The sequence below is a fragment of the Hemibagrus wyckioides genome, linkage group LG27, assembly GCF_019097595.1.
Source record: "Hemibagrus wyckioides isolate EC202008001 linkage group LG27, SWU_Hwy_1.0, whole genome shotgun sequence".
NCBI classification, from domain to species: domain Eukaryota; kingdom Metazoa; phylum Chordata; class Actinopteri; order Siluriformes; family Bagridae; genus Hemibagrus; species Hemibagrus wyckioides.
Window position 1 is genome coordinate 12,993,317 of NC_080736.1, and position 121,328 is coordinate 13,114,644.

The 121,328-nt window shown below is 38.9% G+C and overlaps 5 protein-coding genes and 1 pseudogene across 8 annotated transcripts; all 6 read right to left on the reverse strand.

Annotated features, from left to right (window-relative positions):
* Positions 1-6,465: 6,465 nt before the first annotated feature.
* On the reverse strand, positions 6,466-13,849 carry LOC131347765 (ADP-ribosyl cyclase/cyclic ADP-ribose hydrolase 1-like). Its single transcript, XM_058382137.1, has 8 exons — positions 13,399-13,849; positions 11,969-12,098; positions 10,782-10,917; positions 10,476-10,558; positions 9,596-9,669; positions 8,123-8,206; positions 6,723-6,806; positions 6,466-6,644 (listed from the first exon to the last, which is right to left on the reverse strand). Exons 1-8 carry the CDS (start codon positions 13,599-13,601, stop codon positions 6,587-6,589), a joined length of 852 nt encoding a protein of 283 aa, XP_058238120.1. The 5' UTR covers positions 13,602-13,849; the 3' UTR covers positions 6,466-6,586.
* A 26,146-nt stretch (positions 13,850-39,995) lies between these two features.
* LOC131347769 (high choriolytic enzyme 1-like) lies at positions 39,996-42,825 on the reverse strand. The gene is made up of 8 exons (XM_058382141.1): positions 42,760-42,825; positions 42,611-42,641; positions 42,459-42,530; positions 41,198-41,350; positions 40,994-41,111; positions 40,691-40,869; positions 40,400-40,481; positions 39,996-40,323 (listed from the first exon to the last, which is right to left on the reverse strand). The coding sequence occupies exons 1-8, from the start codon at positions 42,823-42,825 to the stop codon at positions 40,197-40,199; spliced, it is 828 nt and encodes a 275-aa protein (XP_058238124.1). The 3' UTR covers positions 39,996-40,196.
* Positions 42,826-62,589: 19,764 nt separating this feature from the next.
* On the reverse strand, positions 62,590-72,563 carry LOC131347767 (low choriolytic enzyme-like). The gene is made up of 8 exons (XM_058382140.1): positions 66,098-72,563; positions 65,930-65,960; positions 65,786-65,851; positions 64,657-64,809; positions 64,453-64,570; positions 64,169-64,347; positions 62,945-63,026; positions 62,590-62,861 (listed from the first exon to the last, which is right to left on the reverse strand). Exons 1-8 carry the CDS (start codon positions 66,161-66,163, stop codon positions 62,732-62,734), a joined length of 825 nt encoding a protein of 274 aa, XP_058238123.1. The 5' UTR covers positions 66,164-72,563; the 3' UTR covers positions 62,590-62,731.
* A 1,226-nt stretch (positions 72,564-73,789) lies between these two features.
* On the reverse strand, positions 73,790-89,129 carry LOC131347770 (low choriolytic enzyme-like; annotated as a pseudogene).
* A 151-nt stretch (positions 89,130-89,280) lies between these two features.
* On the reverse strand, positions 89,281-108,018 carry LOC131347764 (ADP-ribosyl cyclase/cyclic ADP-ribose hydrolase 1-like). 2 transcript variants are annotated; one of them, XM_058382136.1, is made up of 8 exons: positions 107,593-108,018; positions 102,262-102,391; positions 100,741-100,876; positions 100,428-100,510; positions 99,538-99,611; positions 98,077-98,163; positions 96,840-96,923; positions 89,281-90,397 (listed from the first exon to the last, which is right to left on the reverse strand). In XM_058382136.1, coding segments are annotated over exons 1-8 (798 nt in total). In that variant the 5' UTR covers positions 107,796-108,018; the 3' UTR covers positions 89,281-90,396. The 2 variants fall into 2 exon arrangements, with proteins under 2 accessions (XP_058238119.1, XP_058238118.1); XM_058382135.1 differs by lacking the exon at positions 89,281-90,397 and adding an exon at positions 96,518-96,761 and having other exon boundaries at positions 107,593-108,017.
* Positions 108,019-114,926: 6,908 nt separating this feature from the next.
* LOC131347406 (high choriolytic enzyme 1-like) lies at positions 114,927-120,125 on the reverse strand. Of its 3 annotated transcripts, XM_058381423.1 has the most exons (8): positions 119,874-120,125; positions 119,713-119,743; positions 119,551-119,616; positions 118,925-119,077; positions 118,709-118,826; positions 118,423-118,601; positions 115,307-115,388; positions 114,927-115,223 (listed from the first exon to the last, which is right to left on the reverse strand). In XM_058381423.1, exons 1-8 carry the CDS (start codon positions 119,937-119,939, stop codon positions 115,094-115,096), a joined length of 825 nt encoding a protein of 274 aa, XP_058237406.1. In that variant the 5' UTR covers positions 119,940-120,125; the 3' UTR covers positions 114,927-115,093. The 3 variants fall into 3 exon arrangements, 1 of the variants encoding a protein (XP_058237406.1); XR_009203756.1 differs by lacking the exons at positions 118,423-118,601; positions 118,709-118,826; positions 118,925-119,077; ... (1 more) ...; positions 119,713-119,743; positions 119,874-120,125 and adding exons at positions 116,779-116,965; positions 117,645-117,752 and having other exon boundaries at positions 115,167-115,223; XR_009203755.1 differs by lacking the exons at positions 118,423-118,601; positions 118,709-118,826; positions 118,925-119,077; ... (1 more) ...; positions 119,713-119,743; positions 119,874-120,125 and adding an exon at positions 116,779-117,638 and having other exon boundaries at positions 115,167-115,223.
* Between the last annotated feature and the right edge of the window lie 1,203 nt (positions 120,126-121,328).

Sequence of the window (121,328 nt, forward strand, 5' to 3'; positions counted from 1 at the left end):
TTGACCATTCTTCCAGAAGCGCATTTGTGAGGTCACACACTGATGTTGGACGAGAAGGCCTGGCTCTCAGTCTCCGCTCTAATTCATCCCAAAGGTGTTCTATCGGGTTGAGGTCAGGACTCTGTGCAGGCCAGTCAAGTTCATCCACACCAGACTCTGTCATCCATGTCTTTATGGACCTTGCTTTGTGCACTGGTGCACAGTCATGTTGGAAGAGGAAGGGGCCAGCTCCAAACTGTTCCCACAAAGTTGGGAGCATGGAATTGTCCAAAATGTCTTGGTATGCTGAAGCATTCAGAGTTCCTTTCACTGGAACTAAGGGGCCAAGCCCAGCTCCTGAAAAACAACCCCATACCATAATCCCCCCTCCACCAAACTTTACACTTGGCACAATGCAGTCAGACAAGTACTGTTCTCCTGGCAACCGCCAAACCCAGACTCGTCCATCAGATTGCCAGATGGAGAAGCGCGATTCGTCACTCCAGAGAACGCGTCTCCACTGCTCTAGAGTCCAGTGGCGGCATGCTTTACACCACTGCATCTGACGCTTTGCATTGCACTTGGTGATGTATGGCTTGGATGCAGCTGCTCGGCCATGGAAACCCATTCCATGAAGCTCTCTGCGCACTGTTCTTGAGCTAATCTGAAGGCCACATGAAGTTTGGAGGTCTGTAGCGATTGACTCTGCAGAAAGTTGGCGACCTCTTCGCACTATGCGCCTCAGCATCCGCTGACCCCGCTCCGTCAGTTTACGTGGCCTACCACTTCGTGGCTGAGTTGCTGTCGTTCCCAAACACTTCCACGTTCTTATAATACAGCTGACAGTTGACAGTGGAATATTTAGGAGCGAGGAAATTTCACAACTGGATTTGTTGCACAGGTGGCATCCTATCACAGTTCCACGCTGGAATTCACTGAGCTCCTGAGAGCAACCCATTCTTTCACAAATGTTTGTAAAAACAGTCTGCATGCCTAGGTGCTTGATTTTATACACCTGTGGCCATGGAAGTGATTGGAACACCTGATTCTGATTATTTGGATGGGTGAGGGAATACTTTTGGCAATATAGTGTAACTTCAACTTCAACATTCAAGATTCAAGAAGCTTTATTGTCATTTCAACCACATATAACTGACGCAGTACATAGTGAAATAAAACAACGTTTCTCTAGGACCTGGTGCTACATAAACATACAACATAAAGCTCAAACACAAAAAACAACACAGAGCTAGGACAGAGGTTTGTCCAAGCCACATAAAGTGCAAAGTGCAGCTAGTTGCAAACAAAGCAACAACAAAACAAAACAATAAGTACAAAAAAGACAACACAAAAATAGGCCACTTACCGCCGAAAAAAGAAAAAGAACATGTGCAATGAAATGTAAATGAAATCAAATAAAATGAGATGATGTACAACTTTAAGACCTGACAACATGTACTGTGCAAAAACACAATAGCAGCGGTTGAGGTAGTGCAAAATAGAAATAAACATAAATATAAATATAGCAGCAGATGTAATAAACACAAGGGTTGAGATGCAATAAGTATCGAACAATATAAGTTATGTGTGTGTGTCCACACAGGTGAGAGAGAGAGAGTGTGTGTGTATATGTGTGTGTGAGAGACAGAGAGTTTTGTACAGTTCAGTCCTCGGTGTTGAGGAACCTGATGGCTTGAGGAAACTATTACACAGTCTGGTTGTGCGGGTCCGAATGCTCCTGTGCCTCTTTCCAGATGGCAGGAGGGTGAAGAGTGTGTGTAAAGGGTGTGTGGGTTTGTCCACAATGCTGTTTGCTTTGCGGATGCAGTGTGCAGTGTAAATGTCCGTGATAGAGGGGAGAGAGACTCTGATGATCTTCTCAGCTGTCCTCACTATACGCTGAAGGGTCTTGCGATCTGAGACGGTGCAGTTCCCAAACCAGGCAGTGATGCAGCTGCTCAGGATGCTCTCGATGGTCCCTCTGTAGAACACAGTCAGGATGGGGGGAGGGAGATGGGTTTTCCTCAGCCTCCTCAGGAAGTAGAGGTGCTGCTGGGCTTTCTTGGTGATGAAGCTGGTGTTGAGTGACCAGGTGAAGTTCTCTGCCAGATGAACACCAAGGAATTTGGTGCTCTTGACGATCTCCACAGAGGATCCGTCGATGAACAGCGGAGAATGGTCATTCTGTGCTCTCCTGAAGTCAACAACCATCTCTTTATTCTTGTTGACGTTCAGAGACGGGTTGTTGGCCCTACACCATGTTAGCCGTTGCACCTCCTCTGTGTAAGCTGACTCGTAGTTCTTGCTTGACCCACCACAGTCGTGTCATCGGCGAACTTGACGATGTGGTTGGATCTGTGCATTGCTGCACAGTCGTGAGTCAGCAAAGTGAACAGCAGTGGACTGAGCACACAGCCCTGAGGAGCTCAAGTGCTCAGTGTGGGGGTGCTGGAGATGCTGTTCCTGATCCGGACTGACTGGGGTCTCCCAGTCAGGAAATCCAGGATCCAGTTGCAGAGGTGTTCAGGCCCAGCAGGGTCAGCTTCTCAATCAACTGCTGAGGGATGCTGAGTGTTGAATGCTGAACTGAAATCTATGAACAGCATTCGAACGTATGAGTCCTTACAGTCCAGGTGTGTGAGGGCAAGATGGAGGGTTGTGGTGATGGCATCGTCCGTGGAGCGGTTAGGACGATACGCAAACTGTAAGGGGTCCAGTGAGGGTGGTAGCTGTGTTTTGATGTACCTCATGATGAGCCTCTCGAAGCATTTCATCACAATTGGTGTGAGTGCGATGGGACCATAGTCATTGAGGCAGGAAACCGTAGACTTCTTTGGCACAGGGATGATGGTCGTTGTCTTGAGGCATGTAGGGATGATGGAGCTGCTGAGCGAGATGTTGAAGATGTCAGTGAAGACATCTGCTAGCTGCTTTGCACACTCGCTGAGCACTATGCCATGGAAGTGGCTATGGATTCTCTGGGCGTGTGCGCGCTTCGCTTCTCTGATGGCTCAGGACAGTTTGGCCCTCGCTGTTTTTAAGGCCGCCATGTCCCCTGCTCTGAAGGCGGAGTCTCTCGACCTCAGGAGAGCACGCACTTTTGCAGTCATCCACGGCTTCTGGTTGGAGCGTGTGGTGATGGTGCATTTCCCGATGTAGCCGGTCACTGATGCCGTGTACTCCTCCAAGTCAATACAGTCGCCATTGGTTGCAGCCTCCCTAAACATGTCCCAGCCAGTTCACTCAAAACAGTCCTGAAGAGCAGAGATGGCCAGGTTTTAACCTGTTTCTGAACCGGTTTAGAGCGTATGATGAGTGGTCTGTATGCTGGAATCAACATAACAGAGATGTGGTCTGAGTAGCCGAGGTGGGGGCGGGTCTCCGCACGATACGCGCCGTGAATGTTTGTGTAAACAAGATCCAGCGTGTTCGTCCCTCTCGTAGCGATGTCCAAATGCTGATGGAATTTAGGGATCACTGTTTTGAGATTTGCATGATTGAAATCTCCGGCGATGATAAACAGTCCGTCGGGGTGAGCATTCTGCAGCTAGCTAATAGCGGCGTACAGCTCACACAGAGCCTCCTTAGCATTAGCGCTGGGGGGAATGTACACTCCGACAATGAATACGGTAGTGAATTCCCGAGGCAAATAAAATGGTCTGCATCTAACAGTCACAAACTCCACTAGCGATGAGCAGTAATTAGACACAAGCACAGAGTCCTTACACCATTCCGTGTTGATGTAAACACACACACTGCCACCACGAGTCTTACCGCACAGAGCTGCGTTTCTGTCGGCACGAAACGCAGTTGGCCCGGCTAGCTAAATGGCGGCATCCGGAACTCTGTCACTGAGCCACGTCTCCGTGAAAACAAAGATGCAGCAGTCTCTGAACTCACGCCGTGTAGTTTGCTGGAGTTGGATGTAGTCCAATTTATTGTCCAGTGAGCAGACGTTGGACAAGATGATGGAGGGGAGTGGCGGCCGGCTAGGGTTTGTTGTTAGCCTAGCACGGACACCCGCCCGTTTTCTGCGGTTCCACTTCCTCGAACACCGCTTGCAACGTCCTCTCTCCCGGCCACCGGCATCAGGCAACGCCGAGGACTGGTCTTCGCAGCAAGCCGAGGTCGTGAAGTTTGCAGAGTACTTCATCATGCAGGTTAGTAACTGCATGATTTCTGAGCTGGAGTATCGTCTGGTGGTCGTATACATGAACACCACTGTCTTTGGTGTTCATGCACCTTCAAATTCGGGCTAAAACAAAAAGAAAGTACCATTTTGGTTCCGGAGTGGCCGCTGCATGCTACTGCCACGCCGCCATCTTGAAGTGCCATCTTGACACATATGAGCATTTCTAAATTCTTGGTGGCACAGACAGCAAGAGTTGAGGGAAATACTTTTATTTAAAAAGGCAAGCACAAAAACAGACCCAAAACATTAAATAGGGGCATAAGCTCCATCGCTATGCAATGTTTGGTTGTGCCAGAACATTTAATATTTAGCAGCTATTCCATTACTGTTGTATATAAAAAGTTGAAGGACAAAAAATTGCTGGATATTACAAAGTGTAGCAAGAAATAGTATCCAGTGTCTATGATGTTTTTCAATAGATTTTGAAGTATGGCTATAGGTAGTTCTTCCCATCTCGTAGGTGTTGAGGATAAGTAAGAAAACCAACTTCTTCAAACTTTATTACAAATGTAAACCAAAGCAATAAATGAGGTCAGTCTCAAGAGTGAATTCTACAATTTGTCCAACTCACTGTAACTTACACTCTCACTAGATGTCACCCTATCCCTTTAGATCATCCATTTGTCTTTTATCTAAAATGCGCACAAGGCCACTGAGACCACACCAGATGAAGTTGACTTTTGAGATTCCTCAGCTTTCCTTCTTATCGCTTTATAACGCACATCTGACCGATAATCTATCAAGATTTCAACTTTTCATTCTAAGCAGATTATGCATAGTCTGGTACAAATTGGTTCAACTTCACTACCATTCAGATGAGTAACTTACTGCAGACGTCAGCACTAAATGAAAATCATTGAGAACAGCAAAATTTTTAAAAACGTGTTGTACTGTATATGAATGGTGACTGCTACTTACGCTTATACATAGTTCAGCCAGTAGGGTGTGCTTGTCACCTTGATGTCTTTCACCTTGATCCCAACACAAAGAAGTGGAGTGTCCTTAACCAATATAGGGAGGCAACAGGCAGGTACATTGTATAACAGACCGCATCTCCTGTGCAGAATCTCCAGTTTTCACAAACTCACAAACCAAGACGACGACCTTCAAGGTGACCACATTTACACTACAGCAGCAAGTGTAAGTTAAACTAGCAGCTAGTTTAGCAATCTCTCACAATCACTTGGAGAAATTTTGTCCTATTCATCTTTACAACATTGTTACAGTTTATTGGTGTTGAATGTTTAGTGGGGCTGGGGACTGACCTTTGACTCGGCCATTCCAACAGATTCATTTTTTCTTCTTTAGCCATTTAAATGTTGATTTACTGGTCCACTTGGGAACATTGTCCTGTAACATGACTCAATATTGGCACACCTTCAGGCGCTAGACATATGGCCTCACGTATCTCATAAATTTCTGATATAAAGTTCATCATTTTCTCAATGACTGCAGGTTTCCCAGGTCCTGTGGCTGCAAATCATCACCCCTCTTGCACCATGATATTAGGTGTATTAGGTGTTTTGGGGTATACACTGTATTTGTTTCTTTCCAAACATGGTGCTGTTCATGATGACCAGACATCTCCTTGGTCTCATGAGTCCAAAGGATATTGTTCTAGAACATTTGTTTGTTTTTTTTGTGTGTTCAGATGCAGTTTTACAAACCTAAATCATGCCTGTTCAGTCGATTTCTGATTGAAATGTAATGAACATACAAGTATTTACAGAAGCCTGAAGGTCACTTTTGGATTTTCATATCTCTTTCTTATTTCTCTTCTTCTTCTCTGAGAAATAAAGTGTATTCAATGCTCTGCATATGTAAACAGACCTTTTCACAGTAGTATGGTGAATTGTTTGGCAAGAATTGCTGAGGTTCTTTCTTCTTGGCCTGATGTAGACACACACATTAGTCTGCCAAATGCTATAAATGAAATGTACTTCAAAATAATATACTCCATTATACTGGCCTCTAATGAATATGAGGGAAGTAGGAAGAGTCTACACAATCTTTTATAACCTGTTTTTTAAATGTTAGTTTACTTTTGAGGCAAAAATGACTATATATTTAAAATGTTTGTAGTCTTTTTGTTGTTGTTGTCACCTGAGGTTATTGTTTGTTTATAGAAGTTTATAGGGGACCACACAATTGTTATTTAGGCCCTGATGAATCAAAACATAGCACTGAAGGGTGTACTTTCTTTTTCCCATGACTGTACTGTATTACTCTATTTATTTTGATTTGCAATTTATTGAATTATTAATACTTTTTAGCAAGATAATTTGATACACTTTTAGTTACAGCAATTTGCATGAATCAGTATAGTAGAGAAACTAGATTTATTTGCAATTCATATAAAACAACAAATTTCAGATGCATTCAGATGCAGGTTTTGAGCGTATACAGATGGTATTCTCATAGGCAGTCACTGCATGGAATCTCTGGATCAGAAATGCATCCTTCAACTTTGGAACTAGATATCAAAACAACACAGTCACCTTTACAGCAGACGCATAAACATAGATACAAAATTTCACAATATTGTACTTACTAAGGAACCTTTCTGCACTTGTAAGCAATCTTTGTGTCCAAAATGTTTTGTAGAGCATGGAATGAGGGATTATCACATGTAGTCCTGTAAACAAAGAATAAAAGATTACTGCAAAAAGAACAGCGTTATTCTCACAGCCCTAATTCTAAAGACGGGTAGCATGTCTAATATCTGGTATAGCTGAAGGCAAACAAATACATACACCTAGGTTTAAGATATTCAGTCTCATTTTTCACCATTCAATAACCATACAATTCTTCTGGAAATATATCTACGATAATATACAATTATTTTTTTAATCTACTTCACATCTGAGGTTAGAGGCAGATTTATTTCATTATATCAGAATTGTAATGAGATAAACATACAGCATGTCTCTTTTTAAGTGTTTAGAAGATTCTAGAAATTGATGTACTGACTGGAAACTTCTGATTGACCAGTTGTCACAATAAGGAGTTAACTAGGGGTGCACCTTTGGCAGGCACCTTCAGACAACTTTAGAGACTGTCTTTTGACCTTGATATATTGATACAGGAGCAATTTCCAATTTTAAAACAGAAAGTACCACAAGCATTTTTACACTGTATGCAAAAACAGACATTGCATAATTCTTGAAAGAGGCACAAAAAACCTTATAAAGTATATGCCATCTGAAAAAAAAATTCAGAGATACTGCAGCAAAACCTGAACAACCAAATCGTGTTCAGACTGAGTCTTCCAGCAGGTCAATGATCCTAAGAATACCTCTAAAGGTGTAACAAATTGGCATAACAATAACAATGCAAAAATTCAAGAGTAGTCATCACACAGTCTAAACAGTTATAACAGTATTAGTTATATTTAGTAATTCATTATACTTGTGATAAGACAATTACAGTACAAAGACATGGTTCAAGACTATATTTTGATCCTTTCAAATATTACTATATTGGCATTATGATTATTATTGATAGTTTTGCTTTAGTTCTTTTGTCCCTGTTTAAGTGCAAATATTGAGACTGGGTATATAGTAAGAGCCACATAATTACAATAAGACAATAGGAAGTTGTTGTGACACAAATGCTGTGCTTGAATTCATTTCCTTGTTAGCGCACAGTGTTATGATTATGTTTGTACAATGGCATAAATTGATATAATGCCAAACGTATTTTGGTAAACTTGTCATTCTTAGTTTCTAGTATTTCTGCTTTAGATATTTAAAGATAATCAGCGTTTATTGATTGAGCAAGCTAAAATTGAATAGATGTAAATGTTTTAGTCAATAAGTGCTTTTTCTGAACCTGCTTTCTATCTTTTCAGTTGTTTCAGTGTACCAAAAAATAATTAGACAATATGTGGTTAAAATAGGTTTTGTGATACAAACAGATACACAGATGTACAAATAAAACAAATCTACTTACAAGTCTGTTTCCTTGGTGACAAGTAATACAGTCAAACTGTTCACTTTACTGGGATCCAAATTCTTCACTTCTACACCAAATACACTTGATTGAAGAAAACAAACAAATGACAACAGCATTATTATAACAGAAGCAAACTCTACGCTTTTTGCACATGCCATAATTACTTTTTCCCCACAATTTCACTAAATGCTGAATTTAGGGATATCGATGATGGGTGATGAAGTACAAAAGATATACTACAGGAGAAAATATAGTGCACACCAGGTTTTATAGGATTAAAAGTTACTTCCCTCCTACTGCTAGCATCTTATTTTAATCATCTAATTTTAATCATTTTCAGAAACAAAGGCAAACTTATAAAGATTGGTTGATGGTAGGTTGTGCCTTTCATGAACAAGTTAAAAACCTGCACCATTACCACGCCTACTGCTGTTGGCTTCCCCCCAAAATAAACAGGTGTATCACACTTACATACAATAGTACAGGTTGCATGATGGTTTGGCTGAGAAAATAGAGGGAAACTGAAGCTCTGAGTAAAATTCAGCTTCTTATGTCCTCCTTCATACAATGAGATCTCCAGATACCTCTTCGCAGTTGTGGCTTATTTTTTCAAAAAATGGATTTGCTTCACAGAATGCACAAAATGGAGAATATTTTGCTTATAACATACTTCTGTTGGATAATTTCTTAAAACATTGTTTAGACAGCTGCTTGTTTAGGTATGATTTAGGTATCTAACAAATTCTGGGACCTTTTAGGAAAAGGTGTATTTATTCTAACATCATACAAAAATTTATTTTATTATCCTACTGTAATTATGTAGTATTTAGACTCAAACTTCATGCCTATGAACCACTGGCTGAACATCGGATGCATACAGCACACAAAACTGGAAACACTTCAGGACTTTTAAAACCATCATCTGATTGGTTGGATTCTACAGGACTTCTGTTTTTTAACTGTCCACCTGGTAACAAAGCCATTTTTTTCCTCAAGGAAGAAGGAAGCCATAGTGTTTACAACTGTGATAATGAGTGCTTATGAGGATCGGAGAAACAATGAATTTATAGGTCATGGTATAGTAATAACTCACTAATATGACTCATTAACTTCTTTAAATGAATGATCTATGTTTGCACACTGCTCTGTTTTAGCAGGGACATCGACTTTTTACATTTATATGCATCTATGATGCTGAACAACACAAACTGCACTTAGTTGCTTTTCGTGTCAGTCAGACATCCTCTTGGGCAGACTTTGGTCAATAAAAGCTGCTATGATGTCCAGACACTCTGCTGTCAGTCTGAAGGTCTGGCTATGCAGGATTAATAATTATGTGACTGCTGTCAACTATGTTTAGCCAGTTTAAGGTTTTACAAAAACGGGAATGATTTCTTATGCATTAACAATTTTAGATACATTATTTGTTAATATCTTTGCTAACTATAATGATATATTGATATGCAGTACCTTGTGGAGCTGAAGGGGGCTTCTAGAGATCCATTTAACATTGCAGACACATTCCCACAAGAAGTGGCAGCAAACTGGTAAAGAATATATAAGAATTTTTCAGGGTTCTTTCATGTGAGTAAAAGACTTGTTATGTAATGTAATGTAATGCAATGTAATGTAAATAAGGTCACTTGTACAATGTGTTTCTTCCCTGATTCCTCAGCCACCCCCAAAGTAGGTAGTTATTAACCATTTTCTATAACCGAATCAACAATAACTGGCAGAGTTGCTTGTATATGAAGGGTCTGACTGAAAGTCTGACTGAACTGGAGTCTTTGGTAAAAAACTGCAGCCTTGAGACTATCTGACTTGCTACATATCCAAACAAGAATCCTCAAGTATAACTTTAGTACAGAGTTGTTTGAAGGTTTTCAAAATCAAAACTGTATTCTTTACCATGAATCTTTTTGATCACTTCCAATTCAATAAAATATATGTTGTAGATCATGTGATCACAAATGTGTGATCAGCTAGAACCAAGCCACTGTTGCATGTTTTAACATATGCATGGTGTGGGTGAAGCATTTCAGTGAGAACAAAGACAATGCTCCATTGATTAGCAGCGATGCAAAGAAACAGTTGTTGTTCTGACAAAACTAAACTCTACTCAACTCTGTCATGTTATTTCAACCTGTATTGTGGTTTGAATTTGTGTGTCTGCATTTGTATGTGTCCTGAGTGTGACTTCAAGAATCTACACACTGCCAAGAAGGTGTTCCCCTTTTGCAACACAGGAAAAAACAATTATTACAAAGCTGTTTATATGTTTAACATCACAAGGCAGTTACATGTTTGTTGAGAAAGAAGTGAGATAAGTCACAGTCAAAATCATACTCACGTTAATAGAAGCCCTCATCCAGAAAGATCGCACTGGGTTGTTTTCACAATATGACCAACTGGGACAATCTGTAATGAAGGTTTCTGTTGAGGAAGCACAGTTAATCCTTAAAATATCCATACATGCTATGTGTTCACTAGACTTAGCAGGGATTCAGTTAAAATGATCTTTGTAGCTAATAAATTGTTAAATGTGAGGTAATAATGGCTGGAAACATTTGGCATGGCATGAAGCATGCTTTCATTTGATCACCTCATTAGCCCTTCAATCCATATCATACCATTAAGAATATGTGATTAGCTATACCTTTGCTTTCATTTTTGCTGCACCAAGTCAGTTCATCAAACACAAATCCAAGCAATGTTCCCTCCAAAATGACCAAGCAATCTCTGTTGTCAGCAAATGCTTTTACCGTGTCTTTTGTTTTGCTCCAGAACATCATCTGCACAGAAGCCAATAGATATCAAAGTACTAGAAAAATAACTGTGTTATAAACTATCGTGAAAACATTAGTTAGACTCTTTAGAATATCTTTAGACTGGGAAATCCTACTGAATGTCACCATAGCTGAATTCAGGCAAGTCAAAATGAGGAAAAACCAGGTTTTGAAGGAAAGGAAATATTTGCCAAAAAAAAGTATTAATCATTTTCTCAGGATTTCCTGATAATTTAAAGTTTTATGTTCATCTCTGAGTCTCCATATAATAGATATTATAAATAGGTGACATTTCTTATTTCTTTGTTTCAGTACGGTCTCAAAACACTCTGTGATATCAGAACACTCCAAGGTCTGAGGAGACATGTTGTTTGGCTAAGCCTGTTTCTCCCTTATTCCTTCCCAGTCCTTCTCTGCATATAAGCTGGTATCTACATTTGAAAGCGAACAGAAACCTTTCTGGAGTTATGCTACTGCTGAAGAAAAGCAGCTCTGAAGTTTCTTCAATGATGCAAATAAACACATCTAGAGTCTGAAAATCACACCAGTCTCCTGTGTAGTGACCGATAGTTACTGGTATTGGTGTGTTTCAGTGTAGCTGGAATATTTAAATGCAATTTCTCCTGTTTTACTTAATAATCAGACTTTAAGAGTAGTTTTACACTTGGTGAGAATACTTAATGTTTGCAATCAGGACAGATTCTGGGCTTATTTGGTGCAGTGGCTCATAATCACAGGGTTGCATTCACACTGAAGAATTCCTTCTGGAACTTGGACTAATCCTGCAATTCCACAACATTACTTTTCTACATGCAGGTTTGAAAAACATTAACCTGTCTACTTTTTTGCTTTTTGTTTTTTTTGGTACCAACACACAAATGACAAAAGACTGTGCTTTTTTTAATCCATTGCATATCATCATGCAAACGTGGAACTTTTCTCATATATGATCTTTAGACATGCAGCCCAGCAACAGACTCAGTACTAGTTTGGCCACAAATGAATGTTTTTACAATTGAAACAAGCATGCTTGTGTGTAAGGGAACAAGATTCTTACAGTATTACAGACAACATGCTGCTTGACTGAATTTATCAGAGGATCATATGCCTCAGGAGGAACATGACATGGATCTCTTCCAACGTAGGCCTGCTCAAAAGCCTTCCAGATTATCTCACAGTCATTCTCCCTGAAGAACAAAAAAAGAAAAATGTATATTTACACATTTACAAACAGAAATAGATAAATACACCAAATCCTATTCACTTGAAAACTACCAAACATCAATAAAATGCTAAAAATAACAAGATGACAACCACAGGTAGAACATTCCACTTTGTTCAGTTCAGACTACATGACTTCACTGTCTTTTTGTCCTTGTGGTGTTCACACTACGCGACGCTTCGTAAATGATCCACAAGAGGGGGTCGTACACCACACGATCTGACAACAACTCTCGACTCTGTTGACTTGCTCTCTCATTGGCTGGAGGTCGTAGCTACAATTGACACCACGTGATGTCGAGTCGGCCGACCGTCCCAGATATTTAAAATGCCAGATATCTGGATTTTGTCTGCGAGGTGTCAGCGAGCCTCTTTGATGCGTCGTTGAGTAGTTCACACAAAGATTGACGAGCGCTGATCACCCGCTGATCACAGCCCGATCTGCCGGTGAGCTCGTTAATTTGCAAATCGGGCTTAAAATCCTGTAGTGTGAACTAGGCTTTATCCTGTATTATATGTCTCCTGTTATTTGCTGTGTAAACTATGCACACTGCTGTCTGTGAAAATCACAGTTCTGCAGTTGAAAAACTCAAACCATCATAAAACCAACATGCCACTATCATGAATGTGCAGGTGTACAAAAAAAAGTGGTGTTCACATTCAGGATGCTAAAATGAACAGGGAAAAAAAAACAAAAGAAATAAACAAAATGCACATTAATATGAGTGTGCAAAAAGCATGGCTATTCAAGTTATTCTGTCACTGACTGATTAAGAGTCTGCTTGGTGAAAGTAGTTGTTTTGTAATCTATTTGTGAGTGTCTGGATGCTCTGGTAGCACCTGTTGTACCTTGAAACAAGCACAGAAGTTATTGAGCTCATATTGCAGTTATTCAGAGGCTTCCCAGTTGTTTCTATTGCTCAGTATGTACTCTGTAATGGCATGCAGATCATTCTACTACCATTCCAATTCATCTTTCCACTAATTTCGTGCGTGTTTCCTTGGAAAACAATAAAAAAAAATTGAGTGAACTTTTGAGTGAATGTTTCCCAAACTTCTGGGCGGTAGTATATATATATATATATCAATTGAGCTGTTATTCTGAGTCGCATAACTGATCTAATTCTATTGCTGGTGATCAGAGAAGTTTTTCATTAATATTAAATGTGAAAAAGACTCCGCTGATAAGCTTACATCCAACAGGATTTTTTTTTAAAAGAATGCAAACAAATAAATAAACAACAACCAAACAGTTTATTTCCTTACCTTGCCATGTTGCTGTTTTCTTTTAGGTATGTTTGACATTTTTTAATGACGACATTCTTGAAACTGGAGTGTTTCGCACTTGCAGTCACTCCTAAAACAATAGCGAGAACAACCACCACAAATATGAGCACAGCGACTAAAATCAGGACGAATCGTGTTCTGTGTTTTCTTTGTGAATGGTCTATAACACGTTCATTCTCCATCTTCACTTATTCAAAGTGTTATTCAGGTTTAAGGGCAGCGGAGATTCACTAAAACCCAACAACCAAGCGACAAGTTCCACCGGTTCTACCCCTCTCCGAAATTGCGCCCTGGTCTTTATATAATCCCCTGTACTGGATGTTTGCCAATTTGTTGCAACTTGCAGCGTCCTAGAGGAATTCCATTTCCTCATGAGCCCAACTCCTTCATTTTTGAGACGTCTGAGAACTCCTTTTTATTTACCGTAACAGAACGCGGTAGCGGGTTATCACCAGCGGACAGCTCAAAACACCTGCTGAAATGTTAATCATTACGGCTAGGCTCATCTTCTGTTTTTGTTAGGGGAAAATATACATATTTTTTAAATGCTCAGCATAATGTTTAAAGATTTATTTTTTATTTGATTTTACAAATTCACTGCGATTTAGCCAGCTGCTCTTTCTGAAAGCAAGGTGAATTTAGCCGCACGTAAATTGCTGGGGCGCTGCTTTAGATACTTAGCGGTAATAGCGCTGAAAGCGAGCGTTCGCGAACTCCTACACAACTGGGGGAAACTTTAAAGAGACGCTAAAACGTATAAAGCCAAATAACAAATAAAGATGAATTCATTTTACTGTAGAATTGTCCATATATATATATATTTAAAACAACTACCCACATGGGCAGGTCAGGCTGTCCAAGCAAATTCACCCCAAGAGCAGAGCGCAAGATGCTTAAAGACGTCTCCAAAAAAACCCTAAAATATCATCACAGGACCTACAGCAAGCTTTTGCTACAGTGCATGAATCTAGAATCAGAAAGAGACTACATAACTTTAATTATTATGGGAGGTGTGCAAGAAGGAAACCTTTCCTGTGTAAAAAACATGAGGGCAAGACTGAAGTTTCCCAGAGAACACAGGGACAAAGGTCAAGATGTCTGGAATAATATGCTTTGGACAGATGAGTCTAAAAGTTAATTGTTTGGACACCATAACAGGGCATGTTTGGTGTAAGCCAAAAACAGCATTTTACCAAATGAACCTCATACCAACTATGAAACATGGAGGTGGAAGTGTTATGGTTTGGGGACGCTTTGCTGCAGCAGGAACTGGCCAGCTCACCATCACAGAATCCATTATGAATTCTACATTGTATCAGAAGGTAGCTTTCATCTACAGGTACAAATTAAAACAAGATCAGAAATTGACATGTGACATTTCTAAATAAAGAACTGAATATTTAATGTGTTGTCGTAATTTTTTCACATGACAATGTATATATATATATATATATATATATATATATATATATATATATATATATATATATATATATATATATATGTATATATACATATATTAGAACACCTAAAGTTTAATGTCTTTGCATACTCTGAAATTAAAGCATAGAACAAATGAAAAAGAAATAAAAAAAGAATTCATTAATCTAATCTATACTTAATCTAAATTTTGTGACTCATCAAAGATTCCAAAATATTGTGCAGAAAATCCATCCCAACACTGTTGCAGAACTTCCCACAAATGTGTTGCATTGGGATTGCACTGGACTCTTCTGTCCAGTTCATCCCAAACATGCTGGATGGGGTTTATGTCTGGAGACTATGTGGGCCATTCCACGATTTGAAGCTTACTGTCTTGTTCTTGTATTCTAAGGTAGTTCAGACATCACCTGGAGTTATGTTTTGGATCATTATGTTGCTATAGGACAAACCACTGAACAACTAGGCATATACCAGAGCATAAGGCATGGTGTTGCAAAATGCTGTGGTAGTAGTTTTGGTTCAGGGTGCCACTCACTTGTGCAAGTTGCCAACTCTGGATCCAGCAAAAGTGCCCCAGACCCTCATGTTTCCTCCTCCATGTTTGACAGTTAGTGTCATAATGGAACCATCCTTTTGTCTACTCGGCAACATATGAAAACTCAGCATGATGACCCGAAGAATTCAAATTTTGCTTTTTTCAGTCTTCAGTAGTCCAATGGCGGTGCTCCATAGCCCAGACAAGCCTCTTTTTCTTGTTTTGCCATCTTAGAAATAGCATTCTTACTGCCACTCAACCTGTGAAATCTGCAGTTTGAAGCTTTCTCTTTACAGTTGAAACTGAGACTTGCTTACTTTAACCTGTGCTAAGCTGGGCTTGAAGCTGTCATCCTGTAAGACACTCGTCACGCAAGCTATTGACTCTCAGAAACCTGTATTCTGATTTTTTGAGGCTTTGGGTCTGCCAGACTTGTTCCTGTCACAGTTTCCTCCAGTTTTCAAGTGCCTGGATTTCTTTGCAATTTCTTTAAATGAAAGACCTATACTTTTAAGTGTTAGAATGGTCTGTCTGTCTTTCTTTGTTAATCACCTTCCTTGGCACTATGGGAGCAATATAGTACTTCCTGTAGTACAATAATCCAAATATTGCAGTAGTTATTGTAGTAACACAGTCTGTTCCAACACTGCTCTCTGTTGCTGCAGAACAGCTGAAAGTTGTTAATCCACTACTTCTTCCCTGAAAAGGGAAAATAAAATGTACATTATTTTTCAGTTTTTCATAACCTAAAGTTGTTGTTTTTTTCACCTCTGGCAGTTTACCACTTACCTTTGTACCACTTCAGGTTATTCACTGGACTTGAACTGCTCAAATGTCAATAAAAACTGGGAAAATGGGGGTGTTCTAAAACTTTTGATACTTTTGAAAACATTGTACCCTAATCTATAGATAGATATAGTGAGCTTGAAAAGCAATTATATTATTATATATGATATTATAATGATAATTATAATTATAATGAGTTGCTCATTTTGAAGTGTTCTGAGCTGGTTTGGTGAATATCCAATTTGAAATGTCCATTTTATAATAAATAAAAATCAACTCCTGGCAGAATTATACCTATATGTTATAAAGCATTTACATCAAAATTCCACAGTAAAATAATTTTCGCTATTTTAAAATGTAAATGTAAGAGCTTCTTTGCTCTGTTTGCACCTAGTTGCACACTTTGCACTTTATGTGGCTAGGACATAAACCTTGGTCCTAGCTCTGTGTTGTTTTTTCATATTTGATCTTTATGTTGTATGTTTATGTAGCACCAGGTCCTGGAGAAATGTTGTTTCATTTCACTATGTACTGCATCAGCTATATGTGGTAGAAATGACAATAAAGCTTCTTGAATCTTGAATAAATGATTTGTATGGATTTATACAAAATTCGTTTTTCTACATATTTTTAAAATAAATGTTTTTTGTGAATCTATATATGTTTTTTGATAAATAAGTTCCAGCTAGTTAAATGGAACCATTTTTGCATTTTTCTTAATGGCAGCTGTAAGCATTAGGAACACACATTTTGTTATATTTGTGGTGAAGTTATCAAGACAAATGCGAAAAAAAAGTATTGTTTTGAAGCATCTCCTAAGATGTGTGAGGACTACAAGACAATATTTCGGCATTCCTGTCAGGGGTCAAGACAAATTGTAATTAACTCATTTCTCCTGTGATCAATGCAAAAGGTTAGGTAAGACAATTGAAAAATATATCATATAAGACAAATGTTGCAAGAATCTCTTACATTTGGGTGAAATAAATTTATTTTTTCAGACAATTATACTTTTGCAGGATGATACAGAGGAAAAAAAGTTTGATTACTCTTACGAAACTGGTATTTCTGCATGATGGACAAAAATACAACTGCCATCATGTATCTGCTGAGCTGAGGAGAGCAAAAAGATCTCAAAAACGTGATTAGAGCTCTTGGTCTCACCAAGTCCAATGCCAGACTCTTGATGTCTAGGCTTAAACAGTTTACAGTGTCACCAGTTGAATGAAGTGTACAACTCACAAGTTCTAGGAAGCATCAGCAACCTCTTTCCATCTATTAGAGCCATAACACATTACGTAAATATGAGAATATTGAAGTATTGTTAAAATTGTTATTACTGCATTTGCATTTTTCTATAACCTTTAAGAATGTTTATACTGTTATTGCATGTGCTTTATTATGTCCCTATGTCCTTGTTAACAGTCAAGTGACTGCTCCCTTCTCTCCCACCTTTCTTATCATTTGTCTGAGAGCATGCTGTGAAATCTTGCATGGTAAGCCTGGCTTGAACTTTTCACCTGCATATTATTAAACAAATGGTACTGATAGTGTTGTTCAAAGGTCTTTGCTATGATTCTGTAGCTTTTTTTCATTTAGTGTTGTTTAATAATTGGCCCTGGGAACTTTATTTTTATTCTTATATGCTGTATATAATTATATATTCTAGTATATTCTGAATATATACTTGTAGTCTTTGAATACATGCAAAGAAAAAAGACATTGTGACATATGTGTAAATCTGGAACTTGTGTTAAATATCAAAAATTAAAATATTTATTTACTTCTGTAGTTGTTGTATGAAGGTCGAGATTTCTTCATTTGTAAATTTTTAAATATTGCAAAAACTGGAGGTAGGCCAGGTGAATGGATTTCAATGGAAGTAATATATGGTTATATGGTATATTGATCGGGAACAGCATCTCCAGCACCACCACACTGAACATTGGAGCTCCTCAGGGCTGTGTGCTCAGTCCATTGCTGTTCACTTTGCTGACTCACTACTGTGCAGCAATGCACAGATCCAACCACATCGTCAAGTTCGCCGATGACACGACCGTGGTGGGTCTCAACAGTACGAACGACGAGTCAGCATACAGAGAGGAGGTGCAACATATAATAGCCTGGTGCAGAGCCAACAACCTCTCCCTGAATGTCGACAAGACTAAAGAGATGGTTGTTGACTTCAGGAGAACACAGTGTGACCATTCTCCGCTGTTCATCGACGGATCCTCGGTGGAGATCATCAAGAGCACCAAATTCCTTGGTATATCTGGCGGAGAACTTCACCTGGTCACTCAACACCAGCTCCATCACCAAGAAAGCCCAGCAGCGCCTCTACTTGGAGGAGGCTGAGGAAAGCCCATCTCCCTTCCCCCATCCTGACTGTGTTCTACACAGGGACAAGAGCATCCTGAGCAGCTGCATCACTGCCTGGTTTGGGAACTGCACCGTCTCGGATCGCAAGACCCTTCGGCGGATAGTGAGGACAGCTGAAAAGATCATTGGAGTCTCTCTTCCCTCTATCACAGACATTTACACCGCACGCTGCATCCGCAAAGCTAACAGCATTGTGGATGACCCCACACACCCCTCACACACACTGTTCACCCTCCTGCCATCTGGAAAGAGGTACCAGAGCATTCGGGCCCTCACAACCAGACTGTGTAACAGTTTCTTTCCTCAAGCCATCAGGCTCCTCAACACCCAGGACTGAACTGTTCTTCACTCTCTCTCACACACACACAATCAGGACTGAACTGTATACAACTCTATGTCTCTCTCAAACACATATATATACACACACACTCTCTCTCTCGACTGTGTGGACGCACACACACGCACACCTAATTTATATTGTTCATTACTTATTGCACTACCTCAACCTGTCATCTGCTGCTATAGTTATATTTATGTTTATTTCTATTTGCACTACCTCAACCGCTGCTGTTGTATTTTTGCACAATATCTTTTTACATCATTTCATTTTATCTTGTTTTATTTCACTTACATTCCATTACACATGTTCTTTTCTTTCTTTTTCGGCGCTAAGTGTCCTGTGTTTTTTGTGTTGTCTTTCTTGTATTTATTGTCTTTTGCACTGTCTTGTCTATGTTCTGTTTGCACCCAGCTGCACACTGTGCACTTTACGTGGCTAAGACAAACTTCTGTCCTAGCTCTGTGGTGTTGTTTTTTTGTGTCGAACTCTTTGTTGTTGTATGTTTATGTAGCACCAGGTCCTGGAGAAACGTTGTTTCATTTCATTTCATCTTGAGTAATGGCTTCACCTGTAAATCAGGTAAGATAAAATATGTGGGCGGGGAAGCATGTATCAAAATGATAAGTATTACATGGTTAACTTGATTGCTGTAGTGCAGAGTATGATCACAAACAATCCCATCATAACATACTTGCTGTTATAAGCTCACTCATTAACCTTTATGCTACATGATATATGATCAAAGCATAAAAATAAACAGACATGATACATATAAGGCAGGACATAAAAGGCAACAAGTTTTCTGAACCATAATAAATCTTTTTTTTTTTGCTCCCTTTTTGAGCTATTTTTTGAGTCATGTTTTAAAAACTATTCAGGATCACCGTATGAGCCAGTTTAATTCAATTCTTAATCGATTAATTGGAAAATTAAGAAAGACAGTGAGATTCAGCCTACCACCTGGAATCACAATATGAATCTAGACACAGATGTTTTATATCATGTTTTAAATTGACTGCAACTGAAAAATCAAAGAAAACTCCAATTTGTTAAATTTGAGAAACGTTATAACAGAATAAAGAAGAAAAAACTTTTTTTTGCAAGCGGTTTGGTAAGAGACTTGTTTACTGCAATAGAGTCTGTTAACACGCAGAATGTCATTGTCACTCATTTTAGTTGCATGTCCAATGGTAACATTATTGTCTGGTATAGGGACGATGGTTGGTAGCTCGTCCCAGGAGAAAGCATACCTGGACCAACACAATGTTTTTGCAATTATAATTGTGTTTTTCTCACAATGAAATATGGAATACAATTTAAAAAAGGTTTTAACACTTTACCTCGATTATTGCATGACAGAATTGTAATCATATGGAGTGTTCAGATTGTTGGTGTTGACTTTATCAAAATTGCGTTCATCTCCTGTGGATATATGAATCATATAATTGCAGTATTATTTTTTCTTATTTTTTTCTCTTCCAACATTACTTAAAGTCTTATGTGGATTTCACACTCACATGTTTTTGCTATAATTATATTTTACCTTACTACATAATAAATAGGTGCCAACCATAAAAGGAATCACAGTTTACAAACTGTGTACAAATACAATATTAACTACTGCACAGAAAAGTTAAACTGTTGATATCAGAAGATATGGAATTGTTTTTGTAGCAGAACTCTGACAGTAGTGCATTTATCATTTTTACAGTAACAGTTTTCCAGTTTTCCAGCTCATACACTGGAACTAATTCTAATAATAAATGGATTTTTTAAATAATGTTATTTAACAAAAAGCAAAACATATAATTCTTAGAAGGTGTCATAAAACATTTTTGGAAGGATCAGCACTTTGTAACAGTGGTTAAGGTTTCCTACATGAGAGAGTTGGACATCGGAAAAACTAGATAAACACAAGAAAACTCAGAATTTTTCTTGGCTGTAATTCCATTATGCTATTTCAACATGGTTGTGCCCATAGTACAGAGGTCGGCAACCTTAAACACTGAAAGAGCCATTTGGACCCATTTCCCACAGAAAAGAAAACACCGGGAGCCACAAAATCCTTCTCTAAAATACTACTGGCCCTGACTGACTCACCCGAGTTAAATGATCCGATTCTGCCTATTAACTCATGATTCATGAGCCCGAGGTCTAAATTAACCCGATTCTTATTTATCCTATGGCTACCATGCTCTTATTATTATTATTATTATTATTATTATTATTATTATTATTATTATTATTATTATTGTTGTTGTTGTTGTTGTTATTATTATTAAACAATACAGAACATTATATATTATACATTAATATTAATGCAGTTATTAAACATAGCAGAGAAAAAAAAGTTAGAAAGAAACAAATGAACAAATGTGCTGCCAGGGTAACAAGAGAAAGAAAGAAAAAAAAAAACAGTATAAGAAATTGATGTATTAAGAAGACGGCTGCTACCGTGCTCATCGACTGATTCAGCTGATTCTCAGTGGACTCGCGGAGTCGGGTTATAGACTGATTCAGCTGATTCTCAGTGGACTCACGGAGTCGGGTTATAGACTGATTCAGCTGATTCTCAGTGGACTCACGGAGTCGGGTTATAGACTGATTCAGCTGATTCTCAATGGACTCACGGAGTCGGGTTATAGACTGATTCAGCTGATTCTGAATGGTCTCACGGAGTCGGGTTATAGACTGATTCAGCTGATTCTCAGTGGACTCGCGGAGTCGGGTTATAGACTGATTCAGCTGAGAATCTTACGTTTAGTCTCAGCACCTCCAAAGTGCGTGAGCTGATATTCTTAAATGCCAATTTATAGGCAAAGCACTTTATGCATATAGTTATACTTTTTGCACATTTTGCATTTTGTTCAGTTTGGTTGTTTTATTCCTTATTTAAGATATTTATTTTTATTCCATTTGGATACTGTAACATTTAACATATTTAATTTTTGGTTAATATAATAGATTTGCACATTATTTGTGATAAAGTTTGTGTGTGTGTGTGTGTGTTGCACTTTAAAATAAATGTTTATTGCCCTGTTATGGTAAGTCTTGATTCTTTGTAATATACACAGGGACATGTTTATTGCCCCTGTCAGTGGCAGAACATGCGCACATTGCACCCTGGGGCAAACATCTGGTTGGTTACCCATCATGCAATAGTCAAAGATTTTCTAAAAACTTGCAATTACTATTACATACACGTCATAACATAACAGTACATAACTATAATCATTAAATTATTGACCACTATTTCCCACCATGATTAGAGTTTGTATAGGAATCGAGGGCTATAAAAGAATCAACTTTCAAAAGGAACGAACTCAAAAGGAATAACTGACTCGATTCATTTCAGTGAGTGACTTTAAAAAGAATCGTTCCACTCATTATTTATTTTTCCAAAGCCACAGGGAGCCGCAGCAGAGGGATGAAAGAGCCACATGATGCGGCTCCGGAGCCGCGGGTTGCCGACCCCTGGTCTATAGAATATATTTATATTTTTTCTCCCCTAAAATTGTTCTGTTTGTATTTTCACATTGTAATAAAACATTAAAGGTCGAAAAAGATCTGACATATTTTAAACACAGTCCAAGTTTAGGCATCTTTACAACCGCCCCCTCCACAATGGAGAGAAAGCCTGTCCTGTTCCTAAAGCATACTCTGTATGATTTGGATCACTTTATCTAGATAATTAGCTTGTTTGTTTGTTTGTTTTACCATCATTGTGTTTCTGTTTTTCTCATGCATACATCCCTTCTCATACATATGGTGTCGCATTTTCATGGTTTTGGTATTGCCTGACATTTATTTAACTTGTATGTTCTAGCAAGTTAAAATGCTTTAAGAATTTGCATTGAAATTTCAATTCCCCATGTTCTTGTTTGCATGTCCTGACAGTATACTGCATTAATAATATAAAATGGCATAAAATGGAAAGTGCTAATATGGCTCCAGCGCACATAAATAATTGCCAATCATGAGCTACATGCAGGTCAATGAAGAAACAATCAGGAAAATCTGTTGATGGTAGATGGTAAGCTCCCTAGTACCACTTGCAAATGTCGCAAAGTAACATTTTTGTAGTGTCCCCTATAAAATAAATGATTAAACAGAAGAAGGCAATTCATTACCTGTGTTGCAAATCACAAACTATTCAATTCAATTTTATTTGTTTAACACTTTTAATAGTGAGCATTGTCTCAAAGCAGCTTTATTCATCTTTTGTATTTATCCATATTCCCAGTGGCAAGCCCCGCATTGCAGGCAGCGGAGCGGGATCTCAGTGTCTATTTTTTGGTGTCTTTAAAATCCATTGACAAGACACAGGAAACAGGATGAATGTGACATAGCAGAGAGCTTATAGACTACCCATGTCAGCAACATATATTAATCATTTTATTTCATTGCCATCATTACAGTATTCACAGTATATGCTGAGAAATGTGGAAACATACCAAAGTATCACAGAGGTTACACACTGGTTTTTGTGGTGACACTGTGAAAGATGGCATAGTTATGTGTTAACTTTTGCTTTAAAGTGGTTGCCCTCATGTTTCATGGTGGTGTACTTCTCTGCAGACTTTCATGAATGGCAGTGGAGTTGAGAAACTCTGCTCTACAGCTTATGCCTTTTAAGGAAATTTGATACTAAGTAAGTGAATTCTGACCAAGGCAAACATTTACAACAAACATCACAAACTAAAATAAAAACATACATACACACACACACACACACCATTAAGTGCATTTTTTTAAATAGCAGAGAGGTTGGGAATAACCAAAATTATTACTCTTATGTACAGTTGTTGTACATAACCGGTCAATATAGGTTTTATGCCTATATACAGTATGTGCAGCCTGGTGGCCAATCTTTACTGAGTTCACATTTCATAAAAGCAGAGAGTGAAAGTTGAATTAGAAGAGCAAAAGCGCAGCTGTACATAAAACATTCCAATCCACACAACATGATAAGAGACATATTAGAGTACAAAAGAGGTCATGCTAAATGGTAAATGCTTAAAGTCCACCACCATCGTCCCCGTGCCAAAGTGTCCTGCCTCAACAACTAGCTTCCCGTCACCTATTGTTGAGGCACTTCATGAACCTGTTGCCACCTCCACTGGACCCCATGCAGTTTGCTTATCGTCCAAAGTTCTCCACGTACAGCACCATTGCCACTACCCTCCACTGGGCCCTTACACACATGGACAGAAAAAACACTAACGTACGAATGCTGTTCACAGACTTAAGTTCGACACTTGTTTCTCTCCTTTCTGTGAAGGCTGAGGAAAGCCCATCTTCTAGCCCCCATCCTGACCATGTTTTACAGAAGGACCATCGAGAGCATCATGAGCAGCTGCATCGTTGCCTGGTTTGGGAATTGCACTGCAGTCTCTGAAAAGAACATTATCTCAAAGAAGCTTTACAGAAATATGAACATTTAGAAAAAAAAAATTGCAAGGCTTGAATTGTATATTGAATACTGAATATTGAATATATTGAAAATTATATTTATCTCTATTTAGCAAACAAGAAGGAATGGTGGTGAGGGAAAACTCTCTCTCATCTGGCCATCCTCATCTGGGGAGTGTGATTATAAATAATGTCCTTTCCATAACTGTATATAGTCAAGTGGAACTGTATAACCAGGAGCTTTTGAGTAATATATAAATATAAGCATCATTTTAATTTTCCGATTCTTTATTATCCATTTAACATAAATTCCTTCCTGCTGAAGTTATCAAATGTTCAATGATGGAGACCTGAGCCCAAAACCAACCATAGCAACAACATTTACATTAAACATGTATCTTTCAGTGGCATGGCAGGACAATTTTTTTGATATGTTGAAGTTTTCCCCCAAACTCTGGGCTTTGGTTAGGGCCATCATTCTATTGTATCAGGGATTGGTATGCCTAAACACCTCATCCTGAATGATCTGTTAAATTATAAGAAATTATGAAATTAGTTATGCACTTACAAATTAAACTTTTTTGCAATAGAAAAATAAATCTATCAAAAATACTGTAATCTATCAAAAATACTCTAGGTGGTAACTGAATACAGCGATTGGATCTGACTTTGGTGCTGTGATGTGTATGAAATAAAATGGAACAGCCTTTATTAGTCACATTGCATTACAGCACAGTGAAATTCTTTCTTCGCATCCGGTTGGGATCAGAGCGCAGGGTCAGCCATGATACAGCGTCCGTGGAGCAGAGAGGGTTTTACTCAAGGGCCCAACAGACCACTGGCAACTGTGGAGCCTTAACCACTTGAGCCACCATACATATACATATACATATACATATACATATACATATACATATACATATACATATACATACACATACAACATAGAATGTTATATGTACTGGTAAAGTGTAAAATGTGCATGTAGAGCAAATTGTGATATTGTGCAAAGTGCAGCTGAGGTACTGGGTGTGATGGCAAAGTGCAGAGAAAATCCAGAAAAGGTCCAGGCTCTAGGTGTTGTCCTGGTTGAGGGTCCAAATGGCCTGCGGGAAGAAGTTCCTCCTCATTATCTCTGTTTTTGCCTTCAAAGTACAGAAGCACTTCCCTTAACACAACAGTACATTGTTGGGATGGCTAATGTCTTTCACTATCTTCCTGGCTTTGGCCCAGCACTGCTTGCTGTAGATAGACTTCAGGTCAGGGAGTTAAGTGTGGATGGTACATACAGCTGTTTGCACCACCCTCTGGAGAGCTTGTCTGTCCTGTCTGGTACTGTTCTTAAATGTGATGCTGTGATGCTTCCTGTCATGATGCTCTTAATAGTGCAAGTGTAGAAAGTCCTTAGCACCTGAGAGGGCAGTTTAAAGTCCTTTAATTCTGAGATGTTAGAGATTCTGCTGGGCCTTCTTCACCATGGTGTTGATGTGTGGCAGGTCCTGCGTTATGTGGACACCTAGATACAGGAAACTGTCCACTCTCTTGATTCCATTGATCAAGAGTGACTGGCAGTTCCTCTCATGCTTCGTGCTGAGGTCCACCATCAACTCCTGTGTCTTGCTGATGTTCAGGAGGAGATCGTTTTACTAGTACCAAGTCTCCAGGTTTTTAATCTCCTCTAGGCTGTTTCATCATTGTCAGAGATCAGGCCCACCACAATTGTATCATCACTGTCATCGTGGTGTTGGAAGAGGACATGCAGTCATATGTGTATAATGAGAATAGCAGGGGCCTCAGAATACAAGCGTGAAGGAGGATGAGATATATTTGCCCACCTGTACCGATTGTAGTATGTTCGTCAGGAAGATCAGTCCCAGGATCTCCAACTTAGAGGCGAGTATGAAGGGAATTATGGTGTTGAATGCTGAACAATAATCTACAAACAGCATTTTAACATAATTCCCCTTTCTGCTGTGCAGGTAGCTAAAGATTGTGTAATGGAGGTGTGCACTTCATAAATGCGGGGGGCAGGGATACAGGCAGGCTGAGGTTTCTTGGGGAAAGAAACTATGATGGACTATTTAAAGCACGAGGGGACTGAAAACTGTTCTAGGGAGAGCTTGAATATCTCGGTAAACAATAGAGCTAGCTGCTTAGTGCAGGGTCTCAGGAACCAACCAGGGATGCCATGTAGTCCTGCTGTCTTTCTGGTATTCACTCTCCCGAATTCCTCACGTCATGCTCCGACGAAGATCAATGCGTTTTCCACTCCAACACTCTCTGCGTGCTTATAGCACTTTTAGCACTGCTTACGCCAATAGCGCAGTTAGCTGCAGCTTTAAGGCAAGCATAAAAGGTGTTTAGCTCATCTTCCAGAAAAGTGTCCACATTCACCATTCTGTCTGTTATAGTTCATAGTCCTTGCCATGAGCCCCTAGAACCACCATGCTGGAACTGTGACTCTAGTTTTCATCTAGACTACTCATGTCAGCAAATATATTAATAATTTTATCACAGAGGTTACACACTGGTTTTTGTTGTGACACTGTGAAAGATGGTGTAGTTATGTGTTAACTTTTGCTTCCAAGTAATGGCCCTCATGTTTCATGGTGGTTTTACTTCTCTGCAGACTTTCATGTACAGCACTGGAGTTGAGAAACTCTGTTCTAGAGCTTTGTGCAAAGGCTAAGCCCATCTCCCTTCCCCCAGCCTGATCACATTTTACAGAGGGACCATCAAGAGCATCCTGAGCAGCTGCATCACTGCCTGCTTTGGGAATTGCTTCATTTCTGATCGCAAGATCCTACAGCGAATAGTGAAGACAGCCAAGAAGATGACTGCGTCTCTCTTCCTTATATCACGAACATTTATACTACAATAGCATTGTGGATGACTCCACACACCTCTTACACACACTCTTCACCCTCCTGTCATCTGGGAAAAGATACTGAAGCATTTGGGCCCTTACAACCTGACTGTGTACCAGTTTCTTTCCTAAAGACATCAGACTTCTCAATACCTATAACTAGACTGAACCGAACTGAAAACACACACACATATACACTCATTCAATATGCATCTATGTAAAACACTTCCACTCATTTAAACACTGTTTATATGCTGGTTTGCACACTCAATTTAATGCTGTTTTTGCACATCTCTATTTAATTTCTGCCAACACAATTTCTACTGCTACTGTATGTTTACAAGAACCCTGTTCTGTTTGTTTGCACAATGATCAATTACAGACTGCACACTGGTTGCTCTAAGTTGCACACTATGCACTTTATGTGGCTAGGACAACTTACTTTTCAGTCCTTAGCTCTGTGTTGTTTCATGTAGCACCAGGGTACTGGAGAAACGTTGTTGTATTTCACTGTGTACTGCGTCAGCTATATATGGTTGAAATGACAATAAAAGCTTCTTGGCTTGACTTGAAGACTCAGCCATTAAAACGTGTTTGAGACGCGCCCTCTACTGGCCAATTGCCTTACAACAGCATTCACCAATAAAGGGTCTGCAAGCAAGATTCAAGAGACGTTGAAATACAGTATACAGCATATATAATAAAATCTCTACAGAATGCAGTCTAAACCTTTCAATTTACTGTAACAGTAAATTTACTGTAACAGTAAATTTCTCCCATTTACATCTACAACCTTTTTGTGAAGACATGTCTAAATGCTTCACAGCTTTCAAGAAGCTTTATTGTTATTTCCACCACATATAGCTGACACAGTACATTTCTCCAGGACCCTGGTGCTACATAGATGGATGTTGAGGAGACTGTTACACAATTGTGAGGTTGTGAGGGCCCAAATGCTTCGGTACCTGTTTCCATACAGCAGGAGGGTGAAGAGGGTATGTGAGGGGTGTGTGGGATCATCCATAATGCTGTTGGCTTTGCGGATGCAGCGTGTGGTGTAAATGTCGGTGACAGAGGGGAGAGAGACGCCAATGATCTTTTCAGCTGTCCTCACTATCCGGTGTAGGGTCTTGCAATCCAAGACGTTGCAATTCCCAAACCAGGCAGTGATGCAGCTGGTCAGGATGCTCTCGATGGTCTCCCTTTAGAACATGGTCAGGATGGGGGGAGGGACATGGGCTTTCCTCAGCCTCTGCAGGAAGTAGAGATGCTGCTGGGCTTTCTTGGTGATGAAGCTGGTATTAAGTGAACAGGTGAAGTTCTCCACCAGATGAACACCAAGGAATTTGGTGCTCTTGACTTTGTGATCTCCACAAAGAATCCGTCAATGTACAGCGGAGAATGGCCACTATATGCTCCCCTAAAGGCAACAACCATCTCTTTAGTATTGTCGAGTGAGACAGGTTATTAGCTGATGCACCTGCTCTCTGTACACTGACCCATCATTCTGCTGATGAGACCCACCACCTTTGTTTCATCGGCAATCGGTTTTAATCTTTTTCAGCAAAGTTGACGATTCTGATCATATACCATGCAGTCATAATTCAAAGTTGTCAAAAGACCAAAGATGGCTTTTGCCCCCCATCTTAAGTATGTAAAGACATAACAAACAATGATCTGGACAAAGATGTCATTTATTATGATATTAACTACTGTAAGACTACAAACCTATGGAAGTATAATAAAAGCAAAATAGCATATTGAATCACATGAACTGAATAAAAACTTGTCACAAAAAAGAAGTTTGAATTTTTCTGCTCTGAAATTTGATCTGAATGGAAAAAAAAATCCTTACAGCATTTACAAAAAAAATACAATCTTCAATATTTTTCAACCTCACAAATTCAGGTTGAAAAAATTCAGGTATTAAAATTCAGGTCGAAAAAATTCAGGTATTAATACTGAGGTCGACAAAAATTAAGATGAAAAAAATTAAAATGAAAAATTAAGGTCTTAACATCTGGGCTATTACAGGAAGAGCAATGGATTGCCGATGTCTCTGCCTCGTGTCGCAGTGCACTTTAAAGTGTACATCCTGCTCCCTGTACAGTTCACTTGGAGGGGAATCACTTTGCCTATTGGAACGTGGCTCTTGTAATTATCCTGCAGCAGAGATACGGCTCTGAGAGTGCGCAGGGATTGCGGGCTGTGAATACAATGGACCAGGGGGTAAGTTACATTAGATTTATTAATAAACAGGGCAGTATGAGTTATTTTAATCTAATATTAGTCTAAAAAAAAAAAAGAACGTAACTTCGCTTATTGACTAGCATTGAAGACACAAAAAAGAAAAAAAATTAACAGTACAGTAAAATAACTCATACTGCCCTGTTAATTAATAAAACTAATTTAACTTACCCCTTGGTCCATTGCAGGGGCGTTTCTAGGATTTTAATAAGGATGTTTAATAATAAACACAAATCAACACAAATAGTACAATGCAACTTTATAAAATTTTATTCAATCTTTTTTCTGACTCCTCCCATCATTTCAGAGTCTTGCTAGTAAAAAGGAGTTCATTAAATGTATGACATTTTCTGTCTTACACATGTAATCTCTTTTACAGCTTGTGTGTGAAGCAGTGCCGTGTAGATCCTTTATTATTATTTTCATTTCATTGTCTGTACCGCTTATCCGATCAATCCTCGGGTCACAGGGAGCCTCATTGGGCATCAAGGTAGGATACACCCTGGACAGAGTGCCAACCCATCGCAGGGCACACACACACACACACTCTCATGCAGTCACACACTATGGGCAATTTAGAGACTCCAATCAGCCTAGAAGCATATTTTTGGACTGTGGGAGGAAACCCACCGAGCACAGGGAGAACATGCAAACTCCACACACACAACGTGGGAACAAGACTCAAACCCAGGACGCTGGAGGTGTGAGGCGAACATGCTAACCACTAAGCCACCGTGCCACCTACAAGAGGAAATCATACAGTTAATTAAAACTGATAAGAGATTTAAAGTGTCATAAACATATTATTATTAATGGTTCTTTCACATGAACTCTCACAAAGCACAGAGGAAAAAAACAATCCACATTTATGTTAAACATTTATTGAACCCATAAGTAAAAATCTAGTTGTATATCATTGCCTAAATGTTACTGTGCTGTGTGGGCATAAACAGATGGTGATTAAAATATGTAATACAATAGCGATCCTTCATTTTTTCCAATTTCCCAACATTTCATGTACAGTATATACAATAATATTGGTTGGTTGGGTTAGAAATATAAGTGTATATATAAAAATATATATAAATCAAGAGAGAGAGAGAGAGAGAGGAAGGGCATTATACTGTAGCTTGTTATTTAATCACATCTCTATCTCTCTTTTTTTAATCTTACCGACATTTTTGTTGGCTCTTTCAATTATGGCAGATACGGAGAAATAATCTGCTTCAACACTGTTATCTGAAATGGATTTAGCAAAGTAAATAAGACAAAATGAGCATGGATATAAAATGTAAAACATTTTCAGATACATTTATTAATAGTCTGAATCTCACCATTCTCCCCAGAGGGCTTATTATCCAATGCCTGTTTGATAAATATTTAAAATGTATTTGAGCTGATATTTTATTAAGTACAATTATAGATACTTGAAATAGTCCTTTTTAAATTGTACATGTAAATTAATCTTCATCTAAATCCTAATAACCTACAAATATTTTCTGCATGAATAAAACAAAAATGATGAACGTTCACAGTCTAGGTTTTAAAAATATATGTAATCCTCCAATCTGGCAACTTTTTTAAGGTTTATTAAAGTCTTGCACTTTCCTATTAAAAAGGTCTAGTTGCTGACAGTGTCTGCTTTTCTATTCATGTGAATCAATAGTCTGACCAGTAAGCTATGCAACATAGTTCAATTCAATTCAATTCAATTTATTTTTGTATAGCACTTTTAACAAAGAGCATTGTCTCAAAGCAGCTTTACATGAGAAACGACATAAGAAAACAACAAACATATAAACAGACAAACAGTCCTAGTTATCCCAAGTGAGCAAGCCTGAGGTGACTGAGGCGACTGTGGCAAGGAAAAACTCCCTTAGCTGGTAAGAGGAAGAAACCTTGAGAGGAACCAAACTCAAAAGGGAACCCATCCTCATTTGGGTGACAATTGTGTGATGCAGATACAGCCTGTGTAGAATGTTATATAAATCAATAAGGAGGTTGTTGTCCACAGCGCTGCTTGAATATCCCAATCCTCACAAGCAGGACCCGATTGGAGCTGGTCCATCTCTGGATGCCGCTGGAGCCGGCACAGTCTCTGTATGCCTCGGGATGGGTAAAAGAAGGGAAACAATGGAACAGCATTAGCGTAGCTGCTCTTCATAATATTAGCAGTACTAGATGATAATGTGCATTTAATCAGATGTACTTGGGCACAAGGTTATGGGAAGTGTTAGATGTATGCCAGGCTAAAGAGATAAGTCTTTAGTCTACATTTAAACTCTACATTTAAACTGGGAGACTGTGTCGGAGCCCCGAACACTGTCAGGAAGACTATTCCAAAGTTTTGGAGCTAAATACGAAAACGCTCTACCACCTTTTGTGGACTTTGATATTCTGGGAACTACGAGAAGTCCGGAATTTTGCAATCTTAAAGAGCGTGGTGGATTGTAGCGTGTTAGAAGACTGGAGAGATAGGTGGGAGCTAAACCAATTAGAGCCTTGTACGTAAGTAGAGCTAATTTATAGTCAATTCTAAACTTAACAGGTAGCCAGTGCAGGGATGATAATATTGGGGTTATATGATCAAATTTTCTTGATCTGGTAAGAACTCTGGCGGCTGCATTCTGGTCTAACTGTAGCTTGTTTATTGAAGATGCAGGACAACCACCTAGTAATGCATTACAATAGTCCAGTCTGGAGGTCATGAATGCATGAACTAGTTTTTCTGCATCAGATACAGATAAAATGTTCCTAAGCTTGGCAATATTTCTAAGATGGAAGAAGGCTGTTTTTGTGATATTGGATATATGATTTTCAAAGGATAAGTTGCTGTCTAATATTATGCCCAGGTCTTTCACTGTTGAACTAGTGGTAACAGTGCATCCTTCTAGATGCAAGCTGAATTGCAAGAGCTTCAGGTTTTTGGGCCAATAAGTAATATCTCTGTCTTATCAGAATTTAATAATAGAAAATTATCGGTCATCCAATCTCTAATATCTATAACACACTCAGTTAGTCTAGACAAATTAGATATTTCATCTGGTTTTGATGAAATATATAACTGGGTATCATCGGCATAACAATCGAAACTAATCCCATGCCTTCTAATGATGTCACCCAATGGAAGCATGTATAGCGAGAAAAGCAGAGGTCCTAAAACTGACCCTTGTGGGACCCCGTATTTCACTGGCACTACACTGGACAGTTCTCCATTTAAGTCTACAAAGTGGTATCGATCAGACAGGTAGGATCTAAACCATTTAATGCCTGTCCCTATAGTCGATCTATAGTGTCGAATGCAGCACTAAGATCAAGCAGGATAAAATCGAGATGCAGCCTTGGTCCGAAGCTAAAAACAAATCATTTGTGATTTTAACTAGTGCAGTTTCTGTTCTATGATGGGGCCTAAAACCTGACTGAAATTCTTCAAGGATATTGTTTTCCTGTAGGAAGAAGCATAATTGGACTGACACCACCTTTTCTAATATTTTTTATATAAAAGGTATAGTCAAAGGTATGTTGATACCTTGTTAAATTCATAATAAATTTTTTAAAGATCTTGTGGTTCAAACTTCAGCAGATTGGAGATATAGAAAACTGACCCTTTCCAGTTTCCACATGACATTTTTTGTGCAACTAGATTAGGCCTGGACAAAGTACTGACCTCCAACACCATTAGGAAACTTTGGAGTAATTATTTACTTACATTTCTGCTACTTTACACAGTGTATTAAGTCAATTATATAGATCAGAGCTAAAATCTCCTAATTACTTTGTTATACACAGTAAAAGTGCTTATCATTGGTATGCTACATACATTACAGGCAAAATACAGGAAGCCTAAAATCCTGCAGTTAATGATTTTTAAATTTGATTTTCTCAGTAATCAATTTATCTTTGAAACAAATACATGCAAGAACTTAAAATGCTTAGAATGATAGGTGCAGAATTTGAAAAAAAAAAAAACAGGTTAATTGGTTTTCTAGTGGATATTTGAGTTATTGTTCATTATCCTTTTAAATAGGAACAAGCACTATCAATAATCAAGTCCATTTAAATTCTAATTGTAGTTAAATCAATTTAAATTATAAATATATATCCTTACCTACAAGACTGCTGAAAGTCACATTGCAAATTAATGATTTCATTGTCAGCCTACATGTATTTCATTTATTTTTTCAGAACTGCATTCTCAAAGAATGGTCAGTCCATCACTAACAGCAATATAGCAATCGGCCTGGCCAGAGATATGAGCCAAAATGACATCATTAGAATCAACAGGCTCTAGGAGTGCTGTAAGTACTCTGATCTAGCGATCTGTAGAATGCTGACCCTGGAGGACTGTTTATTATTGCCAGAGATTTCAACCATGCAAATCTTAAATCAGTGGCCCATAAATTTTACCAACATTTGGACTTTGCAACAAGATGGGCGAACATGCTGGATTTTATTTACACAAACATTCCCGGTGTGTACCATGCTGAGCCCCGCCCCCACTTCCGCTACTCAGACCAATCTCTGTTATGCTAATTCCAATATACAGACCGCTAGTCAGATGCTGTAAAATGGTTCTGAAACAGGTGAAAACCTTGATGACAGGAGCCACCTTTGCTCTTCAGGACTGTTTTGAATGCACTGACTGGCACATGAAGTCTGCAACCAACAGCGACTCTATCAACTTGAAGGAGTACACAGCATCAGTGACCAGCTACATTAGCAAGTGCATTGATGATGTGACCGTCTCCAAGACCATCACCACACACTCCAACCAGAAGCCGTGAATGACTGCAAAGGTGCATGCACTGCTAATGTCTAAAGACTCTGGCTTCAGAGCAGGGGAAAAGACAGCCTTGAGAAGAGCAAAGGCGAAACTGTCTTGAGCCATCAGAGAGGCAAAGCACGGACATGCTCAGAGAATCCACAGCCACTTCCAGGACACTGGAGACACCTGGTGCATGTGACAGGGCATCCAGGTGATCACGAACTAGAAGACAACTTCACCTGCCTGTGACAGTAATGCCTCCCTCCAAGATGAGATGAACAACTTCTACTCTCTGTTTGAGAAGCATGAGGTATGAGACACATCAAGACAAAGTCAACAGCATTGTGGATGACCCCCACACACTTCTCTATCACAGATATTTACACCGCACACTGTATCCACAAAGTCAACAGCATTGTGGATGACCCCACACACATTTCAAAGTGCCACCAACTGTTGCTATACAGAAGTATGTATGTTTGCAAGAACGCTCTTTATTTACAATTCTCCTATTTTTCACATTGCACTGTATAACATTATACAGAATGTATACTAGTCTGCACTATTTGTGTATCTCTCCTGTACTGTTTTGTCTTTTTGTCTTGTACTGTTTGCACTAGGTTGCACACGTTATATTTTATGTGGCTACGACAATTTACTTTTAGCCTTTAGCTCTGTGTTGTTATGCAGCTCTATGTTCTTTTACGTAGCACCAGGGTCCTGGAGAAACATTGTTTCATTTCACTGTGTATTGTGTCAGCTATATGTGGTTGAAATGACAATAAAAGCTTCTTGACTTGATTTGACTGTTTTATCATTTTTAGTCTCATAGTCTCAAAGCAGTCATGCATAGATATAAAAATTTTGAATTAAAAATTACAAAGTATAAAATTAAATTTATATTGATCCCTAATGAGTAAGTAATGGTGGCAAGGAAAAACTCCCTGAGACATTATGAGGAAGAAACCTTGGTTCGAAATAAATCCAATCTTCATCTGGGTAACACCAGAGAGTGATTATAAATAATCTCCTTTCTACAAATATATAGAGTCAAGTGGAATTGGGTAACCAGGAAATTTCAAGCAGCTTATAATTTCTGATTTAACAATTCCTTCTTGTCAAAGCCATCCATCTATTGTACACAATCTATTGTACATTTTTCTTTTCATGCAAGTTTTCTCACATTGTTTTGGGGTGATTTAGGCAGGCCTGTGTGTGTGTGTGTGTGTGTGAAAGGTATTCTGTCTAGTCACCCTACCACATAGTCTGGACATTTGATGGATCCAGTGGATTGTTGTCACATGCATGGAGTAACTATCACTTTTGTCAGATGTTACTGCAGCTTCTGCCATGTTGCTGTAAGCCTCTTTCCAGGCTCCCTGATAAATTCTCTTTGTGTCCTTTTGTTCATGTTTTAAGGGACGTCCTGTTCTTGGAAATGTCACTGTGGTGCCACATTTTTTTCCCACTTGTTGATGATTGCTTTTGTAATGTTTACTGATGCATCTAATGTTCTGGAACGTATTTTGTGCCCCTTGATGAGCTCAGCTATATACTTTGTAAACTGTTTGTGAACAATGGCTTCTGCAACAAGATGTCAAAAAAAATCATACAGAAACAGATCTTTAGCAGATCTTTATTTAGGGTTAATCAGAATTATTTCATCAGAAATACTTGATGATCATATTCAAAAGCTGCCTATTAAATCCTGTTTACACAACTGCAATTTTTTTTAAATAAATAATATATTGTTATTGAAGGGAAATCATTATTACTATTGGTGTCATCCAGATAGGTTCCCTTTTGAGTCTGGTTCTTCTCAAGGTTGGGTTAATGTGAATATTTGTCTCAACAAAATTATTTAACTGTAATACATTTCCAACAGGCAATGTCAAAAACTACATGCATATAGTATTTTGCACAGAACCATTTCAACTCAAAGCTATATTGCAAAATTGCAATAAGGAAAGGGGGGGAGTGGAATGTCAGTCTATCAGAAAGGACCAAGAAAGGTTTATTGTCATTCCAGAACAAGTGGTACATAAAAGGGAACGAAATTTAGTACTGAGGTCCCAGTGAAAGCAGCCAAAGATTTACAACTTATAAGTATAAACATAAATATAAAAATCTATAAATTTATACAGATAAAAATATAACATATAAAGACTAGACAAGAACAAACAGCACAATTTGAAATAGTAAACAGTACAAAGATTAAATAATAATATGTGTACATTTCTTGTTTTGCACACAAGGAATGTAGTGTAGCAGTTATTGCACACAGAAGAGTCTGTGGTGTGGCAGAGATTGCACATGAAAAGTCTGTGGTGTATGTTGTTATCACACATAAGAAATCAGAGTGTAAGGGTATTATTGCACATGTAAAGAGCTTGTGAACCTCAGTGCTTCTGGATAGAATAAATATGAATGCACCATGGTATACTTGTTCACATAGGCTGACCCAGAATAATTGTATTTCCTTTTTGTAATAGCAGTTTCTTTAGGCACGTTTCAGGTTTTTCTGTGGTTTTAAGAGTTGGGCTAGAAGTTTTTGCTGAACCTTGGCAACGCTTGTTAATGCTGAACAGCGTACGTCAGAAAAAATTGCTAGATTATATGTGAGATAACTGTTGTCAAGTGTACAGTGTTACTATTACAGTGTTACTCTAATTCTCTATTTCAGTAGATAGTAGCTTATGTCATTAGTTAAGGGTGCTAGTCTGTACATTTATTTTTCAAGCTATATAATTAATAATTTATTTCTAAATAAACTTAATCTATGGTTCTGAACTATTCCTGCTGCCATCGGTTGTAGTTATGAAACATGTTTAGCTGCTTGCATTTCACAAATGCTGCAATATCCTGTGTGTCGTTATGTAATCTTAAGTTCTAAAACTTGTGTGCACAAATTTGCACACACATGCTACAGTCCTACAAGAATTTGATATTAAGGACTGAACTGAACAGATACAGAACTTATATTCCAGTTATGGATCATATATGAAGTATTGAATTAAATTAAAGTTGAATTAAATATGTGTATTTTTACACAGGTAGCCCACAGCTGTGGAACTCAGTTGCTGGAGTGATGCAAATTTTAAGTATAGTCTTTGAGACAGTGTTACAGCACCCCATGCATTCATACTTTTACACAGATGTATAGCTAGTCTGAAGCCACCTACACATGCAGGGAGACTTTATTGCCGAGTTCTGTAACTCTCCTCCTTTTTGATGAGGTCGTGTCCTTCTGTATGGGTTGATGAGAACGTTTCCAGGGCTTCCTCCTCATTAGCACCTGGATCCAGGGTGTTTGGGATAAGTATCTGTATCTGTAATATAATAACTGCATAAAGACTTTTTAGCATTTAATTTGTCTAGATTAATACGTCTGTTTCTATGTATTATTAATAGGTACTGTTCCAAATAAATGTTTTTTGTTTCATCCCCACAAAAAAAGGTAACATCATTATTTTTAATTACATATTGCAAACAGAAACAATTTTATACATTTACAGATCTATAAATAGGTTACAGATCAGCGTGTTTACCATAGTACAGTGGAGTTTTTCCATTAATTATAGATCATCCTAATTGACAAATAAGGTTCAGAGCTAACAGAGACCACAAAGCTTTCCTTTCTAATGAAGAGGACTGGCTAATGAGACAGTTTAGATTTTCAATAGCCATTGTCTTGAAACTCTGTTCTGAATTGGGTCAATGTTTTTAAACACCAATGTTTTGCAGCAAAGAATTCAACACTAATTTCAAATAACTGCTTAAAATTTATAAATCACATTTTCAGTTTCAATATTTTAGGATACTCTTAATTACTCTAATGAAAATAAATTGTTGCACCATTATAGGTGCCATTAGCAAGGATTGTATTGACATCACATTCAAGTGATCAAATTTTATTTGATCAAAAGTTATTTCATTATTACACCACATACATTGGGGTAATTGCAGCTACTCCCTGGATTCTTCTTCAGATTTACATTTTTAACTGATTACCATCATGATTACAATCAAGCTAAATTAAACTAAAATCTTAATAAAGAGGATTTAAAAAAAAATAAAAAACAAGGCTCAAGAAGCTTTTATTGTCATTTTGACCTACATATAGCTATATAAACATACAACATATATTTACAAATACAGAAACAACAACACAGAGCTAAAATATATATATATATATATATATATATATATATATATATATAATATAAATATATATATATATATATATATATATATATATATATATATATATATATATATATATATATATACTACTGCAACGAAACCACTCAAAGAGGCAGAGAGTGAATGAAATGTCTTTACTGAAAGAATGGCAAGCAGAGAGAAAATAATGTTGGCAGGCAAAATAAGGAGGCAAGAGACTAAACTGAAGCACATTAACCATACTGTATTAATACTCGCTGCTGCCACTGGCGTGTGAGAGCTTTAAATAGGTGCCAGGAAGATTGGGTGCAGGTGGAGCAATTAGTGTTCTGGTGATTGGGAGCGTGGGAGTGCTGCTGGGGCCGGCATGCCCGTGACAACTACCAGTCAAAAGTTTGGACACACCTTTTAATTCAATGTTTTTTGTTTAGGGATTTATTTTCTACATTCTAGAACAATACTGGAGATTTCAAAACTATGAAATAACACACATGGACTTAAGTAATCCATATGTAATGACAACAAAAAACAGTCAGTTGTTATTTTAAGACATGAAGGTCAGGTGTTCTGGAATAGTTCTTGCAAGAACAGTATTGTCAAGTGCATTTGCAAACCCCATCAAGCACCATGATGAAACTGGCTCACATGAAGGCCATCCCAGTAAAGCAAAACCAAAATTTCATTTAGAGTTACCAGCCTCAGAAATCACCAATTAACAGCACCTCAGGTTAGAACCGTTATGAAGGCTTTACAGAGCATCAGTAGCAGACATATCTCAATATCAACCAGAAAGAAATAAACATCAGGAAAGACCATGGAATTAGAAGGTGTGTCCAAACTTTTGACTGGTGGTATATATATATATATATGTTTGCCTTGCATTCTTTATTTATGGAAGGGAATTTACAGGAAAAATAGCCACTGTGTATAGTATTTGTAATCTTGAAAGAATTTGATCATTGTAAAGCAAAACACTGTATATCTTTTAATCTCCAGGTTTAGGATTTAGAAGTACTTTGACATTTGAACATTTTTATAGTAGTACTTGTAACATAAGTGTCTAAAAGAAATGAATATTCCTTGAACTGTGGAGAATTTTTTTTTGTTATTCTTACAATTTAAATATAAAAAAGTATAACAATCAAAGCTACTACGTGATTAGGAAACCTAGTAGAAGAAATGTTAGAAATTGGAAAATGTGGATGTTAAGAGAAACAGAAGATGATCTTTGCTTTTATGAAGTAGGTAACTGGGTTTTGTTTGCAAAAGGTAAAGCACTGATACTATTATATGATACTATTCTGTGTTTAACCAATCAGAATTTATGGTATTGCTATAAGGAAAATATACATTTCTCTAGACTTTGATGATGATCTGAGATATATGAGTATACTTCTTGTGTGTTTCAACCTGGTCAGCAGCAATGCTAGTGGCATTGTTAAGGTAACATCTATAGATAGCATGTCAAAGCCAAAACATCACAGTCTGTCTGGTTTCCAAATCAAACAGTTATGTTTATTGATTTTATGCACAACAATGTTAAATGACTCATGAGCTCTGTTTCATTAAATATGTCACTATCATCATCATTAAATGGATCTCAAACTGAACACTGTTGGAAAAAACTGAAAATAAACTCATAATAGCAGAACAGAGAAACTATCAAAAGTTGCAATAAACTCTAAGCAAAGTGTGCCCAGGTGGCTGCTTTTGCAAATATTTTTCTAATATCTGAAATTTGAGGGGAAAACCCCATCAGATTACATCAAGAGCAGAACTTTTTCAAACTTTTTGCATACAGTTGATGATAAGTGTGACTCCTTCAACTGCAGTAGAGTCTGTTAACACGTAGAATGTCATTGCGGCTCATTTCAGTGGCACGTCCAATGGGAACATTATTGTCTGGAATAGGGAGGATGGTCGGTTGCCTTTTCCTGGAGAAAGCAAACCTGGACCAACACAGTGTGGCATCAAAACAGTGAGATATGGAAATAAAAAAACAACTGTTTTAGTATAATGCTTTACCTTGAATAGTGCATGACAGAATTGTAGTCATATGGCGTGTTCAAATTGTTGGTGCTGACCTTATCAAAATTGTGCTCTTGTCCTGTGAATACATTAATCATATAATTTTTATTGTCTTTTTTCTTTTATCTTCTTTTACCGACAGAACAAAGGCCTTTAAAATTATCTATAGCACCTTTTTAAACATTTATATATTTGAATGTTCTGCATATTTGAATATCAAGAGATAATGTTTAGAGTTCAAAAAATTCACTAACAAGAAATAAGAAGTGAAAGTCCTGTTCTGCTCACCAGGAATAACATTTTGGAGGAGGATTCTGACATGATCGTCACGGTCACTACGAGTCTGCTCATGATGAAAGCCCAGAGCATGCAGAAGCTCATGCTGGATGATGTGATGAAAAACACAGCCACTGCGGTCTATGGAAAGAACCTGCCTTCCACGTCTGCGACCCACTGAAGAGTAGCACCTGTATAGCAAAGAATAAGTGCATAAGACTGCATTCATTATATAAGAGCTGGATGGCAGTTAAAGCAAATGATTGACAAAATGTTTCTGAATAATAATAATTGATATTAGGATTGCTGACATACCCCTGGTCTGAGAGTATATGAATGAAGTCTTCTTGGTTGGTGCGACGTACGAACTGGACACAGGTTGAATTTCTGAAGGATTTCAGTGCACTCTTGATTAGACGGCTTTCAGAGAATGCTTTCAGAAAAAGAGAAGGTTGTTAAAGCTAGTTAATGGAGCTCTGGCATATATTACTCTGGAACCGGATAAGAAGTGATATTCACCATACTGCCTGGAAATGACATAGGGCACTTTAACCTTCCCATTCCTGCCCCTGGGCCACTTGCAACGACGAGAAGTACATGGATCTGCATTTTGGAGCCCAGGGTACACCGCTATGTCACCATGTATAATGATCAAACCATCCTTCAGCTTTCCTGTCCAGTAAAACACAATTGTGTACACTGAGATTTGTAGTACATGCATTATTTTTTTTTTAAAAATTCTTAAGAAAATGTCTACAACCTGTTTTATTAAACTGTTGGAAGACTGAACACTTTAAGCTCGAAATGAATTCAGAGAGCTAGCCCTACAGTTAGTTTAATGAAAAATCTTACTTTCAAAATGTATCAATTTAAAATTTGAATTAGCGAATTAGAGAATTGAGTCTATTTTCTGAGGAAGATCTGATCTTTCAATTTCAGTGCAACAAGATGCTGAAGATCTTCTACCAGTCTGTGATGGCAAGCGGCATTTACATGTTGTGGTCTGCTTTGCAGAATCAGTGCCAGGGATGTTAGCAGGATTAACAAGCTAATTCGCAAGGCTGGATCTATCATTGGACACAAACTAGGGTCAGTGAGGAACAGGAGGTCACTGAACAAACTGCTCTCCATCATAGACAATCCATCTACCCTACTCTGCAACAGACTACAGAGTCTGCTGAGCTCATTCTCTAAAGACTGATTCAGATTCATAATCACAGAAAGTGTTACAGGAGGTCATTCGCAATACCACTGTACAACAGCTCACTGTGGGTGGAAGGTCATAACACTCACATTTCACTATTACAACCATTAGCATCATTATATTGTAGATTCTCCTTATTTATTATCTACTGGCAGATTGCATAAACATTTACAGCATTTGGCAGATGCCCTTATCCAGAGTGACCTCCATTTATCTCATTTATACAACTGAGGGTTAAGGGTCTGGCTCAAGGGCCAAGCAGCAGTAACTTAGTGGTCCTGGGATTCAAACTCTCAACCTTCCGATCAGTAGTCCAAAGCCTTAACAACTGAGCTACCACTTCCAGATTACACAGGTGTACTGTGATGTAAATTCTGATGTAAATAAGGTTAAATCACTACTTTGCTTAATTTAACTTACTGTATTCTGTTTAAGGTCTAGTCTTATATATAGATGCATTGAATCTTGTTACTGACTAAGCTGCTGTAACACAAGAATTTTCCTCATGGGATCAATAATTTATATCTATCTATTTATAAACAGGGCCAGGAAGCCATGAAGTCAAGTGCACCTTACCAGCATTCTTGTTGGCTCTTTCAATTAAAGAAAATACAGAGAAATAATCATCATTGATGTCACTGATGTTATCTAAAATGAACATGGTGAAATTAGTTAACAAAAAAGTAAATTGTAAATGAATTAAGAATCTGAATTAATTAGCATCTTACCAGTTTCCTCAGAGTTCACATTAACCAACGCCTGTTTGATAAATGTTCAAATTGTCTGTGAGCTGTACTTATGCATGTGCCAAATAAAAAGCATGCATTTTATGTTGTTAAATTCAACAAATTTATGTTGTTAATTTCTTTTAGCTCACCTTCATGGCACGGCTCTGAACAAGACTGATGATGAGCAGAAACAGGATGTTTTGCAGCACATGCATGATGAGAGTCAGATTCAGTGAAGCAGCACTGAGAGTGGAGAATGCTCATGAAGCGAAGTTTAAATACACTCAGAAGTCAAGTTTATCATCTCCCTTTCACACTCAGCTTCAGTTTCTCAAGGTTTATGGCAAAAAATAGAATTAGACAATCTTACGTAAAAGTTTTTTCCCTTGATGTGAAAACATGCAATACATTTGTAAAGCACTTTTGAAGCTTCCCTTTGAAAATTTCCAACAGTTGGAAACTAATCCTCTTCCAACCATACCACTGGCAAATATGAACCCTGTGCAAACCCTAACTCTAGTTTAGTGCTAACCATATGACTACCTGAACCTACATACATGGAGGTCCCCCAATGTTGGACATTGGAGTATGTCACTTTCCTGATAAAAAGGTCTAGTTGCCTATAGAGTCTGCTTTTCTTAACATCTATTCATGTGAATCAATAGCGTGATCAGTGAACTATGTAACATAGGCAAAGGTATGTAGATACCTTGTTAAATTTATAATACAATAAAAAAAGGAAAACGTGTTTCAGACTTCATTGATTTTATGCAGTGGTGGGAAGTAACTGTACTTAAGTTTCTTTTTCCAGTATCTGTACTTTACTTAAGTATAAAAAATGTTAAAACTTTATACTTTCTACTCCACCACATCTCTTAACTTGTATAAAAAACACAGTTGTCCAATTGCAGCACAGCAAGCAAACCAAGGTACGTATGACATAGGTAGCTTTTTGGTTTCATTAAATGCAGAGAGCACAAACAATAGAGTAAGATTAAAATTTCAGTGTCACAGCCTGAAATACTGTAAACCAGGATGGAAGAAAACCCTGACCCCATCCTGTCACCTGTACACCCATGGCCTGGCCTGCAGTAGTTGTTTCAAGTTGTAGAACAGAAGAAAGAGTCTTTCATATTCAGATGCCTGCTCTGCCTGCCTCAGTAACATACAGTTTCTTCTTACAAGAATTCTCGATCCAATTTGAGAAAACATGTAGAGGTGAGCAGGTCCTGTGATAATCATAATGACAATCATAATTTTCTATAATATAATATTTCATAAGATATTCTATGATCTAATGTTAGCTTAGAAAACAAAGGGTTTTATTGTGTATGTGAAAAAATCTGTCATTATCTTAATTATGTCATTACACTTTAGTCAGCTAAGTAAGCTAAAGTAATCAGTAACTCTTGAGCAGTAGCCTATGCTAACTTTACAAATGTTATACAGCAACCCAATAACCCAATAGGTCAATTGTTATTGTTTATATAGTGTTGCTCACCAATATTATTGACTGTGCTGAATTTCAATTATTTTCTTCTGAATCTGCATAGCAGCAAGATTCTGTTAAAGTAAATCTGATTCGATCTTTGCTGTCATTTGTTTAAAATTAATTCCCCAATGAGTTACCAAGTCAGACTGTCTCTCTGTAGTACTTACAATTTTTTTCTGATGTAATGTTTTTGTTTTCATTTTTAGGCTCTTTATGTAGGAAACAATTTACAAGCCACAGACGCTTTATATAATGGTCGTTTTTTGTTGTGTAGTGCCCATGCACAAATACCTGTGCCCTGTAAACACTGACACACACACACACATACACACACACAAATATGACATTTCAACATCTGGATGGTAAAGAGTTTTATAAGGTTTTAATTTGTTACTATGTGAAGTAATAAATAAACATAAATCTTAACAGGAAAACTTCATTATTCTCAAATCCTGCTATGTTACAGCCACCTATGTCCCCCTTGCGTGTCTTGACTGCTCAAAACAATGTTGACTGACATCTGAATCATGTTTATTTCTCAGACCTTGAATTAACAGGCATGTGTGAGTAGAGTGACAGTTTCTTCTCAAATAAAGTGAATAGTTAATTACAAAAAATGGCAACATTAGAGCTAGGATAAATGTAGTATGTTTTCACTTAAGTACATTTGGTTACATGCACTTTTGTACTTTAGCTCAAGTGGAAATTTAAATGGAAAACGTCTACATTCATTTTAACTAGGGTATCACTACTTTCACTCAAGTACAAAAGATGTGTACTTCACCAACTACTCAATTTATTCACTTTCTGATGAATGGGTGACTCTTGAGTGAATAAGGATTTTGCAGATTTCCCCCATCAATTAATAATTTTAATTGACAATGATGACAGAAAAATTAGTATCAAGTTCAAGTATCAATGTAAGTTTTCTTGTGGAGATTTATCGCAAAGGTGACTGTCACTGTCACTCTGTTCCCATTCAATACCAGTGCATGACAATTTCATATTATACCACAGTTAGTTCTTGTCCACTGCTCTGATTTGACAAGCAGTGTCCCAAAAGTGGTTCATTACATTGGAACAATTACTTCTCTTACTGTGAGCTGTCAGTCAGTCTCTATGTTGTCATGGTAATATACAATGCTCTATTTGGCCACATTGTGACTGAAATGTCATTTACTCATTTAATAAGACCTTGTTTAAGGAAGTGCTGTATAAAAGCAATATCACAGTTTAAATCATTCACATGATATTGCCTAAATGTCTCTTAACATCATACTCCTTACGGAAAAAAACAGCAACACTTCCAAATGAACACAGTGAAAAAATATTCATTTTGACAAAAAAAAAATTTTCCCCCACAGTGAAATTTTTTTTTAAAAAAACTTCTTGTCTTGGATATAATTATTTCCTGTAAACATATAGAAAAAAAATTTAATTTAGTGACTGTTCAACTCCCATCAGTTGAACAATTTTGAAACTCTTCCTTTTAACAATTTGTGTTTTAGTAACTACAAAATTTCTGTCAAAATGTCTAATCCTAACGGTTTTCAAGTTTCACACAGCCATCTATGTTGGCTTCAGGTCTGTCTTTGTTGCCACATATGATCCACACCATCCTAACACTGGTGTTGAAGCTGCAAGCTGGTCCAGTTGATTTGTTGATCCCTTTATTGCTTGTATATCAGGAGTCCAAACAGTTCCTCTGGTGGTGCAAAGAGGTTTGAAAAAGTGAAACTGTGTTGTGATTTTATGATATCCTTAAAATTCACTTTGAATTTGACTGACTGCAAATTCATAGACTAAACCCAGGGTGACTCTTGTAATTACTGAAGCTACCCCACATGCAGTCTGTGTAATCAAATTAATGCATTGTGTCTGTACAAGTTCAATGACTGCAATTTTTTAAGTTCTGGCTTGTTTGAAGATCCATCATGCATTTGCCCTCTGAGTTGAGACAGCTTTTTAACTGCATCATGACATCACACTCCATATGTCACTGTTCATATGTTGTAAATAATATCTCTGCCCAATTTCTCCCTTTTTATTTTTGCTAGTTACTGAACTTTTATCATTAAGTATCTTACATGAGATTTAAAGATATAATATTTAATTTACATCCAGATTTAAAAGGAATATTTTTTATTTTTTATTATTTTTACATATTATATATGTTTTTTTAATATTTTATTAATTAAAAATATTGTAACTAGACAAAACCTTAATTTTAATGGAAAGATCACTAATTCGAAAGTAATTTTTAAGTCCTGGCTTCAAAGGGATCTGAGCTTGGTTGGTAGAGTCTTCATATCCAAACCGTATGTGGATGTTTATTAATGACAAATTAATCAAAGAAATCTATAAGCTTTTAATAAGAGAATAAGGGATAAATATAAATTGACTTTAAACTCGTCATTTTTATTCTGGACTTTTATCCACCTCCAAGCCATAAGAGGGAACTCTTCCCCGAGTAACCACTTCTAGGTTACACTACCACTTCTGGCCTAGTCTGCATTAAAACCAATTTTAAACCTGCATTTAAAAGGTTTTGTTAACATACAATGTGAAGTATTGTCCCAACAGCATTACCAAGCTTTGTATTTTGTTCTGCAGTGATTTCTCTTGCATATGACATTGTTCTATGTTTTTTTATTTTTTCGGCTTTGGATTGTGTTATTGGTTTGTTTCCATTGCTGACTGATCTTTTGGCTTTTGTTACTGTTTTTGCATCTGCCTGTTGAATTGGATTACTATGTTCTTTAATAAAACTCTGTGTTTCAACTATTGAAGTGTCGGCCCCCACATTACAGAATACTTTGCCAAATACAAATCCAGAGGAGGTATCCTCCCTCTAGGGCATCATGGCACACCACTAGGAACTGGTTACAGCCTACGGTCATGGTGCTACAAGCGACAAGCTCTCAACTCACTTATTCCATGCTACTAGCCGATCAGTGTCATGGATTTCTGCACCAGTGTGAGATTTTCTTTAATCACCAGCCTGACGCCTATGGAAAGGAGGCAACCCGGTGTGTGTTCCTAACATCTCTACTCAACGGGAGAGCATTGGTTGCCCCACTGTTTCCTCCACTACCCTCAGCACAGCTTACCCTGTCGAACCACCTCCATAGAAAGCCTGGAAGTTACCCGTGCTGTTGACATTTCACAGGAATACAGTTATCTGAGAAGGGTTTTCAGTAGGAGCAGGTGGCCAAACTTCAACCACATAGGGCCTGGGACTGTGTGATAGTGCTCTTGCCAAATACCTCCCCACCCAAGAGTTGCATCTACCCTCTCTCCCTTCCCAAAATCCAAGCCATGGAACCGTACATTGAGTAAGGACTAGAAGCCAGCTTTCTTTATCCCTTAACCTGACCTACAGCAGCTAGTAGCTTCTTTGCTGAGAAGAAAGACAGTGGTTTGCGGCCTTGCATTGACTACCAGGGACTCAACTCTATAACAGGCTGCTATACTTACCCGTTCTGTTGGTCCCCCCAGCCCTAGAACAGCTCGGAGAGCCACAACTCTTCAGCAAACCCAACCTACACAGTGCCTACAATCTGATATGAATAAGGGATAAGTGGAAGACAGTGTTCCTGACCACAAGAGGACATTATGAGTCATGTTGTACAGGCTTATGAAGGCACCAGAAGTAAGGCACCATAAAGTCCTTCATTAATGAAATATTCAAAGACCTCCTCAATCATTGTGTCATTATTTATATTGATGACATTCTTGTCTATTCTAAAACCTTTGAGGCCCATGTGACTCATTTTAGAATGTACCTGCTGTGGATGTACCTGCTGTGGATGACTGATTCACACATCTTGGCGTCACTTCCTGTGTTTGAAGCGCTTACCGCGAGTTCTTGCCTGTGTTGGCGTTTTTCATTCGAAGTTTATATCGTCTGTTTCTTTTTCTCTTTCACCTAAATTTCTTACTCTGTCAGGTTTCGTTTGCTAAATCTTTACTTGCATATCGCAGTTAATTGTTCTTTTGTTTTTATATCGGGTGAAGCCTTAACCCAACCCCCCCCCCCCTTTCAACTTTCAGCTGGTTCAGTGTGTGAGCTGCAGGATGTTCAGCAATTCTTCCTCCATCGTTAGTGTTAATTTTACTTGTGATAAGTGTATGCTAGTTAGCTCTCTGACGGAGAAGATATTAGCTTTAGAGGTGCGCATCCAGACTCTAGAGAGGGTTAGTGATAGTGACAGTAGTGTAGTGTCTGTAGGAGGAAGTCTGGATGCCTTAGGTGGAGTTAGTAACCCCCCAACTCCGGCATTAGAGCCCTCACAGCGGGGCGAATGGGTGACGACTCGGTGGCATAGTCGCGCAGCCAAGGCTAACACTAAGGCTTGCCCACGGGAGCACCACTCCTCTCCGCTTCACATGACCAACAGGTTTGCTCTCGTCAGTGAAGAACCCGCTGGGAAACCTGAAAGAGCTCTGGTTATAGGAGACTCAATTTTAAAGCATGTGAAATTAGCTAGGCCTTTAGGGGCTCCAGCAGCGCAGGTTAGGTGTATTCTGGGAGCCAGGGCGCCGGACATTGCAGGTAATCTTAGGGTCCTAAGCAAGCACAGGTTCTCCAAGATAGTTTTCCATGTAGGAGCTAATGATATACGCCTTCGTCAGTCTGAGGTTACTAAGAGTAATGTTGTAGAGGTGTGTAAATTAGCGAAGGTGATGTCCGATGCCGTAGTATGCTCTGGCCCCATCCCAATGCGGCATGGCGATGTAGCTTACAGCAGGTTATGGTCGCTGAACTGCTGGATGTCCAGGTGGTGCTCCGAAAACAATGTGGGCTTCATAGACAATTGGAGCTCTTTTGAGGGCAAGGCTGGCCTGTTAGGACGGGACGGTGTCCATCCCACTCGGGAGGGTGCTGCTCTCATTTCTTGCAGCATAGCACATAGTCTTAGAGCAGATCTAGTTAATCGGTGACAATCCAGGGCCAGGGCCAGGGAGCAGACAAGCAGGTTAATCCGACTGTCTGCTAGCTGCAAAGAGTCGTCACTCAGGGTTCATAACATTGAGACTGTGTCTGTTCCCCGAACCAAAGGAAATTGTTTTAACAATCAGAAAATTTGTTTTAGTAACCTGATTAACATAAAACTAGATGATAGTGAATGCACAGCCAGCACCTTTGATCTGAAGCTAGGACTGTTAAATATAAGATCTCTGTCAACTAAAGCACTTATAATTAATGAACTAATTACTGATCAGGAGTTCAGTGTTCTTTGTTTAACAGAAACATGGATTAAACAAAACAAGTACGTAGCATTAAATGAAGCTTGTTTGCCTGGCTATAGCTATATACATCAACCACGACATCAAGGTGTCGCAGTTATTCATGATAATAAGCTAAGCGCCACACAAAATCCCAGACATCAGTTCAACACATTTGAAGTTCTTTATACTAACCTAACGTATGCAACTACAAATAATAAGTTCACAGAGTCAGTTCCACTAATTATTATTTACAGACCCCCAGGGCCATACACTGAATTCCTCAGTGAATTTGGAGATTTTACTTCAAACCTTGTTGTTTCTTTAGACAAAGCATTAATAGTAGGAGACTTCAACATTCATTTTGATAAGCCAGAAGACCCTCTGAGAACAGCAGTTGTGTCCATCTTAGATTCATTAGGTGTTAATCAAAATGTAATAGGACCCACTCATAATGGAGGTCACACTCTGGATCTCATTTTTACATTCGGATTAAATATAGAAAACACTCTATGATATGAAAGTCACTCTTCCACAGTCAGATGCTATCTCAGATCATTATCTAGTTTCATTTAGAATGCGTCTTAGTCACGAGATGCGTAACTTGCCGCATTACCGTATGAAGCGTATATTTACGTCTGCTACTGCAGAGAGATTTACCGATAGTCTCCCAGAATTATCACACATGATTGGTTCACCTTCTGACCCTACAGAACTTGACCAGGTGACTGATTACTTGGAGTCATTATTTAGGAACACCCTAGACACTGTAGCTCCACTTAAAAGGAAAAAAATTAAAGACAAGAAACTAGCACCCTGGTACAACGACCACACACGAGCTTTAAAACAATCAGCTAGGAAACTAGAGCGTAAATGGCGTCAAACTAAACTAGCAGTATTCCAGATTGCTTGGAAGGAAAGCCTTCTGAGATACAAAAATTCTCTTAGTGCTTCTAGATCAGCGTATCTCTCTGACTAATCGAAGATAACAAAAACAATCCAAAATTTTTATTTAGCACTGTAGCAAAACTAACTAGGAGTAAAACCACTGTAGAAAAGCGCACACCATCTACATTTAGCAGCAATGACTTCATGAATTTTTTCAATGAAAAAATTGACAATATCAGGCAAAAAATTCAGACTATTAATTTAAAACCATATTATTTGATAGATAATCCTTTAGATAATATAGCTATTTCTGATCAGAGCTTAGAGTGCTTCACTCCACTTCAAGAGCCTGATCTAATTTCACTAATTTCTTCTTCAAAATCTTCTACCTGCATCCTAGATTCTTTACCCACATCTTTTCTTAAACAGATATTACCAGTAGCTACTGAACCCCTTCTAAAAATAATTAATTCTTCCCTAAGCACTGGCTATGTGCCTAAATCTTTTAAGCTAGCAGTTATCAAACCCTTGATTAAAAAACCGGACCTCGACCCCTGTCAGCTGTCCAACTATAGACCGATATCAAACCTGCCCTTTATCTCCAAGATCCTAGAAAAGGCTGTAGCAAAGCAGTTATGTTCATACCTGCATAGAAATAACATTTATGAAATGTATCAGTCAGGATTTAGGCCTCATCATAGCACAGAGACAGCACTGGTTAAAGTGGTAAATGACCTGTTACTGGCTTCTGATCAGGGTTGTGTCTCCCTACTGGTGTTACTCGATCTTAGTGCAGCTTCTGACACCATTGACCACACTGTTCTACTTGATAGACTAGAACATGTTGTTGGTGTTAAAGGAACAGCCCTCTCCTGGCTCAGGTCTTATTTGACTGACCGTTATAAGTTTGTAGATCTAGATGGTGACTTCTCCATGCATACCAAGGTTATGTTCAGTGTTCCACAAGGTTCTGTCTTAGGCCCACTGCTTTTCTCCCTATATATGTTACCCCTTGGTGCAATTATTCGTAAACATGGTATTAGCTTCCACTGTTATGCAGATGACACACAGCTATATGTTTCAGCTAAATCAGATGAGAGACACCAGCTTATTAAAATAGAAGAATGTGTAAAGGACATTAGACATTGGATGGCTACTAACTTCCTCCTGCTTAATTCGGACAAGACAGAGGTGCTTGTACTAGGACCACAGGCAGTTAGAAGTGAGCTTTCTGATTACACAGTAATGGTGGATGGTCTTTTGGTTTCATCTTGTTCAGCAGTAAAAGATCTTGGTGTGATTATTGATTCTCGTCTTTCATTCGAAGCTCATGTAGATAATATCACTCGGGTAGCCTTCTTCCATCTTAGGAATATTGCTAAGATAAGAAATATGTTGTCGCTTCATGATGCAGAAAAATTAGTTCATGCTTTTGTTACCTCTAGGTTGGATTATTGTAATGTCTTACTGTCTGGATGTTCCAGTAGGAGCAGAAACAAGCTCCAGTTAGTCCAGAATGCAGCAGCTAGAGTCCTAACCAGAACCAGAAGATATGAACACATCACTCCTATTTTAGCCACACTACATTGGCTCCCAGTCAAATTTTGCATTGATTATAAAATACTGTTACTAACCTATAAAGCACTAAATGGTCTCGCGCCACAGTACCTGAGTGATCTTTTAGTCTTTTATGATCCGCCAGGCCTACTCCGATCAAAGGGTGCTGGTTACTTGGTAGTACCTCAAGTAGCAAAGGCTACAGCAGGGGGCAGAGCTTTCTCTTTCAAAGCCCCAAAGTTATGGAACAGCCTTCCAATTAGTGTTCGGGATTCAGACACAGTCTCAATGTTTAAGTCTAGGCTGAAGACACATTTGTTTAGTCAAGCTTTTAATGTATAGTTTACTTAGGTAAAGGTGCAGATCTGGAAGGTTCATGGTCATAGAGTGTTTGGTGTACTGGGATGTGTTGGATGCTGTCATCTTACCACCCTTGCAAGTTGCTCAGGTTTGCTGACTGTGAAGTGGTTGGATGCTTTATGTCCCGGGAAGCCTTCATGTCTGTGACCTTCTGGCTCTCCCTTTTAGTTATGCTGTCATAGCTAGTCTTGCCGGAGTCCCTGCCTGCACTTTACACATAATTCTACATTGTCTTTAAGCATCACATGATTAGAAACTTAATATCTTTCTCTTTTTCTCTCTACCTTCTCTGCCGAGCTATACAACCCACTCCTGAGCTCCCAGTGTTTGCCAGTTTCCAGTGCGACCACTGCCCTACCCCTGGTCGGAGTCTTGCCGCTTGATGGTGCCCACTGATGCTGTGCATGGATCTGTGTAGACCAGGAGACAGCCATGGACAGAGCCACTTGGGGACTTTCACACCATCACAGATATGCCATTTCATCTGTCAGCCAGTGACAGCAAAGAACTAGTGTTTATAATGACCTTAGAAACTACAATGACCTAATAGTTCCTCATGGGTCATTGATTGCTGTTGTATAAAGGACATTAATCTGATTCAGTTACATTATTTTCTGTTTAGTGTCACCCAAATGAGGATGGGTTCCCTTCTGAGCCTGGTTCCTCTCAAGGTTTCTTCCTTTCCATCCCAGGGAGTTTTTCCTTGCCACCATTGCCACAGGCTTGCTCATTAGGGATAAAATATAATAAAATAGTCTAATTATAGAATTTAATAATTTATTGTTATTTCTAATTAATTAGTTATTTTTTATTTTATTTTTTATTATAATTATAGAATTTAATAATTTATTGTTATTTCTAATTAATTAGTTATTTTTTATTTTATTTTTTATTATTATTTTTCATTTTCCCCTCCCCTTTCTCTGTTTTCTTCTTTTGTAAAGCTGCTTTGAGACAATGTTCATTGTAAAAGGCGCTATACAAAATAAATTGAATTGAATTGAATTGAATTGATTCCAGTGGAGCAGAGAGCGCTCATGTCCTCCTCCAATGGGCGATTTGTCCACAGTGGCTACAGGCCAACCAACAAAGACAACCTCACCCTCCCTACTGCGTCTGGCTATCCACCTGAGTCCCTGATATATAGGACCCTTTTAAAATTATTCCACCAACTAAACCTGGTCACCTACTGGCTCCAGCTCCTCACTAGCAACCCTATTTTTTGCATTTTTGGATTGTATTAATGGTTTGTTTGCATCCCTGATTGATGTTTTGGTGTTTGGTTTTTGGACTCTCTGACTGTTGTTACTGTTTTTGCCTCTGCCTGTCGGATTGGATTACTTTGCTATGTTCTATAATAAAACTCCTCCCACATTACAGTAACATTCAGTGATTTATTTCTAACAGCAATAACAGAACATATGATTTAACTCTGATGTCTTTAACACCAGTCTGTAAAATTTTATGAACACAGAACACTAAATAAAATTCCTGCATATGACATAGTAGGCCTGAGTTACACTATATGTTTCCCAGTCAACCTTATTCCTCTTCTTATTAGGATCCTTCATTAAAGAACAATTTAATTAACATAAAATCCAACAGTGTATTATTTAACCGTAGTCACGGGGTGTAACATCCATTTACTTTTTCTCTCTTTGCATAACTTAGTTTTAGATATCCCAGTTTACTTACAACCATATTTCGTAATTAGGGCATCCTGAAAATGATTCAAATATATTTACACGATTTTAACAATTTTATTTTTATTTAATCATAGTTATATCAATCTTTTGGGCTTGCTGGAAGGGCTTAGTAAAAAAGAAAAAAAGTTTGACTTTGACTTATCAGGCCATAAAAGGTTTAACTGTCCCAATTTACCTGATGTTCTAATATACCTTCATTCACCATATATTTTACGGCTAGCTTATTTTGAACATAACTTCACCATTCAAGATTCAAGAAGCTTTATTGTCATTTCAACCACATGTAGCTGACGCAGTACATAGTGAAATAAAACGTTTCTCTAGGACCTGGTGCTACATAAACATACAACATAAAGCTCAAACACAAAAAACAACACAGAGCTAGGACAGAAGTTTGTCCAAGCCACATAAAGTGCAAAGTGCAGCTAGTTGCAAACAAAGCAACAACAAAACAAAACAATAAGTACAAAAAAGACAACACAAAAATAGGCCACTTAGCGCTGAATAAAGAAAAAGAACATGTGCAATGAAATGTAAATGAAATCAAATAAAATGAGAGGATGTACAACTTTAAGACCTGACAACACGTACTGTGCAAAAACACAATAGCAGCGGTTGAGGTAGTGCAAAATAGAAATAAACATAAATATAGGAGCAGATGTAATAAACAAAAGGGTTGAGATAAGTATTGAACAATATAAGGTGTGTGTGTGTCCACACAGGTGAGAGAGAGAGAGAGAGTGTGTGTGTGTGTGTATATGTGGGTGAGATAGAGAGAGTTTTGTACAGTTCAGTCCTGAGTGTGTGTATGTGTGAGAGAGTGAGAGAGAGAGAGAGTTTTGTACAGTTCAGTCTTGGGTGTTGAGGAACCTGTTGGTTTGAGGAAACCGTTACACAGTCTGGTTGTGAGGGTCCAAATGCTCCGGTGCCTCTTTCCAGATGGCAGGAGGGTGAAGAGTGTGTGTAAAGGGTGTGTGGGTTCGTCCACAATGATGTTTGCTTTGCGGATGCAGCGTGCAGCGTAAATGTCCGTGACAGAGGGGAGAGAGACTCCGATGATCTTCTCAGCTGTCCTCACTATACGCTGAAGGGTCTTGCAATCGGAGACGGTGCAGTTCCCAAACCAGGCAGTGATGTAGCTGCTCAGGATGCTCTCGATGGTCCCTCTGTAGAACACAGTCAGGATGGGGGGAGGGAGATGGGCTTTCCTCAGCCTCCTCAGGAAGTAGAGGTGCTGCTGGGCTTTCTTGGTGATGGAGCTGGTGTTGAGTGACCAGGTGAAGTTCTCTGCCAGATGAACACCATGGAATTTGGTGCTCTTGACGATCTCCACAGAGGATCCGTTGATGAACAGCGGAGAATGGTCATTCTGTGCTCTCCTGAAGTGAACAACCATCTCTTTATTCTTGATGACATTCAGAGACAGGTTGTTGACTCTACACCATGCTGTTAGCCGTTGCACCTCCTCTCTGTAAGCTGACTCGTAGTTCTTGCTTGACCCACCATGGTCATGTCATTGGCGAACTTGGCGATGTGGTTGGATCTGTGCATTGCTGCACAGTCGTGAGTCAGCAAAGTGAACAGCAGTGGACTGAGCACACAGCCCTGAGGAGCTCAAGTGCTCATTGTGGTGGTGCTGGAGATGCTGTTCCCGATCCGGACTGACTTGGGTCTCCCAGTCAGGAAATCCAGGATCCAGTTTCAGAGAGAGGTGTTCAGGCCCAGCAGGGTCAGCTTCTCAATCAACTGCTGAGGGATGATTGTGTTGAATGCTGAACTGAAATCTATGAACAGCATTCGAACGTAGGAGTCCTTACAGTCCAGGTGTGTGAGGGCAAGATGGAGGGTTGTGGTGATGGCATCGTCCGTGGAGCGGTTAGGACGATACGCGAACTGCAAGGGGTCCAGTGAGGGTGGTAGCTGTGTTTTGATGTGCCTCATGACGAGCCTCTCAAAGCATTTCATCACGATTGATGTGAGTGCGATGTAGGGATGCCACAATACTCAATATAATATTGAACCGTTCGGTATGACCTCAACGGTTCAATACGCGTATGTGAACCGCGGTTTTTCAGTTTTTCCATAAAACAATAATAACCATCCGTTTTACTACTCTCTGAACCGCCTGTTTGTGTTTGCCTGAACTGTATTTCTACGTGCTGAGACAGACACGCCTCCCCGTGAGTAAATATCCAATCAGTGAGCGCTAAAGTTAGGGGCGGTAACCATGCTCGCGATGCTGGTGTCAGATTTCACTCTAATCCTGGAGAGTGGTGAAGTGAGACAAATATGAGGAAGCAGCTCCGTCTTTCAAATCTGTGGTGTGGGAACATTTTAGACTTGTTGTCTAGTATGATGGTGATGAAACAAAAATGCTAAACAAAAAAATGACTGTGTTTAAGCAGTGTTACACACGAGTTACATACTGACATGGAAATACTTCCAACATGACCACACATCTGCAGCTCCATCACCCAGAGATATCACTGTGTGGAAGCAGGATGGCAGAGCAGGTAACACAGGCATCCAAATAGCAACAGTCCCTAACTGATTCTTTCCAGCATTCATACACAACTGGTTCAGAGAGACACAAAATATAATTTAGACATCATAATTGCTAAAGATTTGCAGCCGTTTTCTGTGATCGGTGATGTGGGCTTTCGGCAAGTTATAAAAGTGCTCGAATCACGTTACACACTACCGACACAGCCTTTTTTCCTGATCTCTACGAAAAAATGCTCAAAAAATCTAAAACCAATTGGCTAAAGCGCAAAGCCTTGCTCTAATAACAGATAGTTGGACCTCACGGGCAACAGAGAGTTGTCTCACCCTTACTGTTCATTAAATAGCAGATTGGGGAAAAAAGAGTGCAACTAAAACCAGTTTTTTTTTCTTCTTAACATACTTACTGTTCCTGTCACCTAAGCTAAGAATAATGGAAAAAAAAAACTTTAATTTGCCAAGCCATCCAAACCGAACTGAAAACCGTGGTTAAAAATTGCGGTACGTATTGAACTGTGGGTTAACTGTATTGTTGCATCTAGTGCGATGGGATGATAGTCATTGAGGCAGGAAACCGTAGACTTCTTTGGCACAGGGACGATGGTCATTGTCTTGAGGCATGTAGGGGTGATGGAGCTGCTCAGCGAGATGTTGAAGATGTCAGTGAAGACATCTGCTAGCTGCTCTGCACACTCCCTGAGCACTATGCCAGGAATGTTGTCTGGTCCAGCAGACTTCCGTGGGTTAACTCTGCATAGAGTTCTCTTCATGTCAGCCATGGTGAGACAGAGCACATTTGGAGGAGGGATGGTCTTTCTCGCTGTTGTGTTGTTCTGTGCCTCAAACCAAGCGTAGAACTCATTCAGTGCGTCTGGGAGTGAGGCGTCACTGTCACATGCAGGTGAAGTTGTCCTGTAGTTCGTGATCGCCTGAATGCCCTGCCATATGCGCCAGGAGTCTCCGCTGTCCTGGAAGTGGCTATGGATTCTCTGGGTGTGCGCGTGCTTCGCTTCTCTGATGGCTCGGGACAGTTTGGCCCTCGTTGTTTTTAAGGCTGCCCTGTCCCCTGCTCTGAAGGGGAAGTCTCTCGACCTCAGGAGAGCACGCACTTTTGCAGTCATCCACGGCTTCTGGTTGGAGTGTGTGGTGATGGTGCACTTCCCGATGTAGCCGGTCACTGATGCCGTGTACTCCTCCAAGTCAATAGAGTCGCCATTGGTTGCAGCCTCCCTAAACATGTCCCAGTCAGTGCACTCAAAACAGTCCTGAAGAGCAGAGATGGCCAGGTTTTAACCTGTTTCTGAACCGGTTTAGAGCGTATGATGAGTGGTCTGTATGCTGGAATCAACATAACAGAGATGTAGTCTGAGTAGCCGAGGTGGGGGCGGGGCTCCACATGATACGCGCCGGGAATGTTTGTGTAAACAAGATCCAGCGTATTTGTCCAAATGCTGATGGAATTTAGGGATCACTGTTTTGAGATTTGCATGATTGAAATCTCCGGCGATGATAAACAGTCCGTCGGGGTGAGCATTCTGCAGCTAGCTAATAGCTCCGTACAGCTCACACAGAGCCTCCTTAGCATTAGTGCAGGGGGGAATGTACACTCCGACAATAAATACGGTAGTGAATTCCGAGGCAAATAAAATGGTCTGCATCTAACAGTCACAAACTCCATTAGCGATGAGCAGTAATTAGACACAAGCACAGAGTCCTTACACCATTCCGTGTTGATGTAAACACACACACCGCCACCGCGAGTCTTACCGCACAGAGCTGCATTTCTGTCGGCACGAAACGCAGTTGGCCCAGCTAGCTGAATGGCGGCGTCCGGAACTCTGTGAACTCACGCCGTGTAATTTGCTGGAGTCGGATTTAGTCCAAATTATTGTCCTGTGAGCAGACGTTGGACAAGATGATGGAGGGGAGTGCCGGCCGGCTAAGGTTTGTTGTAAGCCTAGCACGGACACCCGCCCATTTTCCGCGCTTCCGCTTCCTCGAACACTGCTTGCGACGTCCTCTCTCCCGGCCACCAGCATCAGGTGACACCGAGGACTGAAGGCCTGGTCTTTGCAGCAAGCCGAGATTGCGAAGTTTGCAGAGTACATCATCATGCAGGTTAGTAACTGCATGATTTCTGATCTGGAGTATCGTCTGGCAGTCGTATACATGAACACCACTGTCTTTGGTGTCCATGCACCTTCAAATTCGGGCTAAAACAAAAAGCACCATTTTGGTTCCGGAGTGGCCGCTGCATGCTACTGCCCCGCCACCATCTTGAAGTGCCATCATGACACATGAGCATTTCTAAATTATTGGTGGCACAGACAGCATGAGTTGAGGGAAATACTTTTATTTAAAAAGGCAAACACAAAAACAGACCCAAAACATTAAATAGGGGTATAAGCTCCATCGCTATGCAATGTTTGGTTGTGCCAGAACATTTAATATTTAACAGCTATTCCATTACTGTTGTATATAAAAAGTTGAAGGACAAAAAATTGCTGGATATTACAGAGTGTAGCAAGAAATAGTATCCAATGTCTATGGTGTTTTTCAATAGATTTTGAAGTATGGCTATAGGTAGTTCTTCCCATCTCGTAGGTGTTGAGGATAAATAAGAAAACCAACTTCTTCAAACTTTATTACAAATGTAAACCAAAGCAATAAATGAGGTCAGTCTCAAGAGTGAATTTTACAATTTGTCCAACTCACTGTAACTTACACTGTCACTAGATGTCACTCTATCCCTTTAGATCATCCATTTGTCTAAAATGCTCACAAGGCCACTGAGACCACACCAGATGAAGTTGACTTTTGAGATTCCTCAGCTTTCCTTCTAATACCTATCAAGGTTTTAACTTTTCATTCTAAGCAAATTATGCATAGTCTGGTACAAATTGGTTCAACTTCACTACCATTCAGATGAGTAACTTACTGCAGACGTCAGCACTAAATGAAAATCATTGAGAACAGCAAAATTTTTAAAAACGTGTTGTACTGTATATGAATGGTGACTGCTACTTACGCTTATACATAGTTCAGCACCTTGATGTCTTTCACCTTGATCCCAACACAAAGAAGTGGAGTGTCCTTAACCAATATAGGGAGGCAACAGGCAGGTACATTGTATAACAGACCGCATCTCCTGTGCAGAATCTCCAGTTTTCACAAACTCACAAACCAAGACGACGACCTTCAAGGTGACCACATTTACACTACAGCAGCAAGTGTAAGTTAAACTAGCAGCTAGTTTAGCAATCTCTCACAATCATTTGGAGAAATTTTGTCCTACTCATCTTTACAACATTGTTACAGTTTATTGGTGTTGAATCTTTAGTGGGGCTGGGGACTGACCTTTGACTTGGCCATTCCAACAGATTCATTTTTTCTTCTTTAGCCATTTAAATGTTGATTTACTGGTCCACTTGGAAACATTGTCCTGTAACATGACTCAATATTGGCACAGCTTCAGGCGCTAGACATATGGCCTCACGTGTCTCATAAAATTACTTCATTACAGTACTTAAGATTTTTTTTAATTTTTTTACTTTACTTGAGTTTTTATATTTGTCAACTTTTACTTCACTACATTTTTGAAACAAATTCTATACTTTTACTCCAATACATTTTCTGTTCGGCATTTTCATTACTTACTACAAAAAAGCCTGCGTCCAAATTTGTGGTAAAGGAAGTTTGTAGTTAGTGATGACTTTAGGCTGTGTCCATACGTAGATGGGTATTTTTAAAAAACAGAGATTTTTCAACTTTTTTTTTTTTTTAAATTCTGTCCACACAACCTACGTGTTAAAAAATATCTTTGTCGACATGAAAACACAAAACGCCCTGTTAAGTGCTGTCAGAAGCATGCCTAGCCAATCAGAAGCCTAGACAAAATTTTGTTACCGGTTCCGGTAGTTTAACAACAATGGCGCGTCGCGTGAAAGTGATGCCCTTGACATGAGAAAATTTCATTGTAGAATGTAGAAGTCCAACAAGGTCTCATCTAAAACCACCATGGCTGTGTGCGTTGTCGGAGCTTTGTATGCAGCAGCAGTGAGCTTCGTATTACATTCCGACACCTCTGCTCATGAACGTAATGTGTGAGTATCTGTGCATGTATGTGTACGCATGTATAAAGTCCAGTAAACAACGTTAAGACAGTCAGTAGTTCACGCAAGTCTGCTATTGCACAAAATAGCTTCATAAATAAAACTGACATTAAATCAAGGAGACCGGCACACAGACAGTGACGTCAATTCATCAAAATCTCCGTTTCCCCTGTCCACACAACACCACTGAAAACAGTGAGTTTTGAAAAATCTTCACTTTGGCAGGAGTTTTCCAAAAGCTCCGTTTTCAACGATCTCAAACTGCATTAGCATGTGGGCAAAAGGTCAAAATGCACAGAAAAATCTCCCTTCTTAAAAATCCCCAGCTATGTGTGGACATGGCCTTATTTACATGTGCACATGTATGGAAACACTGATACTGTGGTGCACTTATTGAGAAGTTTAAGAAAGAAAGAAATACAGAATAAAATTCATAATTCTCCAAATTATTACAGTCTTGCTTTTTTATTAATTTACTTCTACTTTTACTTTCCATACTTGAATACATTCATGAAAATACTACATTTGATACTTAAGGACAGTTTATTTCAGATACTTTAAGACTTTTACTCAAGTAGAATTATAATGGTTGACTTTAACTTTTACTTGAGTCATTTTCTAACAAAATACCTGCACTTTTACTCAAGTATGGCTTTTGGGTACTTTATACAACACTTCTTTTCACCTGCATATTATTAAACAAATGGTACTGATAGAGTTGTTCAAAGGTCTTTGCTATGATTCTGTAGCTTTTTTTCATTTAGTGTTGTTTAATAATTGGCCCTGGGAACTTTTTATTTATTCTTATATGCTGTATATAATTATATATTCTAGTATATTCTGAATATATACTTGTAGTCTTTGAATACATGCAAATAAAAAAAGACATTGCAACATATGTGTAAATCTTGAGTGAAAATTTGCAGTGGAACTTGTGTTAAATATCAAAAATTAAAATATTTATTTACTTCTGTAGTTGTTGTTGTATGAAGGTCTAGATTTCTTCATTTGTATATTTTTAAATTTTGCAAGGTAGCCCAGGTGAATGGATTTCAATGGAAATAGTATATGGTTATATGGTATATGGTAATAGTAATGGCTTATGACATCACCTGCCTTCAACTTACAGTTGAAGGTAAATCAGGTAAGATAAAATATGTGGGCGCAGAAGCATTTATCAAAATGATAAGTATTACATGGTTAACTTGATTGCTGTAGTGCAGAGTATGATCACAAACAATCCCATCATAACATACTTGCTGTTATAAGCTCACTCATTAACCTTTATGCTACATGATATATGATCAAAGCATAAAAATAAACAGACATGATACATATAAGGCAGGACATAAAAGGCAACCAGTTTTCCGAACTATAATAAATCATTTTTAGAGTCTTGTCCATTTTGGAGATGTAAAGAAACTTAAAGCATTGGCTCAAAGGTGGGTTCTGTGTAATGTTTGAATTGTGGTGAGTGCGTGGGGAAAAGAAGAAAGATCACATTCGAGGAGCAGTGTTAGATCTTTATCAAGTTTTTTTGGTGTATTGTATTGTCATGCTGGAACGTTTGTGTCTTTTAGTCCAGTAAAGAGAAGTCTCTCAAACGACAGCATACAAAGAGATTCTAGACATGTGTGTGCTTCCAGCTTTGTTGCAACAGTTAGGGGAAGAATCACATGGGTGTGGGTCAGATAGTCAGACATACTTTTGGCTGTATAGTGTATATTGTGCTTTTACCATACTGAAATAATATTAAGCTGAAAAATGCATTCTGTCATGCATTTAGTGAAAATTATAAACTTATTCATTTGACATTATATAGCTAATAGTTAATGGTGCCCATGTTTGTTGTGACATCCATATAGCTGTGTCATGACTTGAATATTGCCTTGCAAGCTAGTTTTAGTATTTTCCAGCATTCCAACCTTAATTTTTTTTTTGCTCCCTTTTTGGGCTATTTTTTGAGTCATGTTTTAAAAACTATTCAGGGTCACCGTATGAGCCAGTTTAATTCAATTCTGAGTCTGAGATCGATTCATTTGAAAATTAAGAAAGACAGTGATATTCAGCCTACCACCTCACAATATGAATCTAGACACTGATGTTTTATATCATTTTTTTATTATTTGACTGCAGGTGAAAAATCAGAGCAAACTTCAAACTTGTTAAATTTGAGAAATGTTATAATGGAATAAATCAGAAGCTTTTTAAATGTCAACTTTTTTTGCAAGTGGTTTGGAAAAGAATTTGAAATACACTGGTGATGGTAAGAGAATCATTCACTGCAATAGAGTCTGTTAACACGTAGAATGTCATTGTCACTCATTTCATTTGCATTTCCAATGGGAACGTCATTGTCTGGAATAGGGATGATGGTTGGTAGCTCGTTCTTGGAGAAAGCATACCTGGACCAACACAATGTGTTTGCAATTATAATTGTGCTTTTCTCACAATGAAATCCAATTTAAAAAAGACTTTAATACTTTACCTTGAATATTGCATGACAGAATTGTAATCATATGGAGTGTTCAGATTGTTGGTGTCAAGTTTATCAAAATTGTGTTCATCTCCTGTGTATATATAAATCACAATTACAATATAATTTTTTTTCAGAACAAACTCTTCCAACATTACTTAAAGTCTTATGTAGATTTCACACTCACATTTTTTTGATATACTGTAATTACATTTCATCTTACTATATAATAAATAGGTGCAAAACATTAAAGGAATCACAGTTTACAAACAAAACATTACCTATTAAATACAATATTAGACTTACAATATTAACTACCACACAGAAAAGTTAAACTGTTGATATCAAGATATGGAATTGTTTTTGTAGCTAACAACTCTGACAGTAGTGCATCATTTTTACAGTAACAGCTCATACACTGGAACTAATTCTAATAATAAATGGATTTTTTTTTAAATGTTATTTAACAAAAAGCAAAACATAATTGTTAGGAGCTGTTTATAAAACATTTTTGGAAGGATCGGCACTTTGTAACAGTAGGTAAGGTTTCCTACATGAGAGAGTTGTCAGGACATCAGTAAAACAAGAAAACTGAGAATTTCTCTTAGCTGTAATTCCATATGCTATCAATTACAGAAGGATAGTAGGAAAATTTAATGTTGTAATTTGGTGCAAAAACATTCTATACCAGCTTTTTTAAAAAATGAAGCATTAAACAAACACCTTGGACTATTTTATTTTATTGATTTTATTTTGTTGTTTTTCATTTCAGTTCATTGTCTGTACTGCTTATCTGATCTATCCTTGGGTCACGGGGAGCCTGTGCCTCTCAGGCATCATTGGGCATCAAGGCAGGATACACCCTGGACAGAGTGCCAACCCATTCATTCACTCACGAAATGACACACTACGGGCAATTTAGAGACTCCAGTCAGCCTAGAAGCATGTCTTTGGGCTGTGGGAGGAAACCGGAGCACCCGGAGGAAACCCACCAAGCACGGGGAGTATTTTATTTTTTATATTTTTATATTTTTTATTTTATTTTTGTCTGTTTGAGAGATATATCCACATGAAAGCCAAATAAGTGCTTACAAAGAGCATTTTTTCCAGTTGAGGTTACTTCTTGATGAGTTAAGAAATATAATGTTTAATTCAAATTTTAATTATAGACAATTATAGAATAGAAGTTAAAAAAACCCTGTATTTATAAGAAATAGATATATTTGCTCTGCTCACCAGGAATAACATTTTCAAGGAGGATTCGGACATGATCATCGCGGTCACTTCGATCCTGCTCATGATGAAACCCAAGAGCATGCAGAAGCTCATGCTGGATGATGTCATGGTACACACAGCCATCGCGTTGTAGGGAAACATTCTGCATTCCACCAATGCGACCCACGAAAGAGTAGCACCTGTACAGCAAAGAATAAATTTTTGAGACAGCTTTCATTTAATAAGAGCTGGATTGGAGAAATGTTTCTGGAAAATATTCTGCAAAATTAGGATTGATGACATACCCCTGGTCTGAGACTATATGTATGTAGTCTTCTTCGTTGGTGCGAGGTACGAACTGGACACAGGTTGAAATTCTGAAGGATTCCAGTGCACTCTTGATAACACATTTTTCAGAGAATGCTTTCAGAAAGAGAGAAGGTTGTTAAAGCTAAGTAATGGAGCTCTGACACATTTTACTCTGAAATAAGGTAAGAAGTGATACTCACCATACTGCCTAGAAATTACGTAGGGCACTTTAACCTTTCCATTCCTTTCCCTTGGCCACCTGCACTCACGAGAAGTACATGGATCTGCATTCTGGAGCCCAGGGTACACCGCTATATCTCCATGTGTAATGATCAAACCATCCTTCAGCTTTCCTGTCCAGTAAAATACAATTGTGTGCAGTGTGATTCTCAGTGTATTTTACTAAATTAAAGTATGACTGAAAACTAAAAGCTCTGGCTTTGGAAAGCAATACCTTCATTTCAAGTTTCTATTTGTGCATGTAGATAGTGAAACTAGTCCTAGTGAAAATGCTCTTTTCACAAAAGTAGTATATATTCTTATATAGAAATTAGGCAGATATCTTTTCATTGTCTGTACTGCTTATCCGATCTTTCCTCGGGTCACAGGGGGCCTGTGCCTATCTCAGGCCTCATTGGGCATCAAGGTAGGATACACCCTGGACAGAGTGCCAACCCATCGCAGGGCACACACACACTCTCATTCAATCACACACTATGGGCAATTTAGAGACTCCAATCAGCCTAGAAGCATATTTTTGGACTGTGGGAGGAAACCCACCGAGCACGGGGAGAACATGCAAACTCCACACACACAACGTGGGAACAAGACTCAAACCCAGGACGCTGGAGGTGTGAGGCGAACATGCTAACCACTAAGCCATCGTGCCACCTACAAGAGGAAATCATACAGTTAATTAAAACTGATAAGAGATTTAAAGTGTCATAAACATATTATTATTAATGGTTCTTTCAGATGAACTCTCACAAAGCACAGAGGAAAAAAACAATCCACATTTATGTTAAACATTTATTGAACCCATAAGTAAAAATCTAGTTGTATATCATTGCCTAAATGTTACTGTGCTGTGTGGGCATAAACAGATGGTGATTAAAATATGTAATACAATAGCGATCCTTCATTTTTTCCAATTTCCCAACATTTCATGTACAGTATATACAATAATATTGGTTGGTTGGTTGGGTTAGAAATATAAGTGTATATATAAAAATATATATAAATCGAGAGAGAGAGAGAGAGAGAGGGGAAGAGCATTATACTGTAGCTTGTTATTTAATCACATCTCTATCTCTCTTTTTTTAATCTTACCGACATTTTTGTTGGCTCTTTCAATTATGGCAGATACGGAGAAATAATCTGCATCAACACTGTTATCTGAAATGGATTTAGCAAAGTAAATAAGACAAAATGCAAAAAAATTTCAGATAAATTTACTAATAGTCTGAATCTCACCATTCTCCCCAGAGGGCTTATTATCCAATGCCTGTTTGATAAATATTTAAAATGTACTTGAGCTGATATTTTATTAAGTACAATTATAGATACTTGAAATAGTCCTTTTTAAATTGTATCTAAATTAATTCTAATGTATTTTATGTTGTTACATTTTTTTTAGCTCACCTTTATGGCACGGCTTTGAACAAGACTGATGCTGAGCAGAAACAGGATGTTTTGCAGCAGATGCATGATGAGAGTCACATTCAGTGAAGCAGCACTGAGAGTGGAGAATGCTCATGAAGTGCAGTTTAAATACACTCATGAGAGTTTATCACTTCCCTTTTCACCAAACGCAGACTATTTCTCAAGTGTTATGGCAATCCAAAAAATGGAACTGGAAAATCTTACGTAAAAGAGTAGGTTTTTTCTAGACATTTGACATGCAACATTGAAAACATGGTTGAAGCTTCTTTAAACATTTCCAACCATTGGAACCTAATCATAGTCCAATCATACCATTAGCAAATCCATACCCTATGCAAATCTTAATTCCAGTTCAGTGAACCTCGGTAAATGCTAACATCCCAACAATCTACCTGCTTTGATGCATTAATTACCCATAACATGTAAATTAATCTTCATCTAAATCCTAATAACCTACAAATATTTTCTGCATGAATAAAACAAAAATGGTGAAAGTTCACAGTCTAGGTTTTAAAAATATATGTAATCCTCCAATCTGGCAACTTTAAGGTTTATTAAAGTCTTGCACTTTCCTATTAAAAAGGTCTAGTTGCTGACAGTGTCTGCTTTTCTATTCATGTGAATCAATAGTGTGACCAGTGAGCTATGCAACATAGTCAAAGGTATGTTGATACCTTGTTAAATTCATAATACATTTTTTAAAGATCTTGTGGTTCAAACTTCAGCAGATTGGATACAGAAAACTGACCCTTTCCAGTTTCCACATGACATTTTTTGTGCAACTAGACTAGGCCTGGACAAAGTACTGACCTCCAACACCATTAGGAAACTTTGGAGTAATTATTTCCTTACATTTCTGCTACTTTACACAGTGTATTAAGTCAATTATATAGATCAGAGCTAAAATCTCCTAATTACTTTGTTATATACAGTAAAAGTGCTTATCATTGGTATGCTACATACATTACAGGCAAAATACAGGAAGCCTAAAATCCTGCAGTTAATGATTTTTAAATTTGATTTTCTCAGTAATCAATTTATCTTTGAAACAAATACATGCAAGAACTTAAAATGCTTAGAATGATAGGTGGCAGAATTTGAAAAAAAAAACAAAAAACAGAAAAAGTATCAGTTAATTGGTTTTCTAGTGGATATTTGAGTTATTGTTCATTATCCTTTTAAAAATAGGAACAAGCACTATCATTAATCAAGTCCATTTAAATTCTAATTGTAGTTAAATTAATTTAAATTATAAATATATATCCTCACCTACAAGACTGCTGAAAGACACATTGCAAATTAATGATTTCATTGTCAGCCTACATGTATTTCATTAATTTTTTCAGAACTGCATTCTCAAAGAATGGTCAGTCCATCACTAACAGCAATATAAAAATCGGCCTGGCCAGAGATATGAGCCAAAATGACATTGTTAGAATCAACAGGCTCTAGGAGTGCTGTAAGTACTCTGATCTAGCGATCTGTAGAATGCTCACCCCAGCGGACTGTTTATTATTGCCAGAGATTTCAACCATGCAAATCTTAAATCAGTGGCCCATAAATTCTATCACCATGTGGACTTTGCAACAAGATGGGCGAACACGCTGGATTTTATTTACACAAACATTCCATGCTGAGCCCCGCCCCCACCTCCGCTACTCAGACCAATCTCTGTTATGCTAATTCCAACATACAGACCGCTAGTCAGATGCTGTAAAATGGTTCTGAAACAGGTGAAAACCTTGATGACAGGAGCCACCTTTGCTCTTCAGGACTGTTTTGAGTGCACTGACTGGCACATGAAGGCTGCAACCAATGGCGACTCTATCAACCTGAAGGAGTACACAGCATCAGTGACCAGCTACATTAGCAAGTGCATTGATGATGTGACCGTCTCCAAGACCATCACCACACACTCCAACCAGAAGCTGTGAATGACTGCAAAGGTGCATGCACTGCTAATGTCTAAAGAGTCTGGCTTCAGAGCAGGGGAAAAGACAGCCTTGAGAAGATCAAAGGCGAAACTGTCCCGAGCCATCAGAGAGGCAAAGCACGGACATGCTCAGAGAATCGATGGCCACTTCCAGGACACTGAAGACACCTGGTGCATGTGGCAGTGCATCCAGGTGATCACGAACTAGAAGACAACTTCACCTGTGACAGTAACGCCTCCCTCCGAGATGAGATGTACAACTTCTACTCTCTGTTTGAGAAGCATGAGGTATGAGACACATCAAGACAAAGTCAACAGCATTGTGGATGACCCCCACATACCTCTCTATCACAGACATTTACACCACACACTGTATCCACAAAGTCAACAGCATTGTGGATGACCCCACACACATTTCAAACTGCCACCAACTGTTGCTATACAGAAGTATGTATGTTTGCAAGAACGCTCTTTATTTACAATTCTCCTATTTTTCACATTGCACTGTATAACATTATACAGAATGTATACTAGTCTGCACTATTTTGTGTATCTCTCCTGTACTGTTTTGTCTTTTTGTCTTGTACTGTTTGCACTAGGTTGCACATGTTGTATTTTATGTGGCTACGACAACTTACTTTTAGCCTTTAGCTCTCTGGTGTTATGCAGCTCTATGTTCTTTTACGTAGCACCAGGGTCCTGGAGAAACGTTGTTTCATTTCACTGTGTATTGTGTCAGCTATATGTGGTTGAAATGACAATAAAAGCTTCTTGACTTGATTTGACTGTTTTATCATTTTAAGTCTTCATTTTAATCCTTCATGATGACTCAGTCGTTTCCAAAAAGATTTTTGGATTAGTGAGAAGGTGCTACCAGTGTCAACAATGGCAATGACATAGCTGTCTCTGAGAATAATGGGAAGGGCAATGTTCTTAAAATCACGATGGTCTGGACTTTGGTAAGGCAGCACAACTCGGTTCCCAGCCTGGGGTAATTTACGCTGAGTTTCCTGAACAGCAAATGTTTTCTTCTTCTGCTCTTCCCCATTAACCTGATTCCAATATCTTTTGGACTCATCAAAGTCTCTTTCAATTTGGGTCCCAATCCTGACTAACTCTCTCACATCTTTAACAGTTCCACGTAGCAAACTAGCGAGTCGCGGATTGCAATTCCTCAGGATTACCTGAACCACTTCTTTTTTCCAATCGCAGACACAAAGCCCGATACTAAAATGCAAAGTCTCTGAAACGTTCCTTGGCACCTTGTTTCCTCTCGAGCAGCTTCCTGGCCGCTACATCCTTATAGTCCACACTAAAGAAAGAGTGCAGGAATCTCTCCTTGAACTGCTCCCAGTTGGCCACGCTTTCTCTCTGCCATCCACCAGTCTTTAGCGGTTCCTTTAAGTACAGCTGCAAGTGAGGCAAGGATTTCTCCATCACTGAGAGGTCGAACAGCAAAATATTTCTCAGAGTGCTCAATGAACACAACTGGGTCATCATCAAGAGTGGTGCTGAAACTAGGGAAATCAAGTTTTACAGGAGGGATATACTGCACTGAAGACTGACTGCTCGGGTTGTAAACAGGGCTGGACTGCAGGCTATATGTCATATTGGGTAACATTAAATAGAGGGTTAGGATTTGGAACTATTGGGGTAGATGAAGATGGTCTTAGCTCTTGAAATTGTTGCCTCAGTTGTCACTCTTCTTTTCAGACAATCTACCATTGATTGACCCAAGTCCTTGACTAACATTTCCAAGTGTTGTTTCACCCTCTTGCACTTATGCTGAACATGGTATAATATCCTATCTTCTATCTTTTTACATTGCTTGATAAATTCATTACAGAAAACTGCCTCACTGCAATTGATTTTTAATGCTGTGATTTGGTCATTCAGGGATGGAACTAGTGAGCAAGGACTATGGTCTAACTCCTCATTCATCTCCAGTGGTGGGGGTGGGGGTGGAAAAGAAGAATCATTCTCAGAAACATTATCCACAGCCCTTCCATTCTCTTCATTCGAATCAATATACAGGTCACTGAAGGTGTTTATCATCTCTCTTACTGGATCCCATCTAGTAGTGAAAGACTCGGAGTTGAAATCTACACTAGGTATGACCGCATCCCCATCCATTGCAGATGATGATTGTGTTACTTGAAAAAAACTGAGAGTAAACACTTTAAGGTTACGGATCTTGTTGGCCTGAGGATCCCTGTTCAGGCGCCAATCTGTAATGGGCTCCCCACTAATTGTGTGTCCCCACACAAATTTGAGGGAGGGACTCACCGACCAGATTACTAATCAACCCTTGTCATCAATTTTAAATGCATAATCTCAGATCCACGTACAGCAAAAGCACAAGTTTATATGAGAGCATACACAAAACATTATCATAAACAAATTCCCCAAAACATAACCACTGCAACACAAAAGCCCAAAACATAACCATTGCAACACAAAAACCCAAAGGCATACCCATGCATTTCAGGCATTGCTGAAATAAAGAAAGCCTTATCTGTCCATTGTCCTATTGTCCATCCAGTAATCCGAATGTCCAGCAGATCAATGTCTATTGCAGCCAGCATGGGCTGAAGTAGAGGCCTATCCACTGCCACCCTGGCCTGCTCCTTTTTGGTAGACTGAAAAACCTTTAAGTCTTTAGAGCAAACATAACCAGACCCTCTCAAAGTAAAAAAAAACAGCCACTGAAGGAAGAAGGAGTCCATTTGACTAGACTTGAAACCTGAAAAGTTTTCCAGTCAGGACTCCCAAACTCTGGGTAAGCACTCAAGAAGACAATATTTCCCTCTTCCCCCAAACCATACTCATCTTCTTCTCTCCGTTTACCTGGCTATATACAAGAGGGGGAATAGAGCATAGAGCCCCCTAGAGCGTAGTAGTGACACAGCAATTAAAAGGCTCAGTAACCACGTTCTAGGTGGTTACAGTCTCAAAGCAGTCAAACATAGATATAAAAATTTTGAATTAAAAATTACAAAGTATAAAATTAAATTTATATTGATCCCTAATGAGTAAACCTGAGGCAATGGTGGCAAGGAAAAACTCCCTGTGACATTATGAGGAAGAAACCTTGGTTCAAATAGATCCCATCTTCATCTGGGTAACACCAGAGAGTGATTATAAATAATGTCCTTTCAACAAATATATGGAGTCAAGTGGAATTGGGTAACCAGGAAATTTCAAGTAGATTATAATTTCTGATTTCTTTATAGATTTAACACTAATTCCTTTCTAATGTTCTGGAACGTATTTTGTGCCCCTTTCCTTATCTACAATGAGCTCAGCTATATACTTTGTAAGCTGTTTGTGAACAATGGCTTCTGCATCAAGAAGATGTCAAAAAAAAATCATACAGAAACAGATCTTTAGCAGATCTTTATTTAGGGTTAATCAGAATTATTTCATCAGAAATACTTGATGATCATATTCAAAAGCTGCCTATTAAATCCTGTTTACACAACTGCAATTTTTTAAAATAAATAATATATTGTTATTGAAAGGAAATCATTATTACTTTTGGTGTCATCCAGATAGGTTCCCTTTTGAGTCTGGTTCTTCTCAAGGTTGGGCTAATTTGAATATTTCAACAAAATTATTTAACTGTAATACATTTCCAACAGGCAATGTCAAAAACTACATGCATATAGTATTATGCACAGAAGCATTTCATCTGAAAGCTATATTGCAATTTAGGAAAGGGGGGGAGTGGAATGTCAGTCTATCAGAAAGGACCAAGAAAAGTTTATTGTCATTCCAGAACAAGTGGTACATAAAAAGGAATGAAATTTAGTACTGAGGTCCCAGTGAAAGCAGCCAAAGATTTACAACTTATATATACATTATTGTGAACCTCAGTGCTTCTGGATAGAATAAATATGAATGCACCATGGTATACTTGTTTACCACACATAGGCTGACCCTGTATTTCCTTTTTCTAATAGCAATTTTTTTAGGTTTCAGGATTTTCTGTGGTTATAAATGTTGGGCTAGAAGTTTTTGCTGAACCTTGGCAACCCTGGTTAATGTTGAACAGCGTATGTCTAAAACTGTTCAGATAACTGTGGTGTCAAGTGCTTATTACAGGGTTGCTCTAATTATCTATTTCAGTAGATAGTAGCTTATGTCATTAGTTAAGTGTGCTAGTCTGTACATTTATTTTTCAGGCTATATAATTAATAATTTATTTCTAAATCACCTTTATCTATTGTTCCGAGCTACTCCTGCTGCCATCGGTTGTACAGTTTTGAAACATGTTTAACTGCTTGCTTTTCACAAATGCTGCAGTGTTTTGGTCACATTTTGTAACGTTGCTGTAATGTTTGTTTAATGTCCTGTGTGGTCATTAGTCGTTATGTAATCTTAAGTTCTAAAACTTGCGTGCACAAATTTGCGCACACATGCTACAGTCCTACAAGAATTTGATATTAAGGACTGAACTATGTATTATTAATAGGTACTGTTCCAAATAAATAAAGTTTGTTTCATCCCCACAAAAAAAGGTAACGTCATTATTTTTTAATTTTAGATAATTACATACTGCAAACAGAAACAATTTTATACATTTAGAGATCTATAAAAAGGTTACAGATCAGCGTGTTTACCATAGTACAGTGGAGTTTTCCATTAATTATAGATCACCCTAATTGACAAATAAGGTTCAGAGCTAACAGAGACCACAAAGCTTTCCTTTCTAATGAAGAGGACTGGCTAATGAGACAGTTTAGATTTTCAAGAGCCATTGTCTTGTTTGCTGCATTCGTCATCAAGAATGACTTTTTGAGAAAAGTAACTGTAATAAAACGGACTATTTCTTGTGAGGTGTGAAATACTGTAGACTAATTTCTTTTTTACTTTGTTATTTAATGGTTGATTAGTATCTATTGCCGTTTCCTCCAAGGGGTGATTCTACAATTTTCATTTAAGGGGGGTATAATAAAAAAAATTAATAATAATTATATTATTATTAATTAATTAAATATTATATAATTATATATATATATATATATATATATATATATAAAACAGTGGCGGACCGTGCATTTCACACCTAGGCCTTCACTGGTGTCCTTCCTGAATTAATCCACCTCTATACCATCATTATGACCCCCTGACCCCCCTACTCAGCCCTCCTAAAATTCAGCGATTCTCCATAAACTGTACACAAATTCGTGATCACCTCAGTCCCCTTTAAATTTCATATGAAAACGGCGGCAGACTTCGGCTCCTCCCCATCTTTCAGTGCGTTCTTCAATCCACAGACTGCGGCGTCACAGAGCGAAGATCAGAGGACAAGTGTGTGTGTGTGTGTGTGTGTGTGTGTGTGAGATCAGGAAAACTCGTATTTGGCTTGTTCAGTACTCAAATGTTATACACATCTATGCAATACAGTGGAATGCTGCAATAAGTTTACCATCCTACCCTATTAGTCAAATCTTTATTTTATTTCATTTATTTTTTTATTTTTCACTATTATACCCTCATTGGGGGCTGAGCCTCCCTTAGAATCGCCCCTGGATGGCACGGCAATAGATACTAATCACCTGTTAAATAACAAAGTAAAAAAGAAATTAGTCTACAGTATTTCACACTTCACAAGGAATAGTCAATTTTATTATGGTTACTTTTCTCAAAAAGACATTCTTGATGCCTTATGCAGCAAACTGCAATCTAAGGAGGACGCAGCATCCGAAATGAGACACAGCGAAAATAGAAACAATGTATATGGGCGGGTCGCTGCCTCTGACTACTCCAACTATCCAATCAAAGGACGGGAAATTGCTGACGTAATCGTATGCCTGCTAGATGGCCACAGTGACGCCAACTCGAAATCTGATTGGTTAATGGAACAGTTTCATTGCCACTTATTTTAAGCTCTGCACTTTTAATTCTGCAGGCCTTACGGCCGCACAAACCATGATGTTAGCCACTGGCTGAAATATGATTGGATAAATACTCTTATCATAAATATACACTACTGGAAGCATCGCAACCGAGAGAAAAGCTATGAAATGTAGAGAATAGACCATTGGGAATAATTTAATACACATTCATGGAAAAATATATTAATTGTATTAAAATGCAAGTCAGTGGTTCAGATCACTGCTGTTTAGGCCAGCGGAGAAGGCCTTGCTGGCCCTGACTGCCCACCACTGTATACATATACAGTATATATATGTTTGCCTTGCATTCTTTATTTATGGAAGGGAATTTACAGGAAAAATAGCCACTGTGTATAGTATTTGTAATCTTGAAAGAATTTGATCATTGTAAAGCAAAACACTGTATATTTTTTAAACTCCAGGTTTAGGATTTAGAAGTACTTTGACATTTGAACATTTTTATAGTAGTACTTGTAACATAAGTGACTAAAAGAAATGAATGTTCCTTGAACTGTGGAGATTTTTTTTTATTCTTACAATTTACATATAAAAAAGTATAACAATCAAATAAATTGGAAAATGTGGATGTTAAGAGAAACAGAAGATGATCTTTGCTTTTATGAAGTGGACAACTGGGTTTTGTTTGCAAAAGGTAAAGCACTAATACTATTATATGATACTATTCTGTGTTTAACCAATCAGAATTTATGGTACTGCTATAAGGAAACTGTACATTTCTCTAGACTTTGATGATGATCTGAGATATATGAGTATACTTCTTGTGTGTTTCAGCCTGGTCAGCCACAATGCTAGTGGCATTGTTAAGGTAACATCTATAGATAGCATGTCAAAGCCAAAACATCACAGTCTGTCTGGTTTCCAAATCAAACAGTTTACTGATTTTATGCACAACAATGTTAAATGACTGATGTTTAATTAAATATGTCACTATCATCATCATTAAATGGATCTCAAACTGAACACTGTTGGTAAAAACTGAAAATAAACTCATAATAGCAGAACAGAGAAACTATCAAAAGTTGCAATAAACTCTAAGCAAAGTGTGCCCAGGTGGCTGCTTTTGCAAATATTTTTCTAATATCTGAAATTTGAGGGGAAAACCCCATCAGATTACATCAAGAGCAGAACTTTTTCAAACTTTTTGCATACAGTTTTTAAAATATAAAAAAAAAAAACGCCTTTGAAATGCACTGCTGATGATAAGTGTGACTCCTTCAACTGCAGTAGAATCTGTTAACACGTGGAATGTCATTGCGGCTCATTTCAGTGGCACGTCCAATGGGAACATTATTGTCTGGAATAGGGAGGATGGTCTTGCCTTTTCCTGGAGAAAGCAAACCTGGACCAACACAGTGTGGCATCAAAACAGTGAGATATGTGAATAAAAAAACAACTGTTTTAGTATAATGCTTTACCTTGAATAGTGCATGACAGAATTGTAGTCATATGTTGTGTTCAAATTGTTGGTGCTGACCTTATCAAAATTGTGCTCTTGTCCTGTGAATACATTAATCATATAATTGTTATTGTTTTTTTTCTTTTATCTTCTTTTACTGACAGAACAACGGCCTTTAAAATTATCTATAGCAACTTTTTAAACATTTATATATTTGAATGTTCTGCATATTTGAATATCAAGAGATAATGTTTAGAGTTCAAAAAATTCATTAACAAGAAATAAGAAGTGAAAGTCCTGTTCTGCTCACCAGGAATAACATTTTCGAGGAGGATTCTAACATGATCATCACGGTCACTACGAGTCTGCTCATGATGAAATCCCAGAGCATGCAGAAGCTCATGCTGGATGATGTGATGAAAAACACAGAAAGAAAGTTCTATGGAAAGAACCTGCCTTCTGAAGGATTTCAGTGCACTCTTGATTAGACGGCTTTCAGAGAATGCTTTCAGAAAAAGAGAAGGTTGTTAAATGGAGTTAATGGAGCTCTGGCATATATTATGCTGGAACCATAATATTCACCATACTGCCTAGAAATGACATAGGGCACTTTAACCTTCCCATTCCTGCCCCTGGGCCACTTGCACCAACGAGAAGTACATGGATCTGCATTTTGGAGCCCAGGGTACACCGCTGTGTCACCATGTGTAATGACCAAACCATCCTTCAGCTTTCCTGTCCAGTAAAACACAGTTGTGTACACTGAGATTTGTAGTACATGCATTATTTAAAAAAAAAAATTCTTGAGAAAATGTCTACAACCTGTTTTACTAAACTATTGGAAGACTGAACACTTTAAGCTAGAAATGAATTCAGATAGCTAGCCCTACAGTTACTTTAATGAAAAATCTTACTTTCAAAATGTATCAATTTAAAATTTGTCCCATGACTAATAAAAATTAGTTCTAGGAAACATGTACCTTCCATTAAAAAAGAACTAGCAGTTATTAAATGTGTAAATAGGAATCGGTCAGTTATCATTAGACATTGTATGTTTCGTTTCACATCTATCTATCTATCTATCTATCTATCTATCTATGTCAGACAATGAATTTTCACGAATAAAATATTGCTCTTTAATCTGTAAATGAAACCTATCACTGTTTATATCAGACTGCTAAAGAACCTACAGTAGCTTTTAACCTTCACTTTTGAACTATAACTAACTTCTTTCTAATCTATTAATTCTAACACAACCAATTACACTTTACAACTATGTCACTCTTCGCCAGGTTACCACATAAACAAATGGTCACAATTGTATCTACAATATATAACACCTCAGTCATCAGCCTTATTTGTGGAGGTTGGAATTGCTGATAACTATAAATATTTTGGTGTACACTTAAATGACAGATTGGACTGGAGGACCAACACTGACACTGTATACAAGAAGGGAATTAGCAGAGTCTATTTTCTGAGGAAGATCCCATCTTTCAATTTCAATGCAACAAGATGCTGAAGATCTTCTACCAGTCTGTGATGGCAAGCGTCATTTACTGTGTTGTGGTCTGCTTTGCAGAATCAGTGCCAGGGATTTTAGCAGGATTAACAAGCTAATTCGCAAGGCTGGATCTATCATTGGACACAAACTAGGGTCAGTGAGGAACAGGAGGTCACTGAAGAAACTGCTCTCCATCATAGACAATCCATCTACCCTACTCTGCAACACACTACAGAGTCTGCTGAGCTCATTCTCTAAAGACTGATTCAGATTCATAATCACAGAAAGTGTTACAGGAGGTCATTCGCAATACCACTGTACAACAGCTCACTGTGGGTGGGAGGTCATAACACTCACATTTCACTACTACAACCATTAGCATCATTATATTGTATAATCTTCTTATTTATTATCTACTGGCAGTTTGCATAAACATTTACAGCATTTGGCAGATGCCCTTATCCAGAGCAACTTCCATTTATCTCATTTATTCAAATGAAGGTTAAGGGTCTGGCTCAAGGGCCAAGCAGCGGTAATTTAGTGGTCCTGGGATTCAAACTCTCAACCTTCCGATCAGTAGTCCAACGCCTTAACGACTGAGCTACCACTTCTAGATTGCACAGGTGTACTGTGATGTAAATTCTGATGTAAATAAGGTTAAATCACTACTATGCTTAATTAAACTTATTGTATTCTGTTTAAGGTCTAGTCTTATATATAGATGCATTGTATCTTGGTACTGACTAAGCTACTGTAACACAAGAATTTTCCTCATGGGATCAATAATTTATATCTATCTATTTATAAACAGGGCCAGGAAGCCATGAAGATGTTAGATGCAGATGCAGTTAGATGAAGATGAAGATGTAGATGAAGATGTTAGATGCAGATGCATGTTAGATGCAGACCTTTTTATTTGCCCCGGGAATTCACTACCACTTTCATTATCGGAGTGTACATTCCACCCAGCGCTAATGCTAAGGAGGCTCTGTGTGAACTCTACGGAGCTATTAGCAAGCTGCAGAATGCTCACCCCGACGGACTGTTTATCACAGCCGGAGATTTCAATCATGCAAATCTCAGAACAGTGCTCCCTAAATTCCATCAACATGTGGACTTTGCTATGAGAGGGGCGAACACGCCAGATCTTGTTTACACAAACATTTTCGGCGCGTATCGTGCAGAGACCCACCCCCACCTCGGCTACTCAGACCACATCTCTGTGATGTTGATTCCAGCATACAGACCACTTGTCAGACGCTCTAAACCGGTTCTGAAACAGGTTAAATCCTGGCCAGCAGGAGCCATCTCTGCTCTTCAGGACTGTTTTGAGTGCACTGACTGGGACATGTTTAGGGAGGCTGCAACCAACAGCAACTCTATTGACTTGGAGGAGTACACGGCATCAGTGTCCGGCTACATCGGGAAGTGCATCGATGACGTGACCGTCTCCAAGTCCATCACCATACGCTCCAACCAGAAGCTGTGGATGACCGCAAAGGTGTGTGCGCTGCTAAGATACAAAGACTCTGCCTTCAGAGCTGGAGACCAGGATGCCCTAAGTACAGCATGGGCTAAACTGTCTTGAGCCATTAGAGAGGCAAAGCGTGCACACTCCCAGAGAGTCCACGGCCACTTCCAGAGCAGCGGCGATACTCGGCGCATGTGGCAAGGCATCCAGTCCATCACCAACTACAGGCCAGCTCCACCTGCCTGTGACAGTGATGCCTTCCTTCCAGATGTGCTGAACAGCTTCTACGCTCGGTTTGAGGTACATAACGATGTGACAGCAAGGAAGACCATCCCTTCTTCAGAGGACGAGGTGCTCTGTCTCACCACGGCTGACGTGAGGAAAACTCTATGCAGAGTTAACCCACGGAAAGCTGCTGGACCAGATAACATTCCTGGCAGAGTGCTCAGGGAGTGTGCAGAACGGCTAGCAGATGTCTTCACAGACATCTTCAACATCTCCCTGAGCAGCGCCGTCGTCCCAACGTGCCTAAAGTCTACCACCATCATCCCCGTGCCGAAGAAGTCTCCAGTGTCCTGTCTCATTGACTACCGTCCCATTGCACTCACACCCATCATCATGAAGTGCTTTGAGAGGCTCGTCATGAGGCACATCAAGAACCTGCTGCTACCTTCACTTGACCCCATGCAGTTTGTGTATCGTCCAAATCGCTCCACAGACGATGCCATCACCACAACCCTCCATCTGGCCCTCACACACCTGGACAATAAAGACACTTACCTACACATACTGTTCATTGACTTCAGTTCAGCATTCAACACGATCATTCCTCAGCACCTGATCGAGAAGCTGAGTCTGCTGGGCATCAACACCTCCTTCTACAATTGGATCCTGGGTTTCCTGACTGGGAGACCTCAGCCAGTAGGGATCGGGAACAGCATCTCCAGCACCACCAAACTGAACACTGGAGCTCCTCAGGGCTGTGTGCTCAGTCCACTGCTGTTCACTCTGCTGACTCATGACTGTGCAGCAATGCATAGCTCTAATCATATCATCAAGTTTGCCAATGACACGACCGTGGTGGGTCTCATTAGTAAGAACGACGAGTCAGCATATAGAGAGGAGGTGCAACAACTAGCAGCCTGGTGTAAAGTCAATAACCTGTCTCTGAACGTTGACAAGACTAAAGAGACAGTTGTTGACTTCAGGAGAGCAAAGAGTGACCATTCTCCACTGAACATGGATGGGTCCATCGTGGAGATCGTCAAGAGCACCAAATTCCTTGGTGTTCACCTGGTGGAGGACCTCACCTGGTCACTCAACACCAGCTCCATCACCAGGAAAGCCCAGCAGCGTCTCTACTTCCTGCGAAGGCTGAGGAAGGCTCATCTTCCACCTCCCATCCTGACCACCTTCTACAGAGGGACCATCGAGAGCATCCTGAGCAGCTGCGTCAGTGCCTTGTTTGGGAATTGCACCGTCTCGGATCGCAAGACCCTTCAGCGGATAGTGAGGACAGCTGAGAAGATCATCGGAGTCTCTCTTCCCTCTATCACAGACATTTACTCCACACGCTGCATCCACAAAGCTAACAGCATTGTGGATGATCCCGACACCCCTCACACACACTCTTCACCCTTCTGCCATCCAGTAAGAGGTACCGAAGCATTCGGACCCGCACAACCAGACTGTTAAACAGTTCTACCCTCAGGCAATCAGGCATCTCAACAGAGAACTGAGCTGAGCTGGACACATGCACACACACACACACGTACAACCAAGATCTGATCCCAGAGGAGAACTGAACTTGTGCTGGACATAGTCAGACACACACACACACTAAATTGTCCTGTTTGCACGCACATGCCACTTTACATTTATATATATTTATATTAATCCTGTTTACATGTGTCGCTTTAATATCTGCAATTACTGTATACACTGTTCTTTGCACATTGTCTTGTTCATTGCACAAAGTCGGCCTATATGTTGTTTGTCTGCACTGTCTTGTCTTGTCTTGTCTTCCTGAGCACTTCTGTTGTATGTCTAGTTCTTAAAGATTGCACCTTAAGTATAGTTTAATTTTTTTAGTTTAATTTTAATTTTTAAATTATAGTTTAATTTTTGTTATCTCTGTTATAGCTCTATGTTTGTCTGCGTCACTGTACTTTGTCTGTGTTATTTGTAGCCCCTCTGGTCTAGGAGGAACGTTGTTTCACTTCACTGTGTACTGCATCTGCTATATATGGTTGAAGTGACAATAAAACTTCTTTGACTTTGACTTGAGTCAAGTGCATCTTACCAGCATTCTTGTTGGCTCTTTCAATTATAGAAGATACAGAGAAATAATCATCATTGATGTCACCGATGTTATCTAAAATGAACATGGTGAAATTAGTTAACAAAAAAAAGTAAATTGTAAATGAATTAAGAATCTGAATTAAGTAGCATCTTACCAGTTTCCTCAGAGTTCACATTAACCAACACCTGTTTGATAAATGTTCAAATTGTCTGTGAGCTGTACTTATGCATGTGCCAAATAAAAAGCATGCATTTTATGTTGTTAAATTCAACAAATTTATGTTGTTAATTTCTTTTAGTTCATCTTCATGGCACGGCTCTGAACAAGACTGATGCTGAGCAGAAACAGGATGAACCCTGTGCAAACCCTAACTCTAGTTTAGTGCTAACCATATGACTACCCTGAACCTACATACATGGAGGTCCCCCAATGTTGGACATTGGAGTATGTCACTTTCCTGATAAAAAGGTCTAGTTACTTATAGAGTCTGCTTTTCTTAACATCTATTCATGTGAATCAATAGCGTGATCAGTGAACTATGTAACATAGGCAAAGGTATGTAGATACCTTGTTAAATTTACAATACAATAAAAAAAGAAAAACGTGTTTCAGACTTCACTGATTTTATGCAGTGGTGGGAAGTAACTGTACTTAAGTTTCTTTTTCCAGCATCTGTACTTTACTTAAGTATAAAAAAATGGTGAAACTTTATACTTTCTACTCCACCACATCTCTTAACTTGTATAAAAAACACAGCTGTCCAATTGCAGCACAGCAAGCAAACCAAGGTACCTATGATATAGGTAGCTTTTTGGTTTCATTAAATGCAGAGAGCACAAACAATAGAGTAAGATTAAAATTTCAGTGTCACAGCCTGAAATACTGTAACCCAGGATGGAAGAAAACCCTGACCCCATCCTGTCACCTGTACACCCATGGCCTGGCCTGCAGTAGTTGTTTCAAGTTGTAGAACAGAAGAAAGAGTCTTTCATATTCAGATGCCTGCTCTGCCTGCCTCAGTAACATACAATTTCTTCTTACAAGAATTCTCGATCCAATTTGAGAAAACATGTAGAGGTGAGCAGGTCCTGTGATAATCATAATGATAATCATAATTTTCTATAATATAATATTTCATAAGATATTCTATGATCTAATGATAGCTTAGACAACAAAGGATTTTATTGTGTATGTGAAAAAATCTGTCATTATCTTAATTATGTCATTACGCTTTAGTCAGCTAAGTAAGCTAAAGTAATCAGTAACTCTTGAGCAGTAGCCTATGCTAACTTTACAAATGTTATACAGCAACCCAATAACCCAATAGGTCAATTGTTATTGTTTATATAGTGTTGCTCACCAATATTATTGACTGTGCTGAATTTCAATTATTTTCTTCTGAATCTGCATAGCAGCAAGATTCTGTGAAAGTAAATCTGATTCGATCTTTGCTGTCATTTGTTTAAAATTAATTCCCCAATGAGTTACCAAGTCAGACTGTCTCTCTGTAGTACTTACAATTTTTTTCTGATGTAATGTTTTTGTTTCATTTTTAGGCTCTTTATGTAGGAAACAATTTACAAGCCACAGACGCTTTATATAATGGCCCTTTTTTGTTGTGTAGTGCCCATGCACAAATACCTGTGCCCTGTAAACACTGACACACACACACACACACACAAATATGACATTTCAACATCTGGATGGTAAAGAGTTTTATAAGGTTTTAATTTGTTACTATGTGAAGTAATAAATAAATATAAATCTTAACAGGAAAACTTCATTATTCTCAAATCCTGCTATGTTACAGCCACCTATGTCCCCCTTGCGTGTCTTGACTGCTCAAAACAATGTTGACTGACATCTGTATCATGTTTATTTCTCAGACCTTGAATTAACAGGCATGTGTGAGTAGAGTGACAGTTTCTTCTCAAATAAAGTGAATAGTTAATTACAAAAAATGGCAACATTAGAGCTAGGATAAATGTAGTACGTTTTCACTTAAGTACATTTGGTACTTTAGCTCGAGTGGAAATTTAAATGGAAAACTTCTACATTCATTTTAACTAGGGTATCACTATTTTCACTCAAGTACAAAAGATGTGTACTTCACCAACTACTCAATTTATTCACTGATGAATGGGTGACTCTTGAGTGAATAGGGATTTTGCAGATATCCCCCATCAGTTAATAATTTTAATTGACACAATGATGACGGAAAAATTAGTATCAAGTTCAAGTATCAAGGATATAAGTTTTCTTGTGGAGATTTATCGCAAAGGTGACTGTCACTGTCACTCTGTTCCCAGTGCATGACTTGAAAGTCTTCAATTTCATATTATACCACAGTTAGTTCTTGTCCACTACTCTGATTTGACAAGCAGTGTCCCAAAAGTGCATAACAATAGTTCATTACATTGGAACAATTACTTCTCTTACTGTGAGCTGTCAGTCAGTCTCTATGTTGTCATGGTAATATACAATGCTCTATTTGGCCACATTGTGACTGAAATGTCATTTACTCATTTAATAAGACCTTGTTTAAGGAAGTGCTGTATAAAAGGAATATTACTGTTTAAATCATTCACATGATATTGCCTAAATGTCTCTTAACATCATACTCCTTATGGAAAAAAACAGCCACACTTCCCAATGAACTCAGTGAAAAAATATTCATTTTGACAAAAAAAATGTTTCCCCCACAGTGAAATTTTTTTTTTACAAAAAACTTCTTGTCTTGGATATAATTATTGCCTGTAAACATATAGAAAAAAATTTAATTTAGTGACTGTTCAACTCCCATCAGTTGAACAATTTTGAAATTCTTCCTTTTAACAATTTGTCTTTTAGTAACAACAAAATTTCTGGTCATGTTTTGTAATGCTGCAGTAGCAGGTGTTTATTTTCCTGTGTGGTCATTAGTTGTCTAATCCTAACGGTTTTCAAGCTTCATGATCCACAAAATCCTAACACTGGTGTTGAAGCTGCAAGCTCGTGCAGTTGATTTGTTGATCCCTTTATTGCATGTATATCAGGAGTCCAAACAGTTCCTCTGGTGGAGGTTTGAAAAAGTGAAACTGTGATGTGATTTTAAGATATCCTTAAAATTCATATTTTATAGATTCAAATGCAAATTCATAGACTAAACCCAGGGTGACTCTTGTAATTACTGAAGCTACCCCACACGCAGTCTGTGTAATCAAATTAATGCATTGTGTCTGTACAAGTTCAATGACTGCAATTGTTTAAGTTCTGGCTTGTTTGAAGATCCATCATGCATTTGCCCTCTGAGTTGAGACAGCTTTTTAACTGCATCATGACATCACACTCCGTATGTCACTGTTCATATATTGTAAATATTATCTCTGCCCAATTTCTCCCTTTTTATTTTTGCTGGTTACAGAACTTTTATCATTAATTATCTTACATGATCCAGATTTAAAAGGAATATTTTTTATTTTTTATTATTTTTACATATTATATATGTTTTTTTTAAATATTTTATTTTGTATGTGGATGTTTTTTAATAACAAATTTATCAAATGACAAATTTATCAAAGAAATCCGTAAACTTTTAATAAGGGAATAAGGGATGAATATAAATTGAAACTTTAAACTTGTCATTTTTATTCTGGAGTTTTATCCACCTCCAAGCCATAAGAGGGAACTCTTCCCCGAGTAACCACTTCTAGGTTACACTACCACTTCTGGCCTAGTCTGCATTAAAACTGATTTTAAACCTGCATTTAAAAGGTTTTGTTAATAACCAATGTGAAGTATTGTCCCAACAGCATTACCAAGCTTTGTATTTTGTTCTGCAGTGATTTCTCTTGCATATGACATGTTCTATGTTTTTTTATTTTTTCGGCTTTGGATTGTGTTATTGGTTTGTTTCCATTGCTGACTGATCTTTTGGTTTTTGTTACTGTTTTTGCATCTGCCGGTTGAATTGGATTACTATGTTCTTTAATAAAACTCTGTGTTTCAACTATTGAAGTGTCGGCCCCCACATTACAGAATACTTTGCCAAATACAAATCCAGAGGAGGTATCCTCCCTCTAGGGCATCATGGCACACCACCAGGAACTGATTACAGCCTACGGTCTTGGTGCTACAAGTGGCAAGCTCTCAACTCACTTATTCTGTGCTACTAGCCAAACTCGCATGGATAGCAATGCCGGAGAACATTAATGGCTCCACTGATCAGTGTCATAGATTTCTGCACCAGTGTGAGATTTTCTTTAAACACCAGCCTGATGCCTATGGAAAGGAGGCAACCCAGTGTGTGTTCCTAACATCTCTACTCACTGGGAGAACATTGGTTGCTGTTTCCTCCACTGCCCGCAGCACAGCCACCTCCATAGAAAGCCTGGATGTTACCCGTGCTGTTGACATTTCACAGGAATACAGTTATCTGAGAAGGGTTTTCAATAGGAGCAGGTGGCCAAACTTCCCCCACATAGGGCCTGGGACTGTGTGATAGATCTCTTGCCAAATACCTCACCGCCCAAGAGTTGCATCTACCCTCTCTCCCTTCCCAAAATCCAAGCCATGGAACTGTACATTGAGGAAGCCCTAGATGCCAGCTTCCTTTACCCCTTAACCTGACCTGCAGCAGCTAGTAGCTTCTTCTTTGCTGAGAAGAAAGACAGTGGTTTGCGGCCTTGCATTGACTACCAGGGACTCAACTCTATAACAGGCTGCTATACTTACCCGTTCTGTTGGTCCCCCCCAGCCCTAGAACAGCTCAGAGAGCCACAACTCTTCAGCAAACCCAACCTACACAGTGCCTACAATCTGATATGAATAAGGGATAAGTGGAAGACAGCATTCCTGACCACAAGAGGACATTATGAGTCATGCTGTACAGGCTTATGAAGGCACCAGAAGTAAGGCAACATGAAGTCCTTCATTAATGAAATATTCAAAGACCTCCTCAATCATTGTGTCTATTTATATTGATGACATTCTTGTCTATTCTAAAACCTTTGAGGCCCATGAGTCACATGGGCTTCAAAGGTTTTAGAATGTACCTGTTGTGGATGTACCTGCTGTGGATGACTGATTCCAGTGGAGCAGAGAGTGCTCATGTCCTCCTCCAATGGGCGATTTGTCCACAGATTTTGTAGATTTTGTCTACAGGCTACAGGCCGACCAACAAAGACAACCTCACCCTCCCTACTGCCCCGGTGAGTACGTCTGGCTATCCACCTGAGTCCCTGATATATAGGACCCTTTTAAAATTATTCCACCAACTAAACCTGGTCACCTACTGGTTCCAGCTCCTGGCTAGCAACCCTATTTTTTGCATTTTTGGATTGTATTAATGGTTTGTTTGCATCCATGATTGATGTTTTGGTTTTTGGACTCTCTGCCTGTTGTTACTGTTTTTGCCTCTGCCTGTCGGATTGGATTACTTTGCTATGTTCTATAATAAAACTCCTCCCACATTACAGTAACATTCAATGATTTATTTCTCACAGCAATAACAGAACATATGATTTAACTCTGATGTCTTTAACACCAGTCTGTAAAATTTTATGAACACAGAACACTAAATAAAATCCCTGCATATGACATAGTAGGCCTGAGTTACACTATATGTTTCCCAGTCAACCTTATTCCTCTTCTTATTAGGATCCTTCATTAAAGAACAATTTCATTTACATAAAATCAAACAATGCATTATTTAACCATAGTCATGGGGTGTTACATCCATCTACTTTTTCTCTCTTTGCATAACTTAGTTTTAGATATCCAAATTTACTTGAACCATATTTCATAATTAGGACATCCTGAAAATGATTCAAATATATTTACATGATTTTAACAATTTTATTTTAATTTTATCATAGTTATATCAATATTTTGGAGTTGCTAGAAGGGCTTAGTAAAAAAAAAAAGTTTGACTTTGACTTATCAGGCCATAAATGGTTTAAAGTCCATGTTGAGGATGGGGGAGGGAGATGGGCTTTCCTCAGCGTCCTCAGGAAGTAGAGGCGCTGCTGGGCTTTCTTGGTGATGGAGCTGGTGTTGAGTGACCAGGTGAAGTTCTCTGCCAGATGAACACCAAGGAATTTGGTGCTCTTGACGATCTCCACAGAGGATCCATTGATGAACAGCAGAGAATGGTTATTCTGTGCTCTCCTGATGTCAACAACCATCTCTTTATTCTTGTTGACGTTCAGAGACAGGTTGTTGGCTCTACACCATGCTGTTAGCCGCTGCACCTGCTCTCTGTAAGCGGACTCGTAGTTCTTTATGATGAGACCCACCACGGTCGTGTCATCGGCGAAGTTGACAATGTGGTTGGATCTGTGCATTGCACAGTTGTGAGTGAGCAAAGTGAACAGCAGTGGACTGAGCACACAGCCCTGAGGAGCTCAAGTGCTCAGTGTGGGGGTGCTGGAGATGCTGTTCCCGACCCGGACTGACTGGGGTCTCCCAGTCAGGAAATCCAGGATCCAGTTGCAGAGAGAGGTGTTCAGGCCCAGCAGGGTCAGCTTCTCAATCAGCTGCTGAGGGATGATTGTGTTGAATGCTGAACTGAAATCTATGAACAGCATTCGAACGTAGGAGTCCTTACAGTCCAGGTGTGTGAGGGCAAGATGGAGGGTTGTGGTGATGGCATTGTCCGTGGAGCGGTTAGGACAATACGCAAACTGCAAGGGGTCCAGTGAGGCTGGTAGCTGTGTTTTGATGTGCCTCATGACGAGCCTCTCGAAGCATTTCATTACGATTGGTGTGAGTGCGATGGGACGATAGTCATTGAGGCAGGAAACTGTAGACTTCTTTGGCACAGGGACAATGGTCATTGTCTTGAGGCATGTAGGGGTAATGGAGCTGCTCAGCGCGATATTGAAGATGTCAGTGGAAGAAGACATCTACTAGCTGCTCTGCACACTATGAGCACTATCCCTGAGCACTGTGCCAGGAATGTTGTCTGGTCCAGCATACTTCCGTGGGTTAACTCTGCATAGAGTTCTCTTCAAGTCAGCCATGGTGAGACAGAGCACATTTGGAGGAGGGATGGTCTTCCTTGCTGTTGTGTTGTTCTGTGCCTCAAACCGAGCGTAGAACTCGTTCAGTGCGTCTGGGAGTGAGGCGTCACTGTCACATGCAGGTGAAGTTGTCCTGTAGTTCGTGATCGCCTGAATGCCCTGCCACATGCGCCAGGAGTCTCTGATGTCCTGGAAGTGGCCATGGATTCTCTGGGCGTGTGCGCACTTCGCTTCTCTGATGGCTCTGGACAGTTTGGCCCTCACTGTTTTTAAGGCCGCCCTGTCCCCTGCTCTGAAGGCGGAGTCTCTCGACCTCAGGAGAGCACACACTTTTGCAGTCATCCACGGCTTCTGGTTGGAGCGTGTGGTGATGGTGCACTTCCCGATGTAGCCGGTCACTGATGCCTTGTACTCCTCCAAGTCAATAGAGTCGCCATTGGTTGCAGCCTCCCTAAACATGTCCCAGCCAGTTCACTCAAAACAGTCCTGAAGAGCAGAGATGGCCAGGTTTTAACCTGTCTCTGAACCGGTTTAGAGCATATGATGAGTGGTCTGTATGCTGGAATCAACATCACAGAGATGTGGTCTGAGAAGGAGGTGGAGGTGGGGCTCCGCACGATATGTGCCGGGAATGTTTGTGTAAACAAGATCCAGCGTGTTCGTCCCTCTCGTAGCAAAGTCCACATGCTGATGGAATTTAGGGAGCACTGTTTTGAGATTTGCATGATTGAAATCTCCGGCAATGATAAACAGTCTGTCGGGGTGAGCATTCTGCAGCTCACTAATAGCTCCGTAGAGCTCACACAGAGCCTCCTTAGCATTAGCGCTGGGGGGAATGTACACTCCGATAATGAATACGGTAGTGAATTCCTGAGGCAAATAAAATAGTCTGCATCTCACAGTCACAAACTCCACTAGCGATGAGCAGTAATTAGACACAAGCACAGAGTCCTTACACCATTCCGTGTTGATGTAAACACACACACCACCACCGCGAGTCTTACCGCACAGAGCTGCATTCCTGTCGGCACGAAACGCAGTTGGCCCAGCTAGCTGAATGGCGGCGTCCGGAACTCTGTCGCTGAGCTACGTCTCCGTGAAAACAAAGACGCAGCAGTCTCTGATCTCACGCCGTGTAATTTGCTGGAGTCGGATGTAGTCCAATTTATTGTCCAGTGAGTAGACGTTGGACAAGATGATGGAGGGGAGTGCTGGTCGGCTAGGCTTTGTTGTAAGCCTACCACAGACACCCACCCATTTTCCCCGCTTCCGCTTCCTCGAACACCACTTGCGACGTCCTCTCTCTCAGCCAACGGCATCAGGCAACGCCAAGAACTGAAGGCCTGGTCTTTGCAGCAAGCCGAGGTCGTGAAGTTTGCAGAGTACATCATCATGCAGGTTAGTAACTGCATGATTTCTGATCTGGAGTATCGTCTCGGTATATACATGAACGGTCGTATACATGAACACCACTGTCTTTGGTGTCCATGCACCTTCAAATTCGGGCTAAAACACAAAGAAAGCACCATTTTGGTTCCGGAGTGGCCGCTGCATGCTACTGCCACGCCGCCATCTTGAAGCGCCATCTTGACACATAAGCATTTCTAAATTCTTGGTGACACAGACAGCAAGAGTTGAGGGAAATACTTTTATTTAAAAAGGCAAGCACAAAAACAGACCCAAAACATTAAATAGGGGTATAAGCTCCATTTCTATGCAATGTTTGGTTGTGCCAGAACATTTAATATATAACAGCTATTCCATTGATGTTGTATATAAAAAGTTGAAGGACAAAAAATTGCTGGATATTACAAAGTGTAGCAAGAAATAGTATCCAATGTCTATGGTGTTTTTCAATAGATTTTGAAGTATGGCTATAGGTAGTTCTTCCCATCTCGTAGGTGTTGAGGATAAGTAAGAAAACCAACTTCTTCAAACTTTATTACAAATGTAAACCAAAGCAATAAATGAGGTCAGTCTCAAGAGTGAATTTTACAATTTGTCCAACTCACTGTAACTTACACTGTCACTAGATGTCACCCTATCCCTTTAGATCAAATTCAAATTCAAATTCAAATTTTATTGGTCATATACGAAATCATACACAGTACGACATGTAGTGAAATACTTTTTTTTACGACTGTCTTACATAAAAAAGAAAGAGTAAAAAAGAAAAAATTTAAAGTGTGGACATGAAAAATAGGAGATATAGTTGAGAATATATAGGGAAAAGTAGGGAAAATTAAATGGTAGAAATCACAACTGAATATAACTTGAAAGTCAAGTGTCAGATATGCATATGCAAATATATGTCTATGTATGGATATATAGATATATATGTATATAATATAAATATATATATGTAGTATCAATATAGCAGTAAATATTATAAATAATGATCGTCCATTTGTCTTTTATCTAAAATGGGCACAAGGGCACTGAGACCACACCAGATGAAGTTGACTTTTGAGATTCCTCAGCTTTCCTTCTTACCCCTTTATAATGCACATCTATCAAGGTTTTAACTTTTCATTCTAAGCAGATTATGCATAGTCTGCTACAAATTGGTTCAACTTAGCTTCAACTGCCATTCAGATGAGTAACTTACTGCAGACGTCAGCACTAAATGAAAATAATTGAGAACAGCAAAATTTTTAAAAACGTGTTGTACTATATATGAATGGTAGCTGCTACTTACGCTTATACATAGTTCAGCCAGTAGGGTGTGCTTGTCACCTTGATGTCTTTCACCTTGATCCCAACACAAAGAAGTGGAGTGTCCTTAACCAGTATAGGGAGGCAACAGGCAGGTACATTGTATAACAGACCGCATCTTCTGTGCAGAATCTCCGGTTTTCACAAACTCACAAACCAAGACGACGACCTTCAAGGTGACCACATTTACACTATAGCAGCAAGTGTAAGTTAAACAAGCAGCTAGTTTAGCAATCTCTCACAATCATTTGGAGAAATTTTGTCCTACTCATCTTTACAAACTGTTACAGTTTATTGGTGTTCAATGTTTAGTGGGGCTGGGGACTGACCTCTGACTCGGCCATTCATTTTTTCTTCTTTAGCCATTTAAATGTTGATTTACTGGTCCACTTGGGAACATTGTCCTGTAACATGACTCAATATTGGCACAGCTTCAGGCGCTAGACATATGGCCTCACGTGTCTCATAAATTTCTGATATAAGGTTTATCATTTTCTCAATGACTGCAGGTTTCCCAGGTCCTGCGGCTGCAAATCATCACCCCTCTTGCACCATGATATTAGGTGTATTAGGTGTTTTGGGGTATACACCGTATTTGGTTTTCTCCAAACATGGTGCTGTTCATAATGGCCAGAAATCTCCTCCTTGGTCTCATGAGTCCAAAGGATATTGTTTTAGAACATTTGTTTGTTTGTTTTTTGTTCAGAAACCTAAATCATGTGTAACGACTCATCAGGCGTCGGATTGTTAGAATCCATATGCAGATTTATTCGAGGACGGCAGACAAGGTAGACAAATTGTAGACAAGGTAACGTAGGCGAAGAGTCAAAAACCAGAAAAACAAACACTATGAATCAAAGCCAAAAACACAAAATCCGAAACTCGTAGTCAAAAGGGAAAACGGGCAAGGTCATACACGAGGCAACTAGAACTAACTGAATAAAGGCTTGGCAAGGACCGCAATGGGAAACAATGCTTCGCAACAAGGCAGAGATGGTGTGCTGCTTAAATACGCCTCTGTACCGGAAGTGGGCAGAGATGGTTAATATTTGGGCGATGGCTCCCTCTGGTGTTCAGGCCCAGACTGCCTTGTGACAGAACCCCCCCATCTAGGAACACCTCCAGGTGTTCGTCGTCGAGGGCGCCCCCTCGGGCGAGGAGCCGGTCTGTGGGGAAAGTTCAGGTGAAACTCTTCTATGAGTGCGGGGTCCAGGATGTCCTGCACATTGACCCAGCAGCGCTCCTCCAGGCCGTACCCCTCCCAGTCCACCAAGTATTGGAGGCGGCTGCCCTGGCGACGCGAGTTGAGAATGGCACGAACACGATAGGCGAGGGAGCCGTCGATGTCCAGGGGAGGGGGTGGCTCATGGGCATTGGGACTCGCAGTCTGGGGTTCGTGATAGGGCTTGAGCAGAGACACATGAAACGTGGGCGAGATGCGATAAGAGGCAGGCAGCTCCAGGCGATACGAGACAGGATTAACCTGGCGAACAATCCTGAAGGGGCCGATGAATTTGGGACTGAGTTTGCGGCAGGGTAGTTTGAGTTTCAGGTTGTGTGTGGATAGCCAAACCCTCTGACCCACCTGGTAGGCTGGGTGAGGCTGACGTCAGCGATTGGCCTGAATTGCTTGTCTTCATATCGCCCTTTGAAGGCGGACATGGGCTCGCTCCCAGGTCTCTTGGCTACGCTTGGACCAGTCGTCTACCGCGGGGACATCGGAGGGCTCTTCGGACCACAGGAACAACAGTGGCTGATAGCCTAATACACATTGGAACAGCGTCAGCCCCGTTGAGGAAAGAGTTAAGGAGTTCTGGGCATATTCGGCCCACGGGAGGAACTCACTCCATCTGTGTTGTTCCTTGCTGCAGTATACTCTCAGGAACCTCCCCAGCTCTTGATTCCGGCGTGTCCGTTGGATTGGGGATGATACCCTGAGCTCAGACTGACTTTGATCCCCAACTGTTTACAGAACTCCTGCCAGACTCTGGAGGTAAACTGTGTGCCTCGGTCCGATACTATGTCCTCAGGGATGCCAAAATTTCGGAACACGTTATGAAAGATGGCCAAGGTGGTTTCCATAGACGTGGGTAGGCCTTTCATAGGGAGGAGTTTACAAGCCTTGGAGAACCGGTCTATGACGACCATGATTGTCGTGAAGCCCTGCGACACGGGGAGGTCTGTGAGAAAGTCTATGGAGATGTGAGACCAGGGACGGCGTGGGACGGGTAGCGGTTCTAACAGGCCTTCAGGCAAATGGCGGTCAGTCCGAGACTGGGCGCACACGGAGCATGAGCGTACAAACCTCTCAACATCCTGATTTAGAGAAGGCCACCACCAGGTCCGGCGCAGTAGCTGGGTTGTGCGGTGTATGCCCGGGTGGCCTGTGCTGGGGCTTTCATGGGTCCACCTAATCAGTCTGTGACGGAGCGCCGTGGGCACAAACCGCTTGGAGGGTGGACAGTTTGGGGGTGGTGACTCGGAGGTGTAGGCCTGTTCGATCTTCCTCATGAAATCCCAACGTATGGGACCTACCAGAACAGAAGGTGGAAGGATGGTGTCCGGGTGTGAGGAGGACTCGCTGACCTCATGAATTCTAGAAAGCGCATCAGCTTTCCCGTTTTTGGACCCAGGACGATAGGTGACTGTGAACTTGAATCGAGAGAAAAACAATGCCCACCTGGCTTGGCGTGAGTTCAGGCGTTTAGCTTCACGTAGATAAGCTAGGTTACGGTGATCTGTGAGAATGAGGAACGGGTGAACTGCCCCCTCCAACCAATGTCTCCACTCCTCCAGAGCAGCCTTCATGGCTAGCAGTTCCTTTTTGCCCATGTCATAATTCATCTCCGCCGGTGTTAGTGTACGGGAGAAGAAGGCGCCTGGGTGTAGTTTCCCAGACTCTGGCTGGCGTTGAGAGATCACCGCCCCTATGCCGCTGTTCGATGCGTCCACCTCTACTGTGAACGGTAAATCCAGTCGGGGGTGCCGGAGTATGGGAGCAGATGAGAAGCTGTAGGCCTTTAATGTTGGTGGACTCCGGCCAGGATGTGATCGCTGATACTTTCGACTGGTCCATTTCTACTCCCTTTTGAGAAATCACATAACCCAGAAACGTTATGGAGGGACGGGGGAACTCACACTTTTCCAATTTTACGAAGAGGTTGTGGGCTGCAAGACGGTGAAGGACGTCTCGAACGTGGGAAATATGTTGCTCGTAGTTGGATGAATACATCAATATGTCGTCGATGTAAGCTATAACGTGACTGTGGAGCATGTCTCTGAACACTTCATTTATCATGGATTGAAAAACTGCTGGGGCGTTGGTTAGTCCATACGGCATGACTAAGTACTCGTAGTGTCCATTCGTGGTGTGAAAAGCAGTCTTCCATTCATCTCCCTCCCTTATCCGAATCAAGTTATAGGCACTGCGCAGATCGAGCTTAGTGAATATTTTTGCTCCTTGTAGCTGTTCGAGGGCGGCTGGGACTAAAGGGAGTGGATAGGGGTATGGCACTGTGATCGCATTCAAACCACGATAGTCAACGCATGGCCGGAGCCCTCTGTCCTTTTTTTCCACAAAGAAGAAACCCGCAGCCGCCGGTGATGTAGAGGGTCGGATATATTCCGCAGCGAGGGCCTCTTCGATGTAGTCCTCCATGGCCTTTTTTTCCAGGATGGAGAGAGGGTAAACTCGACTCTTGGGTGGTATGGTGTTGGGAAGGAGTTCTATGGTGCAATCCCATGGTCTGTGTGGTGGGAGCCTGGTCGCCTTCTCTTTACTGAAAACCTCCTGCAGGTCGTAGTATTCTTGAGGGAGCGATATTAGATTGGCTGAACCTGGGCTTTCTATGGACGTAGCGAGGCATGGTCGAGGAGTGTGCTTCTGAAAGCAGTTTTTTATACAGAAAGGGACCCACCTACGGATGTCACCGTTCTTCCAGGAGATATCGGGGTCATGAAGCTGCAGCCAGGGGAGGCCCAATACTATGGGGTTAGACGAGGAAGAGATGACAAAGAATGATAATCGCTCACGATGGAATAATCCGAGCTGGAAATCAATGGGTTGTGTTTGGTGAGAAATGAGGCCCCCTCCAATGGGTTGATCGTCAATGGCGGTCACTCGGAGTGGAGGCACGCATGGGACCGTGGGGAGGTGGAGGTTATGCACCAGATTCGAGTCTATGAGGTTGACCGCCGAGCCTGAGTCAATCAGCGCTGTGACACAGAATTGGGAATTAGCAAGGAGCAAGAACGCAGGAAGAGAAACTTTGGTTAATTGTTCAATTGTCTCTACCTGTGATGTAGCTGGCTTCTCAGGACATCGGAGCACTCGGTGGCCTGGTTTCCCGCAGTAAAAGCAGAGATTGAGCTTAGTGCGCCGCTCACGCTCTTCCTCGGTAACCCGAGCCCTCCCCAGTTGCATGGGTTCTGATAAATCCTCTGTGTGTTGTTGAACCTCCATCATACGACGTGGCATGGCATGTGAACTGGCGGCTGTAGGTCGGTGTTGGCGGCGCAGGTTGTCTAGACGAATGGCTGTGGAGATGTATTGTGACAGCGTCACGTTGGTGTCGCGGCATGCCATTTCCGCTTGTAATTCTGGGTTGAGTCCCTCGCGGAACACCGCCATGAGAGCTATCGCATTCCATCCGGACTGCGCGGCCAACGTGCGGAATTTAATGGCGTAATCCGCGGCCGCTTCCCTCCCTTGGCGCAACTCCAGCAGCTGTACGGACACATCCTTGCCTCCCGCCGGGTATTCAAACACTTCCTTGATCAAGTTCGCGAAGTAATCCGCGGACGCTTTGACTTGAGGGTCTGAGTCCCAAACCGCTGCAGCCCAATCTAGCGCTCTACCGGTTAGCAGAGATAATATGAACGCGCACCTGGTTCTCTCGTCGCTGTATGCCACTGGTTGATGAGCAAAATAGTTGTCGCATTGACGAAGAAAACCCCGGCAGCGATCGGCGGATCCATCAAACTTTTCTGGTAAAGCAAAACGAGGAAGTTCGCTGCGTACATGGAATGCTGATGCCGTGGCGGCTGTATGTTCCCATGGCTGTTGCTGGAGTTGTTGATTCGCGGCTTTCAGTGAGTCAACCTCTTCTTCATAAGCACGGAGGAGGACTCGTTGTCGCCATAACGCAGCTTGCATATCTGCTGGACTCATTTCCGGCGAAGCATTCTGTAACGACTCGTCAGGCGTCGGAGTGATAGAATCCATATGCAGATTTATTCGAGGATGGCAGGCAAAAATCGTAGACAAGGTAACGTAGGCGAAGAGTCAAAAACCAGAAAAACAAACACTATGAATCAAAGCCAAAAACACAAAATCCGAAACTCGTAGTCAAAAGGGAAAACGGGCAAGGTCATACACGAGGCAACTAGAACTAACTGAATAAAGGCTTGGCAAGGACTGCGATGGGAAACAATGCTTCGCAACAAGGCAGAGATGGCGCGCTGCTTAAATACGCCTCTGTACCGGAAGTGGGCAGAGATGGTTAATATTCGGGCGATGGCTCCCTCTGGTGTTCAGGCCCAGACTGCCTTGTGACATCATGCCTGTTCAGTCGGATTCTGATTGAAATGTAATGAACATTTACGAAGAATTTCTGGCCTGAGGCCTGAGGGTCACATGAGCTAGATTTTGGATTTTTCATATCTCTTTCTTATTTCTTTTCTTCTTCTCTGAGAAATAAAGTATATTCAATGCTCTGCATATGTAAACAGACCTTTTCACAATGGTATGGTGAATTGTTTGGGGTTATAACCCTTCCCTGATTGATGTGCAGCAAGAATTGCTGAGGTTCTTTCCTCTTGGCCTGATGTAGACACACACATTAGTCTGCCAAATGCTATAAATGAAATGTACTTCAAAATAATATACTCCATTATACTGGCCTCTAATGAATATGAGGGAAATAGGAAGAGTCTACACAATCTTTTATAACCTGTTTTTTAAATGTTGGTTTACTTTTGCGGCAAAAATGACTATATATTTAAAATGTTTGTAGTCTTTTTGTTGTTGTTGAGGTTATTTGTTTGTTTATAGAAGTTTATAGGGGACCACACAATTGTTATTTAGGCCCTGATGAATCAAAACATAGCACTGAAGGGTGTACTTTCTTTTTCCCATGACTGTACTGTATTACTCTATTTATTTTGATTTGCAATTTGTTGAATTATTAATACTTTTTTAGCAAGATAATTTGATACACTTTTAATTACAGCAATTTGCATGAATCAGTATAGTAGAGAAACTAGAGTTATTTGCAATTTATATAAAACAACAAATTTCAGATGCATTCAGATGCAGGTTTTGAGTGTATACAGATGGTATTCTCATAGGCAGTCACTGCATGGAATCTCTGGATCAGAAATGCATCCTTCAACTTTGGAACTAGATATCAAAACAACACAGTCACCTTTACAGCAGACGCATAAACATAGATACAAAATTTCACAATATTGTACTTACTAAGGAACCTTTCTGCACTTGTAAGCAATCTTTGTGTCCAAAATGTTTTGTAGAGCATGGAATGAGGGATTATCACATGTAGTCCTGTAAACAAAGAATAAAAGATTACTGCAAAAAGAACAGCGTTATTCTCACAGCCCTAATTCTAAAGACGGGTAGCATGTCTAATATCTAGTATAGTTGAAGGCAAACAAATACATACACCTAGGTTTAAGATATTCAGTCTCATTTTTCCCCATTCAATAACCAATATACTGTATATTTATGATAATATACAATTATTTTTTTAATCTACTTCACATCAACCTTCAGACAACTTCAGAGACTGTCTTTTGCCCTTGATATATTGATACCGGAGCAATTTCCAATTTTAAAATTGAAAGTACCACAAGCATTTTTACACTGTATGCAAAAACAGACATTGCATAATTCTTGAAAGAGGCACAAAAAACCTTATAAAGTCTATGCCATCTGAAAAAAACTTCAGAGATACTGCAGCAAAACCTGAACAACCAAATCGTATTCAGACTGAGTCTTCCAGGAGGTCAATGATCCTAAGAATACCGCTAAAGGTGTAACAAATTGGCATAACAATAACAATGCAAAAAGAGTAGTCATCACAGTCCTTATCTAAACAGTTATAACAGTATTAGTTATATTTAGTAATTCATTATACTTGTGATAAGACAATTACAAAGACATGGTTCAAGACTGTATTTCTGTATTACTGTCCTTTCAAATATTACTATATTAGCATTATGATTATTATTGATAGTTTTGCTTTAGTCAGGGTTTTTCAGGGTCTTTTGACCCTGTTTAAGTGCAAATATTGAGACTGGGTATATAGTAAGAGCCACATAATTACAATAAGACAATAGGAAGTTGTTGTGACACAAATGCTGTGCTTGAATTCATTTCCTTGTTAGCGCACAGTGTTATGATTTTGTTTGTACAATGGCATAAATTGATATAATGCAAAACGTATTTTGGTAAACTTGTCATTCTTAGTTTCTAGTATTTCTGCTTTAGATATTTAAAGATAATCAGCGTTTATTGATTGAGCAAGCTAAAATTGAATAGATGGAAATGTTTTGGTCAATAAGTGCTTTTTCTGAACCTGCTTTCTATCTTTTCAGTTGTTTCAGTGTACCAAAAAATAATTAGACAATATGTGGGTAAAATAGGTTTTGTGATACAAACAGATACACAGATGTACAAATAAAACAAATCTACTTACAAGTCCGTTTCCTTGGTGACAAGTAATACAGTCAAACTGTTCACTTTACTGGGATCCAAATTCTTCACTTCTACACTTCCAAATACACTTGATTGAAGAAAACAAACAAATGACAACAGCATTATTATAACAGAAGCAAACTCTACGCTTTTTGCACATGCCATAATTACTTTTTCCGCACAATTTCACTAAATGGTGAATTCAGGGATATCGATGATGGGTGATGAAGTACAAAAGGTATACTACAGGAGAAAATATAGTGCACACCAGGTTTTATAGGATTAAAAGTTACTTCCCTCCTACTGCTAGCATCTTATTTTAATCATCTAATTTTAATCATTTTCAGAAACAAAGGCAAACTTATAAAGATTGGTTGATGGTAGGTTGTGCCTTTCATGAACAAGTTAAAAACCTGCACCATTACCACGCCTACTGCTGTTGGCTTCCCCCCAAAATAAACAGGTGTATCACACTTACATACAATAGTACAGGTTGCATGATGGTTTGGCTGAGAAAATAGAGGGAAACTGAAGCTCTGAGTAAAATTCAGTTTCTTGTGTCCTCCTTCATACAATGAGATCTCCAGATACCTCTTCGCAGTTGTGGCATATTTTTTCAAAAAATGGATTTGCTTCACAGAATGCACAAAATGGAGAATATTTTGCTTATAACGGACTTCTGTTGGATAATTTCTTAAAACATTGTTTAGACAGCTGCTTGTTTAGGTATGGTTTAGGTATCTAACAAATTCTGGGACCTTTTAGGAAAAGGTGTATTTATTCTAACATCATACAAAAATTTATTTTATTAGAATCCTACTGTAATAATGTAGTATTTAGACTCAAACTATGAACCACTGGCTGAACATTGGATGCATACAGCACACAAAACTGGAAACACTTCATTGGATTCTACAGGACTTCTGGGAAACGTGTGGGTTGTGTTTTTTAACCGTCCGCCTGGTAACAAAGCCGTTTTTCCCTCAAAGAAGAAGGAAGCCATAGTGTTTACAACTGTGATAATGAGTGCTTATGAGGATCAGAGAAACAATGAATTTATAGGTCATGGTATAGTAATAACTCACTAATATGACTCATTAACTTCTTTAAATGAATGATCTATGTTTGCACACTGCTCTGTTTTAGCAGGGACATCGACTTTTTACATTTATATGCATCTATGATGCTGAACAACACAAACTGCACTTAGTTGCTTTTCGTGTCAGTCAGACATCCTCTTGGGCGGACTTTGGTCAATAAAAGCTGCTATGATGTCCATACACTCTGCTGTCAGTCTGAAGGTCTGGCTATGCAGGATTAATAATTATGTGACTGCTGTCAACTATGTTTAGCCAGTTTAAGGTTTTACAAAAATGAGAATGATTTCTTATGCATTAACAATTTTAGATACATTATTTGTTAATATCTTTGCTAACTATAATGATATATTGATATGCAGTACCTTGTGGAGCTGAAGGGGGCTTCTAGAGATCCATTTAACATTGCAGACACATTCCCACAAGAAGTGGCAGCAAACTGGTAAAGAATATATAAGAATTTTTCAGGGTTCTTTCATGTGAGTAAAAGACTTGTTATGTAATGTAATGTAATGCAATGTAATGTAAATAAGGTCACTTGTACAATGTGTTTCTTCCCTGATTCCTCAGCCACCCCCAAAGTAGGTAGTTATTAACCATTTTCTATAACCGAATCAACAATAACTGGCAGAGTTGCTTGTATATGAAGGGTCTGACTGAAAGTCTGACTGAACTGGAGTCTTTGGTAAAAAACTGCAGCCTTGAGACTATCTGACTCTAAGGAAATTGCTACATATCCAAACAAGAATCCTCAAGTATAACTTTAGTACAGAGTTGTTTGAAGGTTTTCAAAATCAAAACTGTATTCTTTACCATGAATCTTTTTGATCACTTCCAATTCAATAAAATATATGTTGTAGATCATGTGATCACAAATATTTGATCAGCTAGAACAAAGCCACTGTTGCATGTTTTAACATATGCATGGTGTGGGTGAAGCATTTCAGTGAGAACAAAGACAATGCTCCATTGATTAGCAGCGATGCAAAGAAACAGTTGTTGCTCTGACAAAACTAAACTCTACTCAACTCTGTCATGTTATTTCAACCTGTAATGTGGTTTGAATTTGTGTGTCTGCATTTGTATGTGTACTGAGTGTGACTTCAAGAATCTACACACTGCCAAAAAGGTGTTCCCCTTTTGCAACACAAGAAAAAACAATTATTAAAAAGCTGTTTATATGTTTAGCATCACCAGGCAGTTATATGTTTGTTGAGAAAGAAGTGAGATAAGTCACAGGCAAAAGCATACTCACGTTAACAGAAGCCCTGTTCCAGAAAGATCGTACTGGGTTGTTTTCACAATGTGACCAACTGGGACAATCTGTAGTGAAGGTTTCTGTTGAGGAAGCACAGTTAATCCTTAAAATATCCATACATGCTATGTGTTCACTAGACTTAGCAGGGATTCAGTTAAAATGATCTTTGTAGCTAATAAATGATTAAATGTATCCAGTGAGGTAATAATGGCTGGAAACATTTGACATGGCATGAAGCATGCTTTCATTTGATCACCTCATTAGCCCTTCAATCCATATCATACCATTAAGAATATGTGATTAGCTATACCTTTGCTTTCATTTTTGCTGCACCAAGTCAGTTCATCAAACACAAATCCAAGCAATGTTCCCTCCAAAATGACCAGGCACTCTCTGTTGTCAGCAAATGCTTTTACCGTGTCTTTTGTTTTGCTCCAGAACATCATCTGCACAGAAGCCAGTAGATATCAAAGTACTAGAAAAAGAACTGTGTTATAAATTATTGTGAAAACTTTAGTTAGACTCTTTAGAATATCCACAAAATTAACTGCAATCAAATTCAGGACAAATTTATAAGTATCAATATAAAGTATCAATCTGGATCTTCTTAAAAATCTAGTTTGGTCTGACCAACTGCCAAGCTAATCAAGATGGTACACAGAAATAGTTAATGAATTATCACTATTAATGAAACACTGGAGGTATTGTTGATCTGTCCCTTCAGCATGCTGTGTATATTTATCCAAATGTCTGGTATTACCCAGAAGAAGATGTGTTTCCTTTTATGTCTTGGTTTCTAAGATGATTTTCTACATGCCTAGATCATTAGGGAACTCTACATACACCTCTGCATGTGACCAAGTCAATGCCACACACCTGTGGGACTGGGAAATCCTACTGAATGTCACCATAGCTGAATTCAGGCAAGTCAAAATGAGGAAAAATCAGGTTTTGAAGGAAAGGAAATATTTGCCAAAATAAAGTTTTAATCATTTTCTCAGGATTTCCTGATAATTTAAAGTTTTATGTTCATCTCTGAGTCTCCATATAATAGATATTATAAATAGGTGACATTTCTTATTTCTTTGTTTCAATACGGTCTCAAAACACTCTGTGATCTCAGAACACTCCAAGGTCTGAGGAGACATGTTGTTTGGCTAAGCCTGTTTCTCCCTTATTCCTTCCCAGTCCTTCTCTGCATATAAGCTGGTATCTACATTTGAAAGCGAACAGAAACCTTTCTGGAGTTATGCTATTGCTGAAGAAAAGCAGCTCTGAAGTTTCTTCAGTGATGCAAATAAACACATCTAGAGTCTGAAAATCACACCAGTCTCCTGTGTAGTGACCGATAGTTACTGGTATTGGTGTGTTTCAGTGTAGCTGGAATATTTAAATGCAATTTCTCCTGTTTTACTTAATAATCAGACTTTAACAGTAGTTTTACACTTGGTGAGAATACTTAATGTTTGCAATCAGGACAGATTCTGGGCTTATTTGGTGCAATGGCTCATAATCACAGGGTTGCATTCACACTGAAGGACCTTGGACTAATCCTGCAATTCCACAACATTACTTTTCTACATGCAGGTTTGAAAAACATTAACCCGTCTACTTTTTTGCTTTTTGGTTTTTTTGGTACCAACACACAAATGACAAATGACTGTGCTTTTTTTAATCCACTGCATATCATCATGCAAACATGGAACTTTTCTCATATATGACCTTTAGACATGCAGCCCAGCAACAGACTCAGTACTAGTTTGGCCACAAATGAATGTTTTTAAAAATATTGAAACAAACATGCTTGTGTGTAAGGGAACAAGATTCTTACAGTATTACAGACAACATGCTGCTTGACTGAATTTATCAGAGGATCATATGCCTGAGGAGGAACATCACACGGATCTCTTCCAACGTAGGCCTGCTCAAAAGCCTTCCAGATTATCTCACAGTCATTCTCCCTGAAGAACAAAAAAAGAAAAATACATATTTACACATTTACAAACAGAAATAGATAAATACACCAAATCCTATTCACTTGAAAACCACCAAACATCAATAAAATGCTAAAAATAACAAGATGACAACCACAGGTAGAACATTCCACTTTGGTCAGTCAAATGTTTGCACCTGTCTTGCAAACTCCTAGCTTGATATTGATCTTAAACATTTGTTGATCTAATCATGTTAAACATTTACACAACACTGTTTATCAAAGGTGTCTTTGATTCTGTGTCATTTGTCATTGTGAAACAACACAAATCACCAAAAGTAAAAAAAAAAGTGGCACCACAGTGACATTACCAAGAACGTCCAATGACGTCACTCCTAAAATAATAAAAGGACAAGAAGTAAAGTTCTCAGGGAGGCTGCCAATAGACCTATGGCAACATTGCAGGAGCTGCAGGAATGTCTGGCAAGAACTGGTCACTTGCATCTCTCTCATATTCTTCGTATTGGGGTGGGGGATTGTGGGGGGTTCTTCAGAGTAGGGGGGCTAGATGGAAGCCCCTTTTCATGAAAAAATAAATAAAGAAAGAAAAAAGCTCAACAACAACCAGGCTCACCTAAATTTTGTTAAAACATTGTGGCAAAATGTATTATTGTCTGATAAAAGAAAGGCAGCATAGAACTTCTTAGGCATAATTCTAAAGCATATAGTTGGCATTAAATCAAGGCATTTTAGAAACCAAAGAACACCATACCATGGTGAATCATTGTGCTAGTAGGATCATGTAAATAGGCTGCTCCTCAATAGCTGGGATTGTGACTCAAATCAATATAGAAAGAATCATAGATAGCTTTAAATTTGTTAAAAGACCTGCAGGCCTGTGTGCAGTCCAGCTGAAGATTTCACTTTCCGGCATAATAAGGACCCAAAGAACAAATCCAAGTCAAAAAAAAGGATGGCTTCAGAACCAGAAAGGACAATCAAAAATGAAAATAAAAAAACAAGTTCAGCACTATGAGGTTTGTGCTACATGTGACCTGTACACAGCTGTGACACAGACAGCTGGAACTACAAAAATTAAATTGCAAACCCTTGTATAGTAATACAGTGTGGAAAAGCAGAAGACGTGGTGTTTATTGGTCAATATTAAAAAGTGCAACATTTATGAAGTCTTTTAATTTTAGTTAGAGAGTTAAATTTAGTTAGAGAGTTAATTTTGTGTTATTTAATCACTTATTATACCTGTTATTGATGATCACGAAGCACATGGGACATGTCAAAATATGATATGCCCAATTCACACTTAAATCAAATATCACTATATTTGTATATATTTCTGTTATTATATGTTAAATATCATCCATTTAAAACTGAATATGTTGACTTGATTCGATGTGTGTGTGTGCATGTACATACATGTCTGTCTGTCTGTCTGTCTGAGCATGAGCTGAATAAGGTATTGCCTCAGCTTCTCTGTTTTCTTTTTTTGGCTTGTTATTAAAAGAAAAAGAAATATGAGGAGTGAGGGGGGAGGTGGTCAAATGGGAGAAAAAGACAGAGAGAGAGAGAGAGAGAGAGAGAGAGAGCGAGAGACAGAGAGAGAGAGCTTGTTCAGAAGCACCCACAAATAAGTAACAGGTGTTACTCATTCCCCCATTTATCAGTGAGATTTCAGAACTGAATGATACATAGCTGATGTATCATGTACATAGCATGGTCTATGTTGGCAACATAGTGTATCTATCCTGTATTATATGTCTCCTGTTAATTGCTGTGTAAACTATACACACTGCTGTCTGTGAAAATCACAGTTCTGCAGTTGAAAAACTCAAACCATCATAAAACTAACATCCATGCCACTATCATGAATGTGCAGGTGTACAAGTGTCCCTAATAAAGTGAAGTGTTCACATTCAGGATGCTAAAATGCACAGAAAAAAAACAAAAGAAATAAAAAAAATGCAAATTAATATGAGTGTGCAAAAGCATGGCTATTCAAGTTATTCTGTCACTGACCGATTAAGAGTCTGATTGCTTGGTGAAAGTTGTTTTGTAATCTATTTGTGAGTGTCTGGATGCTCTGGTAGCACCTGTTGGAACATGAAACAAGCACAGAAGTTACTGAGCTCATATTGCACTTATTCAGAGGCTTCCCAGTTGTTTCTATTGCTCAGTATGTACTCTGTAATGGCATGCAGACCATTCTACTGTGCAAGCGTTCAGAGGTGTGGTAATGAAATTCCACACTCTCCCTAAAGTTCCTCTTGGCATTTCTGATGGCCTTCTGGTGGACACATCTGGACTTCTTGTAAGCCATTGGATCACTAGAGCTGGAGACAGCAGTGCATTAGTTTGCTTCAAATGTCCCCAGTGACCCAGGGTTTTTGGCTGGGACACGCACAGGCAGAGGTATTTGGGATTATCTCATCTGTGTACTTAATTATGTGACTGACAACAGTATCCATACAGAGGTTGATGTCTTCCAAGACTCTTGGACTCTCGCTTCCAGTTTACAGTTTGTCGAATTCTCTCACGCAGTGGTCTCAATGGCCGAATTAGTGCTCAGAAACCAGCATTAAACAGAAGACAACTAAAAAATCGTGTTGCATTTGCCAAGGTCCACAGCTTGCAGGAAGGATGGACTGTGGAAAAGTGGCAGAAGGTTGATTTGTCCGATGAATCATCTATTGAACTGCATCCCAATCATCGCAAATACTGCAGAAGACCTATTGGAACCCGCATGGACCCAAGATTCACACAGAAAACAGTCAAGTTCGGTGGAGGAAAAAACATGGTTTGGGGTTACATTCAGTATGGGGGCGTGCGAGAGATCTGCAGAGTGGTCAACTAGAAGTCAAGTTATTATTTGTTGTTCCTACAACTTGGACAGGCGACAAGACTTTTGTCAGGGTGTATATATATATATATATATATATATATATATATATATATATATATATATATATACATATATGTATATATATATATACATATATGTATATGTACATATGTATATATATATATATGTATATATGTATGTGTGTGTATGTATATATATATATATATATATATATATATATATATATATATATATATATATATATATATATATACACTACCGCTCAAAAGTTTGGGATCACTTGCATATTTCAGCAAAGGGCAAAGGAGGAAGACTCCATCAGCCAATCCATCTTGTGGGAGATGCTCCAGGAAGCATGGGTTGAAATCTCATCAGATTATCTTGAGAAATTGACAGCTACAATGCCCAGGACGAAGGCAAAGTTTGAAGAAAACATTCATCATTTCCATCAAAATCATTATTTCTAACTCTGACATGTCAGCATGTCCTGTTCTTTTGCTATATTTTCTATTCAGACTAATTTCGTGTGTGTTTCCTTGGAAAACAGTAAAAATTTTTGAGTGAACTTTTGAGTGAATTTTTTCCCAAACTTTTGAGTGGTAATGTAGACACTACTCACAAAAAGTTAAGGATATTTGGCTTTTGGGTGAAATTTGTGGAAAATGTAAAAAGTTCACGCTACAGTGATATCATGAAAGTAGGGCATTAAGTAGAAGCATGCAATAGTGATTTCCTCATCTCAAACAATTTATTGAAACAAAAGCCAACAACAGTGGTGGCTATACCACAACAAAAAAATGTCTCAATAATTTGTCATGTGCCCTTGATCATCAATTACAGCTTGACAATGACGTCTCATGCTCTTCACGAGTCGACTTATTGTCTGCTGAGGCCTGGCATTCCACTCTTCTTGAAGAGCGGCCCTCAGGTCATTGAGGTTCTTGGGTGCAGGGTTACGAGCCTCTACACGGCGACTCAGCTGATCCCACAGGTTTTCTATGGGATTCAGGTCTGGAGAAAGTGCAGGCCACTCCATTTGAGGTACCCCAGCCTCCAGCAGCCGTTCCCTAATGATGCAACCTCGATGAGCTGGAGCATTGTCGTCCATGAAGATGAAATTAGGCCTGTGTTGTTCATGCAGGGGCACAATGACTGGATTAATGATATTATTCAGGTAGTATTGGCTTGTCACTGTACCATTCACAAGTAGACACACCTGCCCAGACTGTAACACCACCACAACAGTGGCTGATGCATAGCGCTCTCCTTGAAGTCTCCAACATCATTGATGGCTATCATTTCTGCACAGCGTGAATTGACTTTCATCAGAGAACAGCACTGAGGCCCACTGGTCCCTCGTCCAGCGTAAATGCTCCTTGGCACATGCAAGATGCCTGGTGGTGTGGTCAGGTACCCTTGCAGGTCATCTAGACCACGTCATCAGACCACGCTGATGTAAACGGTTTGGAATGGTCTGACGTGACACTTGGGTGCCTCTCCCCTCCCTTAAATGTGCCTGGAGTTGAGTGGCATTCATCATCCGGTTCCGCAGGGCACTGTTCACAATGAAGCGGTCATCAACATGGGATGTGGCCAAAGGACGTCCACTTCTATGCCTTTCTGTGACTCTTCCAGTCTCTCTGTATCTCTGTTGCAACCTGCTGATGACACTCTGTGACACTCTAAGCTCAATGGCCACTTCCCTCTGAAAACAGTTTGAAGCCTCGCAATGGCGAGGTACTGTTGATCAATTGTTACTGTAGATGTCGTCTTGGTCTCATGATGTCAAAATGTGAACAGCATGATGAAGAGGACAGTTTAAATACCAATTCTAATTGAACCAGAAAATATATTGGTCGATTCATGGAACAAACACCAGTTGTGAATTTTGCCGTTAAGCACCTTGTTAGAGAACAGCAAGTTATGCAAAAAGTACTGAAACACTGAACAGTTGGACATGTGCATTCAAAAGTGTAGAGAAGGTCAAATTAAGTTCACCTGTAAAGGTTATAGTGCATTTTAGGTGCATCCTGAAATTTTACCCGAAAGCCGAATATCCATAACTTTTTGTGAGTAGTGTGTATATATATATATATATCAATCGAGCTGATATTCTAATCCAAATAAGCAAAGTCAGCACAAGGAAGATGTTTGTGAGTAAAAATCTTATCTTATTACCGCATAACTGATCTAATTCTATTGCTGGTGATCAGAAGTTTTTCAGTAATATTAAATGTGAAAAAGACTCCGCTGATAAGCTTACATCCAACAGGATTTTTTTTATTTAGTTCAAAAGAATGCAAACAAATAAATAAACAACAACCAAACACATAAACAGTTTATTTCCTTACCTTGCCATGTTGCTGTTTTCTTTTAGGTATGTTTGACATTTTTTAATGACGACATTCTTGAAACTGGAGCGTTTCGCACTTGCAGTCACTCCTAAAACAATAGCGAGAACAACCACCACAAATATGAGCACAGCGACTAAAATCAGGACGAATCGTGTTCTGTGTTTTCTTTGTGAATGGTCTATAACACGTTCATTCTCCATCTTCACTTATTCAAAGTGTTATTCAGGTTTAAGGGCAGCGGAGATTCACTAAAACCCAACAACCAAGCGACAAGTTCCACCGGTTCTACCCCTCTCCGAAATTGCGCCCTGGTCTTTATATAATCCCCTGTACTGGATGTTTGCCAATTTGTTGCAACTTGCAGCCTCCTAGAGGAATTCCATTTCCTCATGAGCCGAACTCCTTCATTTTTGAGACGTCTGAGAACTCCTTTTTATTTACCGTAACAGAACGCGGTAGCGGGTTATCACCAGCGGACAGCTCAAAACACCTGCTGAAATGTTAATCATTACGGCTAGGCTCATCTTCTGTTTTTGTTAGGGGAAAAAATACATGTTTTTTAAATGCTCAGCATAATATTTAAAGATTTGCAGGACTTTTTTTTATTTATTTTTATTTTTTATTTGATTTTACAAATTCACTGCGATTTAGCCAGCTGCTCTTTCTGAAAGCAAGGTGAATTTAGTCGCACATAAATTGCTGGGGCGCTGCTTTTAGATACTTAGCGGTAATAGCTCTGAAAGCGAGCATTCGCGAACTCCTACACAACTGGGGGAAACTTTAAAGAGACGCTAAAACGTATAAAGCCAAATAACAAATAAAGATGAATTCATTTTACTGTAGAATTGTCCATATATAGGTGCTAAAATTCTTCTTGGACATGTGTAGGAACACTTGTATGAACAGAGAACAAGATCACAAAAGAGATGAGAGAGAGAGAGAGAGAGAGAGAGAGAGAGAGAGAGAAAGAGAGAGATGGAAAGGCAGTGTGCCAAGATGGAAGAAGAAGAGGAAGTAAATGAAGATGGATAGAAGACAAAGAATGATGAGAAGATAAAAAAAGATAAAGGGGATGAAATGCAGAATAATGACAGTGAGAGACGGAGAGAGAAAGAGAGAGAGTGTTTGTTTTTTTTAACATAGTTAAACAATATTGGGCATTTGATCTTCATCTTAACAATATTGAAAGATTTAAGTAATATAACTAAACAAATAAAACCAAAGAAAAGTTTTTTATTAATGATCTGTAAAATGTAATTTTTAAAAAAAATCCAATTTCTTGTGAGGAAAAAGTAAGGACACCCCCCACATTTATTTGTACTTAAAATGGATAAAATGACCTACAGGTGTCTCAGATCAGGTGCAAATTATTAGAACATTGTTACAGAGCATATTGAAGGAGGCTTGCCTTATTTAAACCTCAGACATTTAGCTTGGTTTGCTCTTAATTGTTGAAGTGAGAGGTATCACCATGGTGAGATCCGAAGAGCTCTCTGAGGCCTTCAGAACGAAGATTGTTGATGCTTATGAGTCTAGTAAGGGATATTAAAAAGATCTCAAAGAATTTGTAATCAGCCATTCCATTGTCCAGAAAATCATTTACAAGTGGAGAACATTTAAAACAACTGCCCATGTGGGCAGGTCAGGCTGTCCATGCACATTCAGCCCAAGAGCAGAGCGCAAGATGCTTAAAGACTAAAATATCATCACAGGACCTACAGCAGGCTTTTGCTACAGTTTATACCAAAGTGCATGAATCTAGAATCAGAAAGAGATTACATAACTTTAATTATTATGGGAGGTGTGCAAGAAGGAAACCTTTGCTGTCTAAAAAACATGAGGGCAAGACTGAAGTTTCCCAAAAACACAGGGACAAAGGTCAAGACATCTGGAATAATATGCTTCAGACAGAAGCATATTGTTTGGACACCATAACAGGGCATTTTTGGTGTAAGCATTTCAGCAAATTAACCTCATACCAACTATGAAACATGGAGGTGGAAGTGTTATGGTTTGGGGACGCTTTGCTGCAGCAGGAACTGGCCAGCTCACCATCATAAAATCCATTATGAATTCTACATTGTATCAGAAGGTAGCTTTCATCTACAGGTACAAATTAAAACAAGATCAGAAATTGACATGTGACATTTCTAAATAAAGAACTGAATATTTAATGTGGTGTAATTTTTTTGCTTGACAATGTATATATAGTTTAATGTCTTTGCATACTCTGAAATTAAAGCATAGAACAAATGAAAAAAGAAATTAAAAAGAAATCATTAATCCAATCTATACTTAATCTAAATTTTTGACTCATCAAAGTTCCCAAAATATTGCGCAGAAAGTTCGTCCCAACACTGTTGCAGAACTTCCCACAAATGTGTTGCATTTGTGGGTTGCATTGCTTTCACTCTTCTGTCCAGTTCATCCCAAACATGCTGGATGGGGTTTATGTCTGGAGACTATGTGGGCCATTCCATGATTTGAAGCTTACTGTCTTGTTCTTGTATTCTAAGGTAGTTCAGACATCACCTGGAGGTATGTTTTGGATCATTATGTTGCTATAGGACGAACCACTGAACAACTAGGCATATACCAGAGCATAAGGCATGGTGTTGCAAAATGCCGTGGTAGTAGTTTTGGTTCAGGGTGCCACTCACTTGTGCAAGTTATATTTTATATTTTATATTTTGTTATTTGATATATTGTTTGTTATATTTTTGTACCCTAATTTGGGTATTTTAGTATTTTTCTGCTATATTTTGTTATATTGTTATATTCTGCTATATTTGGTAATATTTTATATTTTTGTTATTTGATATACTTTTTATTATATTTTGTACCCTAATTTGGGTATTTTAGTATTTTTGTTGTATTCCTTCCTATTTAATCTATTACCTGTGTTTGTGGATACTGCTGGAAACTGTGATCTATCTATCTATCTATCTATCTATCTATCTATCTATCTATCTATCTATCTATCTATCTATCTATCTATCTATCTATCTATCTATCAGTCTGTCTGTCTGTCTGTCTGTCTGTCTGTCTGTCTATCTGTATGGATCCTACAAAAGTGCTCCAGACCCTCATGCTTCCTCCTCCATGTTTGACAGTCAGTGTCATATGGAACCATCCTTTTCTCTACTCTGCAACATATGAAAACTCAGCATGATGACCCGAAGAATTCAAATTTTGCTTCTTTCAGTCTTCAGTAGTCCAATGGCGGTGCCCCATAGCCCAGACAAGCCTCTTTTTCTTGTTTTGCCATCTTAGAAATAGCGTTCTTACTGCCACTCAACCTGTGAAATCTGCAGTTTGAAGCTTTCTCTTTACAGTTGAAACTGAGACTTGCTTACTTTAACCTGTGCTAAGCTGAGCTTGAAGCTGTCATCCTGTAAGACACTCGTCACGCAAGCTATTGACTCTCAGAAACCTGTATTCTGCTTTTTTGAGGCTTTGGGTCTGCCAGACTTGTTCCTGTCACAGTTTCCTCCAGTTTTCAAGTGCCTGGATTTCTTTGCAATTTCTTTAAATGAAAAACCTATACTTTTAAGTGTTAGAATGATCTGTCTATCTTTCTCTGTTAATCGCCTTTTCCTTGGCACTATGGGAGCCATAGTGGGAGCCAATATACTACTTCCTGTTGTACAATAATCCAAATATTGCTTAATAGTGTGTAGTAACACAGTCTGTTCCAAGACTGCTCTCTGTTGCTGCAGAACAGCTGCAAGTTGTTGCAATCCATTACTTCTTCCCTGAAAAGGGAAAATAAAATGTACATTATTTTTCTGTTTTTTGTAACCTAAAGTTGTTGTTTTTTCACCTCTGGCAGTTTACCACTTACCTTTGTACCACTTCAGGTTATTCACTGGACTTGAACTGCTCAAATGTCAATAAAAACTGGAAAAATGGGGGTGTTCTAAAACTTTTGATACTTTTGAAAACATTGTACCCTAATCTATAGATAGATATAGTGAGCTTGAAAAGCAATTATATTATATGAGTTGCTCATTTTGAAGTGTTCTGAGCTGGTTTGGTGAACGTCCAATTTGAAATGTCCATTTTATAATAAATAAAAATCAACTCCTGGCAGAATTATACCTATATGTTATAAAGCATTTACATCAAAATTCCACAGTAAAATAATTTTCGCTATTTTAAAATGTAAATGTAAGAGCTTCTTTGCTCTGTTTGCACCTAGTTGCACACTTTGCACTTTATGTGGCTAGGACATAAACCTTGGTCCTAGCTCTGTGTTGTTTTTTCATATTTGATCTTTATGTTGTATGTTTATGTAGCACCAGGTCCTGGAGAAATGTTGTTTCATTTCACTATGTACTGCATCAGCTATATGTGGTAGAAATGACAATAAAGCTTCTTGAATCTTGAATCTTGAATAAATGATTTGTATGGATTCATACAAAATTCGTTTTTCTACATATTTTTTTAAATAAATGTTTTTTGTGAATCTATATACGTTTTTTGATAAATAAGTTCCAGCTAGTTAAATGGAACCATTTTTGCATTTTTCTTAATGGCAGCTGTAAGCATTAGGAACACACATTTTGTTATATTTGTGGTGAAGTTATCGAGACAAATGCGAAAAAAGTATTCTTTTCAAGCATCTCCTAAGATGTGTGAGGACTACGAGACAATATTTCGGCATTCCTGTCAGGGGTCAAGACAAATTGTAATTAACTCATTTCTCCTGTGATCAATGCAAAAGGTTAGGTAAGACAATTGAAAAATATGTCATATAAGACAAATGTTGCAAGAATCTCTTACATTTGGGTGAAATAAATTTATTTTTTCAGACAATTATACTTTTGCAGGATGATACAGAGAAAAAAGTTTGATTACACTTACGAAACTGGTACTTCTGCATGATGGACAAAAATACAACTGCCATCATGTATCTGCTGAGCTGAGGAGAGCAAAAAGGTCTCAAAAATGTGATTAGAGATCTTGGTCTCACTAAGTCCAATGCCAGACTCTTGATGTCTAGGCTTAAACAGTGGCACCAGTTGAATGAAGTGTACAACTCACAAGTTCTAGGAAGCATCAGCAACCTCTTTCCATCTATTAGAGCCATAATAGACATTACGTAAATATGAGAATATTGAAGTATTGTTAAAATTGTTATTACTGCATTTGTTTTTTCTATAACCTTTAAGAATGTTTATACTGTTATTGCATATGCTTTATTTTGTCCTTGTTAACTGATGAGGTGACTAAGACGTCATATCCGCGTCAGTGGTGTAGCAAGCAAGAGACGGAGCAATACAGTTTTCGACTGTCGTTCCATATTCTGTTGTTATATAAGGTTAAAAGAGTTCTTCTTTTTAGAAGTAAATCATTTCCAGAGTTCTATGTTTGTTTGTCTGCCTAGAGCATCTTCAAAAATATTATAATTGATTTAGAGCTGATTTATCAGAATGCATTTAGAAGCACATCTCTGTGTTTCTCTTTTTAGTAGTGGAGTTTTGGATGTGAATTTGCATTTGAATGGTGATTACTGTGGTGAAGTTCACTGCTTATTATTCTCTGTGTAACTGCTGTTCTTTCTGCTTTCAGGACATCCTGCAACTCTTTTCAAGTGACTGCTCCCTTCTCTCCTACCTTTCTTATCATTTGTCTGAGAGCATGTTGTGAAATCTTGCATGGTATGCCTGGCTGGGAATGAATAGCTGTGGTTCCGTGAACTTTTCACCTGTATATTATTAAACAAATGGTACTGATAGAGTTGTTCAAAGGTCTTTGCTATGATTCTGTAGCTTTTTTTCATTTAGTGTTGTTTAATAATTGGCCCTGGGAACTTTATTTTTACATGATGTATATGGCTGTATTTTTTTCACTGTCTGTACCATTTATCCAATCTATACTCGGGTCACGGGGAGCCCAAACATACACGGCAATTTAGAGACTCCAATCAGCCTAGAAGCATGTCTTTGGACTGTGGGAGGAAACCCACCAAGCACAGGGAGAACATGCACACACAGTCCACACACACAGTGAGCAAGACTTGAACCCAGGACACTGGAGGTGTGAGGTGAATGTGCTAACCAGTAAGCCACCATGCCACCCTATATGATTATATATTCTAGTATATTCTGAATATACGCTTGTAGTCTTTGAATACACGCAAAGAAAAAAGACATTGTGACATATGTGTAAATCTGGAGTGAATATTTACAGTGGAAATATCAAAAATTAAAATATTTACTTCTGTAGTTGTTGTTGTATGAAGGTCTAGATTCCTTCATTTGTATATTTTTAAATATTGAAAAAATTGAAGGTAGCCCAGGTGAATGGATTTCAATGGAAATAGTATATGGTTATATGGTATATGGTAATAGTAATGGCTTATGACATCACCTGCCTTCAACTTACAGTTGAAGGTAAATCAGTTAAGATAAAATATGTGGGCGCAGAAGCATTTATCAAAATGATAAGTATTACATGGTTAACTTGATTGCTGTAGTGCAGAGTATGATCACAAACAAACCCATCATAAAATACTTGCTGTTATAAGCTCACTCATTAACCTTTATGCTACATATTATATGATCAAAGCATAAAAATAAACAGACATGATACATATAAGGCAGGACATGAAAGGCAACAAGTTTTCCGAACCATAATAGATCATTTTTAAGAGTCTTGTCCATTTTGGAGATGTAAAGAAACCTAAAACATTGGCTCCAAGGTGGGTTCTGTGTAATGTTTGAATTGTGGTGAGTGCGTGGGGAAAAGAAGAAAGATCACATTCGAGGAGCAGTGTTAGATCTTTATCAAGTTTTTTTGGTGTATTGTATTGCCATGCTGGAACATGTTTGTGTCTTTTAGTCCAGTAAAGAGAAGTCTCTCAAACGACAGCATACAAAGAGATTCTAGACATGTGTGTGCTTCCAGCTTTGTTGCAACAGTTGAAGAATCACATGGGTGTGATAGTCAGATAGTCAGGCACTTTTGGTGTATATTGTGCTTTTACCATACTGAAATAAGATTAAGCTGAAAAATGCTTTCTGTCATGCATTCAGTAAAAATTATAAACTTCATTTGATATTATATAGCTAATAGTTAATGGTGTCCATGTTTGTTGCGGCATCCATATAGCTGTATCAGAGAGGGACTTGAATATTGCCTTGCAAGCTAGTTTTAGTATTTTCCAGCATTTTTTGAGTCATGTTTTAAAAAGTGCCTTACTATTCAGGGTCACCGTATGAGCCAGTTTAATTAAATTCTGAGTCTGAGATCGATTAATTTGAAAATTAAGAAAGACAGTGATATTCAGCCTACCACTTCACAATATGAATCTAGACACTGATGTTTTATATCATTTTTTTATTATTTGACTGCAGGTGAAAAATCAAAGCAAATTTCAATTTGTTAAATTTGAGAAACGTTATAACAGAATAAATCAGAAGCTTTATAAATGTCAACTTTTTTGCAAGCAGTTTGGAAAAGAATTTGAAATACACTGGTGATGGTAAGAGACTCATTCACTGCAATAGAGTCTGTTAACACGTAGAATGTCATTGTCACTCATTTCAGTTGCATTTCCAATGGGAACGTCATTGTCTGGTATAGGGACAATGGTTGGTAGCTCGTTCTTGGAGAAAGCATACCTGGACCAACACAATGTGTTTGCAATTATAATTGTGCTTTTCTCACAATGAAATCCAATTTAAAAAAGACTTTAATACTTTACCTTGAATAGTGCATGACAGAATTGTAATCATATGGAGTGTTCAGATTGTTGGTGTCGAATTTCTCAAAATTGCGTTCTTCTCCTGTGGATATATGAATCATATAATTACAACATAATTTTTTTCAGAACAAACTCTTCCAACATTACTTAAAGTCTTATGTAGATTTCACACTCACATTTTTTTTGATATACTGTAATTACATTTCATCTTACTATATAATAAATAGGTGCAAAACATTAAAGGAATCACAGTTTACAAACAAAACATTACCTATTAAATACAATATTAGACTTACAATATTAACTACCACACAGAAAAGTTAAACTGTTTATATCAGAAGATATGGAATTGTTTTTGTAGCAGAACAACTCTGACAGTAGTGCATTTATCTGCTTATCATTTTTATAGTAACAGCTCATACACTGGAACTAATTCTAATAATAAATGGATTTTAAAATAATGTTATTTAACAAAAAGCAAAACATATATATTTCTTAGGAGCTGTTTATAAAACATTTTTGGAAGGATCGGCACTTTGTAACAGTAGGTAAGGTTTCCTACATGAGAGAGGTTGTCAGGATATCAGCTAGATAAACACAAGAAAACTCAGAATTTCTCTTGGCTGTAATTCCATTATGCCATTTCAACATGGTGGTGCCCGTAGTATATAGTAAGCATGTATGTGTAACTAGGTTGAAATGGTGACTTGTCTTTTCATGAGACTGGTTATCTGAACCATAGTTTAGGGTACTGCACATGAAGTGTATATTAGTGTCCTCATCCATTGATGAAAGTGCGCTGGCCGTTTAAGAATCGGGACGATGTTACTGGCGGTCCTCTGTGTGAGCATCGGAAGAAGAGTGGTGATTAATAGTAGGTTTGAATAAGTTCAATTTACTTAATTTTCTCAATCAACCCATTTTGAAGTTGTTTGTTTACTGTGATGTAAAATGGTTACTTTGATGTATTAAGTGTAATGATATATGTAATGTTGAGATTAGTCTCAAGAATGTAACGTAATGAAGAACTTTTTCATATATTGTTCATGTTGCTTTAGCAGCCTTATTTTGTGTTCTGTGTTATCAGATTTTACAATTTTGTGTGTGTTTGTTTTCTCAGAATCAAGGGCTGCTACCGTTGTTTATGTTGCCTAGCTTTATGAGTTATCTGTGACTCTGATGTGACTTTCTTGAGTTCCAACAACTTTACACAAACTCAACCTTTTCTTACTAAAATTACCCGAGATTTGCATAATTAATGCTGCACTGCTTACAGTATAAAAGGTCCCCATTTAAACAATAAAAGATCCCCATTTAAAATTTTGCATCCTGTGTCCGGTGTCGTCACTAATTCCTATCCCGGGCTACATATGTTTTAAGACTTTTTCGATTTTTGTGTGATTAGCTTTAAAGGAGAATTCCACTTTCAGAACTTAAATTTCAGTTTAAGAGTTTAAAAAACATTTACTCACCCAAATGCCATCCAAGATCTTCATGTCATTCTTTCGTAAAGAAATGATGTTTTTTAAAACCACATTTTAAGATTTTTCTCCATATAGTGGACTTCAATGGTGCATCTGAGTTTGAATTTCCAAACTGGAGCTTAAATGCAGCTTGAGAGGGCTCTAAACAATCCCAGCCTAGGAAGAAGGCTCTTATCTAGTGAAACAATCGGTCATTTTCTTATAAAAAGAAAAATTTTATACTTTTTACCCACAAAATCACTAGCTCTTGGATGCGCATCCACGACACTGCGTACTACATAATTACGTCGAAAGGTCACGAGTGACATAGGCGGAACTACAGACCCAGTGTTTACAAAGAAAAATAAAACTAAAACATTCATTTCTCAAGTTATTTTGTAGAATATCTCCCATTGTCGCTGAGGTCACACATGACATATGCGGAAATACAGCCCCAGTGTTTACAATTGTGGAGATAAAAAAAGAAAAGAAAAAAAAAGCGCTCTGAAGTTGAAGGAGCCTGTTTCAGTTGCTCTCTTTTAATTTACCTTAATTTACCTATTATATCTTCATCCTTTTTTAAAAAAAACTTGTTTTTAACTAGTGATAAACTCTTACTGAGTTTTTGTCGGTATTTTTGCCTCTGAACTTCTGTTTTCAACTCTCCGAGTGACCCGCGCACAGCAACATGGTGCCGGCTCTTTTGTTTACACCAGATATAAGCTGAACACACTGCAACCGAATGGCATTGTAGACCCTACTTTGTATCAGACCTTAAACATTTAAGCAGGTTCCCCCTTGGATTAATAAAGTTCCTTAGATCTTGAATAAAAGATTACGTCCGCTTGGAAATAATGCGACTGCTCAAAAATTACCTTTAAAAAATCCTGAGTAATTGAAGCTGTGGTTGCTCGCTCTGCACCTGGATATCAACACACAAGACATTCTCCTGCTATCTTTTTGTTATTAAAGAACGTTTGCCTACGTCACTTGTGACCTTTCGACGTGATTACATAGTACGCAGTGTCGTGGACACGCATCCCAGAGCTAGTGCTAGACAAGCTTTTGTGGGTAAAAAGCATACATTTTTTATTTTTATAAGAAAATGACCAATCATTTCGCTAGATAAGAGCCTTCTTCCTTGGCTGGGATTGTTTAGAGCCCTCTGAAGCTGCATTTAAACTCATTTTGGAAGTTCAAACTCGGAGGCATCATTGAAGTCCACTATATGGAGAAAAATCCTAAAATGCGGTTTTAAAAAAACATAATTTCTTTACGACTGAAGAAAGAATGACATGAAGATCTTGGATGAGCAGGGAATGAGTAAATGTTTTTAAAATTGTTGTTCTGAAAGTGGAATTCTCCTTTAAGATCACTAATTACAGAAGGATAGTAGGAAAATTTAATGTTGCATTAATTTGGTGCAAAAACATCCTACATCAGCTTGAAATGAAGCATTAAACAAACACCTCTTCTTGAACTATTTTATTTTATTTTTTATATTTTTATGGTTTTTTTCATTTTATTTTTGTCTGTTTGAGAGCTTTTTAAATCCGCATGAAAGCAAAATAAGTGCTTAGAACAGAACTTAGAATAAGAACAGAAAAAAAACTAGGAAGAAAAATAGGAAGCAGGTATATCTGCTCTGCTCACCAGGAATAACATTTTCGTAGAGGATTCTGACATGATCATCACGGTCACTACGAGTCTGCTCATGATGAAAGCCCAGAGCATGCAGAAGCTCATGTTGGATGGTCTTATGGTAAACACAGCCAGTGCGGTCTATGGAAAGAATCTGGCTTCCACCCCTACGACCCACTGAAGAGTAGCACCTGTACAGCAAAAAATTAATTCTTGAGACAGCTTTCATTAAATAAGAGCTGGATTGGAGACAAATGTTTCTGGAAAATGTTCTGCAAAATTTGGATTGCTGGCATACCCCTTGTGTGAGACTATATGTATGAAGTCTCTTTCAATGGTGCGAGGTACGAACTGGACACAGGTTGACTTTTGAAAGGATTTCAGAGCACGATAAATAACAAATCTTTCAGAGGGTGCTGTAAGGACAGATTCAAAAGAAGGTTGTTATAGCTAATTAATGGCGCTCTGACAAATATTACTTTGAAATAAGGTAAGAGGTCACTCAAGAACTCACCATACTGACTGGAAATGAAGTAGGGCACTTTAACCTTCCCATCCCTGCCACTGGGCCACTTGCACTGGCAAGAAGTACATGGATCTGCATTCTGGAGCCCAGGGTACACCACTATGTCACCATGTGTAATGATCAAACCACCCTTCAGCTTTCCTGTCCAGTAAAATACAATTGTGTGCAATGGAGTTCTTAGTGTATGCAGTTTTAAGACATTTTGCCTTAAAAACAGAAGACTATTTTGAAATCTAAAAGCTCAGGCTTTGGCAAGCTATATCTAGATTTCTTGTTTCAATTTGTGCATGTTTATAGTACATCCCATGACCAATGAAACTAGTTCTAGTGAAAATACTCCTTTCACAAAAGTAGTTAATAATTAAATAGGAAATAGACAAATATCATTGGAAATCATATAGTTCATTCAAATTGGTAAGAGATTTAAAAAGTCATAAAGATATTATTAATAGTTCTTTCACATGAACACCCAGAAGAGCACAGAGTAAAACACAAACCACATTTATATTACACAGTTGTTAAACCCATAAGTGAAAATCTAGTTGTATATCAACTAGATATATAACCTGGGTGAGCACAACATGTAATACCTTAATTTTACCTTTTAATCTTACCGACATTTTTGTTGGCTCTTTCAATTATGGCAGATACAGAGAAATAATCTGCATCAACACTGTTATCTGAAATGGATTTAGCAAAAGTAAATAAGACAAAATGAGCATGGATTTAAAATGCAAAAAATTTTCAGATAAATTAATTAAAAGTCTGAATCTCACCATTCTCCCCAGAGAGCTTATTATCCAATGCCTGTTTGATAAATATTTAAAATGTATTTGAGCTGATATTGTAAATTGTAAATACTTAAAATAGTCCTTTTTAAATGTTATCTAAATTAATTCTAATATATTTAATGTTGTTAAAATTTCTTTTAGCTCACCTTTATGGCACGGCTCTGAACAAGACTGATGCTGAGCAGAAACAGGATGTTTTGCAGCAGATGCATGATGAGAGTCACATTCAGTGAAGCAGTACTGAGAGTGGAGAATGCTTATGAAGTGAATCTTATATACACTCATAAGAGTTTATCACTTCCCTTTTTACCAAACTCAGACTCTACTTCTCAAGGGTTATGGCAAACCAAAAAATGGAACTGGACAATCTTATATAAAAGAGTAGGGTTTGGTTTTATGTGACATGTAACACTTTTTGTAAAATACACTATATTGCCGAAAGTATTCGCTCACCCATCCAAATAATCAGAATCAGGTGTTCCAATCACTTCCATGGCCACAGGTGTATAAAATCAAGCACCTAGGCATGCAGACTGTTTTTACAAACATTTGTGAAAGAATGGGTCGCTCTCAGGAGCTCAGTGAATTCCAGCGTGGAACTGTGATAGGATGCCACCTGTGCAACAAATCCAGTCGTGAAATTTCCTCGCTCCTAAATATTCCACAGTCAACTGTCAGCTGTATTATAAGAACGTGGAAGTGTTTGGGAACGACAGCAACTCAGCCACGAAGTGGTAGGCCACGTAAACTGACGGAGCGGGGTCAGCGGATGCTGAGGCGCATAGTGCAAAGAGGTCGCCAACTTTCTGCAGAGTCAATCGCTACAGACCTCCAAACTTCATGTGGCCATCAGATTAGCTCAAGAACAGTGCGCAGAGAGCTTCATGGAATGGGTTTCCATGGCCGAGCAGCTGCATCCAAGCCATACATCACCAAAGCGTCGGATGCAGTGGTGTAAAGCACGCCGCCACTGGACTCTAGAGCAGTGGAGACACGTTCTCTGGAGTGATGAATCGCGCTTCTCCATCTGGAAATCTGATGGATGAGTCTGGGTTTGGTGGTTGCCAGGAGAACGGTACTTGTCTGACTGCATTGTGCCAAGTGTAAAGTTTGGTGGAGGGGGGATTATGGTGTGGGGTTGTTTTTCAGGAGCTGGGCTTGGCCCCTTAGTTCCAGTGAAAGGAACTCTGAATGCTTCAGCATACCAAGACATTTTGGACAATTCCATGCTCCCAACTTTGTGGGAACAGTTTGGAGCTGGCCCCTTCCTCTTCCAACATGACTGTGCACCAGTGCACAAAGCAAGGTCCATAAAGACATGGATGACAGAGTCTGGTGTGGATGAACTTGACTGGCCTGCACAGAGTCCTGACCTCAACCCGATAGAACACCTTTGGGATGAATTAGAGCGGAGACTGAGAGCCAGGCCTTCTCGTCCAACATCAGTGTGTGACCTCACAAATGCGCTTCTGGAAGAATGGTCAAATATTCCCATAAACACATTCCTAAACCTTGTGGACAGCCTTCCCAGAAGAGTTGAAGCTGTTATAGCTGCAAAGGGTGGACCGACGTCATATAAAAATATAAATAAATAAGGAAAA

Excerpts from the sequence above, each read along its gene's own strand:
- LOC131347765 (XM_058382137.1), bottom strand. The coding sequence starts at position 13,601 with ATGGAGAATGAACGTGTTATAGACCATTCACAAAGAAAACACAGAACA. Across the intron at positions 10,559-10,781 it reads CAGCAAAAATGAAAGCAAAG|AAACCTTCATTACAGATTGT; the intron begins GTATAGCTAATC and ends CTTCCTCAACAG. Across the intron at positions 9,670-10,475 it reads GGATGAGGGCTTCTATTAAC|TTTGCTGCCACTTCTTGTGG; the intron begins GTGAGTATGATT and ends ATTCTTTACCAG.
- LOC131347769 (XM_058382141.1), bottom strand. The coding sequence starts at position 42,825 with ATGCATGTGCTGCAAAACATCCTGTTTCTGCTCATCATCAGTCTTGTT. Across the intron at positions 42,642-42,759 it reads TTCAGAGCCGTGCCATGAAG|GCGTTGGTTAATGTGAACTC; the intron begins GTGAGCTAAAAG and ends TTTATCAAACAG. Across the intron at positions 41,112-41,197 it reads TGTCATTTCCAGGCAGTATG|CATTCTCTGAAAGCCGTCTA; the intron begins GTGAATATCACT and ends TTTTTCTGAAAG.
- LOC131347767 (XM_058382140.1), bottom strand. The coding sequence starts at position 66,163 with ATGCATCTGCTGCAAAACATCCTGTTTCTGCTCAGCATCAGTCTTGTT. Across the intron at positions 64,810-65,785 it reads AAGAGCCAACAAAAATGTCG|GAAAGCTGAAGGATGGTTTG; the intron begins GTAAGATTAAAA and ends TTTACTGGACAG. Across the intron at positions 62,862-62,944 it reads TCTGTCATGCAATATTCAAG|GTATGCTTTCTCCAAGAACG; the intron begins GTAAAGTATTAA and ends GTGTTGGTCCAG.
- LOC131347764 (XM_058382135.1), bottom strand. The coding sequence starts at position 107,795 with ATGGAGAATGAACGTGTTATAGACCATTCACAAAGAAAACACAGAACA. Across the intron at positions 100,511-100,740 it reads CAGCAAAAATGAAAGCAAAG|AAACCTTCACTACAGATTGT; the intron begins GTATAGCTAATC and ends CTTCCTCAACAG. Across the intron at positions 96,762-96,839 it reads AAGTGCAGAAAGGTTCCTTA|TTCCAAAGTTGAAGGATGCA; the intron begins GTAAGTACAATA and ends TTTGATATCTAG.
- LOC131347406 (XM_058381423.1), bottom strand. The coding sequence starts at position 119,939 with ATGCATCTGCTGCAAAACATCCTGTTTCTGCTCAGCATCAGTCTTGTT. Across the intron at positions 115,389-118,422 it reads CTACGAAAATGTTATTCCTG|GAGAAGAACGCAATTTTGAG; the intron begins GTGAGCAGAGCA and ends ATATATCCACAG. Across the intron at positions 115,224-115,306 it reads TCTGTCATGCACTATTCAAG|GTATGCTTTCTCCAAGAACG; the intron begins GTAAAGTATTAA and ends GTGTTGGTCCAG.